This window comes from Panthera pardus, unplaced genomic scaffold (assembly GCF_024362965.1).
Source record: "Panthera pardus isolate Hobbes unplaced genomic scaffold, ASM2436296v1 HiC_scaffold_12, whole genome shotgun sequence".
Lineage (NCBI taxonomy): Eukaryota > Metazoa > Chordata > Mammalia > Carnivora > Felidae > Panthera > Panthera pardus.
Genome location: NW_026526677.1, coordinates 33592900 through 33737078, shown reverse-complemented (window position 1 = coordinate 33737078; position 144179 = coordinate 33592900). Strand labels below are relative to the sequence as shown.

Genomic DNA, 144179 nt, shown 5'->3' with positions numbered 1-144179 from the left:
CTAAAATAGACTCTAGGGGTGTCTGGGGGCTCAGTGAGTTGAGCGGCCAACTCCTGATTGTCTGACCCTTGATTTCCACTCAGGTCATGATCTCATGTTTCCTGGGCCTTGTGTTGGGCTCTGCACTCCCTCCCCCTCTTTCTCTGCTCCTCTCCTACTCATGCTCTCTCACTCTCTCTCAAAATAAATAAACATTAAATAGATAGATAAAAAAAAATTTAAAAATAAAATAAACTAGACTCTAGCATATAGTAAATGCTCAATAAATTTTCTTGAACAAATGAGTTAGCCTGATGGATGGCAATTTTCTAATTAACTCAGAGATCATAAAATGGCCTTGTGAAAAAAAATACTTTTTTTTTTTTTCTAAATTAAATGAAAAGACCCTGTGACTTAATGGGTGCTGGTTCTGCTACAATCTAACTTTGTAACTGTAAACAATTTGTTTCCCATTGTGCCCCTAGGTTTCTCCATCTGGAAAATGGAGATAAGAGTGCCAGCCCTACATTCTTCAAAAACTTGTAAGTATCTCAAAAGAGACAATAGTGGTGTTAGGCTAAAGATGCAATGCAGAAGCTTAGCATGGATGGTTTTTCATAAGATTAAACCATCCTCTCAGTGATTCACTTACTTATTAAACCGGCAAAATTCCATTTTCAGCTTTTGTTCCTGTACAGACTAGCAGCTGATTACTGCAATAATCAGTATTCTATATTGCTACTGTTTCCCAAGTATTGCTATTAAAAATTTTACTTAACTAACCATTTCCAAACAAAACTGCCATGTCTTACAAGGCAAATTTGCCTTCAAAGTCACAAACTTTGAAAATGATAATGATAAGCATACTTAACAAATCCAATCTAACTGGTACTTATTTAAAATGTGAAGCAGTATTCCTGCAGGGTAATCACCCTCCCCCCCCCATATGTTAATAGCAAACCGATCTTTCTGTGGTGGGAATTCTATTCACCCTGTTCCCGTTTTCTCCTTCAAGTTAAATTCTATTTTGCAAGGTTTCCCTTCCAGTCTTAAAAAAAAAAAAAAAAAAAAAAAAAAAAAAAAAAAAAGATCCTGTACCTTTAATACAAGAGACCTGGCGAGAGGTTTCTTTCCAAACTTGTTCCCTGGCTTCCAAGTGACGAAACCAGCTGTAATTTGAGAGCAGAGAGATCCTCAGGATATCATTAGCCAAAGGAAAAGCTCCGCATTCCCACCCAGTGCAGAGGTTGAAATAGTATCAGAAGGCCAGAGTCTTTCTCTCCAGCCACAGGCTCCATCTTTCAGGAGCAAGGGGGAACTCGGAGAGAGAGTGGGGCAGCAGAGCCCGCGGCCTGCCAGCGCCCTGGAGGAGGGCTTCCCTCTCCTGCCCTCGATCCCGCTGGATTGACCCGGCTGAGTTCCAGCCTAGAGCGCAGGAGCGCAGAGCCGGGGCGCCTCCTGCGCTACCCAGGCGCTGGTGACAGCCACATGAAGCCTGCTGGGGAGGCGGGGCCAGGGTGCAGCAAGCCGGCGGGGACCGAGGCTGTCGCCGTCTTAGGGAGGCACTGACTGCCAAGGGGACCCCCTCCCCTCCATCGTGCCTGGGCGAACAGTCTTCTCCAGGGGTCCCCTGTCATCCTGCCTATCCAGGATGGTGCTGCTGAAGTTCCTCTGGATGGGTTTCTTCTGCCACCTGTGTCAGGGCTACTTCGATGGCCCTCTCTATCCGGAGATGTCCAATGGGACCCTGCACCACTATTTCGTGCCCGACGGGGACTATGAAGAAAATGATGACCCCGAGAAGTGCCAGCTGCTCTTCAGGGTGAGTGACCACCGGCGCTGCTCCCAGGGGGAGGGGAGCCAGGCCAGCAGTCTGCTGAGCCTCAGCCTTCGGGAGGAGTTCACCGTGCTGGGCCGCCAGGTGGAGGATGCTGGGCGTGTCCTAGAGGGCATCAGCAAGAGCATCTCCTACGACCTGGACGGGGAAGAGAGCTATGGCAAGTACCTGCGGCGGGAGTCCCACCAGATCGGGGACGCCTACTCCAACTCGGACAAGTCCCTCACTGAGCTGGAAAGCAAGTTTAAGCAGGGCCAGGAACAGGACAGCCGGCAAGAGAGCAGGCTCAACGAGGACTTCTTGGGGATGCTGGTCCACACCAGGTCCCTGCTAAAGGAAACACTCGACATCTCTGTGGGGCTCAGGGACAAATACGAGCTGCTGGCCCTCACCATCCGGAGCCATGGGACCCGGCTGGGTCGGCTGAAAAATGATTATCTTAAAGTGTAGGTGTGAGGGCGCGCTGCCTGGGAGAGGGCATCAAATCAGCCCCGTTGTGGAGGGTGGGGACAGAAGCCGGGGCTAACGTCTCCCTTATACTTATTATTTTTTATATCTGGATTTGCACTTGGAGAATCATCTGAAGTGATCTTTAAAAAGAAATAAGCGAGGGCCGAGCTGTTTTGTTTTTGTACATTATTTATGGGATTGCTATTGACTTGTTACTTGGAAAGACCGATTTAAAGCCATGCCTCCCGCCTTTCTTAGAGGACTTTCTAACTCTGCACAGACACCTGTTTCCGCCACGTCTAGAAGGACACGGTTTATGCAGGAGGGAGTGATTAACCTTCCCCATCCTGGAGAAAATACCCAGAGAGCAGAGCACATGGTTCCTTTTCACCTTCAGCCTTCCCTCTTGGGCTTTGAAAGCTGTCAGTTGTCTGAGGTGGTGTGCGGCCTGCCTGCCAGCGAATGCCTGTTTCTCCTCTTTTTCTCTCTTAATTTATTAACCGTGGTCTTCAAGGTTTTGTTTTTAGTTTTTTGGGTTTTTGTGGGGGGTTTTGTAAGAGTATTGGCTGGAAGCTCTATGCAAATAGTCCTTTGCAGGGAGACGTTTGAGGTGCCTCTGTGAGTGTGTGTAAGCTGAAGTGGCCACATTGAGGAAGTGCAAGCTTTGTGGGGGGTACACACTCATGTTGCTAAGCTGACTTGCTGTGTCTCTCACTGCATGCCTGTGTCCTCAGAGCTACAGTCCATTAAAAAAAAAAGTCGATTGTTTGAACACACCCCCAAATGCCTATGTTGTAGCTTACCAATGTATTCGTTCTGGTTTGGGGGTTTTCTTCTGTTTGCTTACTGGAAACTTGTACTTCAAGTAGGGGGGGATTCTAATTCTAATAACTCCTGAACTAAGTTTTATTATTCAGCCAATAAATATGTTCTCGTATAATGCTGGCTTATTTTCTAATTGATATCCATAACTTTTGTATTGCAAAGAGGAGTCAGTGCAAGAGGAAAGAGAAGGGTGGGATTTAAGCCAGTTTACTCAAAGTATGTGATAAAGAAGGGAGAGGGATGGCTATGTAGTTGGCAATCCTCCCTACCCTGGCCACCCTTACCCATGTTCAAAAGAAAACAATCTGGGTCTTGCCAGAAGTTGATCTCTGCTGGTCTGCCTAAAAACTCCAATTTTTCCAGTTTTTTCTGCAGCACCAACTGGAAAAGTTGATGACAAGTCTCATAAGTTTTATGCTCTCAGAATTCAGAGGGAGGATTCCATTCTAAGTTCTAGGAATTGTAATGATGTTTAATAATTATGAAGCCAGGTCTATGTCATTGATCAATGACTTTAAAAGGTGGAAATGCACTTTATTTCATGTCTTTCCCCAGCCCCTCACTCTCATCTTAAATATGCTTTCCGTTCACACACACACACACACACACACACACACAGAAAAATAAATATGTGCATAATCTACTGTTCAACAGTGAACAATTTTTTTTTCTCTCTCATGCACAAAGAATCCAGTTTCCTATTGCAATGATGTTTCCAATACATCCTCCTATTACTCTAGAGGAAACTGAGGCCCAGAAAGCGACTGATCATCAGCTTGTTGTAACAGCTCCAGGTCTCTTAGATTTAAGTACAGAACTTTCCACATTGCTCTTTTCAAGGATGCTGAGCGATGAGAGGGAGTGGTCTGAGACCTGAACCTTTGCATCGCTACCTCATTATTTAAAATAAAAAAGGAAAACACATGGAATAATACTTGAAAGAATCATTTGTAATTTCTTTTCATCACTCAGGGGTCTGCTTTTAGCTGCCTCTGTAGTGGTGTGTGGGGAGAGGGTAAATGATTGTTTAAAAGGGTTTTCTTCTTTATTCTATGAAAGATGAGGGGAAAAAACAGGAAATGACTTTTGGCACTTAAATGATTGTAGTTTGTTGTCACCACACTTAATATCTCAAAACATCCCCATCACTCACTTCCAAGTATCCAAGACTAATCCATAGACACATTAAATGTCATCTCTTCGATTTTCCCGTCTGGGATAGGAGAACAGTAAGCAGGTGATATGGCTGGAAAACTGGTCTCCTGTGCATGCTGATTTCAATCAGTCCCTAAAGGCTGCGTACAGTACTGTGCTAAGGATTTAAAAGGCCCGGATGTAAAGAGTGCTGTCCCCAGTTAGAAATGCCTTCCATGGGCACAGAGAGCGGTGGCACATGTGCTACAAATTTGAAAACCCTGAAACAGATTATGTATGAGCTTCTTTCCAGTGTGAACATTCTATGATTCCTGCAAAACCAGAACGAAATTATCTGACATTGAATCATCCATTCAAGGCTAGATGTACAGCCAGTAATCCCACAGAGTCTTATGTAAATGACCCTAGAGGGCAAATGAGAATTTCCAGGTCGGGGGGAGTGATCTGTCCTTGTTACCAACCCAGAGGCTAGCATCACAAGGCTTTTCCAAATCCTCTTACAGTGGGGAGCCAGCCCCACTTAGACCTTTCCTCCCTACTTCCTTGTTATGCTTATTAGGACCTCCTTAATCTCGAGGTGACACAATCTTTTAAATAGTGCTCCTTTATTTCTTAGACCATGAAATAATACTTTGAGAATCTAAAGAAAACTACATGCTTTCTTCCATGAGAAACCTTACAAAACACCCGTACAACTTAAGATACTCATTATTTTTATAAATGTCAACCATTTCATACGTGTCAGGTACTGAGTGAGGTTGTAGGTAATTCTGGGATATTACAAAGCCTTGGGACTTAATCTAACTGAAACTTCTTAAAAGCCTTGTGGAGTTTTATTTGGAGTAGGAGGAATTTCTTGTTATTGTTATAATTTGTAGTTACTTATAACAAAAACAACAACAAAAAAACAGCTAACTTTTTCTGAGAACTCAATATTATCAGTCAGGGCCTGAGTTACTTCTCTTAATTCTAGCAACAAACTCTGTAAGGGAAGTGTTAGGAGAAAAAGAATTAACCTATGCCAGTGCTTCAAACAGTACTGGACACAGAGTGAATCCTCAATAAATGTTACTTACTATTATTACTGGTATTATTATCTTTGGTTTTCTAAAGGAGGCCCAGAAAGCCTAGGTTATGTTCTCCAGGTGAGAACTGGGTGATGTCTTATATTCTCCACTTATATTCTCACTTTTCAAACTGATGATTATCTAGCGGAACATAGATCAAATAAGAGTGTGGGTGGAGGGTAGGGGTTCACTGGGGCCACCAGGTATCCACTGCAAATGTTGTCCTTATAGGCCAGTCAACCTACATCCTCTAGCAGCTCAGATGTCTGACTGTCGTTGGTCAGAAGCTGAGTGGCTCCCATGTTTACAGAATTCCTTACTGATACTGTCTCTGTGCGATGCATTGCTAAATGCCACTCCTCACCGCTCTCCCAATCAGACCATGTGAAAATTTCCGCATACCTACTTTGAAACATTCCGTAGGTATCTATCCAGAGTCTGTTGATAAAGGACACCAGGCCATGAGAGCCTCTGCAGCAACCAAAGCCACACTCACAGAAGCTGGTGGAAGCCCGCTGGTGGAGGTGTGTTGTGGGAGGCTGTCCCATACTTAACATACTTTCCGTTGCCTTTTAAACTTGTTTATAACTCTGCTAGGGAAATAGGCTCAAAGCTTTCTGAGAGCAGCCTCGAAACTTAGACTGTAAACTATTTTAGCAGGTAATAAAAATGCTCATGAAAACCACTAACAATATGAAATCACCTGAAAGGGTAATATGCTCAAATTTCCTTCGTACATTTTTCAGATGATTATTAAAATCTTCTTGATAAGGAGCAAGAATCGCTTATGAGATAATAAATGCTACCTGTGGCTAATCAGTGTTTTCATATAAAAGGAAAAACAACTGGAGACCTAAGTCTTAGTTAGAATATGCAAATGCATAATGATAACTCACTAATATCAAGAATGAGATTATGCGAATCATCTTCAAGATTTTGGCATTGGGGTTGTCTTTAGGAATACTATCTCCAGAGTAAGGATCCTGATGGATATGTCATTCATCCAACATTTTGAAAGGGCCACTAGATGAGGTACTCAGGATAGAAAATGGAATTTGGCACATGAGGAAAAGGACACCTAAATAAAGAATCAGAACATGGCAGCATATAAGATTGGTATATGTACCAGCTTCTATGGGAGCTTAGCAAGAGTCCAAACTAGAATTAATTGTCTGGGAAATGGAAAGCAGTATAAATAAAATAAGGATTTGGTATGATTACACATTCAAGAGATACAGGGGTTTCATTGTTGCTGTCATTATTGTTATTCTGTTTTTAAGTAACATTTTTCCAACTATACAAGTCATAGCTATTATATTCTAATAACATGCAAACAGCAAAACACAAAGAAGGCCAAATCATTCATATTCTCAAACTCCCCCCAGCATACATGCACTATTTGCATTTTGGTGTACTTATTCTTTCAGTATTTTAAAAAACATATCTTCATTTTCTTTAACAACATTTTTCTTTAGGTGAAAGTGATATTCTAGTAATACATTATTTTGTAGTAAATGTCTTTGTTAGCTATTAAATATGCTCAGTAGCATAGACCTTTTAAAAATGCTTAAATCTCCCCAGTGTGCTTCAGGAAGGAGACATTCTGGATTCTAGATCTTGCCCCACCATGTATTAGCTGTGCAACTTTAAGCATATCCCTTAAATGTTCTGAAATTCCATCCTGTTGTTTGTAAAATGAAGATAATAGCCAATATTTATTAAACAGCTGATATCATTAAATGATAAATATTTAATATTTATTAAATATTAAACAAAATGTTTTCAGTACATTATCTTATACAATCCTCCCAGTGCTATGTTTCAGGCAGATGTTCTATTTTCTTTGGATAGGAGACTGAGACACAAAAATGTTAAGTGACTTACTCAAGGTCTCACAGCCAGACAAGAATGGGGTCAAGGTTCCAATACAGACGGTCTGTCTCCTCTACAGATATAATAACCACGAATGTTGCTTCTACTTTCTGAAGGCAGGACACTAGACACATAATTTCTTAACTCCCTTCCTATTCTAAATGGCCTGTAAAATGAACATTTTCCTTATATGATTTCCTTAGTTAAAAATATACAAACCCAATTTTTCTCAAAGAATTTATTTCTTTGCTTGATTTTAAGTTGGGTGAGGTATCTTCTTATGCGTGCATGTGTTGCTCTGTGATTTTTTGCCTAAGGACAACTGGCTTCTTGCTAAATATTCTATTTTCCAAGAACTTTCCCATGTACTATCATATTTGATAATGCATATTTATAGGTGCTGAACTGGCCAGGACAGTTCATGGTGTTCACCATTTGGTGATGGTCACCATTTGGTAATGGGAGCTCAATGTTCACAGCTAGAAAAGTTATTTAGTCAGGAATGAAGCCAGATATGAGGAATTCTTGTCCAGCCACCACTTACCTTACAGGTATGCCTTTCACTCATCTGTTCATTCATTCAAAATACATTCACTGAGTGCTTTCTTCAGCAGCATGTATGCCAAAATTGGAACAAAATACATTCATTGAATGCCTACTGAGTATCAGGCACTGTTCAGGATACAGCAATCAGACAAAATCCATGCTTTCCTTGATCTGATATTGAAATATGCAAATTGAATGAGTCATTAGGACTCCTTTGGGGGGGTAAGTTATAAGGAATAAACTAAATATATATATAATAGAATGTCAGGCAGTGATATGTACTATTTTAGTTAAGATACTTAAGGAAGATCTCTCTGAGGAAGTAAGAGATATTTGAACAGAGCCTTAAATCTTGAGTAGAAGGCCAAGAATGTACATGTTACAGGAAAGAACGTTCCTGGTAAAAGAACAGTAAGTACAAAGTCCTTCAAGCAGAGACAGTTTTATATGTTTAAGAAGGGGGGGGGTGGAATGGGGCTATAGCAGAGTAAATCAAAGAAAGGATTAAAGAATTTGAAATTAGGAGAAATTAGCAAGGTAATATAGAAATCAGATGGCCATCATAAGAAATTTGGATATTGTTATGATTTTAATGCACAGGAGATCTAAGGAGATGATATATTTGGATAGCATATATATGCATATGTAACTAATATAAATGAGTGTTAATGAATAATATTTGGATTTTACCCAAATTTCAATGATCCAATTTCCATTTGAATTGCAACTCACTGAAGGTCTAAAGAGAGGAGTGATATGATCTGATTTACCCAAAAAAGACACTCTGGGAAAGATTGTCTGTAGGGAAGCAAGAATGGAAGCAGGAGGGCCACTTGGTTAGGTGGCTATGAGGTCATGCTGACGAGAGATGATGGAGGTTTGATCAAATGTGGTAGTGGTGAAGGTGGCAGGAACTGGCCTCAATCTTCTGCATGTCCCATTGTTGCTTTTGTCCAAGAAGAATGTCATCCTTCTCAATCTTCTCAATTCTATAACTCTTTGGCTCCATTTCTTCTCTTCCTCAAACTTTGGATTTGACAGCACTGACTCTCTCAGATTCTTGATCTTCCCTGCCCCCACCAAGGTGGTTGGATATGTAGGAATGGAATTCAGCTGCTCCCCTGGCTACATCAGGAAATATATGGACCCCAGCTGACCCCTGTGACTCAAAGCCCCATCTCTGGCCCGCCAGTCCAAGCCCTGTCTAACCTACTTGATGGGCTGGAATTACACACCAGCAAAGGTGGAGATTTACGCTCAACCACAGGAATGCCTCACATAATAGACTAGTACACAAAAACAACTGTGATTGCACTAAAGCTTAGATATCTATCTTCCCTTTATTAATGATCTCAAGCATCATCATTGCATCTCTGAATTTTTCTTCACAGGAGCTTTAAGTAGATACACTATATCTAAATGTAAAACTTTTCTCTTGAGGCTTTCTGATAACTTCAGAATTTCACATTGCCATGTATTTGGTAAAGGCACAGAGCATCTTGTTTTGACTCTAGGAAGCATTTTCTCAGAAGGCTTATACATTGCACCATTTCCTTTTTTTGCTATTCGTCACACACACACACACACACACACACACACAGAAGATACTTTGTGTGTCAACAGTTTGCTGTTTACAGAGAGGAACCTGACAGTTATGATTAATGAGGTAAAGCCTCCATGCTCCAAGATTGGCAGTAATGGCGAACATTTTCCAGTTGTGAAAAGTTTCCTCCTGCAGGCAGTTAAAGAAACGTGTTTCCTGAACGTCTTGTCTTGCTTTGATCTTTGCCCAGTGCTCATTCCAAGACCAAGCAAATGTGGGCGCTCCACTCAACTTTCAAAATGTATGCTTTGCTGGCAGTCCCACTAAGTCAACCACTAACATTTTCCACATGATTCTACTACAAATTAAATTATAAAGAGCAGAAAACCTAGTGGGTTTGCTTTGCTCTGAGTGATATTTTTGCCTACCCCTAAAGTGTCAGTTTTCTTCTGCCTAGGTTTCCCCCTCCCCCTTGCCTTAGCCAAGCTCCTTCTTTCCTGTTTCTTCCTTTGCTCTCTCTCTCTCTCTCTCTCTCTCTCTCTCTCTTCTTCTTGCTGTTCTTGCTGTTAGGAATGTGGGAAATAGAGGCAGAAAACTGTTTCCCGTAATGCCTCTGCAATTCATTAACTGCAGAATCTAAGCAAATTGTGTAACTCAGTTCTCCCCACTGTACGGTGGGGATTATGACACATAGTTTGCATGGATTTTGTGAAGATTTGATAAGCCCATGTATGGAAAGGAGTTACTATAATCTTCAGCAAAAGTGCCACTAATCCCACACTGTCTGACCATGTGTAGCTCATTGAAGACTGTCTTTTCAGAAGGGGCAACCTTTTGAAAAGGTTGAAATTTTAAAAAAATGTATTTCAAATAAGACTTAGACTTTCTATGTATGTTCCACAAACCAGTATGGACCTTCCTTCCAATTCTAGGCAGGAACCTCCAAAGCCAAAAGGCATTTTCTCCCATTCATGTAAGAGATGCTACTGTACACGTGTTTACACCGCAAACATTCCTTGCTATTTGGGCCAAGAGAATGAATTCTGAAGCAGGAAATAACTTAGAAATCTTACTTATCCTTTCTTTCCAAATGTTAACAGTGCCTTTGCTCTTTGCCTCCAGCATGAGGGTGAGATGCATGAAATGGGAATTTCAGGATACAGGTAGCTAGAGTGAAAGAACTCTCACAACTTGGCAACAGGGCTACAGGTGAGAAACAGTAGGAATATTAATTCTTCTTTTTTAAAATTTTTTAAAACATTTATTTATTTTCATGAGACAGAGAGACACAGAGTGCAAGTGGGGGAAGGGCAGAGAGAGAGAGAGAGACAGAATCCGAAGCAGACTCCAGGCTTTGCGCTGTCAGTGCAGAGCCTGATGCGGAGCTTGAACCCCACTAACCGTGAGATCATGACCTGAGCTGAAGTCAGACACTTAACCGACTAGCCACCTAGGTGCCCTGGAATATTAATTCTTAATATTTATTGAGCACCAATTGCATATTTGGCTCTGGGTACCTTGGAAAAATTCAGTTGTTGGGCCTACAAGAGTGAAGGCGAGATCCCATTTGCGGTGACCTTGATATGGAAAGCGGTAGGGTGAAAACATGAGTCTCTTTACGTAACCCCAGACTCTGTCTGTGTGATTTGCTGTCCCCAACTGCCTGGTAGGCCTCTAGAGTCTCCAGGTCATGGGCTTGCCGGTGCTGGTAGACTGGAATGATCCAAGCCTTAGTTTCGCCCACACATTTAAGTGGGCTTCAGTGGGAGTAGCTGGGGAACATCTGTAGTTTTGAAGACTTTATAAAGTAAGAAGGCAGCTCAGTAATTCTCTAACTTGCCTGCTCCTTCCCTTGCAACCTCTACCCAGGCTGCAAGGGAAGGGGCCTTGGCTCAGCTGAACAAGGACTCAGGATAGGGCACGGTGACCCCTGCAACTCATGCCCAGCAAAGACTTGAATCTACATCCTCTTCAATATGAAAGCAGACGTGTTGGCCCAGTGATACATGCATATAATGAGCAATACATATAGGGAGTGAATAAGCAATATTGCTTTCCTAATTAGAGGCATTTTGGTCACTTGGAAAACTTCAGAAGTATAATGATTTTTAACTGTTTGGCTCAAAGAAAAACTCATTCAGGCTTAGAAATTGGCAAAGGCCAGACTAATGATAAATACGTATCCCACAATCACATTTTCCATAGACCCTATAATTTCCGAGAGTTTCACCATAAAAACAATCACAGTGAAAAATCTGGACTGACAGTTCACAATAACGACGTAATATTAACAGGATGTCAGAGTTTACAGGGCTTTCCCATTTCCTCTGTAAAAACCTTACCATTACCAAACATGTAGCCATCACTTTGATTTTCAACCATTATTAAAAAACTATTTTTCCAAGGGACTGTTCATTCATTTTGTATTCATTCAACAAATATTTATTGGGTACATAGTATGTGCAATCACTGAACTAGATTCAGAGGGTGATAATTGCAATAATAATGGTACTGGCAATGAAACAATAGACAATATTTTTACACTCCTTACCACGTGTCCAGCACACTATTCTGAAAGTGTCACATATATTTAACACAGGTAATCTTTGCAACAACCATTCACAAGTATTGCTTGTAAACTGCTCAGCTACCTCTCTAGAATGTCACCTGATGCCTAAGCCAACTCTTTTTGTTGTCTCTTCCCAGATCTCCAGCCTTGCCAAAGTCCCTTCTCTGACTACCAGTCTCTTCTGAGCTGTTCTATCTATTAGGTTTCTCTAAGGGAAACCTAATTCTGGAAGTACCAGGAGGTCTTTAAGTCAGGAGTTCAGGAACAGTTGGAGAAAGTTTTTCCTCAGTGACCAAGGAGCTAAATAAAACAAACTTTGGATTTAACTGAGAAAGAAATGAGAGAAAATTAGCAAGAGAGAACCTTGACCCCAGGCTCAAGTTTCCAGGATTGAGCCAGCCAACCTGAGAGTGAAACCCAAGATTTCAATATTATGTTAACCTCTGTCAGGTTAAAATAGTAATAAACTGTACTTGTAATTATATTCTTACATATAGTTTTGGCCCTGAGAGCTGAGAACATCAGAGCTAGAAATAACCTTCACCAATGGAGAATCTGAAGTCTAAACAGGTGAAGAAACCTATTCTGGGTCATATAAATTCATGGTATTAAGGCCAAGATGTCATAGAATCACAGCCCAGAGGGCCAAGCTCAATACTCACCAGGTCATCAGCTGCTTGAATCTTCCCTATAATATTACAGCCTTTCCAAGTGATTATAGAGCCCACGCTTGCACTTCTCAAATTATGGGGCACTCCCTTCTCTCTGTAGGACTGCATTCATCGGTTGGAGAGTTTCAGCTCTTAGGAAGTTCTGTATTTTGATCTGACATCTCTCCCCATGTGTCTTCCATCATTCAGGAACCCACAGCCCCATTTATTCCTTTCCATCTCAAGTTAATCAAAGATCTGGCTCCTTTGGACAAGATCAATATTCCAAGTTCCTCCAAACTTTCTTTTTGTAATTTAAACAATAACTAACATCTCCTAGCTTTACAAGAAATAATGATTTGCAGTGGCTAAAAGCATGTGCTTGCCAACAGATAAACCTCTGGGTTGAACCTCTTCTGTACTTGCAGAATTAATGTCCAAGGGCAGTTTACTTATTCTCCCCACACCCTGGGTTTCTTTTATGGAAATTGGTGATGATGATACCAACCTCAAAGTACAGTTGGGGTGAATAAATGAAATAATATACATAAAACTCCATGCACCGTGTCTAGCACTCCTTAGGAATTCAAAATACATTTAAATGGACAAATGAATGAACCCCCGGTTGTGTGTTAATAAGGGAGTTTTACAGAATGAATAACAAACTTGGAGAAGATCCTGTGGAGTAGAGAACCAAAGGAAAAATGAAGGAGAAAGACCCAAAGGAGAACCCAAAGAAGCCACTGTGGACCACTCTGTACAGGCTATTCCTCCACAAGTTCATCAATATCTGATGAGCAGTGTGTTCATGCTCATGACTCTGCTCAGTAAGTGGAGAGAAGGGGAATCTTAAATTCAAGCCTTTTTAAACTAATTCTGGACTTTCTCATAAAGGTCTGACCACATGCTAATTTGAAAGCCCAAACACTAAGTTATTTTGGGAATGGGAGAAAAGGTACTTTATATCTTTTTTTCCCTCTTCTACAAAAACAGATGAACAGACTTTCCTAACCCTTTCCCAAAAGTTTCATGTTTGGGTTGAGCTCAGCCCTGGAAGGTCTCACTCTCAAGAGGAAGGCCTGAGAAAGTCATTAAAAGCAAATGAAAGCCCTGGAATGGAAATACACAGGGAAGATGGGAATTCAATTGGCTTTTTCTCCCAGGTGCTCCATCTTTCAATAACAGGAAGATGCAACCAAATCAAACTATCTCATGGATAATATCTCCTAAACCATTATAAACTTTAACACAGCATTAAGGAGAGACTCACAGACACAGCCTGACATGCACTGATCATGGCTCTTCCTTTTGGTATCAGGGCTGTGTGTGGTAAATGATTGAAACTGCCTAGGATTTTGAAGAAGACCAAATGAGAGAATTCAGCTTGGTATATGGTCTGGCATGGGTGCTACACCATTTTATGAAGTGTAAAATGACATATAGCAATCAGTCTTTGAAGAAGCCAAGGCGGCTGATAAGCATCCAATGGTGCATAGGACAACTACTATGACAAAGTGTTATCTGGCCCACAATGTCAATAGATCATGGTTGAGAAACCCTTGTTTTATAACATGTAAAACATAACGATGTATTGGGACCAGGGATTGGTAGTAGTTAGACTAGGATCTTGAATATCATACTAAAATCCTCCCAAAGGTAATGAATTTATTATAGGATTCAAGGCATAAAGAAAATAGAATTTTAGCAAGATGTGTATCATAAAAGTTTGTCTAATATATTAGCACATAGAGACACTAGAGTGTTCTAGGCATCTTGATGCAAATTCATATATTTCATATAATATCATGGTTATAAAGCCCCAACATCTGACTGAAAAGTGAAAGCATCTAGCAACAGGCTAATTTTATTTCCTTGGCCTCCATAGACAAAAAGACTGGATTTCTGGTCTTTCCCTTCATTAGGGCTTCCCCTACATGTTGGCAAGACAATTAAAGGGGATGAGAGGTGTTGATTTAGTCTAACTAATAGTTTGGCATTGTGTAGACAAAACATCTGGTTGATTGGAGCTTTCATTCTTCACTGGGTGGTTTTGACATGGAGGAAAGATAATCATTGTTGGATACTTGCTAGTCATCATTATAAACCCAGCTGATAGCAGGGTAGAATCAACTGGTCCTAAAATAAAGAACTGTAGGTATGAATCTTCAACCTGAAAGACCATTGCTTATAAGAAAGAGGAGCTCTGGAGTTGAAAATGAAGAACTCAAGCATAACCTTCACTTATGTCTCCCTGAGACTGCTCCTACCCAAATACCCTCTCACAATTGCCTTATACCATGAGAAGTTGGTGAAACCCATAAATGCATTAAGTGAAGCCACAGTCCCTGGACCAGGAATATATCTGTCTGAAGAAAGGGGCTCGTTTTTCTTCACACATAACTTTCTGTCTGCTCACAAACCCAAGGGGATGCATCCAGCCAGAAGGAAGAGATTGTCTTTTTGTTATTTGGCTTTTGTTTCTTTTTTATTCATCTGCCAAGAAAGGACACCTTGTTCTAATCCATCTAAAGGAACATATAGGCCTTGGTCTCTTTTTTCTACTTTTTCAAACCTTATATATCTTTCCAAGCCCAGCTAATTCTACCTCCCTAAAGCCTTCTCTGAGGCTCCTGTCAATTCTGATATGATGCATAACAACTTGACTGGTAAAAATTACTGGGATCACTGTGTCAAGCGGATATCAGGGTCTTATTACAGTTCAAGGAAAAAAATTCTATGATTTGTAATGTAACACCTTTCATGATTACAAGATGGGTAGGAGGTAACATGAACCAAATGTTTGCTTTTCTCATCTTTCCCTAGTATTTATTGACTTTGTCATTCATTTTTGGTAGCAGTTCTAGACACCTGTGTAGCAACAGTGAGCAACAATAGGTTCTCAGAGCTGAAAGACTAATAAAACAAGTTAGTAATCAAATAATCATTTACCTCCTGATGAATTAGAAATAGTCCCATTTCTTGGGGTGCCTGGGTGGCTCAGTTGGTTGAGCATCCAAATTTGGCTCAGGTCATGATCTCATGGTCTGTAAGTTCAAGCCCCACATTGGGCTCTGTGCTGATAGCTCAGAGCCTGGAGCCTGTTTCAGATTCTGTGTCTCCTTCTCTCTCTGCCCCTCTCCCGCTCATGCTCTGTCTCTCTCTCTGTGTCAAAAACAAACATTAAAAAAAATTAAAAAAAAAAAAGAAATAGTCCCATTTCTTTATTGCTTCACTCATCTGAAAGTGGCATTTACTTCTATCCCCTGGTATCTGGATGCCCCTGGATTCCCCTGGAATCTTGCTTGCTTTAACCAATAGACTATGTTGAAAGTGACACTGTGGCAAGTCTGGGCTCAAACTTTAAAAGTCCTGTTGGCTTGGCTTCCACCCTTGTTTCTTAGAAGTTATCCACCATAGTGTGAGGAACACTGGGCTAGACTACTAAATGAAGGATCCCAGAGAGAGACCCAGGAAGGTGAGAGGCCACATTGATCATGGCAGGACCAAAGGGTCTCCCAGCTGAATGTGGCCACATGAGCAACCATATCTCAAATGTGAAACAGGAAATCTACCCAGCTGAACCCAGTCAACCCACAGAACTGTGAAAAATTTAAATTGCCATTTTTTTAAACCACAAAGTATGGAGATCATTTGTTACAAAGCGATAACTAAAATACATCCTATCTAAGGTAAACATCTACCACATTCTCTTTCTTTCACATTATCCTGCTTTTTTTATTTTCTTTAAAACTCTAATCACTACCTAAAATTATTTTCTTTACTTTTCTGTTGCCTCCCCCAACAGGAAAAAAAACCGTGAGAGAACAGGGACCTCGCTATACTGCTTCCTGCTGTGAACTTTGTGCTTAGAACAATGCCTGATGCAGAGCAGAATGCTCAATAAATACTTGTAGATTAAGTGAATAGATGAATAGTTGCAGCTATGACAAATGAGCTGAGAAGTAGACATTGCTGTAACAGTTTTTTTGTAACTTTTTTTAGTTTATTTATTTATTTTTGAGAGAAAGACAGAAAGAGCTCGTGGGGGGAGAGGTAGAGAGAGAGGCAGAGAGAATCCCAAGCAGGCTTCACTCTGTCAGTGCAGAACCTGATGTGGGGCTTGAACTCACAAACCATGAGATCATGACCCGAACAAAAACCAAGAGTCAGACACTTAACTGACTGAGCCACCCAGGTGCTCCATATGTTGCCCGTAACAGTTTTTAATGAGGGGATTAGAACTGGGAGGGAAGTCAGAGAAGATAAGGCTTGTTTTGAAAAAATCTTCACATTATGTCCAGCAGGAGAGTGGGGGATTATTTTCTTTCTAGTTACTGTTCAATTAATTATTTTCATATAAGTAACATTATCACTAAACTTTCTGTGGTGGCAGATTTTAGAATATTTTTCAAAGCTATTTTTAGAGCAACCTTCTAAGGATCCAACTACTAATTAATTAAGGAATCCCCTGAATTATCAGAAATTCATTTTACAAAAATTGCTCAGAAAAAGAAGATGTGGAATCTGCCCTATTCCTCTGCTAGGAATCGGAGTTAAAGGGAAAATTATTTCTCAATTTGAAGAAATGCTTCTTCCTAAATGTGAGGACAAATTTTAAGAAAGCATTTTACGTTTCCTAAGCACAGAGTCCATTTGAGAATTTTTTTACATAGAAAAAGAAAGAATTCTTAAAAGAGGAAGTCAGCAAGAGAGGAACATGGAAATACCCTTTTCCTCCTTCTTAGAAAATATTTCCCTGCTAGAAAGAGAAAAGCAGAAGAGGTCCAAAGTTGAGTCCAAAGAGGACCTCCAAAGAGGTCCAAAGCCAGAATGCTATAGACACATTGTCTCAGGGCTGGTAAGCAGCCAAGACCCTTCCTTTAAAGCCAAACAATGGGGTCACCTGGGTGGTTCAGTCGGTTAAGCGGCCGACTTCGGCTCAGGTCATGATCTCACGGTCCATGAGTTCAAGCGCCGCGTGGGGCTCTGTGCTGACAGCTTGGAGCCTGAAGCCTGTTTCGGATTCTGTGTCTCCCTCTCTCTGACCCTCCCCCGTTCATGCTCTGTCTCTCTCTGTCTCAAAAATAAATAAATGTTAAAAAATTAAAAGAAAAATAAAGTCAAACAATGAAGATAAGAAAATGAAGATCAAAAAGAGAAAAGAATAAAAATGAAAACAGAAAATAATGGAGCTGATGTCAATGTGTGTGTAAAATATATATGGGAGGAGTGGCAAAATTAAATAATTCAATTTTCTTCCTTATACTTTTATGTATTTTTAAATGTTGGTTTTAGACACATACACGCATACATACAAGACACATATAAATATATATATGTGTATACATAAGCATATACATACACATCTATGCATATATATTTACATATACATGTAAATAATATACATGTAAGCATATATACATACATGCATATATATGTACTATCTATGAAAATATACATGCATCTTGGGTTTCTATCTGTTTTTAAATTTTTCTTTAAATCATTCCTTTGATCTTTGTTCAAAGCTTAGTTTTGTCTGTTTTAGCAGAAGAATAGATAAATTGTTAGCATAAATGGAAGGGAAATTCATGGTTATAGAACTCTGAGTTGAGTTTGAACAGAAAGATACTATAACTCAATATATTGAGAGACAAGATTCAGTTCAACAAGTAAACACAGACTCTGGGCTCATTTGGATTTTTGTTTGAATCTTGATTCACCACTTGCAATCTCTAGAAATTGGGAACTTGAACTATTTATCTCTAAAAGACAAGTTCTTTCCATTCAATTCAAGAAATATTACGGAACACCAGCTAGCAGTTGCCCTCATGGAGTTTATAGTTTGTCCAGGGAAAGAGACATCTGCAAAGAAAATGATAAGTGAGCTGACAGCCTCCTCAAAAGATTTTGATTTAGCAAAGTTCTCTTATAAAGTGGTCAAGAGAATTTTGTGAAATAATTCATACAATGTCCCTGGGACTATATATAGTCAAACACATTCAATAATATGGTGTTCTAAGCCCCTCAACCTCAAAGCAAAGAGGAAGTAGACACCCAATACCTTCTATATTTGAAGGGTTGTTGAGAGCCAAGATCATCTGTGCCTATTCTCCATCATAACTCTGGTGCTTATATTGGGTTAGCAAATAACTGATTTGTTCCCTCTTAAAGCTTAAACACAAAATAAAATATGCAAGCACGTAGCTTTATCCCACTGTTTGCTCTTTGAGCAAACTGAATGGTGTCTCACCCACCTTTTACAATCCCACAGTGATCACCACAATGCTTAAGAAATTATAGGAAATATAGAGCAAAGGGAAAACACTACATGGTTGAAGATATAGGTCTTTCTCCACACTTCTCATGTGAAAATCATATAATCTCTAAATGCCAACATCCCTACTCTCAAGTGGGTTTTGAAATTCTTGCTTCCCTCACAAAATAGTGAAATGAGATAACATAAGTGAAAGTGTTCTGCAAACTTTAAGACACTACAAAAGTATACACAAGTGTTATTATTAAGACATTTTCACGCTTTAACCCCCTGAAGTCTGGCTTTAGCCAACCGTCTCTTCACTGAAACTCATTTCTCAAAAGTTACTCATAAACTTGGTTTTATCAGTTTCTCAGAGTTAATTATGTTTGGGATGATGACTCCTGCTGATGTGAATGTATAACCCAGGATATGTGTTTAGAAAGAGAAATGGAACAATTTTTTCTGTTGCGTGTTCTTTCCCAGTAGAAAAGCCACATGAAAGCCAATTTATCAGAAGGTACCTTGGTAGGCAAAGAACTGGATGTCTTATAGTCAACTCTGGTGATTGGAATGTTTAATGACTCCAGTGTGTCTGCTTCCAGGATAAGGAGGTATCTGCCTGTGAAAAGTGGATGTTTATATCATCTAATCTGGGCACTAGCTAGCTTCTCTGGCTTGTGTCTCTCTGCTTCTCCTTTGTTAGCCAACATCCCCTCTGAATGACACATTCTTTCCTTTGATAAGGTAATGCCTTCAGTCAGGTTTCAATCCTGTCTTACTGGCCTGGCCAGGAATCTGTCTCTCTTAACATAACTCTGCCCATCTTTTATCCATCAAACTTAGTGTCTGTTTTATAGTTTAACTCCCTGTGGCCATCCTATTTCACTTCCTGTGTGTTCTTAGAGAGTCCTTCATGGTTACCCTCATCTTTCACCAAGAATAATGGTCTTTTAATTCATCTCTGAATTCAGTGGTCCCTTATTGGTCCTCATCTTCCTTCTTCTCTATGCAACATTGACAATGTTCATCTTGTCTGCAGTAGGCAGTTCCCAACATAATCTCTCCTCTCAATGGTCAGCCAATTTCTTTGAGGGAAATTACCTTCTCCCCATTGTATTTAAAGTTGGTGGAAAGGTAATTCCTGGCTTGAAAATACCTACCTCCAACTGTGGACCAGACTCTGGTTCAGCCAATATAAGACTATGATCAAATCTCAGTCAATCAGAAGATTTTGGGTTTTCAGGGGCAGCCATTCCTATGATAGGGGAGAACAGAGTGACAGTCACTGCAATATCACCAGCATACAGAATAATATAGATATTTGTCAAATGGTCCAAGCTTACTGCATTTTGGGCCTCTGGATTGATGTATGTAGATTGATATATATATATATATGTTAATCTATATGTGTATATATATGTCAATATATATATACACACACATACACAATAAATGCAAAGTATATTATACATTATACTTCATATATTATAGTTCACAATTTATATACTATATTATCTATTATATCTATTACAATGTATATTACATTAGGTTATATCATATTATATTATTTGGTTATACATTGGTTTCTATCATTCTTAAGCCTTATCTTTTTACAACCTTTTTAAAAAATGCGCTAACACTTTTATTGCATTTGAGGACACTTTTGATAAATATCTTGAATTTGAAGCCTTGGCTAGGTAATCCTTTTGCACTAGAAATCAGTGATCTCTAATACAACTCCATTGCCAACTATGGGATTTATCAAAACTGTAGATTACAGCTTGCTGAATATTTCAACACTTTATTCAAGTACTCCTATCTAGCGATCTCACTAGCTCTGAGACAAACCAAATATAAATGCTTAATGTATGGTACAAATCAAGAGATTTTTCACAGAAGAAAACCACAAAAGACTAATTTTCTACAACATGTCCCATGCTCATTAGATCTTCAGTAATATTACTCAAGTTATTTCAAGGGTAATAACATTGATACACCATTACCCATGTTTTCTCAAATTTTTTATCTGGATTCCAAAAGGTATAAACAAGGATGCATACACTCAAAATTGTTTTTACAAAATTTTTAGGTTTATTTATTTATTTTGAGAGAGTAAGAGAGACAGAGAAAGGGTGTGTACATGGAAGAGGAGCAAAGAGATGAAAGGAAAGAGAGAATCCCAACCAGGATCTGTGCTGTCAGTATGGACTCCAATGTGGGGCTTGATCTCATGAACCATGAGAACCATGATTTGGGCTGAAGTGAACAGTTGGACACTTAACCTACTGAGCTACCCAGGTGCTCATTATAAACTATTGATGTTTATTTTGTCATACATATTACAAAAATGAATATATGGAGGAAAGGACAAGTGCACAATGACAAGTGTACATTTAAGTCATTTGTAGCTATATAAATTTTTTTATATGGTGATTTGTTCATATGGGCATTATAAATGACAGACAAAATAATTCTGATGCTATGATCTCCTGAAATTCTACTAAATCCATTTGCTTAAGGTAGTCAAAGGGATTTTTATTGCTTGCTGTCAATAAGTTCTTAGTCTCCTTATGAAAGCAGCAAAATGGCCTCTCATTACCTCCCTGGCACAGTGCCGTTTACTTATAAGTGCTCAATAAAGCCAGTACAATCGACCTATTGTGTATTAGGGATTCAGCCACTATAGTTGGATTGAATTGAATTGACATGAATTGAACAGGCTTTTCTCAAACCCATAGCAACTATGAAACTAGAATATTTCACCACCATTCAGAAAATTGTGCTCACAAGATCACATTCCGGAATCTTGACAAATGAGATTTCAGCAACTCTTTAGTTAAACACTTCGTGGACAAATTATGTGTTGCTCTATTACTAGGAGTTCTGGTACGGATCTACAAGTAATGTTGTTCCAAAGTAACTGCCTATGTTTGTCGGCAGTGTGTCATTGTGAAGTGACTGTAAGGGACCGCACTGTTAGCTTGAGCCTTCGGTTTAACCACAGACTCTGACTCAACAGCAACATTGGTTTGCAGAATCAGATGAAGGAATGTATGCCGAATAGGAATTGCGGATAATAACGTGGATTGGTTTTTCCCTTCTGAAGCACAGAAAATAAAATGTTTTCTCTCTATGTTACTGGGTTTCTATAGTAACTCCCTTATCGAGGATTATATCAATTCTACTTGCCAATTGTGCAAAAGTCTGTTAAATAAAAATGAGAGATTGCAGTTGTGATCCTGGGAAACTCTTCCTCTTAAGAAACTTACTCAGTAAGACACAGTTTAAAAATAATAAGAATCGACTTTGATGGAAAAAAAAAAGCCAGTATTTATGTGGCTCGAAAGTCTACCAAAACAAGACTATACGTTAACTTTGTCAAGTAGTATTTTTACTCCTTCCTGAGAATGAACCTCTCTCCCTGAAGAGAACTGTCATTGAAAACCACGAGTTCTTGCTAACCACAGAGATCTGGATTTCATCAATAAGGCCACAGAACCCAGTAAACACTGCCCCTTCTATTGGGTACATGTATGCCATGCACACAAAACCAGCTCAGCAGCCTTTCACTCAAAACCCAGTATGTTCTTTCTCAACTGTGTGGAACACTAAAGCCTATACTTTCTTCAAAGTGACCCTTGAATGTCAATGATGAAACCTGCACTGAAGGAGACGTGACACTTAAGACATATAACACTTAATGACAGGAAGGGAGGTTTGGGGGGACAATAATATATGGCCAGGTCCACGGAAATCACCCTGAAAGAACTTCCTTAAGAGACATGGCTTAGAACAAAGCAAATCAAATAATTTTGCCACCAAGAAAAATGTAAGAAAGAAAGTTAAATCAGGTTTTCTAAAGAAAAAAAAAAAAAAGAATTGGTGAGGAGAGAACCTTCCCCATCTCGGTAGGGTAATAATGGGGACTTTGTCTGTCTCAGGGAAGAAAGGATGTGGTGGTCCATTCTGTCCATGCATGAGTTTAACCCTAGAATGTCAAACTCAAATTCCAGAGATTACCAATGATGTAATAGAAAAGCCACTACAAATTGGTTATCCATATAGGAAAAAATAAAATTAGATTTCTGCCAGCCCCACAAAAATAATTCCAGATGGATTAAAGATCTAAATGTCAAAAAATGGAACATTTTAGTAGGGAATATAGGTGAATTTCCTTCTGACCTTAAAGTAGAGAAGGGTTTCTTAAGACACAAAATGTGCCAATATAGGGGAAAACAAATGGATGAATTTACATTAAAAGCAAGACCACTTACTAATGAGAAGACACATTAAAGAAAATGAAAATTTGTATAATAAACTGGAAGAAGATATTTTTAACATGTATAACCAATAAAAGATTAATAACAATACATAAAGAACATTTGGAAATCATAAGGAAAGCACAAATAACACAGTAACAAATGACCAAATTCATAAGCAAGTACTTGGAGTTAAAGGAAACATATTACCAATCAATATATGTGCAAAGAGAGATTTAATTTCACCAGATATTGGGAAAATACAAATTACAATATAAAATGCCACTTTAGACCCTGTTGACTGGCAAAATAATAAAAATAAAAATGTTAATGTTTGACAATTACCAAATATTGGGAAAATTTTAGATGAATAGGATTGAGAGGTAAAGATTAACTTTTAAAGACCAATCCACTGCAAGCTGATCTCCCAGAAATGGAGCTGGCCTCCTACAAAGCACCATGGAAACCAGCGTCGGTCAAGTACCTAAGGTGACACCACTACTGGTTAACCTCAAGGGTTTGACCCCAGCACACTGATTATGCCCCATGATGGACGGTGATTCTGCAAACATGAACACTCATGTCATGTGGCAAATTCTGCCATTCACTCACATCATTATGCGCTTGCAAGTGGTAGATAGGGAATTTGACCTGATCACTGTGAGAGAGAGGTTGATGGTACCATCTACTAAGCTAAAGGTTCTGTTATGTCACTTTGCTATTTTACTTTGGACTCTAATCACATTGGGAGAGGAGCTGGAGTAGACTTAACTGTACAGATTAAAAGCCCTACAACCAAAGAACAATCTTCTATCATCTGACATCTGGCCATGCTAGATAACTGTGACCTACCCCTAATGGAGTAGCCAAAGGGGACTTTCAAGCAAAATTCTAGTTCTTATATTGAGTGGTGAATGTTTAAGTAGTTGTATTTTTAAAAAACAAATAAGTATAAACAAAGAAGCAAACAGCCAAATAAGGACAACCATTCGTGAGCCAGTGATGAGAGTACTTTGTGGCTAAAGACTATGATTAATCCAAACCTGTGCTCCTGGAGGCAAAGCAAAAGGAAAAATGGCTTTATATAGCTTTAACTTAGGTGGTTAATATACCTTATCTAAAATCCTAATAATAATTTGTGGTGTAGCTACTTTTATATCCACATTTTACACAAAATAACAGGCTCAGAGAGGATAAGTGAATAGCCCAACCCTATGTATCTAATAAAAGTTAAATATCAGATTTGGATGTAACTCTATTGATTATGTGTTAGTTTGATTAAGCTGCGGTGACACTAACCCCCAAACTATCGGTGGCTTACCACAGTAGTTATTTACTTCTCATTCACATAAGGGTCCCAGGCACATCATTTGAGTCACATCACTGAGTCATCATTTGGCCTAAATTCCTTCCTCCTGTGGCTCCATAACTTTCTAGATCCTTACTATTGTATGTATGAGAGAAAATGAAAGAACACACTAGGGGGTTATATAGGCCAGGTTTAGAGTGATATTCCTTATTCCTACTCAAGTTGCATTTGAGAAAATGCCACATAAGCACACTTAACTGTAGGGAGTCTGGTAAATGTAGGAAGAGGGAAATTGAGTGGACAGCTTGTAACTTCCACTATAGGCTCCAAACCTCATGGTCTGCCCAACGTAATATAGGTTGTTGCTTGTGAAAATAATGCCATAGAGCAAAAATGACTTTGAATTATCACATGATAATGGCAGGTCATGAGCAACAAGTTCTGTGATGCTAGGGCACATGTGCTTCCTGGACTAAAGTAGTGAGTTTACTAGAGTGTGAAAAACATACCCCAAGCAAAGCTGTGTGAAGTGCTTCTTCATTATTCTTGAATCCATGGATGCCCATGAAGCAACTTGCACTATACAAAGAGCTAGCCATCCCTGACTTAGTAACTCAGGGAATAAACTACATTGACTGAGGCTGTGTGTGTGCATGCATTGGAATGAACACAGGAATATAATTAAAAACGGAAACAATCATAACACTGAAAGTCAGTATATGTTGATTGTCATCCAAGACCACCTTTCCTGGGAATTGCTTCACAAAGCATAGAATTTTCCTTTTATTTATTTACTTATTTACTTTTGGCCAGATAGTCAATTAGAGTCTAATACATTCAAGAATAATCAATATTTTTAAAGAAAGAATAATCAATATTAATTGCAGTTTCTTCAAAATTAAGAGTTGTAAAAAGAGAGGGTTTTTCGAACAAATTTAAACATTTCTACAGTTTAAGTTACTAGGAGATAGTAGCAGATATTCTCCAGCCAAGCATGTACATGTCCTACTAATTCAATCAGTCATCTGCTTTCATACTTTTCTAAATAATAATAGTAACCATTTGTTAAGCACACACTGAGTGCTAAGGGCTTTATATACATTGCACCATTTAACCACAATGATGTCATCTGGTAGTTATTAAGATCTGTAATTTTTAGATGCAGATACCGAACTTAGAAAGGTTAACTGCCTAAAGTCACAGAGCTAGGAAGTAGTAGATAAGGATTATGATGTGGATTTCTCTCATTCCAGCACCCCTATTCCTCTCCATCATGACAGGTAGTCAGAAGTCTAGCTTACATCAATAATGTTATCCACAATGTGTTGGAAAGAATAACGATTTCCTTATTTTGATGAGAATTTTTCTGCTGGAAAGACTATAGCTGGTACTATATATGGTGATTATAAGGGATAACTTTCCACTTGGCATCTCAAGCTGGTTCCAATTATCTACCCGATTCTGGCCCACCAAGACACAAGGTGCCTGACAGCTGAACTGATAATAGAAAAGGCTAAGATATTCTCTTATGGAAACAGCACTTATCCCTAGACTCCCATTGATTTAGAATTTTAAGGGTGTGTATTTTTAACCAATACAGGATCTTTCCATGGCAGTCAAGTTATATCTTGTAGGATTAACAATTTCCCTAGTGGCATAGCTGCTCTTGACTGCAAATCCATTTCACCTATACCATGTAATATGGAATTGTATGGAATTTTTCCCATTTCCTTAGAATTGACTCCTAAGACCCAATGCTGACCAAAAAAAAAAAAAAAAAAAAAAAAAAAAGACATTTGAATGAAAACCAAAGTTGAGCCAGACTCTAAGACTTACTTAGAAACGATAGACATGGTTCTTCCAAATCCAACTGTATCTCAGCTACATGAATTCATCTTCCTCTCCCCATTCCCCACAACCTCCAGACCAAATAAAGAGAAAGAGCCAGAGGTGTATGGGAGTAAGGAGTCATTGGGCTAGGGGATGGTGCCTCCTAATCTGACCCCAAACCAAGTGAAGAGGGCACTCAGGGAACCACGATAGAGCCTGGGGGTGCCTGCAGCAGCGTGGAATTGTCATCTTATTCCTCAGTTTGGACCTATGCTTAAGCAATACAGATGCTAATATGCCTATTTCAGCAGGAGAAAGGGACTAAGGAAAGATGGCAGCATGCAGATAAGGTCATCAATGGTGAGACTTCCAAAGGTGTGTGAAATTTTCAAGGTTAAGTGGATATTGTAAAAGGCAGTTGAACAGAAAACTAACACACCCAAGATGGCTGAGCACCCAGTAAGATATCAAGAGCATCAAAAAGCTATAGGATAAACTGCCAGGAGCACAAACTGAATGGTTTTAAGAAAGTAAAGCAGAAAGAATCTCTTATTAGAAAACTAGGCAATAAGGAAACCTCAAAGGGCCCTCTTGCATCCCACAATAGAATCAACATTGCATGTTTACCATACACGGGCATCAGCAGCCAGCGGGTCTTAGTCAGAGACTCAGAAACTACCAGAGACATGTAGAATTGAAGTGACCTGCTACGTTAGAGATACTTGTCCTATTCCATCTTCTTCCATTCTAGAGAGACCAAGAAAAGGAAGAGAGAGAAGAGATCTTTGCCTTGGGTCAGTCTGAAATTGGATGCAAAAGAGTAGGACAAAGCAATAAGTTGAGTATGTCATGGAGGCTTTAAATTCAGCTAGACTGGATTGCACTTCTTTGTATCTAAAATTCACTGGAAACATATTGGATCTGTCTAAAATAGTTTGGATTAGTAACATACTAGACATCAGATTATTTTCAAATGGTCACTCATTCTCCCTTGACCTCCTCCATAGGTTGGAAGAGAATAGCATGAATCCTTCCCATTCATGTAGGGCTTGGCCATGGTACTTGCTTTGGCATATGGAATGTTGGCAGAGTTGTCATAAGCAAGAACTTAAACAAGATTTATGTGGGTTGGCTGGCCCTTTTTCATTCCTGCCTTTCACCATGAGAAGAATATGCCTCAGTTGGTCACTGGTCCAAAAGAGAAGGGAGACACATGTAGAGGGCATGAATCCAACTCATGAACTACAGCCAAGCTCAGTCTAGAACAGCTAGAGCCCAGGCAACTGGCACTATGTGAGAAATAAATGGATAGATATGACTTAGTCCAGCCATTCTATTATACTGATAAGCATTACGTTTTATATTCTTTCAATTTTTTTTCAGTTCAGAGTTTGCTGCCATGAACATATCTTTCCATATATCGTAGTGCATATGAGAGATTATTTCTACAAACTAGAGAACTAGAAAAGGAATTTCTGGGCCAAAGGTATTGCACATTAAGACTTTGTTATACACTGCCAAAATTACCTGGAAAGCTGTTGTAACTATTCATACCATCACTATTTACATTCCCTCCCACTGGGTATAAGAGGGCCTTTTTTTCCATGTTCTCCGAAGGGCAGGCCTGAATAACCCTTTCCAGTTTTACCAAACGGGGGGGGGGGGGGGGGGGGGGGAGAGGGAATATCATTGTTTCAATATCAGTGGTTGAAAACAGTAGTAACATATTACTATGTGTGCACACATGGAAAGGTTTCCACAACATAAGAGAAAAAGTAAGTTACACAACTATATGTAATATGATCTTATTTCCTATGTATACACATGAACTTACCCATGCCTCATGTATAAATGCATGTATATGTGTGTGTGTGTGTGTGTGTGTGTGTATAGGCCACCTTTATATAAGCCTAAATAAACATTTAAAATCTGGAAAAATATTCTGCGAAGTGTTACCATGATTCTCTCTTATAAACTAGTTTGAGGAGAAGGGAATAAAGAGAGAATGTTAGTTGTATATTAAAATTTTATGATCATATAAGATTTTATAATAAAGTGGCACAGATAAAAATGTTTCTTTAAATATAAAGCAAAGATCTTTATTCTCCAGAACTATGTGGCCATAATCTCTATTTACGGCTTATCTTTTATTTCCATCCTCCATAAGAAATAAGTTAGTATAGTCACGAGATACACCACAGTTCTTGTGTGCTTGACATTTTCATTACTGTTACTTAACTGAGTAATATATCAAACATAGTAAGTTATGAATAAAAACATTTTAAAATTGTTTATTGATAAGGCAGTTGATAATAATAATCCTCTTATTAATTACAGTGGGATGAAATCTTTAAAAATCTCGCCCTAGATACATCTGTGACTAGGCACATGAGAGGAGCCAAGTAATGCTGATGTACTCTAAAACAAATGAGTTCCAGATCTCCACTTGTATTTCAAGAGGCTTTCAGTCTCAGAACTCTGGGTTTATCATTTCTTTTTAAAAAGCCATTAATGGACCAACCTAATCTTTTAAGTAATTTATGAGAAGAGTAAAACAACTTCTCCAATGACATGTTTTTATATCTCCAGTTTATCTATCTAAATGCATCTCAAAATTAAAATTTACTCCTATATTTGCAAATCAAGTACACATGTCTGGATGAAGCATTTTTTTGGTGACTTTTGATACTCAAGATGACATATTCTCTGAAGTAGTAAAATACTGAATATTTTGAGTAATTGATATATGATGAGACAAATAATTAACAGATAAATCATTTCTCAAATGCTTTATATAAACAGTGTGTCCTCTTCTCCCACTGCCCAAATCATGCAGTGAGTAAGGAGTTACACTCCTTTATGCCAAAAATGCAATCAGGGCCTCTTGAGCTAATTGGAAAAATGATCATGAAAGAAAAACAAAGAACCCTATAAAGCTAAGAAAAAATAAAAAGTATTGTAAATACATCTGGATAAGAATATAAGATTTAGGATCTAGTTTCAAGTGAGCAAAAGACATTAATATGCTTTCCCAAGTGCAAGTTTGCCCATGGATTACACACATTTGGACCATGTTCTTGAAGAGATTTCAATGTAGCATTTTTTTTTTCCAGTCACATTCTAAATTCATCTTCCACAGCATATTATCAAATCCTAAATCCATTTTCCCAGGCATATGTTTAAGCATTTTGTTGAGGTATTCAAACAGTCTGGAGAGTATTCCATTTGTTAAACAACAGTTCAGCAAATAGAGTTATCTGTTACTTTGTTGAAGTAATTTGATTGCTGATTTCCAGAAAGGTTCACGCAGGAAATACACTTACCAGAAAACAGCATGGAGAGTTCCTTGGGCCCTACTGGGCCTCCTAGAATCTAAAGAATAAAAGACACGGTCCACCATTGAGATCACTTGAACCTTTGTATTGAGAATTAAAAGAAATCCATTATTTTCAAGGTGTGCCTATAGGATTCAGACCAATGTTACCAATGTTACAATATTAGTTTGAGAACCATTTGATAATCTTGGGAAGGCAACAGTTTATCAGTTTACGTACTCAGAGGTAGCATTCATTTTGTCCTGTTTCCAGCTTTTTGAGTTAACCTCAGCAGCCATCAGTTTGTTACATATCCTTCTAAATGTAAAAATTCTAAGCACTAACTTTTGGAGGGGGTGGGGGTGGCCGAGGCCCAGCTGTTTGCCAGAATGTTTGCTGGACCTATCTGCAGTCAGTACTATAGACAGTCTCTCCCCATCTTGTGTTCCAACAGGTGTTTGAAGGAATACAAAGATTTGCATATCTGAAACCAAATGTAGTATATGTCTCTGGGCCTCAGAAGATAAATTACTGGGAGCAGTGCTTGCCCCTAGAAAGAAATCTGGTAAAACCTTGGATTGTGAGTAACTTGTTCTGTGAGTGCTCTGTAAGACAAGCACACATTTCTAATAACTTTTAACTTGATAAACAAGTGATGTCTTGCAATACGAGTAGCATGTGACATCAAACATCACATGATCACATCTGAGCCAATGGTTCTTTCTCATTCTCTCACTGTGGGACTGTGGGTGATCATCTCCCATGCTTGGATGCTTGGTCTCAAATCAGAAATCAGTGATTTTTAGCAGAAATCAGTGATTTTTCAGAACGTTGGAAGGTGCCCACAACTGGCACTGGTGTATTTTTTGTCACTTCAAAGCACCTATGGACGGTCCTTTGCTTTTCCATACAAGAGTAAGCTTAGAAATGATTTGCTTCATTCTAGGTCAGGCTGCCTGCAGATATAGACCCTTTCCTCTGAGGCTTTATTGCCAGTTACATCAAATACAGTATATGACAAGAGTTTATTAATACTGCACTGCAGTCAACATCCATGCAAATGTATACAATGGCCCCCATGCAGAAAAAAATTGAAAAGAAAAGCGGTAAGAAGGAGAGGATTACTGTGGAAGTTAACAGGTAAATCATTGATAAGTATGAACGAGGTATGGGAGTGACAAAAATTGCAAGATTTTATAAGAAAGTCTATGACTGCATCTCATCTGCAGAGGAAGAGGAGAAAAAAAAACAAAGGAATCCCTCACTTCAAATGATATTAGGGGGATGTGTAAAATGTGAGAAACAGTGCAAAATTTTGTAGAAAACAACCACCCAAACAAGACTGTAGCAGTGTAAGCAATTGAATCTGTTTAATGACAATGCAATGCCACATTTCTGTGAAATCCTCAAAAGAAGGCAAAAGCAAGTTTTACTGGATAGGTTCCTCGTTAAAGTTGTACAAAAAGAAAGAGATTCCATTGAGCCTATAGAAAGCAGTGATTCCATTAGTGATAGTGAAAGTCAGCCTACACAATAACCCTCCTCTGTCTTGTCTCCTTCACACCAGCCACGGAGGTTTTCAAAGATAAGGGCAGGTTAATCTGTTTATTTTTCTTTATTATTTTGTGTTATATTACAGTATTATAATCATTTTTATATATGAATGTTTTTGGGTTGTTTAATGAATCATTGGAACTTCCATTATTTCGTTATGGGAAAATTTGCTTTGATATACAAGTGCTTTGGATTACAAGCATGTTTCCAGAACAAATTATGCTCACAAACCAAACCAAGGTTTTACTGTAGATATATATTTGTATACATACTTCTGCCTGCAAGACTCCTTACCTTTTCCTTCTTGAGCCTTTTACTTGCATCCAAGAGTAGATGTTGTTCGTTGCTTTTCTGCCTTTTTTTTTTTTTTTTGAGAAAAAGAGCATGTGAGCCACGAGGCTCCATGCTCAATGCGTAGCCTAACAATGCAGGAAATCAAGAGTTAAGACATTCGAAAGACTGAGCCAACCAGGCTCCACTTCCCTCTTTTCTGTCTTAACTGAGTCCTGCCCATCTGTCTAACTTTGTCTCTTCCCACTCTACCCTTTATCTGTGCATCTGCAAGGGTATCCCGGTTCCTCAAGTGCCTGACCACCCTGACCTCTATCTCAAACATTTTTGCATTGCTCTTCCCCCTACCTGAAATGTTCTCACACTCTCTCCTGTCCTGTTCTCTCTGCCTGGAATGTTTTTCACTTTCTCCCAAAGGCTGGTTCTGTTTCATCATTCAGGTCTCAGCTTGAGTATTTTCTCCATAAAATTAAAAAAGAAGGAAAGAAAGAAAGAAAGAAAGAAAGAAAGAAAGAAAGAAAGAAAGGAAGAAAGGGAGAGAGATTGAGAGAGGAAGGAAGGAAGGAAGGGTGGGAGGAAGCTTTCGTTGACCAGCACACTAATATCCTTTCAGTAAAATTTCTCTCCATCCTATTACCCTGTTTAGTATTTTCATAGCACTTACCACTAACTGAAATTATCCCATTAATTTCTTTGCTTATTGCCTGTGTTCCTCAATGGAATAATAACTCCTTGAGGAGCATCTGGAAGAGTTCATAGTGTGCTCTTAAACAGGCTTGTTGAATAAGTGAGTAAGTGATTATTGTAGTCACTTTGTATTTTGTATTTTAGCCTCTACATTGCTACATAGTAATGAGAAGCTCCGATTTTGAACTCAGAACTGCATTTGAATCCTATTACCCTTCCTAATTACTAGTTTGGTAATTTTGACAAGTTACCAAGCTTTTGAGCTTCAGTTTACTCATCTGTAAAGTGGGAATAACAGCATTTACTTCACTGAGTTTTGTGAAGATTAAACAAAATAAAGCATAAAACAGTGACCAAAGTGTCTGCTCCATGAGAAAGGCTTAGTAAACATTAGTGACAAAGTAGAATTTTTCTCAAAGGACAGTTATGTTTTAAAAGATCTCAGGAAATTTCCAGACTCAATCTTAACGAGGAGATGCTGTGTCTGGCAGTCAATGGCACATCCACTAGAGTAGGCAGTTAGATGGACAGGAGCAGGAAGGGAGAAGGGAGTATGACAGATGGGGGAATACCAGCGACCACCCAATCTCTGTCCAGTGACTACCCATCTCCCTTAGACCAAACCCTTCTGAGGTTTAGCACAGCTGATAAGCAGGAGATAGGGGCTGCAGGGACTGGCCCAACTTTGGAGCATGCACACTTAAGGAAACCGGTGTCCTCTAGTAACCCCAAGACTATTATGCTATCATTATAATATTGCTTCCATGGAGGTTTTAGCCCCACCCCCCATGAGTTGCGCTTTAGGTGCTCATGGGAAGATGGCAGACGGGACCCTGCACCAAAGGCTGGAAGGAGGAAACTGGGATGGATCCAGAGGGTGGTATGACAATAAGATAGGAAGGAGGAGAACAAATAGATCCCCTTAAAAAACACACACACACACACAGGGGCACCTGGGTGGCTCAGTCGGTTGGGCGGCCAACTTTGGCTCAGGTCATGATCTCGCGTCCGTGGGTTCGAGCCCTGCGTTGGGCTCTGTGCTGACAGCTCAGAGCCTGGAGCCTGTTTTGGATTCTGTGTCTCCCTCTCTCTGACCCTCCCCCATTCATGCTTTGTCTCTCTCTGTCTCAAAAATAAAAACGTTAAAACACACACACACACACACACACACACACACACACACTCAATGCAGAACTCAGCCAGCTGCTACCCACCCTGGGTCAGCCCCCTCCTATGGCTCTAGGTTGTACTTTTGGTTTGCCAAACAAAACCTTAGCTGCTTCAACTTTCTATTGAGTCCACTGAATTCTTTCCTTGGAGAAGACAAGGACCGAGGAATTGTGCAGTTCACCACCCAGTAACACCACTATTGGACTGACTTTGGGCAGAATGGAAATCATATTAAGAAGGCACGTTAACTAGCACCTTTCACATCACACTTGGAGGGTAACGTCTTTGGGAGGGTGAGGAATGGTTGAGGCAGGAGGTCAGATGTTGCCAGGTTACCTGATTGGTGAGTCAAGGGTCTTATCCAGTAGGATTTCCGAAGTGAATTTCCCACAATCAATTATTAGCCATGTAGATCCAGAAGTATCAGTCTCCCAGAGTTGATAAGACTTAGTGAGGTTGCCTCAACTAAAGCTTATAAACTAGAGATCAACTTGTTGAATTAGAATAAGAACCCTTAACTTCCAATGTTAAATATTCATATTAGCCTGAGAAGTCCATTCTCTTCCTCTAAGAAAAAAGAAATCCACGAAAGTTAAAATTTGATGTAAAAATGGCTTATTGAGCAAGAACTATGTGTGGGTCTCAAATGTTATTGGGATGTGTTAGCAGACACTAATGCATCCATCTGTATTGCCAAATCCCTTGGTGGTGCTGGAAGGAGGGTATCAGCTTTCCCCTTTGAACTTCTGTTTTCTAATGTTCCCTCACCTTCCTACTGATCCTTTCCTTAGATATCTTAACATCATTTATCCTGCAACTGCTTGGGTCTTACTAATTTAGTCAGGTGAGAGATGGAAGAAACTTTTCAGCCAATTAGCCATTAAATGCCGTTATAATTTTCTAGAATTAATTGTTACAACTGCATTCTCTAAACATCTCTTTTAAAGTCTTATTATGCCTTAGTATATTCCATGTTTATTATCTATGTCTGAGTTCACACATTTGAAAATTATCTTAACTGTAGGAGTAGTAAGGATTTGCAGACATTGGGGCTGTTCACAAATATTCCAGTTTCCTCCTTCCAATAACAAAGTTGGATTGCAGCTCCCTACCTCCTTGAAGGGATACATGACTAATGACTTGCTTAACTGGTGAAATGGGTGAACTGACAGGTGACATTCCCAGGTGGGAGTCTCTTTAAATTCTAGGCATGATTAGCCATTCTTACTGTTCCTCTGCCACAGCATCTGGTGATGTTTCAGAATCTCATCAATCTTGATCCTTGAGCTCATGGAGCACATCTCACTACCCAACCATGATGGGCATGTCATGTCAAGGGGCAAATACCCCTTCCTCAGTTGTCTTAAGCTACCAAGTTTTTGCTGTAATTTATGCACAATAACCCAATCTATTCTCACTAATATACAACTGAAAATCTCAAAAGTGTCCCCTGATGATATCTGGGTTGGTAATGTTTTTAGCTTAGACATGTTTCAGTGTAACGATCTAGAAAATAAGATTGTTAGATCAGAATATGTCTAAGATTCTTCTAAATGGCTAATTATACTCTACATATACTGATGATTTTCCTGAGCTCTGCCTTTAAGTTGATATTTTTATCGATGAAATTGTGCTGTCATTAACAGCCTATCAGATGAGTTTTCCACTCTGTTGTGATATGATTATAGAACACTCTTTTTTGGAGATATTTTGGAGAAAGAACTGATTTTTAGTAGTATAAAGGAAGATTCCCAGGCAAGATCTTTTCTATGTTTACGAGAGATTTCTTTCCAAAGTTTTGAAGTTATAGAAACAGAATTCAGCTAAGCAAATTTTTTTGCGGGAATTTGTAGGTAAAATGAAAAACTATTTGTGGCACTGTGAAGAGAAAAAAAAATGTCTCACTGCTAAAAATGTTGAGAAGGGGGACAAATGGCTCATTGAACACATGGTAGCAATACTGAAATATATTAGGAGAAAGCAAACATCCTCATGAGAAATAAGATACCTGCTATTTAAGGATTACTGAAAAGAAACGATGCTTATACTAAGTGTATCAATTACCAACCAATGGAATATGTTCATGGATGACAACCTTCTCAAGTAGAAATTATCACTCATCATTAAGCTTCATGCAATTAACCAAGCAGGTGAGGAGGAGAATACCACTGCTGAATCCTTTATACTTCCTATTTCTCAAATGTTCACCTTGAAAACTCAACATATCCCTCGCTGAGGATAACATATGGAATGACTAAATCTTAAGTATTAATTCGAAGCCATTTTTTCTCTCCACTATAGCAGGATACAAAATACAGCTGAGAACAAAGTTAGAGCATAGGAAAACACAGCCTTTCTCCTGTAGGCTCAGATAACAGACTTGTAGCCAAATGGAATTTTACCAAACTTGCTAAAATGAGTAACATTGTGTGAGCACTGTTCCCTTGGGAACTGGATAAAACGAGATGTCTATCTCAAAGGGTTCTCCAAGAAAAACCCTGAAAGAAATGGGCATTTGTCTTGACCAAGAGACAACTGCAGAAAATTACAAACACCTAAGAATGGCTTAAAATAAAAAAAAAATTTGAATTTTTCCCAAATATGATAATAAAAAAGATGTTAACATTTATTGAATGCCAACTATTCATTATTTCAACAGCATTTATTGATTATATATAAGGTGCCAAGAACTATGCCAGATGCTTTTACATGAACTGTATAGTTTGGTCAAGAACTCTGTAAAGTACAGATTACTTTATAGATTAACGGCTTACCTAAAGTCACACAACTAATAGGACTTTTTATTCAAGACGTCGACGACATGCCAGCACTTTTCTGTGTACTAGGTTGCATCATTAACATTTGGAGGGCCAGGGATGAGAGTATACATTGAAACCCCTATACTCTATGTCTAAATATTGAAAATTATAAACAGTGATGTTCTGGATCCAGCTTTCTATCAGCCAGCTGCTAAGAGCCAACTGGATGCGTCTCTTCCCAAATTCATGTGCAGTAATGTTGCATCTGTGAAATGTTGCACCTTGAAATTGGTCATGACAGGAAGATATATGCACTACATCAAATGGCAAATGCTACATATTGGGTAGTGGTGGTGGTTGTTTTCAGAGGGTATCTTGTTCAACACTTACCATCGCTTTTAACAATCTAACTGTTGAATAAAATATGTTCCATCCTCCAACCTTGAAAAATATATCTTCATAATAACGTAGAAGTCCAAGCTTGAATTTAGAATTCCCTGTTGCCATATTATACTATATGTTAACTAACTAGAATTTAAATAAAAATTTGAAACAACAACAAAACTAATAGAATTCCCAGATGCCTTGTTCCGTACCAGAATTTGGGAAGGGAGGGAAGGCCAGTCCCTAGACTCTAGAGCCACAGACCCCTCCACTTCTCATCCTACCCCAAGATTCATCCTGCACAGGGAGGGAGACTGTGTGGATAGTCCAGAATACACATCTCAAATCCATCTCTCTATACACCATACACAGCTGCTCCTGGCTCATCCCACTGGTCTATGTGAGTACACACCAGGGCCACGGTGCAACCTCAGTGGCCTGGAGAAAGAGAAGGGAATACTCACAGACACTAGAAGTAGGCACAAGTCTTTGCTGGTGTGAAATTTCAGGGCCTGTGCTTGCAAAGCATTATCTAGAATGGAGGGGTTGGTGCAGGTTCTGGGTGTGTCCCTTGGTCTCACAGATGGATCACGCATGGGGAGTAGTACTGATGAAGGAGGGCCAGAGTAGAGCTCCCCAAAACACAGGCCACGATTGCCTGTTCTAAGAGCAGTACTGGGGGCGCCTGGGTGGCGCAGTCGGTTAAGCGACCGACTTCAGCCAGGTCACGATCTCACGATCTCGCGGTCCGTGAGTTCGAGCCCCGCGTCAGGCTCTGGGCTGATGGCTCGGAGCCTGGAGCCTGTTTCCGATTCTGTGTCTCCCTCTCTCTCTGCCCCTCCCCCGTTCATGCTCTGTCTCTCTCTGTCCCAAAAATAAATAAAAAACGTTAAAAAAAAAAAATTTAAAAAAAAAAAAAAAAAAAAAAAAGAGCAGTACTGAATACAGGAGTCCAAAGCCCTCATGGAGTTCATGTTCCACTAAGAGGAAATATAATCATTTAATTATTTAAAACAAATTATCCCCAAGATCAAATTGGCTATATTACCACCCTTTGCTTCAGCCCAAGTAAAAAAAAAATATTAATATTTGCCATTTATTGGCAGCTTATTATTTACTCAGAAATTACTAAGTTCTTAGAAACCGAATGACTAAAAATTCAGAGCCTAGCTATTTATTTTAGTTAGCTAAATGATTATTAATATTTATTTATCATCACAGTATTTGTTATCGGACAGACTGAGGACAGCTTCCCACTCAATGCAAATGTTCCTTATACCTACCTGGCTGAATCATTTTGCAATTTCTAGACTGGGCTCGCTCCTTGCTCATGGGACCTTTCACCATGGTTGATGAAAACATTTTTGTTATTGGGGCGCCTGGGTGGCTCAGTTGGTTAAGCGGCCGACTTTGGCTCAGGTCATGATCTCACAGTCCGTGAGTTCGAGCCCCACATCGGGCTCTGTGCTGACAGCTCACAGACTGGAGCCTGCTTCAGATTCTGTGTCTCCCTCTCTCTCTGACCCTCCCTCGTTCATGCTCTGCCTCTCTCTGTCTCAAAAATAAATAAACATTAAAAAAAAAATTAAAAAAAAAAAACATTTTTGTTATTTACCTGAGGATTAGGACCATGTGGGCACTGAGAACGGGTTGTTCAGTATTTAACGGCACACCACTGGGTTACACATCTCTATAGTAAATATTTGAATACAGGCCAAAAAAAAATTAAACAGAAATGACATTTGGGGAAAGGAATTTGAAAGAAGGAGAAGAAAGACTTACTTTTCATTTAATCTTTCTATATTTTCCTTAATCATGTGAGGGCAGTGGGATTATGGGCCATTTTGTTTGCCTTCTTCATATAAAATTAAATATAAATTACAGTCTATTTTAATATTAAAACCTGTCTTGTACTTTTTAAACCTCTAGAAAATTACTAAAATTGAAACCAAAAGAACACTGCTATCTACCACCTATTTATACGGTCAGTATTCTTTGTAAATCTTACTGGTTTTCCTTCTTCAAAATAGGAAATTTGTAAGCAGCAAAATTTTCCCAGAGGTACTAGATTTCACTGAAGCTAACTAGTCCTGCCATCTAGAAGATCTTCTCAAGCCCAAGACAACTCCCTGAGCATCACGGTGTGTTAAATATGGTACAATATAAGTAGGCTGCCCCTGGAGTCACCAGACTTCCTCCTCTGGAAACACCACCCACCTTCAAATCTCTGAGTCAGATCTTTCACAGTTTCCTCCCATCTTTCTGTTGGGGCAATACCGAAGAAGGCTTTCAAGAAATCCAGAGCATCTTTTGTTTGTGCACACTCATCTTCTATTTCAGTGTTTCTAATGTGTAACGCATTGGCTACACGTAAGTTCAATTAGCCGTACTTAGCATGGAGTTAATTTTAAAAATAAACTTTTCTTAAATCTGAAAAAAAAAAACCAGAAACACATGGGCAAAGTGTCCACATTTCTGGCTCTGGTACCAGTGGTGTCTCTTGCACATTTGGTCACCTTCTATAGCTCATGAACCATCATGGTCTCATTTTCTCCATCTGAAATCCAGAATTTGATATGGTTTGCCGCTTCCAGGATAGTACAGTAAGCAGCCACATGTGAAAGCAAGCTGAAGACTATGAAACATTAAAACAGATAGGAGAAAGTCCTCTGAGAAATGCTCGTTGTATTTTTTTCATCTTAAAGAGGTTTCACATCGTCAAGAGTAGGATTTGTTTGTTGTTTGTGTCCGATGTGGGAATTAATTCTTTATGTGCAGGATTTAAAATTTGAACTGTTGAGGCACCTGGGTGGCTAAGTCAGTTGAGCATCCTACTCTCTGACTCTTGGTTTCAGCTCAGGTCATGATGTCACAGTTTCATGAGTTTGAGCCCCATGTCTGGCTTTGCACTGGCAGCACAGAGCCTGCTTGGGATTCTCCCTGTGCCTCTCTCTCTGCCCCTCCCCTGCTCGTGCTGTCTCTGTCTCTCCCAAAATAAATAAACTTAAAAAACAAACCAAAACTTGAATCATTGATAGGTTTGTTTTGGTTTTGTTTTCCTCTTCTATAAGAAGCCATGTATATGCAACACATTTTTTTTCAACAACTTTCTTAAAGCTAGAATAGAATTTACCTAATTTACTCCAGTGATGGTTATGAAAGCACAAAATGTGAAATTAGTTGAATCTGTGTCTATGATGTCATCTGAATGTTTAAAATATAATGAACTGATTGCTTCTGGCATACATATAACCTCAGTTACCGTGGGTTTAAAATGCTGGCAACATTTATGAGGGCATGCCATGTGCACATACTCTCCTCCCATACTTGGGAATAAAACTTGCTGTTATTTTCACTGGACGCTGGGTGTCAGTAATTTGACCCAGAGACTTGGGGGAAAGGAAGAAGGAAGATGGAGGAGGGGATGACAAATGAAGAGACACTGTTTACATTTTACTGTGGAAGTCGCCGACAGGGCATCACTGAGGAAGGGAACACTGCAGTTCTGGAAAGGGCAGTTGTCCTGGGCAAGAAACCACAGCAGAGGCCATGGGAGAGTTGGGCTGCGTTTTCTCTCTCCATGGTTAGCTCTTTTGTTTGTGCCTGTCTCACCGCTGTGAGAGTCCTTCAGGCAAGAAGCAACAAGTTGCATGCTGAGGCTGCTTCGGTGTCTTTCGAGAAGGGTGGTTTTGTAGGACAAAGGCCCAGGGCTCAAGTGTCTCTCCCTTGGATTTCACTTGTCCTCTGTAGACTTTCTTCTAATGGCCTCTCTTCCCCGTCAGGAACTAGGACTTGAGACTCGTCCACCAGCCCTCCCCCTGCACTGGGCACTCTCCATCTGAATGCCTGGCAGCCAGGCTTTGGGTCCCTGGCACACTGCTCACCCCGGCCTTTCCTTTTGTTGCCCTCAGGCCTGTGTAATTGTGAGTCAAGTCACTGGGCAACCAGGTGCCTTCAGAAAAGCCCCAGGGTCTCTGGCAGCTACTGTTCATTTCAGCCAAAGCTGCGGAGGAAGGAGGGCATCAGGCTTAAGGGGACCCATCCCAACCTTCCTCCCCACCCCTGAAATAGTCAAGCTCCCTCCAAAGAGGCTCAAATGGAATATTCTATGGGCAAGTAGACATCACCTCACCTCTGCTGAGGTGGGCGCTAGTAGCTCCTCCCTGTTAAATGTTCATCTCAATGTCTTTTCTCCAAGTGACTTTTAGAGTAAAAGAGCTGTCAGTTTGAACAGATGAGACAGGAGTCTCCTTCACTTGCTTTGGTTGCTGCTGCTGGCTCAGGGTCAGGAGACCAGACAGGTGAGAACTGCTTTTCCTTCTATCAGGAAAACTCTGAACTAAGGCAATGCTTTGCACTGAGTCTGGGGGTTTTGTGGTTTCAGGCACTAATAGGTGTTCAAGTACTTTCTCTTTCTAACTGCTTCTCCTCTAGGTCATAAAAGCTCTTTCCTTTCCTTTCCTTCCCCTCCCTTCCCTTCCCTTCCCTTCCCTCCTTCCTTCCTTCCCTTCCGTGTCTCTCTCTCTCTCTCTCTCTTTTTCTCCTTCCCAGCTCCCTTCAGGAGTTGCTACACCTTCAGGTTGGGACATCCTTCCTCATTTGCAAACCTCAGCTGTGTCTGGGGGCAGGGCTTCTGTGGAGCCGCCAGGAGCAGAAAGAAAGGCTCCCAAGTAATAGCACTACATCAGATGTCAGACGTAGGGAAACTGCGGGCAGATCAATCTGGGATGTGCTGGTTACCAGGAGGCTCCCTCCCCCAAAAGACATTGAGGATCAAAGCTGACTTTTTCTTTCCTCGGTAAATTTTGCATGATTTGGCGCCTAAAGCACATCTGAGAACAGGTATGACTGAGCTCATCTTTGCCTTATTTGAAGAGCTTCAGGTCTGTGGATTGGGGTGGAGGTAGGGGGCATCCAATTGAAAATCCAGGCACATGTGTCTTACAGCCGTGTGGGCTGCGATGGGGATGGTCCATCAGGAATTTGGAATAGGCTTGATTTTGGAATGCAGGGGATCTGATTGCTTCTTGGCAGCTTTCCTTTCCCAATTATGTTTGGCTTAGTCTAGTAGTCAAGTTACTTTACAGTCCCTAAGCTGATCCAGAAAGCACACAGAGGGGACAGAGAGCATACTGTCTAAAAAACAGGCTGGGTGATGGGAAAGGGAACGTTCTGGCTGGATTTGGAAATATTCACTGAATAATCCACAATCCAACCCAAAGACAGGGACTGCATATTATATACCTTGGCCCTTCATGAAGTCCAAAAAGCTGAATGTAACATGCTTTTCTAGAATACTGATCAATTAAGACTGAACTTTGTGTGTGCTTTCAATTGTTTTGCTTTTGAATGTAGCTCAAGAAGAGATATGACAGGTATCTTGAATTGATTTTATTATAAAACATAGGACTTCTCATAATGAATATATGTTCTGGTCCAAAGGTTTAGCAGTCATAAAATCTAGATCCAGAAAAATATACATTATATCAGCAAACAAACACTTTGATGTACAAGTATCAGTCTGAATGTGGCAATGCTACCAGAGTGAAGCTTTTTATAAAAAAGTTTTCCTTTTTACAACTTAGGAAGGAAGTGTTTGCACAAAATTTGATACTTTAAACAAGATAGCAGGCAGAATGGTAAACCTACTTAAGAGAATGGGGACTGTTTTTCCTGATGACTTTATAGAATTCATTACTCACAGGAGTCTATTCATGAATTATTAAGCAGCTCAGCCACTCACTAAATCAAGTTAAAAACAAATAAAAAACAAGTTGAAGACTCTTAGGTAGCGAGTGTAATGAGTAGAGTGGGCATGTATTCAAATGATACTAAAGTTCAGACACTCAAACACTCACAGTCTGGTCAGCCTCTACCTTACCAAGTGGAAATGAGTTTAGTTTTATGATTTAAAGGTTGATATAGAAAATAATAGTAATACCTTCTAAGCCTTTATGGTGTAATGTCTGGAAAACTTTCTGTCCTCTTCTTGCAGTGATGAAATGTCGGATGGTGAGGTCAACTAACAACCAACAAACTTGAGATTTGGCTACTATTTTAATAACACATTTTTGGTAACTTAAAATTATTGCCTGGAAAATTATTCAGCCACAGATTCTCCATGATGTAGTACTGAGTAGTGGTCAAGTTACTATTTCCTCTGCTTTCAAGTCAGTTACCTCACTTGTCCAAGCTCAAGGTCACCTGTAAAATAGAAGTGATAGCACTAAATTCATAGTTTCATGAATTAAATAAGAATTAAATAAGGTTAATGTAATTGAAAGCATCAGCAGAGGGGCTATAACATAATAAGTGCAAAATAAATAGTTTTATGCATACAACGCACACACACACACACAAATTCTCTCTCTGTCATGCAATTTGCATATTTCTTGCATTTTGATTATTTTCTGATCTTACTTACCTAGAATCAGGAGGTCAAACACCAGAGAGAATCCTACTATCTGATAGCAGGTCTGATGACTTAACTAAAGAAGATGGAAATTAACAGATACTGACATTCGATAACATAAGTCCACTCTATTCTTTCCTTCTATTGTGAAAAATAGTAAAAAATTATAGTGTTTTATTTTAGGGGTGAGTAATCCAATATATGAATCTGGCTTTTCAGACATATTAATTTCTATCAATTTAAATTTTATGTAGAGTAACTATGAAGGTTCTGCATCAACTTCCTGAGAATCCTATCCAAAACCTATGATTCAAATTAGCTGTAATTAGTGTTCAAGGAATTTTTGCACTCTCTTTTATTAGAACTAGAAAATGTTTATATGTGCACAGTGAACTGGCAAACCCAGGTTTGGAGCAACCTCTCCCACTAGCCAGCCTTGTGGGCTTGGACAAATCACACTCAGTATCTCTGAGCTTCCATTGTCCTTGCATTTCAGATGAGGGCACTTAGCCCACCTATATCACAAGTTGTTTCTTTCAGGCTCTGAGAGTTCTAGTTCCAGGTTCTTTTAATTCCAAGATCAATGCATAAAATAACTTTCAGAGCTACTTTCTCAAGTTTCCAAACATTGCTGGAGAAAACGAGCTGACAAAACTCAAATTTATAAAAATTTTAAAAAGACAAAAACCACACCCATTGCCGAAGTAGGATAATCTCTAAAACAGACAGTTTAGTTGTGCCAAACAGGAGTCCCAAATAAAATTCTATAACTCTGAAGGGGAAAAATATGGTGAGTCAGCTAGAAAGGAACACACACACACACACACACACACACACACACACACACACACCAAGTGATTGGATTAAGTTAAAAGAAATCTATTCTTTCAGACTGAAATCCCCCTTATCCAAAATCTGTTTTTCAGGACAAGCAAATCTACTCCTTCCCGCCAAAACCAGTCTGATACTTCATAAACCAAAGTATAATTGTGAATGAGGAGAAGCTCAGTAATAATTTAGTCCTAAAACAAATAAACATTTTTGTTTTATAGGTGCTTCTTAATTTAGCAAAAATGACTTTAGCATATATTCATGACTTTAGCATATATTCATGAATTTAACAAAGAGTATACCTATATATCTATATCTATATCTATGGCTAGGAATATTTACTTTTCCTTTTTTTTTCTTCAGAGAAACACAGTTATTTATCAAATAACTACATGTCCATGATGCTTAACTTAAAAAGGGCTCAATTTTAACAGGTCAAGTGGGCTAAATGGAAAAACAGATTTCAACAAATTCCACTCATGTACAAACGTCTAAGTTTCAGAAAGAATTTGCCTTTAAACACTGATGATCCTTGATATTTCTTTCTTTTTGAATGTTCATTGCATTTGCTGCAATAGAGGTTGAAATAAACCAAGATAAGTTAAAGAGGGAAACCATTTTCCCATTTCTCCTTGCTTTTGTTTAGATTATCATTCACATGTGTCACAAACTGAGAAAAGGATAGTGAAGAGTAGAAATGACCCAACAGGTTCCTTCACAGATACCCAAACAACTTACCTTCAGCAACACCCAAGTTTTTCCAGTTCTTCCACACTCTCCCATGTGCCTCGGGCAACTCCCATCAGCCCCTGGTCCTGATGACACCTACTCTCTTGAAATAACCCTCCTCAGGATATCCATTTGGCCAAGCAGGCTGGGGGAAAAGAGTCAGATTTCCCTATATCTGGAAGTGTGCTTTTTCCTCTCCAGTTCAAACGTGTTAAGTAGAAGAAGGAAAGAAAAAAGAGAGAGGTGGAAAGCTTCAAATGGCAGGTTGGAATGTAATTAGTGTTTGTCGGTACAGATGTCTGTAGGTGTTACCACTTCAACAGTAAGTGGGATATGGGCATAGTGCCATCTTTAAGCACAGGGACAATGTTTATTATGGTGGAAAATGTGCCCTTCAAACAATGTATCCATTAAGAATCAATGTATCAAGTTCTAGTTTTATAAAAATCCTTTGAACCACAACATTTTCAAACTCATTAATGAACACATTTTGGAAAATGAGTTGGGTCTCGAGTATACACCAACATACATGGAATTTTGATGATAAACATAAATGAAGCGGATTTATTTTTTTCTTAATTGTCTTACTCCCTTGGAGAACATAAGACGGGTTCTACCATCATCGGTATGCTGATATCCCCTAACCTCTTTTTTCTGTGGCTTATTCAGGTAATTGCAGTACATTTTTCACTGAGTTGTAATGAATATTCAATGAGTCATTGTATGTAAAGCACTTCAAATATGAGTGGCATGAAGAAGGCATTTGGTAAATGTAAACTCTTAATAATATTGTAATCTTACCATCAATATAATTAAAACCAATATTCTTATTGTACAACCAAACTAGCTATTCTTTTGTAAGATCCTGTAAACAATTGCCACTATGCTTCCAAACTCTCAAGGCAAAAAAAAAAAAAAAAAAAAAAAAAAGGAAAGAAAGAAAGAAAGAAAGAAAGAAAGAAAGAAAAGCAACCTTCTTTCTTCATTAAGGTATTAATTTTTCTTTTTTATACTAGAAATATCCTATCTGTTCTATATTGTATAATTCGAAGCCACACATTTTGAAGGACATTTGTAAACTGGAAAGTGACCATGCACCCTGAAAAGTACATAATCTAGAGATCACATATTATAAAGCAAAGGCTGAAAAGTTGAGTAGATTTAGAGAAGAGAAGGGATGAAAAGGCACTTGATTATGGTCCATTGTAATTGAAGAACTATTTCAGGGGGATAAATACATCCTGTGCTGTTTTGAAAAATCAGGCCAGGACCAATATTAAAAATGTATTTTAAAAGATAGCTATGTTCTCAGTATAAAGAGGGTGAGATTGAAAGCTACATATGTTTATTTTGTGTGTGTTGATATTTTGAGGTACCTTTTGCCTTTGATTCTTGGCAAGTAATTTTAGCAAATGAATAATCCATCAGTTTATAAATAGATCAGGTTAAGTAGCAAAAAGAATAAATAACAAGGTAAACAAATTAGCATACATATATGCATTTTCTCCTGCTTTGTTTTGCCTGTGGACATTCCATCATCCAGGTTGGTGTTTATTTGCTTTGAAACCAGAATCTTCTCTATCTCTCATCTGCTTGCCACCCACTGATAAAACATAGCCTTGTAAAGAGAAGAAGACTTGGTATAACCACATGTCTGGTAAACGTGGCCACATCTCCATATGGGTGTCTAGAGGAACAAGGAATTAGTATGCATTCAGAAGCATTGATCACATCCTGTAAAACTTCCTCAAATAGACGTCTTCTCTAAGCAAGTGTCCTGGAACCTCTCAGACAGCTCTTAGTGCCATTTGGAACAAGCCGTATTTTCTTGTTTACTTTCATAATCATCTCACTTCTTCTTGAACTCTGGAACTTCATGGTAATCTTTGAACTTTCTGGTGCAGCATATCAGACACAAAGAAGATGCTTATGGAGTGTCTGGGTGGCTCAGTCCAGTTAAGCATCCGACTTTGGGTTTTGGCTCAGGTCATGATCTCACTGTCGTAAGGTTGAGCCCCAAGTCAGGCTTGTGTTGAGCATGGAGCCTGCTTAAGATTCTCTCTCCCTCTCTCTCTCTCTCTTTCTCCCTTTCTGCCCTTCTCCCCCGCTCATGGTCTCTCTCTCTCACACACACACTAAATAAACAAACAAACAAATAGATAAATAAATGTTTTTAAAAAGAAGATTAGTATTATTTGAATAAGTTTAACTGTATATATAAGAATGAATAAAGAGAGCTATTTTCTGTATTTCATATTTTATTCCGCTTGTCATTGAACCCTCCGGTGCCTATTGCAATGCCTGGTACTTAAAGGGAATTGTTACACAGCCACTCTGTGTATGAGTGTGTATGTGTGTGTGCCTCCCCTTCATCCCAAGGCAATGAAGTCTTCTTTCTATCATCACATGTCACCTTCTACTAATGATAGGCTAATCGTTATATGGAACAAGTTAAGAAGGTCTACTTTTTCCACATAAATTCTACATTGTCCATGTAAGTTCTATTTCTCCCATGTAAGTTTAGAGTCCTGGAAAATAATGTATGAAGAAAGTGAAATTCAGAGCACTGACACAATTTCTGAAAGCCAAATATGTGGTCATTGATGGAATCGTAATCAACGCTGATGTACTCAGTCCATAATACCTTGTGCCTCTTTTCGCTTCTTTCCCTTTCCTATACATACTTCATGTCCTCAAATTTGGTGTGTTTCTTACTAAAAAGAAGTCATGTATTCCAAAGTAAAGTGAAGGTTCATAAAAATACCCAGTAAAGGTTTAGATTAAATGAGCCAAAATATCGAGGCACATTATATCAAAACAGAAAATCCCAGAGAACAAATCAAGCAAGATGAGAATGGGAAGCCTGCAGAGCCTGGGAACTTTTATACTGCACTTAGAAAATGAATTGTATTAGTAAAAAAGTAAATGGCAGGATAGAAATGGCACAATGTACCAGATTATAGTATCTGTTAAAATCAATAATTGCATTAAAATTTCCCTCAGTAGACCAAGTTTACTAATTTAGTATCATAAAAACACTTTTTTTTTGCAAAAGGCTTGTGTAATTGGATGTCAGTTAAAATAGCACAGATATGATTAGTTATACTTCCAATTTGTGGAGCGTTTTTCTCCTGTAAAAAAATTTTCAGAGCTTTCATGCAAACATAATTATCAAAGTCCCTATGTCACTGGTTCTGAACTTATTATCTAAAATTTCTGGAAGAAACAAGGAATTCTTTTCATCTGGATCCTGATTCAGCATGTTTATCTTATGTACTTTTAGTCACTGTGTTTCTGTTTACAGCATACGAGATACTCTCATCAGAACAAAGGTCCCAGCATTGATCAGTCAAGCCGCAGACTCTGGCAGCTGACTGAACAGCAGGAGCCAGAGTCCACTTGAATTGTTCACACTCTTAGAAGTCAAGTTCAGACTTGAGCCGCCTGAGGTTCCTTTTAACGCAGATTTGTCACAGCAGGCAGCTGACAGGATTTACCTGCAAGAACCAGAAACATGCACTGTGCCATCCAAAAGGCAGAAGTGGTGGATGGGGCTCACTTGTTGCAGATCTTCTGGCATGACGGTGCGGAGTCTCTCTACCCTGCTGTATGGCTGAGAGACAATTGCCAGTGCCCCGATTGCTACCTGGATTCTGCAAAAGCACGAAAACTTCTCATCGAAGCTCTTGATGTGAACATTGGTATTAAAGGCTTGACGTTTGACAGAAAAAAGGTAATTATCTCTAAATTATCTCTCCTTTATCTCCCCAGTTCATTGAAGGGGCTACTGTCCAATAACTTAAAGAAGGGATTATGTTTTATTTGATCATGTCTATAACTACACAGAGAACCATGTTTGTGTAGTGCTTGGGGCAAAGCAAGCATGCTCAGTAGATGGAAGCTTCTGTTATTGTTGTTCGTAGTTTTATCACTACTACTGTTTTTAATGAAACTTACAGTATTGCTCATTATTCCTTCCGTGAAGGAATTTCGTGAACAGCCCTGAAGACACAATCAAACTATCTCTATAATAACAAGAGTGCTTCTGGGCCTCTGTTTATTCATCTGTAAAATAGGGATACTGACAGAACTTGTTTGTAGAGATTACATGAGAATTCAGTGAGGTAATATGGGTAAAAATGTTTAACACAGTGTCCGGCATGCAGTGAACACTGAAAAACTTGTATCGACGACTGTAGTTTTAGTCAAATGAGTGAGTCAATATGCAAGGCTTGCTCTAGAACTCTGGAAAACAAAGCTTTCAAAACCACCAAGTAGATGTGACCACCAGCCTGTGTTTCTCTCTTCCAAAGTGACGAGGATAGTTCTCGGAAAAGCGAATGTGACAGCTAGCTCATGGCTCTTCCCCCTCTTGTCTTTATCTGAACTGAAGGACTTTACTCCCAGGGTTCACCGCTTGCCAGCTGTGTGACCTTAGAAATATTTACTTAGACATTCCTCGCTTGGAAAATGTGAATAAGAGTAGTACCTTCTTTCTAGAGTTGTATGAGGACTAGAGGAGTTATGCCTGTAGTGTTCGTTACACAGGATGCACTCAGAGTGCTGTTGTCATTTATTATTATGATCTGCCTCCTCCTCATCATTTCCTCGTTCTGATACTCTTGGATGGAATATTAAATTCAGTGATAGCTCACTTTAAGTCATCACAGAAATTTTGGAAACAACAGATTTAGGAGATACAAAACGAGAACTTCAGATCGAATCACATTTTACTTTTTCTGTGATATTTAAGGGGCCTCAGAGCTCAGATGTATCACTTTGGCTTTCAGTTCTCCTGTCTTCCAAAAGAGTTTGTATGCGTGTGAGTACATAAGTGAAAATAAAAATAAAGTAAAAAGTAAAAGAAGTAAGGGCTAGGTGGATCCCCTGCTTATCTTAAATTAACATTAAAAAACAGAGCAATAATGAACCAAAGTACATAGAAGCATAATATACATATAGGTGATATCTGCTTTCTGTGTTATAAGGTTTATATCACGTGGCCAAATGAGCATTACAGTGAATTTGAAGCTGACTGGCTGAAGAAAAGATGCTTTTCACAGCAGGCCAGAGAAAAACTCCAAAGAGAATTATTTTTGCCAGGTAACCTTGCCATGGTCTTCAATGTCTTTTAAAACTCTTATGGTAAGATATTTTCTCAGAAGCAAATATAAACCCTTGTGCCTTGGTTAAAACATTATTATAATTTAGGCAGGATGTTTAATGATTTACCAAACACCGATCGTTTGGGTAGAGATGAAAGAAAATATAGAGGAGTTCTGGACATTCAAAAGAGGCAGAAAAAGGCAAAGTACAGCATACTTGTACCCTTGTCCTCTAATGTGAAACCTGGCACACGAGACATGAGACACTGAGTGTCCACAGCAAAGGAGAGGGATGAACCAAAGGCAGTCTCGCCCTTCTTAATTTTATCTAAAGCCAGAACAACACAAAACCAACACAACAGGAACTCCTAACCTGGTATCCACAGATAAAATTATGTGATCCCGGAGCCCAGTGAAATTATGTGCACAGTGTTGAGTGTGCATGGGAGCATGTGTGTGTGTGCATGCATGTACACAGCAAATCTGTGTGGGGAGAGTTCAATGGGTCTCAAGAGAATCTGTGACCACAAAAATGTTCTGAAAATCTGCAATTGTTGGATTCGGTGGAAAAAGGCTTCATTCTTGAGCTGAGAGACAGAATAAAAGAAGTACTTAATACAGGTAGAAAGTTAATTATTTGCTCTCTGTATGGTTTGAAGATTTGTAACATAAACTAAGTGAGTCAAAGGCAGATTCTAAAAATATCATGATTCTTATATATTTAGTAGAACTTGACTTCTACAAATACACTAACAAGGCAATTATCCTTGAACTTTCTTTTCTACTGTTAACTAGATATATTGGACTGGCCCTGTTGAAATCTGTGACACCAAAACAGAGATTTCACCTGACTCCTTTCAGATCTGAAATTCTCAAACATGTATAATAGGTGGTTTTAAATGAGAGATTTGCAACAGTTTACTGGGTGTGGAGATGTTACTAATTAATTAGCTTGAACCACACAGTTTCACCTTGTTCTATGGTTATCAATAGTACATGAGGGCACCTGAATGGCTCAGTTGGTTAAGCGTCCAACTCTTGGTTTCCTTTCAGGTCATGGTCTTGTGGTTTCTTGAGTTCCAGCCCTGTGTCAGGCTCTGTGCTGGCAGCATGAAGCTGCTTAGGATTCTCTCTCTCTTTCTCTCTCTCTCTCTTTCTCTCTCTGCCCCTCCCCCACTTGCACTGTCTCTGCCTCTCTCAAATAAATAAATTAACTTAAAAAAAAAAATAGGGCATGATACTGTTCCCTTCCTGTTCAGGCATAGACCGGTGTTGTGAAGAACTAGGTTCCTCTGGAGCGCCTGGGTGGCTCAGTCGGTTAAGCATCCAACTTCGGCTCAGGTCATGATCTCACAGTCTGTGAGTTCGAGCCCTGCGTCAGGCTCTGTGTTGACAGCTCAGAGCCCGGAGCCTGCTTCAGATTCTGTCTCCCTCTCTCTCTGCCGCTCCCCTGCTCATGCTCTGTCTCTCTCTGTCTCAAAAATAAATAAAACCATTTAAAAAAAAAAGAACTAGTTTCCTCCATGGCCTTATCTCATCATTCAGACAACTGACAAGGTTTTGCTCTGGTGCTTTCTGTCTAAACCACCAGGAATCCACTGTCTTCTTTATGTAGCCCAGCTAGCTGGTGGAATCCAGATAGGTATTCAGAAAAAGATGTTTATCCTGCCTTTCCCCAGTGAGAGTATTGTACAGAGACTTCAAGGAGTCTCCAGTTACATAACTGAGTAGCAATTGTCTGGGTCAAATAGCAGTTTCACAAATGTATTATTATTTTTTATTTATTTTAGATTTCTTCTGGTACTCAAAATATTTTTCCTTCACTCTGCCCTAATTTTGTAATCCTGTTGGATTTTGCTTTCATTTCCTTTAAGTTCTTCTTTTGATTATTTCAGGGAATAAAAGCCAACTTTTTATTATTACAACTTAGGCTTTTAAGCATTGTAAAAAGACACAGCCACCCTCCTCCATTAATATTTCTTGACGAATGCAGTTTTATAGCTTATATTTCTCAGTACTATCAGGCAGTAGCAAAGTGGAAATGATACTACACTCAGTTAAGTTGTGGAAAAACCCAGTCACACTGACAGCAGCAGTCATGAATAATATAAGGAGAACTGGCTGCTATTTAGACACTGGAAAATACTTTAATGGTTTAAAACAAGATCAGATTTTTAAAATATCTCCCTGAGCTGTGCAGTTGGTGGGGTAAAGGAGAAAGCAATGGGCCATTTTTGGAGTATTGCTTCTCTGGCTCTTTGCCTGTAGAATTTGACACCTTATTGAACTGCCATCACTTATTTTCAAACATTTATACTCCAGAACATGTAAACAAACTCTGTTACACTTGTGGAAGGATTTTGTTTTTCATCCTCAGTGGCCATGTTACCTCTTCTGCTCTTTCCTTAGAGTTAGAAAAGACTTTTAAAATCTGGCATCAAGATGCAAACCACTTTTCCTTGATCTTCCCTTGGCATTAGCTGTCAAACTCGAAAATGAAAAGACATGATGATCAGCCAGAAAAGACTCTTGTCAATGGACAGCCACAGCTGTAAGGAAGATGTGGATAATAGTCATTCCATCATAAATTTTGATCTGGTTGCACATATATTGGGCATCTATTTTGTTCAGGAAGCTCCTTAAGGAAATACCAAGTTAAAAAAAAAAAAGACACCGATTCTGTCCTTGAGGATTTATCATGTCTAGGAGGGGGACCCTAGCCATGAAAAGAAATAAGTACAATCCATTATTTCAGTGCAAGAAAGCATGCAAAGAAGGTTAATCATAACACAGAGGAAGGAATCTGAAGAGACAAAAACATAATCCTTGAAGCCAGGAATATGTGAGCTGGATTTTAAAGAATCAGTTTGTCAGGCAAAGACAGCAAGGAAATTCTTGACAGAGAAAAGGGCATGTAGAAAATCATGGAAGTGTGAAATAGCAGGTAGCCTTAGGAAACACCAGTTAGTTTAATATTGGTGAAGTTAAAATCATTAAAGCCACAGGGAATAGGGAAGGGGCCTAACCATGAAGCGGCCTCAGTGCCCTACTAAGGAGCTCAGTCCAAAACCTTCCGCAAGGACATTTTCACAACATAGAAATCAGGTGTAATCCTTTCCATTCATTTCCCAGGCTGATTTTCTTCCTATACGGCCAGAGAAATGAGTTTAATATCTTTATAAGTTTAAGAAGTTTGCTTTATTTTCTTTAAGATGCATTTTACATATTCAGAGTTATATCCATTCCGATTTTGACCAAATGTATATAATTTCTCAAATGCTTACAAAGCTCGTGACTGTCTTCTTATCTTCCTCTTTCTGTGATTTTGCTTTCCCCTCCCCCAGTAGCCCCTTTGGTCCTTGGTTTCTATCTATCTTACAAAAGAGAGTGGAATGATTATATCTTTATCAGAAATGTTTGGTCATGGTCATCTGTATTGGGTAGACTGGAGTGGGGAGTGACAGGGAGGAGGGTAACCATAGCACGATCTAGAAATAGTCCTACAAAAAGCACTGAGAACTTAGCCTAGGGAAGTAGCAGAGATGATGGGGAAGAATTTGTATTTAAGAGAAACATATATTGACCTGTAGGACAAGAGGTTCCTGAACTTGTTCTCAATTCTCCACCAATTTAAAAGCTGAAGCCTAGCGTGTAAATGTTTCCAGACAAATGCATGAAAATTGAAAACTGTAATAAAACATTGGAAATATGAAGATTTTTATTAAGGTAATTGTATTTTAAGGGCTCCTGGATGGCTCCATTGGTTAAGCATCTTACTCTTGATTTTGGTTCAGGTCATGATTTCACAGTTCATGAGATGGAGCCCTGCATCAGGTTCTGCGCTGACAGTATTAAGCCTGCTTGAGATTTTCTCTCTCTGTCCCTCCCCAGCTGACACACAAGAGCAGGCTCTCTGTCTCTCTCTCTGTCTCAAAATAAATAAATAAACTAAAAAAATGTAATTGTATTTTAGCTTCCATGTAAAATTGAAATGATTATACATTAGGGGGCCTGGGTGGCTCAGTTGGTAAGCATCCAACTTCGGCTCAGGTCATGATCTCACAACTCGTGAGTTTGAGCCCTGCATTGGGCTCTGTGCTGACAGCTCAGAGCCTGGAGCCTGCTTCAGATTCTGTGTCTCTCTCTCTCTCTACCCTACTTGGCTTGAGCTCTGTCTTTCTCTCAAAAATAAATCAACATAAGAAAAAGAAATAATTATACACTAATTTTTGTGTTTAACTTCAAGATGCAAAATTCCCAGAATATAATTGATAAGACTGAAATGGGAAAAATCTATATATAGCATGACCTTTCATATATGAACCTAAATATTTGTTCTTTCCATTAACATTCAGTTTTGGAATGAGTACTCATTTTCCTACCTCTTTGAATTTGTACTGAAATATTTGTACACTATTCTCTGACTTTAATAATACTTGTTATTTCAAATTGAGGTTTAAAAGATTGTAATTTGAAGAAAGTCTTTTTTTCAATGGAAGCAGGCCACTCACTTTTCTCAGCAGCCCAGGGACTGAGTACATTGCACAATCAGAAAAGAACATTTCCCCTCAATTTGATACAGCAGAGCAAGTCTTTACCTGTCCATTTAACCAGTCCATAGCTATCTGCCATCAGTCTATAGCCATCAGCCCCTCTTTTGTTTCAAAAGGAACATTCCACAAAAGGGAGTCAAAACTCTCTGTAACTGTCAGGACCCTGTAGAACCTCTATGCCTTTCACAAGGCGGGGGGGGGGGGGGGGGGGGGGGAAGCAGAGCTCCCCTTTTCTTGCAGAAGGTCATGTGTTTCCTTGAAGATGAAGATTTTTATTATGGCAAAAAGAACAGAGTAGGTCAGGTGCAGAGGCTATTTTTACAGAGATTTGTCAAAAAAGCAAAGATCACTATTTTTTTACTTGGCAAGTAGTGAACACAATAAGTGTGCCTAACTCCCAACTGACAATTCACCCCGTCCCTAAATCTTGCCCCGTAGTTTGGCCATTCCTGAACCCCCAGGGGTAGGAGTCTGCAGTGTAAGTCAGGGATGGAGTGAGGGTCTTTGCTTCATATATTACTTGGTAATTATAAAAAGGGCTGGGAGCTTGTTTCTTCAGGCTGCCTTAGAATGTCCCCACTGTATCTGGGCTGCCAGGTCAGTGGCTTCAGAACAGCTCTGTTAAAAAACAGCTGCATCAGAATGATCAGCCCACCACATCAGGTACCCAAATGCCTTTCCTTCCCAAAGAAAGACCTAGTCAACATTCCCTTCCTGCCCTTACCCAGGCTCACACTCTGACACACAGGTGGGAGACACACTCAAAGTCTTCATACGTTTAAGAAGAGTCTCTATTCTGTTTTGCCCATGGACCTACTGACTTTCAGAGAAATGTCTTTGGGATTTTTATAAAATGAATACAGGTGTCTTGAACGTCTGTGTACTTCACTTCATTTGTCCTCTGTGCCATATTGATGTCTTCCAAAGTGTTCTCTGGATTACATACCATTTATTATCCCCCTCGATTTCTGCACTGTACCTGATAAATTTGGGCATCATGTCTAAAGAGTCTAAAGTCCCTACATGGGATGGAGTTGCCCTTGTCCTGTCAGCGAGTCCAAGACAGGAGCCTCCCTGCTTGAGAAGAGCCTGGTGCCCTAGATGCAGCCGATGCCACTGGTCCGGACATTGTTCCCACAGCCTTCTGCCTAGTGTCAGTTTTCACTTCTGAACTTTAAGGTCTCCTTCCTTTCGCCTTTTCTTATCTCCATCCATACTTCCAGCAAGAAAACACAAATATTCAAGATAAGTCTATTTTACAACTGGATATGTTACAGAACGTTTTTTAAAAGGCTGTATGTTCTTTTATGACTTTTAAAAATTCTTAGATAAGGGGTGCCTGTGTGGCTCAGTCGGTTAAGCATCCGAATTTGTCTCAGGTCATGATCTCACGGTTTGTTGGTTTGAGCCCCCAGTCGGGCTCTGTGCTGACAGCTCAGAGCCTGGAGCCTGCTTCGGATTCTGTGTCTCCTTCTATCTCTGCACACCCCGCACTCACCCTCTGTCTCTCTCTCAAAAATAGATAAATATAAAAAAAATTCTTAGATAAAAAATACTAATTATATTCTTTTTTAAAAAAATCATTTTTTAGTTAGTTAACCACTTCGTAAAATGAAGCCTCCTTGCATCAGCTAATGTTAATGCTGAGCAGGACCTTAAAAAGCTGGTGTCTCAAAGCCTTGAAAAGGTCTGAGCATATATTTAAGAGCCTAAAGCAAATGCATCTTAAGGAAGAGTGATTACAGTCTATTTCCTTTTCATATTTTCTCCAACATTAAGGAAAATATACTAACGTTTTTTACTCTTGGAAAAGGGATTTTCTGTTATTACACTAAAGTACATTTATTTCTTTTCTTCTTTTTTTTTTTTTTTCAAAGACAGTAAAAGTAGAGTGGACTTTCTTCAATGAGTGACAGCTTCAGTTTCTCACAAACTAGGCTTGTTTTTTTCTTATAGCCCAGGAGTGAATTTTATAACATATGGCAGTTGGACTGCAAATTTTGAATTTATAAATTTAGAAAATTCCAAATGGTGATAATTTCAAGAAGTGAAATTAGATTGCTTCATATGCCAGGCTCACTTTTGCCAAACCTACACATAAGTTATATACTTAACCTGTCCTCTTTGCTAGTGCCTACACATTGGAAGATTTGCCCATCAAAAAAAAAGATAGGGCAAATGATTAAAGAACTATTACTTCTCACTTCTGGTTCCACTTCGCTTCTTCAAGATGACAGAACATTGAAACACAAAACATTAGTTTTGGGATAATAGATATCTTCATTATACTTAAATTTCTTCCTTGAAATATCATCACATTAAAAATCTATTAAATTATATTTAATTTCTCTATTAAATAAACATGAAAGCAATCACCTAGCATTCAGAATTTTAAAAATATTTTGAGAAATTAAATACCACACACAAAAAAATTCTTTTTTGAAATTCCAATCCCAAACTTTCAAATATGTCAGTGGAAAAAAATTTGATTGATGTTTTTTCAATTGTCTTATCCCTATAGGAAAAAAAAAGATGTCAAAAAATGATGTTGCTATTTATACATTCTGTTAATTTGTCTAACTTCTAACTTAGTAAATTAAAAAATAATAATTTTTAAGCTCTACTCCATTCAGTGGATTCTTTAACTTTATTATTTTTGTCAAAATTTTGTATTTTTCTCAATCTGTAACTTTGGTCTTAATCAAAAGAGCAACATAGCACTAAAATATGAGTGCTCTTGACCCTATTAGGCCTTGTTAGGTCTGTGATTTTGAGCCACTTACTTTTCCATAGCTCTAAATCTTCATCTGTAGATAGAAATGGTACCTACTCACCTTCTTAAGTGGTGCCAGGTTGGGTGAAAAGCAATGTTGCACTTTATATATATACTCACTTCATCTTCACATTGTTCTCTCAAAAGCAGCTATAAATAACTAAAGAACATCCCTGAGAGGGGCTTGACCCTCTTGAACAGTACATCAGTTTACAAAAAGAAAGAAAAAGGAAAAGAAAAACAATGCAGAATTCTGTTATTGAAATTCTTTCTCCTTTTCTTCCACTGGCCATCAGGTTTCTATGCACATTGCCCACTTGCCCAGAGAAGACTGATACTCAACAGGTTATGGGGGAAGGAATTACATAGGTTGTCCCTCTTGCCAACAGCTTAGTTGGAGCTTTTTATTATCTCATGGCCTGCTTACTGAAACAACATGGCCTCTATTCACACCCACCTTGCACAGCCCTGCAAGGTGTTCTTCCTGATGCCTACCTTCATCTCCCTTCCCCCTTGCTCCGATGTCTCACTGCAGCACGATAAACTCTTAAGCCCACATCCCACAATCTGGTGCCCCTCCACATCCATGTAGATCCCTACTTTTGTCCAAGCCCTGACTGTTTCCTCCATCACTTATTCCATTCTTCCTGTCTGGACAGACTTCACCCATTCATTCTGCAAGACCCACCTCACATCCCAGTGAAGCCCTTTGCCAACAATTCCAACCTCTGTTTATATTATCCCTAAGCCAAATTACAAACTACAGATGAGAAGGAAAGCCCAGAAAATAGACATTATTTCCCCGGCAATACTAAAATGCAAGCCTGTAACATAACAATGGAAGCCTACACATTTTTCAAAAACAGTTCTGTTAGAATTTGTCAAGACAGAAAATGAAGTGTGGTATGTCGAGACCACTCTTCACCTGTGAAACAACACTATGTTACGTAATGAGAACTGGCTTTGGAGTCAGCAAAGCTGGCTTTGACTCTCTGCTGTATGACTTGACTTAGTTTCATAAATGACCTGAACTTCACTTTTTCCATATGTAAAAAAAAGAAAACAAAACAAACAAAAAACCAGGGGCACCTGGTTGGCTCAGTTGGTTGTTCGTCTGACGTTGGCTCAGGTCATGATCTCACGGTTGGTGGGTTCAGGCCCTGAATCGGGCTCTGTGCTGGCAGCTCAGAACCTGGAGCCTGCTTCCTAGTCTGTCTCTCCCTCGCTCTTTCTGCCCCTCCTCCACTTGCAGTCTGCCTCTCTCTCTCTCTCAAAATATAAATAAACATTTAAAAAATGTAAAACAAAACAAAGCAAAAAGAAAGCAATAACTCTCAGTTTTGGAATGTGAAGAATAAATGATAAAATGTAAGTACTTGTTCCCTTTTTTTCTCCAGTTTAGTCAGCCATGAACATAGGAGCAGAGGTGTAGCAAAGAGTATTTGGGTAAGGACAGAAGGGGAAATAAACAATAGTGGCATGACAAAGTCTTATGCTTGAGTTCCCCTTACATAGAGAATAATCATGTCTTATTCCTGACTAAACACATAAGAGTGGCTTGGAGGTGAACTGTTGCCACGAAAAGGATTTTAATCGCTCAGACATTGGTTTGAAGTCTGAAGCCAAAATTTCATCTACCTGGCAGATAGTTTCATTTAAATAAATTTAAGGAAGACAGTGAAAAGACTGAGCAACTATCAACTTAATTCCAATCAGGGATGTAGAAATGTTTACTGAAGCTGAGGTGATCAGCGAAATTGGAAGAAAGTGGCTGTTATCTATTAGCTAAGGGTTGCTACAGAGGAAAATGCCAGCCATCAGCAGATATATTATATTCCATGTACGAACTAGATCCTTTGATGAAAAAAAAAAAAATCCCTAATCCAAACTAGCTACAATTTCATGACCATTGAGAAGTAGATAATCTCAGGGTGCCTGGGTGGCTCAGTCAGTTGAGCATCTGACTTTGGCTCAGGTCATGATCTCGTGGTTTGTGAGTTTGAGGCCCACGTCAGGCTCTGTGCTGACAGCTCAGAGCCTGAAGCCTGCTTCAGATTCTGTGTCTCCTTCTCTCTCTACCCCTTCCCCACTTGTGCTCTGTCTCTCTATCTCTCAAAAATAAATAAACATTAAAAAAATTTTTTTAAATAAAAAATAAAAGTAGATAATCTCAGTAATGAAGATAAAGGGAAGGAATCTAAAGAGAACAATGTGTTCATACAGGAAAGAAGCACAGAATCTCTAAGCTCTATCTTCGATAGGACATAATAGGAGCTTCTAGCCCAGAATAAATTGATCAGGTCAAATAAATGATGGACAACCAAAAGGGAATTTATAAAGTGATTTCCTTGGAGCAATAAGGAAAAAGTGAGGAAGCCAGAGGAAAGACAGCCCCCCTGATGGGAGCAGATGGTCTTACAGAATCCTGCTCCACTCTTTCCCATCTTAGTTGAGGCAACGCCAGTTCTCTGGCAGCAGGATCACCCTTGACTGCTCTCTTTTACTACACACCCAGTCTATCGAGAAAACCCATTAGCCCTATTATCAAAATAATCTAGAATCCATCCACATCTCACTGCCTCCACCGCCAACCCTCTGTCTAAACTACCAACATCATACACCCTCTTCTTCCTCTATCTCTGCTCCTAGTCTTTCACCAATCTTCCTTCTTTACATTTTTAAAAGCACTGCTCTGTGTCAGGTACTGAGCTCAGCACCTAATATTTATTGCTCTATTTGGTCCTAGCAACAACCTCACAAAGGCAGCATCATTATAACTATTTTACACAAGGGGAAAACGATAGAAATTAAATAGCTAGTCCAAAGTCAAAGAGACAATACATAGCGGAGTCAAGATTTGACTAAAGAGTATCTGTTCTATGAAATACCATTCTATCACTCTCACCTGTATGTATGGTGGCTGCGATTCATGTGGGCTCCTATCTCTGTGTCACTGCAATTATTGCACTGAATGGTCATTATCTGTGTGTTTGACTCTCTTCCCCACTAGCCAGCTGGGAAATAACTAATCTTGGGAAATAACTAATATTAATAAAGATGTCATTTATTGAACACCCACCATGTACTATGAATTCATTCAGCAAATATGTGTCTTCTACATTTTAGAACAGGTACTGTTCTAGGTGCTGGAGATGAAGTGGTGAACAAAACAAAGACTCTGTCTATAGGGAGTTGACAGTCCGGTAGAGAAAGACAAGTTTACAAATATAGATGTAATATATATATGTAATACACATTGGTAAATTTACAAATATATCTACAACACATCACGTGCCATAAGGACATGGACACTGGCTGGTTGGTGCCTATGGTGGTGGAAATATTTGGAAGTCCTCTTCGGAGTTCTATTTTTCCACTGAAATAAAAGGCAAAGCTGACAGCTGAGCCTAAGTGGGAGGAGGGAGTGGAAGGTTTGAGGTTAGAGAATGTGAGAAATGATCAGCTAGTAAGAGAGTTAAGCAGACATTAGGGACAGGCAATAAGATCAGTCATCGTGGTGTGTGTTCCTTCAGCCACGTTCACATGTGGCTGCTCTAGTTCATATGCAGATTTAATCAGGTACGCCATGTTAAATTGTTCATAGATAGCATATCATTCAAATTTCATAACAACCCTGCAGGTCATTTTCATCCTGTATTTTCCAGACGAAGTAATTGAGCTGAGAGAGTATATTACTTCCTTTTTTTTTTTTAAGTTTATTTACTTATTTTGACAGAGAGGGAGAGAGAGGGCACAAGTGGGGGGGGGGGCAGAGAGGGAGAGAGGGGATCAAAAGCAGGCTCTCATCAGCACAGAGCCTGACATGGGGCTTGAACCCATGAAATGTGAGACCATGACCCAAGCTGAAGTCGGATGCTTAACTGACTGAGCCACCCAAATGCCCTGAGAATGTATCACTTTCTGAAGTGCTTGCAGATGGGAAGTATCAGAATTCAGAATTGAATCCAGGTCTGTCACCTTCAGACCTCGAGCTATTAACTCTGATACAACGTCCCTATCAAATTAGACCTGTATCTTCATCTCTACCTGTGCTTCACACATTCTCAGTGAGCTAGCTTCAGAAAATGAAGACATCACTGACAGATAATTTTTACACATTTGCGCTGACTGAAAAGTTGATTGGAGTTAACAGGGTTGAGACAGCCAAAAAGGATTCATTGGATTTGGGTCACGTGAATGCAAATGTGGTAGTGAGCCCACCATGCAGATATGGGCCAGACCACATCTATGGTATTGCGTCTGATTCAAGACACCAGTGCTGGTGGAGAGCATCAGCAAACTCAGAACACATCGTACATTGGAGAGCAGAGAGCCTAGGGGCAGGGCTCAGAAGCCATAAAACTTGAAAAACCTGGGGAATAAAAAAGCTATTTGGGCTTAGAAAAACTTAGCACAGTAGCTGTCTTTGTATGCATCTCCAAGACTGTCATATACTGTGTGATTATGGAGCACAGATTTAGCACCTAAAAGCAAGGCGACAAAGGTAGACTGTGCCTCAGCATAAAGAAGCAGCTTGTGACAGCTGGAGCTGTCTGGAACCAGTATGGGTTTCTCCACAGGAAGATGCGTGCAGTGTACATAATTGAAAGGGATCAAGATGGTTTTCCAGAACCTTTTCAGGCATGTCGGAGGGGACAGTCACAGCAAGAGCAGAGGGTAAAACTGAATTCTGGAATATCTGTAATCAAATTATTTGTGTGGCCTCCCAGCTCTGACATGTATGAGCTGTGAGATATTGCACAAATTATCGAAAATCCTTAGACCTGTCCCCTCATCTATAAAATGGGAATAATACTAGCACCTCTGCGATGGGGTTGTTGTAAGGATTATATGAATTAATCCATACAGAGTGCTTACGAGAGTGACTGGAATCATAAGGGCTCAATACACGTTAGCTCTATTTTCAAGTACTCCCCACACCCGGCCTTTTAGTGTCCCTGCCTGGTTTTATGTGTTCTTGGTTTCTCCAACTAGAAGGTCGCTGTTGTCATAGGGCTGAGCATATAGAATATACCAGGTACCAGGTACCTAACGATCCAAAACAAAAACGTATTTCTCTCCTTTCAAGCAACATAAACTTGTGTAGAAGCATGTTTCATACATCCTTGGGGAGACTTTTCAAGTTTGGTGGGATTATCACCTAGGGAAAAGGTTTTATGGATTTCTCCATCTTTTAAAATTCTAAAGAGTACTCAGACACAGTCAACTTTCAGGGGTTGCTCCCAGTCTCTAGTCCTCATTAGAAAATAAGCAAAAGGGAAAAAAGGCAAAGGTTTGTTTAGGACACAGAACATATTAATTTTCTGAAAATCTACTGAGTGCCAGCCTTGGGCTATATGCTGGGGTTGGGGGAGGGGAGAGAAGGGGGCAGTAGTGGTGAGGAAATAAACATATAGGACATGCTCTCTGTCCCTTGCAAGGAATTTGCAATCTAGTGAAAGAGAGAGAAGTCCTGCGTGACGGACCCTTGCTTATTTTTCCATTTAATCTGTTTACCCTCCCCTTTGCTTGGGTTCTAGGCCCAGTAACTCTGAGCTCCCCCAACAAGATTAGAGATTCCCCCTCTTCCTACTGTCCCTCCCACTGGGATTCTTTTCTCCCTACCCTTTGCATAACTGCCTTCTTTCACCCCCTGGGCTCTGACTTAAGTAACATCTCTTCTGTGAGACCTTCCTTAACTGCCAGGTCTAAAACTGCTCCCCATCCTGCTCCCGGTAACTGTTTACCAGAAGACATTCACCCCATTTGTTACCTCCATCGCACTTGCGACAATGTTTACTTTTAGGTGTTTGTTTGCTTCCTTGCTTAGTCACTTTTTCCCTCCCAAGGGCAGCAATCACATCTATTTTTATTCACTAAATGTGATCTCTTTTGCATAGCTAGGCTTTCAACAAATATGTGTTGAATAAGTGCAAGCTTTCAGCATAATGTGGTAAGCACTGTGACTGAGGTGTGTTTTAATGGCAAGGGACCACAGAAGACAGCCTTCGAGCCCATTCTTACAGACCCCAAAGGAGGGCATCACAGAGTGCCCCGCCACAGACCCTCAGTGCTCTTCTCATGCACACCTGCCACCTTCTAGTGCACAACCGCCACCCTGACACTCTGCTAGAGGCCTTTCTCTGCCTGAGGAACGTGCTTGGCTAACACACAGAGAAGGCCAGAAAGACCCAGAAGTGAATGCCTAGAGAAGCAGCCAATGAGGCGTGGCCATGGGTGGCCTGCACACCCCAGCTTCCTTGCCCCTGGGTGGGACGACTGTGCAGTATCATCTACAGTATTGCCATGAGGGCCAGCAGTTCCCTTAACCATTAATTGAAATGGTTTTCTGGGGCGCCTGGGTGGCTCCTCAGTTGAGCGTTTGACTTGGGCTCAGGTCATGATCTCGTGGTTTGTGAGCCCAAGCCCCACGTCGGGTTCTGCACTGGTGATGTGGAGCCTGCTTGGGATATTCTCTCTTCCTCTTTGCTTCTCGCCTGCATGTTCTGTCTCTCTCTGTGTCTCCGTCTCTCTCAAAATAAATAAATACACTTAAAAAAAGTTTTAGTGGTTTCCAGAGGCTTCCTTCTCTATCTTGCTTCCCCCTCTATTAGTTCTTCCACAGGATACCTCCTTAATACATTGCTTGCATTCAAATCCTCATCTCAGGTCAGCTTCTGGAAGATCTCAGTCTGAGAGGACAAGTGATCAGATTCTTGAGACCTGTCAAGTTCACCTGACAAGAAATAAAATAATGTCTAAAGGCGCAGGATCCCCTTAGCACAGAAAAGAGACTCGAAGTCCTAGTTCCACCGAGGTACTTCTCCTCTACTGGGGTCAGATTTTGGTTTTGGCTGGGCCCCTGCCAAGTATTTACAGGAAAAGATAGTAAGAGTTTGACTGATCTTCAGCCTATTAGACGAGCTATTTCAGAGCCAAAAGCACAGGTCAGTGCAGGTGGACAGAAGGTTCTAAACTCCAAATAACACACTGCAACCCAGCATGCTGTACTCATGAATCTTTAACTAAAGAGCTTCTTTGTGTCTTTTGCTTTTTTTGAAATACAACTCAGGATCCAGGAATGCGATGCCTCCCTGTGAAAAGGAAACCTTGTACAAATGGTTCCTTGAAAGCCAGCATGGAGCTTGGTTCATAAATTTTATGATGTGTGAAGCACATGTTCAAGGAAGTATTTATTAGTAAGGCCATAAGTTAAATTAGAAAGGGTGGTTCATGCCTTAAATATTCCGTCATTTTCCATACCGTTTATGTATCCAGATCCAAGTGTGAAATTTAAATTTGCTTTTAATGTATTCACCTGACAAATGATTTACTCTAGTCAAATGTATTTTCTCCGGAGTCCCCTGTAGTTATGTTTTGTAGTTGGGAGAGACTGGGGAAACACTTTTAAACTGGGTTTTCAATGTTAAAGTTTCTGTGCAGATATCATGAAATGATTTTAGGTGGATTTATTGAAATGTGGTTCTCCCTGCAAAGTAGAGTATTTTATATCGTGGATGCTATGATGAATTTAGAAACTGGTTGGTCACCGTGTTATCTCTGAAAAATCACACTTAGCAGACTGAGTGTATGAGTGGCTCACAGTAGAACACAGGTTCTATAATGAGCTGTAGCCCCTGGTTGCTGATTTTTGTAAAGCACTTTCTAGGGCGTGCCAGGATGAGAGCTATAGTTGGAAAATTGTGAACTTTGCAGAACTTAAAAGGCATTGTAACCACCTTCTGATAGTCAACTCTTATAAATCTGAAATTGTGGAGGATACGCTATGTGTAGTCAGCCTTGCTTCCTACTGGAGTCCCAGTGTGAATATGGTTAATTTTATACATGTAAAGAGTAACAACATACTTACTGAAAGAACCTAACTCATCCTGTGCTTTTAAAACAAAGAATAGTGTGTGTTTGGATGCGCAGCTGTGCATGTGTGTGGGTGATTCTGTAGTGGGAAAATGACTCCTGTAGAAACAAAAACTCATTAAAACATACTATAAATGTATAGAGATGTACATAGTGTGTGCCCTAAGGAGATCCTCCTTGAAACCACAAAGTAGTCAAAATGCGAACTCAAAGTTTTTAAAACATTTACATCTTGTGAAAATGTCTTTTTCAATCTCTATGTATTATATTTCCCTGATACACCATTGCTGACATTCTCTGGAAAGTGATAATGGCCTTAAGTAAAAGCAAACCAGCGTGGACCCCTGAAATGCACTGGCATACGTTAAAGAAGAGAAGCTACCTGGTTTTTAATTCTTGGTTCATTTCACAAAAGATGGACAGCAATGTTGTAGTGTTGTGCCATGAAACCTACTCATCATGTTTTTTGCTGCATTTAAAATCGGGACTAGGAGCCAAAGTTTATCTTTAACTTTTTTTTTTTTTTTTAATTCCAGCATAATTAACACTCAGTGTTACATTCAGGGTTTACCTTTAAACACCAGTGCTTAAACAAGTTCAGACAACGTGGTCCTAATTGTAACATGCTTTCCTTTCTTTTTTATCTAGTCAATTTCCTTTATAAGGGACAGAATAAGCAATAGACATTCACACATCTGTTCTCTCATATGCGACAACAGCATTTTAAGGCATCACTTGTTTATTTTATGTGTAGTTGTTAAAATTACAGACTTTGGAATTTGTTGCCTGGATCTGACTAACCAGCTCTGCAAATCATTAGCTCTGCATGACTTGGATCTTTGCTCCCTCTTCTATAGTTTGGGAATGCTGAAAGCATCTATTGCATATTTATATTGTGGACATTAAAAGAAATAATATATGGGAAGCACCCAGCACTGTGCCCGCCATCTTGAAAGTACTCAGCAAATGTTGGCTATTATCATTGGTGGTAGTAGCAGCACTGGTCTGCTATGTGCCAGGCACTGAACGAGGCTACTTGCATTATCTCACTGCGTGGTCAACAAATGACCTGCAAGGTAGATGTAACCATGGGCATTTTGTAACTCGAGAGGCGGCAGCTCAGAAAAGACACGAAGAAACTAGCTGGCAAGATGCAACCCAATGATGGAAACCCAGGCCCCTCTGCCTCTGTGTTCTTACCCCTGTTCATGTCCTCTCTCACACGGTACCAGCTGCATGTGGCTGTTTAGCTGGTGGCTAACTAGCTGGTGGAAGTTCAGGAAGTGACCTCCTGAACCTGCTGGGACCTTTTCACTTGTAAAGTACCATGTGACTCCTAAGAAATCCCTGTGTCTGCAGAAACAGCCATGTTGACATCAAAGGGGGAATGATTTCCAGTCTACACCTACTGCACGGGAACATTGACCCATTCCTCATTCTTCAAGTGGGGGCTTTGGGGTTTTCTGTAACGTGACATATGTTCCCCCAGTTAGAAGATTGAGGCATTGCTCAGGATGATAATTGAGATAGTAAGATCTCATTCTGTCACTTGTTAGGAAGGTTTGCCTTCCTAAGGCAAACACTTTCTTCCAAAAATGAAGAAATCAAATGGATTAACTAGAGTTGGGTATTTCCTGAATGCAGTTGCTAATATCTGCGTTATTTCCCTTGGCAAAATGACATCTTTGCGTTCCGCCTCCTTTAGGAGAGCCTGGTTGGCTAGCAAATTATTTTCTTCCCTTTGTTTTCCTTTCTGTTTCTTAAGTAAACATTTTTTATGAGCATTTGATCATGAGGGATTTGACTTTATCTGGTGTGGCATTATCATCAAAGGGTCTACATAAAATGCATCTTTTATACATCCTATGACCACACCTTTCACTTTTTCGTCCCTATGGACTGTTTTTGTTGACTCCAAAGAATGATTTGGCCTCAGAGAAAGCTTCTTATCAAGTGAAGTAAGAGGAAGAAGGAGTTGTACCTAGCAAGGCAAACACTCCTCCCACCTCCAGAAATACGCATATGCTGTTCTAAGTCCATCATTCAGATTTTATCATTTATTTGGAGCTGAGCAATGCTACTTGGTGATTAAAACACACAATATTTCGGCATTATTTCCAAGCAGAGTCCAGGCAAAGAAGCCCTAAGGACATACAGATCAAGAGCTATCCACAAGTTAAACATTCCCTCAACACATGAGGTATAGTGAATACCTGTCATGGGTCAGGCAATGGTAGGCAGGAGGTATATAGTAGATTGGCATGTCTCCAGGGAAGAAAATCTGGTAGCCTGGGTATTCCTAATATGACTGAAATTCTGTAAATTCCATGATAAATCAAAGGTCAGCTTCAATGAACTAGCCCCTTCTCGGAGATTCTCATTTTATATAAACACAATGTAACCCCACCTGGTTTCTTTCTTTTCTTGTTCACAGAATGTCAGTACTGGGGCTCAGAGCTCCAGCTACCTACACTGGATTTTGAAGATGTTTTAAAAAATGATGAACATGCATACAAGTGGCTCTCCAGCCTCAAGAAAGTAGGCATAGTACGACTCACAGGAGCATCTGACAAACGAGGAGAAGTTTTAAAACTTGGGAAAAGGATTGGTTTCCTTTACCTTACATTTTATGGGTGAGTCACCAAATAGTCTGTATTCTGCCGTTATATGTAAAGTTTGATATATTTCCCAGAAGAGGGACACTTTTGACTGGAGATACAAAATTTCCACAATGCCATGAACAGGAAGCCAGATGAGAAGACGAATCTAAAAGTGGGATTTCCCTGAGGATAACTGAAATCTTAAGGGATCCTAAAAGCCCAAAGACATCAGACATCAAAGACAGGCTAGTGATGGATGGTGTGTTAGTTTGCTAGGGCTGCCCTAACAGAATACCACAGACTGGGTCGCTTAAACAACAGAAATTTATTTCCTCCCAGTTCTGAAAGCCAGAAGTCTAAGATCAAGGTGCTGGCAGGTTTGGTTTCCGGTGAGAGCTCTCTTTGTGACTTGGAGATGGCCTTTCCTCTCTGTACCTGCATTGTTGGTGTCTATTCCTCTTCTTATAAGGACACCAGTCCTGGTGAAGAAAAGCCCCAGCCTTACAACTTCATTTAACTTCATTCACCTCCTTAAAGGCTCTTTCTCCAAATACACTCATATTGGTGGTTAGGGCTTCACCATGGGATTTGGGGGAGGGCACAATTCAGTTCACAGCAGGTGGGATGGAAGACTGTGTTTCTCCAAGATTTTTATAAATACTGAAAGTTCATTAAAGTTTTACCACCCAAGACTCAGTGCAAAATAAAGTAGGGCCCTGGGGAATTTAAAGCCGCCCACCACATGTGTTAAAAAAAAAAAAGATAAAAGTAACCTGCAAAAAATTAGGTCTATGCACTTCAGCAAGTAACAGGAAATGTAACTGACTTTAACTTTGAAACCGAGAAGCTGTTTGCATAAGAATTACCTGGGAGGTAACATTAATTATGGATAAGAAACACTCACAACAGGAAACACTTTGGTGCAAGTGGGGATATTACTGTATTTCTAATCTGTAGGGTGAACCCTTCCTGTGATGTATACAATTGCTCTTGGGCTCTGCTTGAGCAGAGCACATTGGGAGCGAAAAGAACCTTCAAAATCCAAAGGTTGCAAAACTGGTAGCACACAGGCTGTATTCAGATATGTTTTATTTGGCCCACAGGATGTTGAAAGAAAATAGAATTCGTTGTCAACACTTAAAAACTGGGAGATTTTACATTAAATATGGATCTGACTTTTCTTGAAAAATCAAATCTGGCAACAACTGAGACTAAATCCCTACATGGCAACCATCTGCTTGAAGGGAGCATGTTCTCACTCTTCAGTTGCACAAATTCCGCCCCCCACCCCCACCCCCACCTCAGACCTACAAGGGCCCTGCCTGCCCTTGAGTTTGCCATCCTTAATCTAGAGTAAGATCCTCTTGCAAGACTCTACAGACATAAACAGAGATAAACAGAGGATTCAAAAATATCCCACCACTTGCCCCCACTGATTTGATCAAGTTGATTCACAGCAGGGGAACCTGGGTTGCTCAGCTGGTCAAACGTCTGACTCTTGATTTCGGCTTAGGTCATGAACTCACAGGTTCATGAGTTTGAGCCCCATGTTGGGCTCTGTGCTGACAGCATGGAGCCTGCTTGGGATTCTCTCCCTCCCTCTCTCTCTCTGTCCCTTCCCTGCTGTCTCTCTCTCTCTCTCTCTCAAAATAAATAAATAAACTTAAAAAGAAAAGTTGAATCATGGCAGAAGACTCTATCATGTTTAGGCTTAGAAGACCCAGCCTCCACCCCCACCCCAAGAATTTACTTCCACCATTAGCAAAATTACGTCAAGATTGTTCTCTCCCCTACATCTACAAGAATTTAAGCTGTTCTAGAGATTATATCAGTAACAAAAGACAAAGGAAAGAGGTGGAAAAGCCTTGAAATTATTAAGAGCCTCAACCCAATATTTGTTCTTTTTTTAATGTTGATAAATTTCTGACACAGATATTATCCACCTGTACACCAATAAGGAAACTGAAGCTCAGAGAATTCAACTATAACCCAAGTTTTCACAGGTAGTAAAAAAAACAAAACAAAACCAAAAAAACCAGAGTTATAACTGGGGTTTGTTTTATCCATGGGCTTCCTAATCCACCTCACTATTGATGATATAAAGCTAGAACATGCAAAGGATGCTTTTAGGCACCAGACATAAAGAGAACACTACAAACTAGATCTCTTCTATGTTCTTTTACTCAATTTTTATTTAGTGACAAGACACTTTTTGTATCTATGCAACCCATTTCATAATTGCACAACTGCAGCCAAATCCGGCTGGGGGGGGGGGGGGAGTGGTCTTTGTTATAGTTTTCTAATACTCACCCCCATCCCTCACATTTAGGGTCAGATTCTTTGTCCTGATTCATAACTTACATTTCGTTTTGTTTTGTTGTTACAAATCCTAAAAAGGCTTGATAATTTGGCCCCTGATCTAACATTGTGAAATTTATTGAAATAAATATTCAAAGTTGGTTGTCAAACAGATCAGACCTTCTGCTACTGTTACACTTTGTCCAAGACCTTTGCATCTAACCAGGCAGGGTTAGCCCTATTCCACCTCATCCTCTGTGCAGAGGTCACATCTGTCTCCTGAAGCTCTCAAGCTATACCACATGCTAAGAAATGCCTTTCTGCCCACCTCACTGCTACATCTACAACTGATTACCAAGATCTCTATTGTTGTTGTTGTTGTTTTTGTTGGTGATTTTTTATTCTTTACCTTAAGAACTTACAGAAGAGGACAGTTTTGCTATTGTTGCTTTGTTTGTATTTGTTTGCTTGTTTGATTTTTATTAAGAGGATAAGAAAAGTAAGTGTTTTCCTCAAGTTATTTTCCTTTTTTGCTCCTTCCCACAATCATGTGGAAAGCGATATTAAAGTTTCTGTAACATGGGATTTAAAAGAAGGGATATTTAGAGCAATAATTCTCCACTGAGGTTGCACATTGGTATAACCAATTTAAAAAATGCTGACATTTGGGTCCAGTCTCCAGAGATTTTTCAAAACAGGATTTGGATGTGATCTGAGTACAAGGACTTTTTAAAACTTTACAGGCGATTCTCATGTGTAGCAAAGGTGAAAACCTTTGGTTGAGAGCAGGGGTACTTTAAGAGAAGGCGGGTCTCTGTTGGTATAGAGCTTGGGTGCTTTCTATCCTCCCAACTCTCACAATTATGTACATGAAGTGGCATTTTTCATGTTCTTCTTTGTACTGTGGTAGTGCCTGGACACGACTTCTCTTTATAACAATCAGTAGTTGCCTTAAACATGGTCCCTCTTTTTCATAGCTTTGTTTCTCCACTGGCAAAGTGCCTTACTCTTGTTTGAAAAAGTAACTGGCAGGTGAGTGAGTGAATGGAATGAATAAATGAAGGCAATAAATAATGGAGAGAGGGGACTGCCAGAAATAGGAGAAGGATAGAGAAAGGAAAGCAGGGAGAGGAAGGTTAAAGGGCAACTTTGCATTCCGTGTAGATTTCTCAAAGATCCTGGTTTCTACTCTTGCTTAGATGCCAAAAATAATAATAGGGTGGTGCTACTTTAGACATGCCCCACTTGGGAAACAAATATCCACCTAGCACTTTGCCATTCAAATAGGATTCCATCCAAATAGTTTAGAGAACTTGAATTGCATGGGTCTAAAGTAAGAATTATAAAATCTATTTTTTGTTCTTAGCTCTTCTCCCAATTGTTAAAGCGTTAGTGGGGTATATAAAAAAAAAACAAACAAACAGTAGATTCCAGTATTTTGCACAGTTTCAGCATATGGGAGGTAAGGAATAAATGCTTAATGATTGATGAACACCTGGATGTTTTAAAAAATACATAAAGCAGCAGATAAATGCAATAATTATTCAGCACTTCATACTCCTAAAATTATGTTCAAATACTAAATCAAAATGGTAATAGCTTTGAGGACAAAAGTATATGTCATTTCCACATCTATATTTTCTCAGATGCTTGTCATTATTTTGTTAAGTCAAATCCAAATCCTGTATTTAAACCTTTAATTTGGATCGATATAGTTTTATAGAGTGGGGCCAAAAGCCTCATCTCATGTACCTGAACTTTCTCCCCAAATCAATAAAAATACCTTCCTGAATATTTTTTTCTAAATTTTTATTTAGTCATTTAAAAGATTATGTATAATTAATATACAGTGTTATATTCATTTCAGGTGTACAATATAAGCAATTCTATACATTACTCAATGCTCATCACAATAAGTGTACTCTTAGTCCCCCTTATCTATTTCGCGCTTCCCCACTCACCTCCCCTCTGGCAACCACCAGTTTTCCCTGAAAGGGCAAAATCATACTCCAAAAATATTCCTTTTCCAATTGGTGGAACAACAAAATAAATTGGCTAGGTCAGGGTTTTATTATTCACATCATATTTACATGTAATGGTGTGTGTGTGTGTGTGTGTGTGTGTGTGTGTGTGTGTGTGTGACACACACAAAGAAGGAAGGGATTCAGTGTGCATTTTTTAAAAATATTTACGACTGGGGGCGCCTGGGTGGCGCAGTCGGTTAAGCGTCCGACTTCAGCCAGGTCACGATCTCGCGGTCCATGAGTTCGAGCCCCGCGTCAGGCTCTGGGCTGATGGCTCGGAGCCTGGAGCCTGTTTCCGATTCTGTGTCTCCCTCTCTCTCTCTGCCCCTCCCCCGTTCATGCTCTGTCTCTCTCTGTCCCAAAAATAAATAAAAAACGTTGAAAAAAAATTAAAAAAAAAAAATATTTACGACCAGTATTGGGCATTAAGTAGGTATTCTGCTAGTAACTAGCACCCAGGATAATCTTTGAAAATAAGGCTTGCATAGCTCATGGCCATTGTCGCTGTCATTTTGAGCTCCTTGAAGGCTGAAATGGTGGCCTAATCACGGTTATATCTTCAGTACTAGCTCAGTGCCTGACATACAGTGACCACCCAGGAAATTTTAATAAAAGGGAATGTATGCTAAGATATTGAGCAATTCATTTGGCCAAGATGACAAAAGTTGTTTCTTAGCATTGTCGGTATTTAGTTAGAAAATTAACCTTGTGAGCAATTCTGAGTGACCCTTCTTCATCAGGAAGTTAAGCAGAAGAGAATACAAATTTCACCCTTAGCTAACAAGACTGCCTTCTTTCCAGAATACAGTCCAGAAGTTTCAGCTTTTCTTCTTTCTAAGAATGCTTTATTTGCTGGCATAAGCAAGTTGCATTAACACAGGTAGCAGGGATTAGACAAATAAGAATAATGAGGTGAAAATGAAAAATATGTTTTTCTGAAACACCAACATAAGGAATAACATAGGCAGAGACAATGAAGAAAAGGGATAAAAGAAACTTAAGGATCTTGGTGGTAGTCAAATTTTATCTTGTGGAGACCAGCATGGAAGCTGCATAATTATTGAATAAAACTTATACAGTCACATGTTGTAGTGGAAATATTTAAATAAATACTTTGGAACACTTCATTCCAAAAATTAAGGGGAGAACTGAGGACTCAACACCCCGCAGCATCTGTATTACATTACTGCCCAGAGAGCTGCCCATAGGACCAGTAGAGGATCAGAATTGAATCATGGCTCCACCACTGGCTATTTGTAGGGGAGAAGGTGATCTAAGCTTTTCATGTAATTTCCTGGAGCTCTATGATTCTCCTCTCCTGAGGACTTGCTTCTCTCTTTCTACAGGACTATTTTAATACCTGGCATGCCCTTTGAAACCTTTAGATGAAAGTTTGCTGGAAAAATGTAAGAGGCTACAACTGCTGCCCAGTTCTTGCATACAGGCTTCATCAGATGAATAACATAATGTCAAGCCTAAAATGTTTCTAGTGGGCTGTTTGTCAAATACACCAGCCAGGCCAGTTAAGAATTAACAATATTGAAATGGCCTCTGGGGAGTACAAGAATATATCCTTTCCAGCATTCACTGGATTTCTGCTAGCATTTCTGTAAGCCAGCCCAGCAGCATTTCACACATTCGGTTGTATTAAAGATTGAGGGTGTATGAGTGAAAAATATGATTATTCCTTGGCAGCTGGCCCCTTAGAAATCGCTCCTACCATTAGCACTCCCTCCAAACCTGACTTTGAAACAGCTACTTACTTGATACACATGTTACCAGAAAACATTTGTGAAGTGTGGGGACTAAACAGGGAAAGAAAACAAAACAAAATGAAACAAGTTTACCCATTTTGGTGAAGTTTCTAGCCAAGAAATTGCTGGAGAAAACCACATAGCCCTTCTTGAATAAAAATGGCTTCTGAGTTATGAAAAATCAACCTAAAAAGTAATTTAGACTTGGGAAGAAAACAAAGGAAACCTGTCTTAGTTCTGAAACTAGTTGTAGTACCTCCATCCTTCTTGGTAAAAAATTCACACTGGGATTTCTTCGTGAGTTGTTTAGATTTAGTACTGACCATCATCGTGTTTAAGTAGAGGGTAGAGAACCTTTAAAATATGTATTCTTGTGAGCATTAGGGTTTCCCAAGCAAAGTAACAGTCTCTGTTCTCTGGGCCATTGTGAACCCCAGCTTACGTTATCAGCCAAGAGACAGTCCCTGGGGTTCCCTTTGTAATATTCAATTTCGCAGTAATTAAAGTTGCTGCCAACAAAACCACTTGAGTATGAGGTCATCTCATGAATGAAAGGAAAAATAATTTCTGTGTCTCATGCTCCCCTCGAAATCACTTGAGGAAATTTTGAGACCCTAACAAGCCACTTGCTTCTCCACAAGCCCTGACCCCCCCCCCCCCCCAACCTGGCCACATCCCTTACCTCCTTGGTTATCCCGAGTATCCAGGACAGGCAGCTAGTAATGGAACGGGGAAAATAATTGTCTATGAAGCACCTTTTACATGCTAAGTATTGAACTCAATGCTTTAGAGTCATTATCTTGAATCTTTGCAATTCCAGTAAGCACCATTACCCCCATTTTAGAGATAAGGAAACTGAGGCAGAAGAATCAGGCTTCAAACCCAGGTTTACCTGATTCAACACTCTGGAGTCTTTCCTTTGCACTGTACTCCTATGGCAGTTTACCCAGCATCCCCCCATAATTCTTAAGGCCGTAATAATGATTAACTAATTACTAACTATCAAATGTGGCTTCTACTCATTTACGGCTCAGATGCAAAGGAATAATTTAACGGGGGTATATAGAAATTTGTCAAACTAAGTCATGACAACAGCACCGGAATATTTATTCCCATACCCTCTATTAAATTCAAATTATAGCCAACTGTTTATGCAAAGGGAAAGTGACAGTTAACAAGGAATCAGAGAACTTGTGGCAAGAAAAGATAAAGTTTATATTTTAATCTTTCACATCAAAAATCTAAACTAGCATCTAGATCTTGTTCTGATGAAATAAATTAAGCACAATTTGACCTAACACCCCCCCAGAAAACCACTAAATGTGCTTAAGGTGGAATTCTCATAAACTTTTTTTTTTTTTAGCAATGCATTGCATTCTTAGTTTTTCATGATGAAAGCCTTCAGAACCTTGGAGGAAATTGCTATAACATTTTTCTCTATGTTTATAGAGGCACTTGTTACCTTTCTATCACTATCTGTCTTTATTTTTATTATTGGGAGTATTAACCTTTCAAAATAAATTAAAAATAAATTTCATTTCTCATGGTGAAATATAATACAGACATAGAAAAATCACACAAAACAAATGTATAGCTTAATAAAATTTTATAAGCCAAACACTCTTGAAACACCATGCAGGTCAAGAAATAGAACATTACCAGTCACTCCAGAACCCATCCACATACCCCAAAGGATCACAAACCCCTCTTTCTCCCCAAATTCTTTCCTGAAAAATCTTTCCTGAAAGAAAAATTCTTTCCCCAAAAGCTCTCCTGAATTCTATGGTATTCACTATCTTGTTTTCCTGATAGAGTATTATCACCAAAATGTGTAGCAGTTAACAGTAGTTTCCCAATTTTTTAGATTTTTTATATATTTTTTTAAATTCTCTATTAATTCTATTAGTAAATAAAATTTACTACTTAGCACCAGGGCCATGTGAACATCTCTCTGTTCATTTGGGTTGTCTGAATCCCATTCTCTTGTAAATTCCTCAGGAAGGACCCATGAGAACAATATTCTCTAAATTCTTGCATGTTGACAGCAATTTAAGGTCTTTATACTTGAAAATCAGTTTGGCTAAATATAAAGTTCTTGGCTCACAGAATCTTTAATATGTCACTACGGTTTTATTGGTAATCTCATTTTCTTTTTCTTATGAATAATTTGATATTTTTACTTGGATGCCCAAAAGATTTTTCCCTTTAAAGACCATTTTACAGACTCTTTTAGTGTTGGTTGTTCTGGGACAACTCTTCCAGGCAATGTCTGGTTTGGTCTCTCAATGTGCAGTTTCACATATTTTTTTTTTATTTCAAGATGTTTTAAAATCATAGCTCTTAATATTTGTTCTCTACTTTGGGTTTCTTCTTTTGAGGACTCTTATTATGTATATATTAAACCTTCTGTGCCTGTTCCTTTTAATGTATTACTTTCTCTCAAATCTTTATCTCTTGTCTTTTTTGATATTTATGTTTTTCTCTTTTATATGTTCTAATTATCCAAAGGTGTTATCTGTTGTGCTTATTCAATAGGGCATTTCTTCTAGCTTAGTTTTCATTTTTAATGATTTTTAAGACTTTTCCTTTCTGAATATATCATCTCATATTTGAGTTTCTATATCTGATTAAGTTACTTTTTCATACATTGTATCATTTCATCAATGTGTTCTGGACTCAACAGAAGTAGCTGTAAATAGAAAATAGAAATTAGAAATGGAAAAACTAGGATATTTTTTATCTTTGGAGGGCATGTCCTTCTGGTATGTATTATCTGTAGGTATGTTATTTTGCTACTCATTCTTTTTCTTTATTTAAAAAATTTCTTAATGTTTATTTTTGAGAGAGAGAGACAGAGAGAGACAGAGCGCAAGCAGAGGAGGGGCAGAGAGAGAGGGAGACACAGAATCCAAAGCAGGCTCCAGGCTATGAGCTATCAGCACAGAGCCCGATGTGGGGCTTGAACTCACGAGCAGGGAGATCATGACCTGAACCTAAGTTGGACACTTAACCAACTGAACCATCCAGGCACCCTTATGCATTCTTTTTCTTAAAATAACTTTATGACATTAAACCTTAATCATTTGATGTTGCTAATTTTTATGTGAATTTTCCTTAATTATTAAAAGGAGATATGATTCAGAAACTTTTTGTTATGGTTTTAAGCTGTGTTTCCAAACTGTGGCTAATAACATTCTAAGATTCCCTGGTTTCTCTCCTTTACTTTTATCCGGAACTTCATTTTCCTTTGTCCTTACTGTCCCTGTACTGTTTAATTTGGAGTCTTTTTCTCAGAAGAAAGCTTTATGATTGGTGGCCAAATTATTCATAATTTAAATACACCTAAAACATATGACTTAGGTCAAGATTAAAGTTAATAGCCAGACAACCAGGAAAGTAACACAATTTACTGTTTTACAGTCCATGTCTTCATTCAACAAATATTTTTGGCAGTGGGTTAAATGCTATGAGATAAAGGGTATGTTTCAACTCAGTTCCCTAATGTAATGAGACTTTTTGTAAGACTTTACAGGACAACAAGGGAAGCAGAAATTTGAAGCAAAGCCAACAACAGCCACAGAGCAAACTCCATTCCAGCCCATATTGGACTTCTTTCACTTCCTCTGATAGGCCATTTTCTCTCCCTCCACTGGGCCTTTTCACATACTATTTCTCCCCCCCAAAAATGATCTTTGCCCTTCTGGGTAAATTAAATCCTACTCAATCTTCAGGTCTCCACTTAATCTTCCCTTCTTTATTCTCATAAGACCTTGTACTTTAGCTATGAAAGATAAATCACAATAATTTTCCTTCCCCACAGACTGCACATTCCATGAGGTGCAAGTACCATGTCTGTCCTTTTCACTCCCTCAATTCCTGGCCATTGTGTGTATCTAACAAGTGATCGTGGAAAAATAAATATCTGAAGCTCTGCAGAGTGACTGCATCTGGGAAGTCATCTGTGCATGTGTCACAACGACAAATAGAAATATTACACAGTATATAATCTTTATTTGGATGACTATAAATTAGAAATTTAATTTTCTATGTTAAAACTTCAAAAAAAAAATTAACATGGGGCCCCTGGGTGGCTCACTTGGTTAAGACATTGACTTTGGCTCAAGTCATGATCTCATGGTTTGTGGGTTCAAGCCCCACATCAGGCTCTGTGCTGACAGCCCAGAGAGTGGAGCCTGCTTTGGATTCTGTGTCTCCCTCTCTCTCTGCCCCTCCCCTGCTCATGCTCTGTCTCTGTCTCTGTCTCTCTCTCTCTCAAAAATAAACATGTAAAAAATGTAAAAAAATTAACATATATGAGCATTATGTTTTATATCCAACAGGACAAGTAATAATAATCAAAAGAAGGCATTCTTCTATTGCCTGAGGAGACCAGCTTGCAGTGGGTTGAGACCAGAGATTGTAGCTGTTGGTGATAAGTCCAGGTCGCACTGGTAGAGCATCTTTTCATATAAGTAGAACTTTAAAAAAGAAAAAGATTACTAATAAATCCAGCATGATATTCCAAGAGTGTGCCACGAACCAAAAGATTATAAAATCTGTCACCAATGCTATAAAGAACAAATCTAGCAAAAACAATATGTAAGCATTCTATACACACAAAAAGATTCAAATTTGTCATAAAACATGATGAAATATCATGAATATCTATGACTGGCCATCTAACTTGGATGGATCTAGTGAATTAGTATTCAAACCAAGCCCACAAAATAAGTCTCGAAAAGTCACAATTTTAATGTTCAGAAGCTTTTGACAAAATCCTTAAATGGAAAATATAAAAGAAATTTCTTTTATCTGGAACTAAATTCCAGTATAGTTAACATGCAGTGCTATATGAGTTTCAGGTGTACAATATAGTGATTCAACAGTTCTATACATCACTCAGTGCTCATCCTGATAACTGTGTTCTTAATCCCCTTCACCTCTTTCACCCTTCCCCACTGGTAACCACCAGTTTGTTCTCTGTAGTTAAGAGTCTGTGTTTGGTTTGTCCAATTCTGAGAATGACACAAGTAGCTCAGTGGAAATAGATAGATCTGCTTAAAATAGCATCTCTGGCAAAAGCAGGATTGTGTGCACAGTTTCAATGACCTGTCCTTGCACAACACCAGGCAAGTCTATATCAATGGATTAAGATGCTATGCTGAGCCTACCTGTAGTTTTAGAGAAACCTGGTGCTTCATCTCTGCCTCAGTCATGATGGTTCCTGATAATCTGCTCGAGTTGTTTTACTTGGAAGAACACCGGAATCTATTTCTAATGAAAGATGCATGTAAATACACACTCATCTCACTAAGGTCCCACAAGTGAGCTTTTAAAACAGTTTCTCCACAGGCCAATGGGTCACATTTGCATTTATTTCTGCTGTGTTTTCCTTTGGATTTGAGAAGGATACGTGAAAATTTAGGATCATAAACAATCAGCAGCAGCCTTCTTGGCCTGATTCATTTCTATACGGAGGTAGAAAGGTAGACCAAATGACATTTCTAGGATTTTTCCAGACTTATGCTATAACTATTATGAGAATGTTTTATGATTGGAATTGGCAAGCTCCTTTCCTGGGATTTATCATTACGTGCGCATATAGACTTTTAGGCTACACATCCCATACCGTGCCTAAGACACTTTAAGACTGAAAAATGTTTATCATCCTCTGCCAGTTAGCACAGAAGGCTGGAGAACTGCTTTGATGATGCCAAGTCACAGGCCCCATCCCTGTTCTACAGCCAGTTAATGTCAAACAAAGAAAAGATCTGTTCCCTGGCTAATGCGTTCACCTTGAATCTCAGCCAGCTCTTGGCTGCATGAATTTCAGTTAGTTTACCCCTGATCATAGGAGAAAACAGAAAAGGGAATGTAGGTGAATCAATGCAAAACCATCAACACTCTTGAAAAGAAAATCTAAATATAGTCATTTCCTACTCACAATGTCAAAAGCATCATCTTCTTAGAAGATATTATATATTCTACAATTTGATAAAACTCCTTTTTTAGCATCCTTAAGTCCTTTACTACATGTTGATTATTCTTGGAATGCTGATGGTGACAAGAGCCAGAATCTATATTAGGTATGGGTCATGGAGTGACATGAATTCATAGAGAACATGTATTTCCTGGCTGTAGTCACTACAGTATAATGGATTGTCTGACTCATATTTGAAATGAATTGCAGCAGGCTATATATACTCCTCTTCTTTCACTGGGTCTCTTTCCAGCTTATGGCCACATATAGATGGTACTTTAAACTTTGCTGAAAGATTTACCAGCCTTTCCATTTTAAATTTTAATGGAAAAAATTAAAAAAAAAAAAAAAAACACGGAGCCAAATAGCTAGTTTCATCCTCAATCCCAGAACTTGGGGAAGAAATCCTACCTTTCACTTCAGATTCCTCTTTCTAAAACACATCTCCCAGAAATTCACATTTCTTCTTTTCTTCTAGGTCTTCTGGAGCACCCCCCAAAGCATTATCCCTGCCATGATATTCTCCTGGCCCCCAATATCCTTACCTCTTTACCTTGCTTTATTTTCTTCATAGCACTCATCTCTGTTATTGCATTTGGTAATTACTTGTTTATTTGTCTCTCTTACTCCGTTTCCTGCTATATCTCTAATGCTAAAACTATGCCTGGAATAGAGTAGTTGTTCAACATATATTTATTGAAAAATGATTTGATAAATGTGAACATAAATTAATAAATAGACATTATAACAGCAATAAAATGATGTGCATATATAGTGACACAATTTTCACACCAGCTTTGGCTTATTTTAAAATACAGCTTGCTTCTAATTACACATGGCCTCAATCTTCCAAAGGAAAAGCCTTACAAAATCTGAATATTGGTTTATTTTCTGGCCACAGAGTTGCAAGTAATCCTTAGTTCTTTTACTAACTTTCTTTTTAACTTTTAAGCCAAGCTATTTTTTTTTGTATCGGAGGTAAAACTGACATAACATAAAATTAACAATTTTAAAGTTAATTGACACAGTCCTGTGTCATTTAGTACGTTGACAATGTTGTGAAGCCATTACCTCTATCTAGTTTTAATATATTTTCATCAATAGTATTATTTTCAAAAAAAACTAATTATTCATCTTGGAGTGAGAGAAAACTAATCCATCACATTATAAAATGGTAAATAAAGGGAAGGAATCAAGTATTTATCTCATTATCGCTAAGTAAGCTATTACATAGAGTAACCAAATACTAGATGAAGGAAAGTAGATAGATCTTTTTAAGAGTATTCCACTGATAAATAAAAAAGAAATTATTAATTTGGTATTTCACTATTTGAGACCCCCAATAACTTTAGTGGATCTAGCTACTGGGCATAAGTGTGTACAAACATCACAAAAAGAAAGACATCTCAAAATTCTGTATCTTGGAATAAAAGAGCACAGTGTCATCTGTAGTTTTGCAAAAGAGAGAAAATAGAGTTTGCCCAAGCCTCTGCACTTAATTGCCAATTTTCTAGAAACACAGAGGACAGGGAAGCATGTTGAACTACACCATGATATGCAATCAGCAAAGACAAGACTGTGAGGAACTCTATAGGTCAAGTTCCCAAGTTCTTCAAACAATAAATTTTAAGAACAGGCTGGAGGGGAAACCTGATTAAGAGACTTGAAAGACTTAACAATTGTTGTTAATGGGAAATATTAAACATAGTGTCTGAGGGTGCATATGCAAGGGTAAAAATATACAGAAATGCAAAGAAATGATAAATACAGAAGTTATGGATGTAGTTACTTTGAAGAAGAGAGAGGTGAGATTCTGGTTGGGATAGGACATATAAGCTTAAAGTTATATTTCCTGATCTGAGTAATAGTTATCCGAGTGTAATTAAAAATTTATTAAATAAAATAAAATAAAATAAAAATTAATTATGTTCCCTGTAGATCAGGAACAAGAGAAGAGTGCTGTTTTTCACCACTGCTATTCAATATTGTACTGGAAGTTTGGGGCAGGACAGTTAGGCAAAAAATAGAAATAAAGGTATCCAAATGAGAAAGGAATAAGTATATTTATCTCTCTTCACAGATAGCATGATCCGATATATAGAAAACCCCATAGAATATGCGTGCATATGTGCACACACACACACACACACACACACACACACACACAGCTATTAGAGGTATTTAATGAATTCAGCAAGGTTTCAGAATATAAGACAAATACACAGAAATCAGTTGTGTTTATATATACTAGCAGTGAACAATCTGAGAAAGAAATTTAAAAAAAAAAATTCATTTACAATAACATCCAGAATAAAATACCTAGGAATCATTTTAACCAAGGAGGTGGAAGACTTGTAAAATGAAAGCTACAAAACACTGAAGGAAATTTAAAAAGACCTAATAAATTGAAAGACATCCCACATTCATGAATTGGAAGACAAAATATTAAGATGTGATTATTACCAAGGTAATCTACAGATTCAATGTAATGCTTACCAAAATTCCAATAGCCTTCTTGTAGAAATGGAAAAGCAATGTTCAAATTCATATGAAATTGCAAGGGGCTCTGAATAGCCAAAACAATCCTAAAAAAACAAGAACAAAGTTGGAGGATTCATATTTCCTGATTTCAAAACTTACTACCACTAAAAAAACCAATAAAAAACAAACAAACAAACAAACTACAAACAAACAAACAAACTTACTACAAACCTACAGTAATCAATATATTGTGGTGCTGAAATAAGAATAGACATATAGACTAATGGAACAGAACTGAGTCCAGAAGTAAGCCCATACATCCATGGCTAATTTTAACAAAGATGCTGAACCCTTTTAATGAGGAAAGAACAGTCCCTTCAAAAAATGGTGCTGAGACAACAGTATATGCACATGCAGAAGAATGAAGTTGGCCCCTTTCCTCACACATCATACAAAAATTAACTCAAAGAGATCAAGGACCTGGATATAAAACCATAAAATTCATTGAAGAAAACTTAGGATAAATTTTCATGACCTTGGATTGGGAAATGGATTCTTAGAAACAACACCAAAAACACAACAACAAAAATAGATGAATTGGTCTTCATCAAAATTTAAAACTTTTGAGCATCAAATATCATTTCTAAGAAAATAAAAAGACAATCTATAGAAGGGGTAAAAATAGTTGTAAATCATATGTCTGTTAAGGGTCTCTAGTATCCAGGCTATATAAAGTACTCGTACAAATTAAAAAACAAAACAAAACAAAACACAACACTCAATTTAAAAATGGGCAAAGGACTTGAACAAGCATTTCTCCAAAGTAAATATACAAACAGCCAACAAGCACATGAAAAGATGCTCAACATCATTAACCATTAGGAAAATACACATCAAAACTATGAAATACCACTTTACACCCACTGAGATGGTTAAAAATAACAACAGAAGCAGCGAGAACAACAACAAAAACTAGAAAATGACAAGTGTTGATGAGGATGTGAAGAAATTGGAACCCTCACATACTGCTAGTGGGAAAGTAAAGTGGTCCAACCACTATGGAAAATAGTTTGGCAGCTCCCCAAAAACTTAAAGATAGATTTATGATATGGTGTTTGCCAGTGACTGAGAGAAGGGCAGAATGGAAAGAAAATTTGTAACGGGTAAGAGGTTTCAATGTGGAGTTATGGAAATGTTTTGAAACTAGATAAACAAAAGTAATGGTTACCAATATTGTGAATGTCCTAAGGGCCACTGAATTGTCCACTTTAATAGTTTATTTTGGGGCAGCTGCATGACTCAGTTGAGGATCTGACTCTTGATTTCAGCTCAGGTCATGATCTCACAGTTCATGGTATTAAGCCCCACTCCAGGCTCTGTGATGACAGCACGGAGCTGCTTGACATTCTCTCTCTCCATCTCTCTCTGCCCCCTCCGCTGCTCACTCAATCTCTCAAAATAAATAAACTTAAAAAAAAAAACACACATAAAATGGTTCATTTTATGTTCTGTGAATTTCACTTTAATAAATGCTTTTTAAATGCATTTAGCTATTAAAAAACATAACCTACAATAAACTCTGTGGGACAGACTAAGGTGTAAATGTATTTTTCTTCGGAGAAGGGAAAAGAAGGGAGGAGATGCATATTCTGAAATGGTTACTTTGGACAAGGAAAGGTCGAGCTCTCTTCCTGGCTCACATCATTATGGTAATTATTTCATAAAATGAAAAGTTTCCATTTCCCCTATGTATCCAGTTCATTCTAACACATTTCCTCTGGCTTGGTGACAGCCTGTTTAAACATATGTTTCTTGTATTTTACAGACATACTTGGCAAGTGCAAGACAAAATTGACGCAAACAATGTGGCTTACACAACCGGGAAGCTAAGCTTTCACACTGATTATCCAGCCCTCCATCATCCACCTGGGGTAAGGTGAGCCTCAACATATTTTCCACAAGGCAGGCCAAGGACCAATATCCTTCTATATTTTGAGTCTACAAGTCCATATATTTCACTAACTAATCTGTCTTATGTAGATCTTTCTTCAAGCACAATCCAAACAAAATGTCTATACCTAAATCTTGAATAGCCTAACATTCCCAAGGGAGAGAAGATTTTCATGTATTTAAAAAAAAATTTCTTTGTTTCTTTCTGGAAATAATTATTGGCACATTTTGCTTTGCCTAGACAAATTTTATGATAGCAGTGCATCTTGAGGTCTTTTTGCATATTTCCTGTTCCCAAGAGACTTAAAAGAGAAAATAAAACCAGGGAATAAAATTGAGGGTTTTCCCATAAAGTCACATGGCCATCATTTGTATCAGTTAATGATTGCTGCATAAAAACCACTTCATAATTTAATGGCTTAAAAGAATAGCCATTTACTTAGCACATGTTTTTATAATTCAGGCTATGTCCAGCTGGACAGTTCTGCTGTTGGGCTGGCTAAGAACTGGTTGACCTGTGTGGAAAACCTAAGGTGTCTTGCCTCTGCTCTACTTAATCTGCTATCCACCAGCCGGCTAGCCCAGGCTTATGTAAATTTTCAGAGAGCAAGCCAAAACGTGAAGGCCTCTTGAGATCTACATTAGTCATCAGTGCAATGTCACCTCTGCCATGTTTTATTAATCTAAAGAAATCATAAGTTTAGCCTACCTTCAAAAGGTGAGGAAGTAAACCCCACCTTTTATGAGCTGCAAATACTCACTACAAAGGGGTGGGAATGCAAGGAGCAGAATAACCATGGCTGTACAGTAAAACCTTGGATCGCAAATAACTTGTTCTGCAACTGTTCTGCAAGATGAGCAAACATTTCTAATAAATTTTAACTTGATAAACAAGCATGTCTTGCAATATGAGTAGTACGTGATGCCAAATGTCACATGACCACAAGTGAGCCAATGGTTCTTAAAATTCGCTTTGATATACAAATGCTTTGGATTACAAGCATGTTTCTGGAATGAATTATGCTCGCAAACCAAGGTTTTACTGTATTTGGAAACCATCTACTCTCCCGTGTATCGGATTGCTCCTCAAGAAGGGAGATGCTTAGCATGGAGCCACAAACCCTCCAGGACAATTTCTGGAAGGATGCTCTGCCACTTCATTTTTACAAAATTGCCATTCTACTAAACCAGCAACATATTTACAAAAGCATCGTTTTGTTAAACCAAGAAATAAATGGTCAGAACGATACCTTTGAAAGATATTTTGTTCCTATTTTTATAGCTAAATGAGATTAAATGAAATATCCACACAGAAATCTGTATCTTCAAAGGTAAGCAGAAGTGGACATTTTGAGCAATTCTCTAGCCAGTGAAGGCAAAATGGGCCAAAATCAAAATTAATCTGTTTTTCTTCATCATGTTAACAAGTTTTCTCCGTGCCCTAGTTAACCCATTTCCCTCGCCAGTGTTAACTAAGCTAGTTTTAGTATTTTTTTTTCAATTTCTCTTTAATGTTTATTTATTTTTGAGAGAGACAGAGACAGAGCTTGAGCGGGGGAGGGTCAGAGAGAGACAGAGACACAGAATCTGAAACAGGCTCTAGGCTCTGAGCTGTCAGCACAGAGCCCGACGCGGGGTTCGAACCCACGGACGATGAGATCATGACCTGAGCCGAAGTCAGACGCCCAACCGACTGAGCCACCCAGGCGCCCCGCTAGTTTTAGTATTTAATTTCACATGTTTTAAATTATTTTGTTGACTGTAAAACACCACATGATTTTTTTGGACAAAATGATGACAGTGACAGGAGTCCTATAGTCACCTTTTGGGTGGAGATGAGGGGCCAGTGAAGACACACAATGTGATTTGTTCTAAATGTTTCCCAGAGATTCCCTAAAACTTGGGATTAAAAGCCAAACTAATCAGCTCAGTTCATCAACCAAAGACAGGTTGGAGAAGTTGGATGCAATAAAGATTAAAAGATTACACTAGAAAACTAAAGATTTTATTTTAATTTTTAAATTATCTGCTAGTTTTTATGAGTTCAGGTTTTATTGCTGGGTTACAATTGAAAGCCTAAGGAAAAGTCATTACATAATCACATTTTTAAGTGATTTACAAATATTCTTGAAGTATAATATAATGCTTGACATTTTCATAGCATTTTATACTTTTTCAAAGTATTTTTACTTATATTATTTTGATCCCTCCTAACATTCTGTAAGGGAGACAATTATGCCTTTTTATGTTGGAATAATGAAATGAGGGCGAAATGACACACAGCAAGGTTAAATGCTTTCACAGGGTGACATCTGACTAATAGAACACTTGAAACTTAATCCAGGCCTCTGTATAGTTTTTCACCACACCATGCTGGTCTTGAGTTGGACTTTCTAATTACCATAATTGGTATAATGTGATGAGCATAGGCTTTGTCATACATTAAAAACTCATCAAATACAGGAACTGAATCTTACACTTTTCTGTATCTTGAGATTAACCCAGCACCTTTCATGTAACAGAGACTTCATAGGCATGCTATAAAGAGGCAGAGAAACACCGCAGAGTTGTACCTGTCTCTGTCAGCAAGTGAAACATCCAAGGATAAAAGACCTGACAGAAGATTTTCAAATGAAAGATGATTCCTAAAATGTCTAGATTGTAGTACGGGAACAATTAGATTGTAGGCACCTGTTTGTGCTATTGTTCAAGTTTCCATTTTGAATCATTCAGGGGTCTTTGTACGAAAGTTTGAGGTTTTTTATGACATATAGAATAAGTCGCTTTTCTTTTCAGTGCAGATGAAATGATCTGAATAGTAAGTTACCTGTTGAAAGTGGAGTTTCATCAATTTGGATCATGTGGGGCAGAGATAAGGAGACACATCTTTAATGAAACGGATGTTCCTTTGCTCACTGTCTTTGGCCAAAAGTCACATGCTGCCATAAAGTAACATTTAGAAAGAAAATGTTTTTGGTCCTGAGTGACTTACATGAAATAAAATTGGATTTTATACACATCAGGCACCTATTTACCTTTTGAATTAGCCATGGAAGTGTTGTCTGGCAGCATCAGTCATCTTTTTTCTTTCTTAAGATTGCATCTATGTAAAAGACATCGGTTGATCTGTTTTAAAGATTTATATTTGAAATATTCTGTGACTTCATATTGCAAAATCTAAGAGGATTGAAAGAACACTGATTCTCTCAAAGAGAGAGGTCTGCCATTATTTTGCCTTTTTAGAGTTTGGTAGACTTGAGGTTGGTATCTTCATTTCTCCCTCGTTAATCATGCTGCTTGACCCTTCATAGCCCTGGTGATGAAATGGTTTTCTAAGACGACTTGGTCAGCTTATGTACATACTTTTTCAAGCCTACAAATTGGCATCAATTTAAAGGCAGAACCATTATTAATTTAGACTAGTGCTCCCCTAACATCAGAAAAAAGGGCATTGTCAACCTGAAATAGGAATTTAAGTTTACAAAGCACATACATACACACACCACACAATACTGAATTATTAAGAGTCCTGTAAAGGGATTTCCCCTTTTATAGGAAAGGACTTGCTTTATGAAGATTTTGAAGCAAATAGATCAAGGTTTGAATGTCAGTGTTACCAGGTAGTAGCTACGTTCTTACTAGCTGCCCAGCTTTTTCACTTCTGGGTGTCAGTTTCTTCAACCATAAAATGGAGATGAAAGTATCAAATTCTAAGGACTGTTGTAAGGAATTCCTTACAATTATAAATGTACAACTATAATTTGAGAACAAGTATGTATAAGATTTAAAATAGTGAGAAGATCTGTGCCTTTTGGGGAAAGAAAGCAGGATTTGTGTTCTGGATCTGCACTATCCCATACAGTAGTCACCAGCCATATGTGATCATTTAAATTTTAATTTATATTAAGATGAAATAAAATTTAAAATGCAGTTTCCTCAGTCACACTGACCACATTTCAAGTGCACAACAGCCATATGGGACAGGAGTCTACTGTATTGGGCAGTGCAGAAAGAACATTTCCATCACTGCAGAAAGTTTGAATGGATGGCCCCGTTCTAGACCATCTATGGAAATAACCAAGCCAAATGGATATTTTTCCCACTCATGCTTCTCCTGGTCTTGATGTTTGATCATATTTGCCTCTTTCTTTCTACAAGAACTGTCAGACTTGATTTTTACTTTTATTTAAATTAGAATGAAGTTTTCACAGCTAAATAGTGTTCGTTTCTTTTAGCAGAAAAGCTGAGTCTAAATTAGGTATTCAAAATCACTCACACATGCTAACTTACCAAAAGGAGTCATATAAACTCCATTCAAAAAATGATATTTTAAAATTTTACTGTTTTTTGCTTTTCAAAATAAATAATGTCAAACATTTCTCCCTAAATCTTAGTAAAAATAACTATCGTTTTGGTTTCTTATTCCCAGTGTTTCTTGGGGTTATTCATTCTCATAGCCCCACCTAACCTCCATTCCCTTTGTATCCTTACACCTGAACTGTCTCATTAAATTCTTAAGGAGTAACTTTCTCACTAACTCCCCCCTTTAAAAAAATTTATCCTACGTGCACCCCCAGACTAATATTCTTCAACTCAGTCTTGGCTACCTTACATCCATATTCACAAGCCTTTAACAATTCCCCTCTGTACCCAAGAGAAAGCCCAATATTCCTCATCTGACATTCAAGACGCCATGATGAGGGCTTCAGTTACCTTTTCAACTGGGTCTATTCTTTTCAGTCGTGACATTCTTTTCAGTCATGACCCCCTATTGCAGCCAAACATTTTGATATCCTGTGCAGCGTGCATTTTTGCATATCCATGATCACTGCATGTGATTTGCTTTCTCCATTCTGCTCTAGCTATCCAAAATCTTTTCAAAATTTTCTTTAATGTTTATTTTATTTTTGAGAGAGAGAGACAGAGCGCAAGCAGGGGAGGAGCAGAGAGAGAGGGAGAAACAGTCTGAAGCAAGCTCCAGGCTCTGAGCTGTCAGCATAGACCCCAACATGGGGCTTGAACCCACAAACTGTGAGATCATGACCTGAGCGGAAGTCAGGAGCCCAACTGACTGAGCCACCCAGGCGCCCCTCTAACTGTCCAAAACCGTATCCAGCCTCCTTTTCCCAGTTTAAATCCCACCACCTCCGTAAAGCCAATATGAAGTACATAAATATTCCAATATGAAGTGTTCACTCCCTGTAGCCATTATGATCTGTGCTTTTTGTTTACAAATGAAAATTATTATGCCTGTGTTCATGTCTCAAGCTGAAACAATGTTTGAACTATAGGGTGTTGATTAAAAGCAACTTTTTCTCTCCAATCCCTTTGCTGACACAAAAGAGATTTAAAAGTTTTGTTGACTTTAGTGCATTCATATCTGTCTGAATCTTTAACAGTGTCAAAAAGTGTGTTTATCATTTTAAAAGACATTTCTCTATTTCTTTTCACAGGTTCAGCTTCTGCACTGCATAAAACAAACAGTCACGGGGGGTGATTCAGAAATTGCAGATGGGTTTAATGTATGCCAAAAGCTCAAGGAAAAAAATCCTCGAGCATTCCAGATTTTGTCTTCCACTTTCGTGGACTTTACAGACATTGGAGTGGATTACTGTGATTTCTCTGTACAATCCAAACACAAGATTATAGAGTAAGTACTATTTATACATTTCTCATAGCAGTTAAACAGCTGACTGCAAAATCTTCATTAACCTAAATGTAAAGCTTAAACAGAAGAGCTTTGATTAACTCCAGAGCTTTACTTTTTGTTAACAGTTTAATCCAATTTTAGAGGGAAAAAGAAGAAAAAAGAATATTCTCATCATAAAAAAATCTTGATCAAATTCCATGAAATCTCTTGCTGATTAATATAAGAGAAATAACTAAGACTATATACACTTGATTTTTAAAAACTTTTTTTACATTTATTCATTTTGAGAGAGAGCAAGTGGGGGAGGGGCAGAGAGAGAGAGGGATTGAGAAAGAGAATCCCAAGCAGGCTCTGCACTGTCAGCACAGAGTCCGATGCGGGGCTCAAATGCATGAAATGCGAGACCATGACCTGAGCTGAAACCAAGTCAGATGCTTAACTGACTGAGCCACACAGGCGCCCCTACACTTGATTTTTTTATTTTAAATACAAGTTCTACAGAATTATATTGAGTTAGGATTGTACTAGTCAAAATCCTTTCAGCCAGAAGGGAAAGAATATAACTCAAATTAGGTAGATCAAACATCATCTGATGTTAAACAACATCATCTGATATTGATCTCTTTTTTCTTCATCTTATAGCTTTGCCGTCCTCTGTGTTGGCCTAATTTTCAAAGATGTCAATAGAATCCCTACATTTTCATTGTTTTTAGAGCTGGTAATCACACACACAGAAAGTCCTCATTTCCCAATAGCTGTAACAAAACTAGACAACCCACTGCCCAATTTGTAATTAAGTCCATCCTTGAAGCAATCGCCATGGCCAGGAAATCAGAAAATTCCAACTGGCCATTCTGGATTACGTGTTCATCTCTGGAGCAGAGTCAGTCTCACCTGAACCTCATGAGCTGATTAAAAAAAAACAGAAATGTCTGCCTAAATCAATGCCAACCAAAATCATATTTCCCTATATAGAAGATTTTGTTATTTTTTCATTTAACATTATTTCCTCATAATTTTTCCAAGGATTTACTTACAAAGGCCACAAATTTATCCTTTTATTCAAGAATTATCTTAACCTTGTGTTTCTAAGATAGGATTTATTTAATCAAATCTCAGTTCATGAATTTGGGGGTGTTTCCAATTTTAGGGTTGAGTCTGCATTCTTCTTTTAGGAGAAACAGACAAATAACATGACAATTAAGTCACTGAATAATCAAATCCCCAATATCCTAGCTCATCTCTCTTGTATAAACATGTGACCTTCATTTATTCATCCAACAAGTTTTTATTAAAGGCAGCCACTCTTCTTGGTAGTTGGGATACATCTGTGGACAAAACAGAGATTCCTGCCCTCATGTAGTTTCAAGTCTAATGGGGGAAGAGAAAATTAGAGATTTGAAAACAAACGAGTGAATTGCAATGATCATTAAAACATTTTTTAAGTACTTAAGAAAACAGGTGTAGTAGGGTAGAATAAGGGGAATCTGCAGAACCAAAGACTTAGGGATGATGGAACTTGCGTATTTAGTATGTGGTGAGGAAAAGCTTTACTGAGTAGGTGATAGTTGAGCAAAAACTTAGAGGAGTGAAGGAGTTTGCTCAAAAGAGGAGCAGTTTCCAGAAATAGCTAGACCAAATGTCCTAAAGACCTTAAGAACACATCTGATGTGTTCAAGGGACAGCAAGGAGGCCCGTGTGGAGCAATGTTAAGAGAGGAGGTCAGATGGGAGCTAAGCTCATATAGAGCCTTGTTATCCATTGTTTAAAAACATATTGCCTTTCCCTCTTAGTGAAATAGGGAGCTGCTGCAAGATTTTGACCATAAGAGAGACACTTATACTTAGATAAATTTATGTGTATTTTGAATGGATCACCCTGGCTGCTGTGCTGAATACAGTGGAGAAGGGCAAAGGCAGGAACAGGAAGACCAGTCAGGAAGCTGCTGCAGGACAGCAGGCTGGAGGTGAGGGTAACTTGAACATGAGTGACCATATGGTGGTAGTGGCAGTGTGGAGAAGTGTCTGCTTATGGATGTATTTTGCAGGTTGAAACAGCATATTTTCCTGACAGATTGGATGAAGGGTTTCAGAGAAAGACAGCCATCAAAAATAAATTGTAGTTCAGAATAACGTTCTCTGAGTGGTCAGGTCATCACAGTGGGAAAGAGAAGAAATGACTGTTGGAGTCTTAGTTTTAACAGGTCAGTTTTAACTATTCAAAAATTGCCTTAAAAACCCATAACAGATTTCAGTTTTGTTGTGAATATAATTGCAGGCTAGAGGATGGAGGCAAAACAAACAAAAGAACAAATAACCCTTAGTAAGTAAGTGACATTAGTTGAGTATATGTCATCTGAATCGCAATTTGGCTTTGTTGTTTTTTATAGTAAAATTCCAGAATTTGGCCGTTTTCAAGGTCTTGGGGATATCCCTTGGGAATATCAAGTGATTAACGTTAATCCACTTAAAAATGTATTTTTTTTTAACGTTTCATTTATTTTTGAGACAGAGAGAGACAGAGCATGAATGGGGGAGGGTCAGAAAGAGGGAGACACAGAATCTGAAACAGGCTCCAGGCTCTGAGCTGTCAGCACAGAGCCCGACGCGAGCCTTGAACTCACGGACCGCGAGATCATGACCTGAGCCGAAGTCGGCGGCTTAACCGACTGAGCCACCCAGGCGCCCCAAAAATGTATTTTTAACAACGGGAGGTGAAACAAATAGGGTTTTCAATTAATTGAGGAACTTTGCCTATGGAGTGTTTGGATTAATTTAATTTTCCTCACGGTTAAATTTTTAACTCTTTCAAGATGTATATGTTCTATCTAGTACAAAAAGATCTCGCAGGCTGCTGGCAGAGTTAGGTGCAAGGCAGTATAATAACAAATAAACAAATAAACTAGGAAAAAAATTATAAGGATCAGATTAAGCTACACCAGTGCATCCTAGTGATTACAAGTTCAGTCGCATGAACACCATTCCCACTCCTTGGCTTGTTAGTGCAGTGATCATGCTCTAGTGACTTAGGCTTGCTAAGCTGTCTCTTTTCTGGTAAAAAGGGAGTAATCTTAATGCCTACCACACATAATCGAAGTGGGAATTATAGAGACAATGGATAGACTGCTTTATCACTGTGCCTGGCTCTGAAAAGGGCAGAATAAATTTTAGCTAGCCAAAATTCTAGAAAGTCCAACACATCTACTCATGATAGATTTCAGTTTCAGCTGTGAGTTTCTATAGACCAAAGTAAGGAGGGAACATAAACAATTCCCAAGATTCAACATAGTTCTAAGTGAGAAATAAATTGTTCTTGCAGATCCTAATAAAATGTGATGTGGTGGGCAATACCACAATGACTTACCCACAACAAATTCAAAAAATCCCATCAAATATCACATCTCTCAATGACACCGACTATTGTAACTAATGAGGAGTATTCATGGCACCACCTCTGAGTGTGGGAGATGATTCTCTGTGTACTTTCACTGGGCTCTTTTATTGGCATCACTGATGACATTTTGCTTTTGCTGATCTGTAGTCGCCATGATGCTGGTTTACGTTTAAATGTTTACCTTTTACATATCGCTAGTCTATAGCCAGTTACTTCTCATCAATGGGGGCCTTTTACACTTCCTCAGCATGTAACCCTGAATTGGGACCTCCCTTTCATTCTGTGGTGGCATGCAGAATTTCCTGCTTACTGTGACATTTTAGGTTGATCTTCAAGATGTCAACCAATCATCTCCTCTAACATTGTTCAATCGTTAGAATAATGTCTTCTCTAGACTCATAACTAAGTTTGCTTTCTGTTTCCCCTCATGTCATTGCTAAAAATGCTAAATAATGAATTTGTGTCTTTTTTTAGACAGAGTAAACACCAGGCGAATGAAAAGAGACAGAGAGAAAGAGACAATATTGATTATTATTATCTATATATGTGAAATAAAGAAATGAAAGTGTAATACAATGGTCCATGGGGCATACAGTTCTGATTTTTCTTAAATTAATGAGTCACAAAATTCCTTTCACTGATAGGTGAGGATACACACATGGAGTCTAAAAGGGAGAGCTCACTGCTAGCACAACCATTTCCATCAAGGAATTACAGTGTTAGTGAAAAAGAAACAGATCACCAGACTGGCTTGGGTGGAAGACGTCCAAGAAGGTTCAAAGTTGTGACATCCTTGTCAGTGACACAGAGGATGGCACAAAGGGTGTTATCATTGTATGTACCAAGAATAAAACTGGGAGAGAGGAGGGAAAGAGGATCAGGGGCAATTCTCAAAGATAAGAATAAAAGACAAAATGTTCTCAGAAACTTTGAAAGGGTCTGAAACCTGCAATGTAAACTCGAACAGGGTAATTGAAAGGTCAAGAACTGCCCTTTGTGCCACTCAAACCTGGAGGTCTACAGTCTTCTGCTGATGGACCTTTTCCTTGATTCTCTGTTCATAAAGCTGCAACCTGCAAGGCACGAATATTCTTTACCTGTGTGGAGAGGATGGGGGAAGGAAGAAGGTCTCTCCTTGCCTATTCAGTCATATTTGGGTTTTTTTAAATTTATTTATTTAAAAAAAGTTTTTTAATGTTTATTCATTTTTGAGAGACAGAGAGAGCATGTTAGCGGGGGAGGGGCAGAGAGGGAGGGAGACACAGAATCCGAAGCAGGCTCCAGGCTCTGGGCTGTCAGCACACAGCCCAACGCGGGGCTCGATCTCATGAACTGAACTGTGAGATCATGACCTGAGCTGTAGTAGGATGCCCAACTGACTGACCCACCCAGCACTCCTGTTTTTTAATCAGTATATGTGAATTCTCATTTTAAGAGTCCAAGAGCCTTACTGAAAACCAATTCCTTTCTTTCACTTTTTTCCCCAGTGTGGGTCCAATAGGTAGTTTTCTATCACTATCAAAAAGCAAAGAGTTGCAGCTAATGACCCATTCTTAGAGTTTACCATTACAATTGCCTTTGGCTAAAAGGATTAAATATTAATCTGAGTCACAAAGCACAGGGACCCAGAGAGCTACAATTTGGATATTATAGGCAGTCACATTTTCCTCCTGTACCCTGATTTGTTGTTAACAGTTCACTCTGTGTGACTGGTCAGCTAAGTGTGATCTAGACCCCAAAGCAGTGTCACCAAGCTCTGGTACACATGCTAGTCTGTTTGGTTTGACCCATCAGGTCTGGGTCCCAGTCACATATAGGCTCATAGTACCACCTCCCAGGCTGGCCCAGGAACACCCCTCCATACTTGGCCACCTTCCTTGCCCACCTTCAGTTTTCATCCATCCTTCCTATTTCTATATAAATAAATGAGAGAGTTGGTCAATGTTTTAGGACTAGCTGAAAGTTCACCTTCCCAAAAAACTTAAAAAAAAAAATCTCTTCCTTTTGCTTCTGTGTCTAGACAATGCTCATGTTGTGCCAATTCTAACCAGAATAGTTTAAATGCAGAAATAATGGTATCTATTCTTATATCAAAAGTAGTATTACCTTACATTGTCATGATCATGATCCATATTCTAAGGAAGGATAGGGTGATCACAATATACTACCTCCAAAATACTAAAAAGACCTTGGTACTGTCCCAAGACACTGAAAAAATATAGACAGTAGCATATGCAGTGAATATTTATTAACTGCCTATTATGTCCAGGCTCGCTGAGAATACAACACTAAATGAGTTAGAGTATTGGCCTTCTAGAAGCCTATATACTAAGATAAATAGTGTATAGAGAGATACAAACAACATATCTTAGGCTAGATTCTTCTTTTCACTGTGTCTTAGTTTCCCGATCTATAAACTAGGGATGGAATTAGAACAGTGCATTTCAAACTTTTAGAAAATAGATTTTTCTTCCCAGTCATGCTTCAATAAAATCATACTTAAAAACCTTAAAGTGGTTGACCCATGAACTTGTAACATAAAAATATTCTAATACATAAAAGCTACTATTTTAAAGAATGAAGAATGAATTCATTTTCCTAAACATAAAAAAAACAACTTTTTAACTGGAATCTTTCAGTAACATTTATTTTAAATTAATTTGAAACATTCAGGCACTTATGTAGTAAGATTTCAAAAAACACCTGCTAAATGGATCTCCAAAATGAACAGATGCTCAACATCACTAATATTCAGGGAAATGCAAACCAGAACCACAGGGAGATGTTACATCACACCTGTCAGAATGGCTAAAATCAAAAGCATAAGATACAATAAGTGTTGGCGAGGATGTGGAGAAAAGGGAACCCTCATGCACTGTTGGTGGGAACGCAAACTGGTGCAGCCACTGTGGAAAACACTGTGGAGCTTCCTCAAAAAATTAAAAATAGAACTAACATATGATCCAGTAATTCCACTACTGAATATTTACCCAAAGAAATACAAAAACATTAATACACTGCATCCTAGTGTTTATTGCAGCATTACTTAAAATAGCCAAAATGTGGAAGCAGCCCAGGTGTGATAAAGAGGTGATGTATGTGTGTATATATAATGGAGTATTTCTCAGCCATAAAAAAGAATGCTATCTTGCCATTTGCAACATAGATAGAGTTAGAGAGAGCAAAACGCTAAGCAAAATAAGTCAGAGAAAGACAAATACTATCTGATTTCACTCCTATGTAGAATTTAAGAAACAAAACAAAGGGGAAAAAAAAGAAAGACAAACCCAGAAACAGACTCTTGGCTATAAAGAACAAATTGCTATTACCAGAGGAGGGGTGAAATAAGTGAGGGGGTTTAAGAGCGCACATATTTTGAGGCACCTGCATGGCTCAGTTGGTTAAGCGTCTGACTTTGTATCGGGTCATGATCTCGCAGTTCATGAGTTCAAGTCCCACATTGGGCTTTGTACTAATGTGCATAGCCTGCATGGGATTCTCTCTCCCTCTCTCTCTGACCCTCCCCTGCTTGTGCACACTCACCCTCTCTCTTTCTCTCCCTCTCTCTCTCTCAGAGTGAATAAGTAAACTTAAAAAAAAAAAAAGAGTACATGTATCTTGATGAGCACTATGTACAGAAGTGTTGAATCACTATATCATACACCTGAAATTAATAGAACACTGTATAACTATACTGGATTTAAAATTAAAAGAAAAAAACTTAAATGAATGAATAAACAGCAAATGACTATACTGTACCACAGATAACCTCAATACCTTCTGTACATGTTTCTGGATTCATTAATACTGTATTTCAGACACATCTCCCAAGACAAATTGACCCTCAGAAATGTAAATAAATACTTCATGGCTTATATATTTTAACTTTTTTCTCTTTAAAAAATAGATTAGATGATAAAGACCAAGTGATCCGCATCAACTTCAATAATGCAACCAGAGACACTGTATTTGATGTACCTGTTGAAAGAGTTCAGCCTTTTTATGCTGCTCTGAAGGAGTTTGTTGACCTCATGAACTGTAAAGAATACAAGGTTACTTTCAAGATGAATCCAGGTCAGTGAACACATTTTCTCAAACTCAACACAGGGATTTTCTTCAACCTTAACCATTTAGAGCAAGATCTAGAGCAGTTTCTCTCATATATGGCATGTGGAACACTTATAACAATCTTTGCAAGCAGCCAGCTGGATTAAATAGCAGACTCCTGGCCCCAACCACTGCTCTATTGCCTCTTCAGACTAAAAAATATTCTTTTCTTTTTCAAAATATTTATGTATTTTTGGGAGAGTGCAAGCGGGGGAGGGGGAGAGAGAGGGGGACAGAGGATCCCAAGCCGGCTTTGCGCTGACAGGCTGACAGCAGCAAGCTGGATGTGGGGCTCAAACTCACGAAGCACGAGACCATGAACTAAGCCGAAGTCAGACATTCAACTGCCTGAGCCACCCAGGCGCCCCTAAAAATATTCATTTCTAGCAGACTCATAGGTAATCTTTAATCACACCAAAATTTAATAACCTCCAACCTAAAGAATAAATACATGAGAGAGAAGCTATAAACCAAATGAAATCTCACTTCTGATGTCAAGACTGATGACTTAGGTTTTCTATCCTGATAGCCCGTCAATACAAACTGAATCTTAATTCTTCTACCCTGGAAAACAAATAAAATTATCCCTATGATTCTCTCTAAAGTAGAGGATTAATGTTCACTCATTTAGCTTATTTGCTCTGGCAGAGATAGTGCTACCTGAAATGAAGTGCACTTGAAGTAGTCCAGCCACGGACACCTGGGTGGCTTGGTCAGTTAAGCATCTGACTTCGGCTCGGGTCAGGATCTCACGGCTCCTGGGTTAGAGCTCTGTGCTGACAGCTCAGAGCCTGGAGCCTGCTTCGGATTCTGTGTCTCCCTCTCTCTCTGCCCCTCCCCTGCTCATGATCTGTCTCTCTCTGTCTCTCAAAAATAAATAAACTTTAAAACAATTTTTTTGAAGTAGTCCAGCTACTTAAAATAAAGGAATAGAGAGCATGGTGTTTGTTCTGGACCACCTTGACTCAGTGAAGTGGTCTCAAACTTGAGGTTTTAATATCTATCATAAAAAACAGAATTTCTCTCTGCTGTTGATTTGGCTGAGGGGAAGATTCTAATCATAATTAGCTTTTTAATTGATCTTTGGCATAATAAAGTAATATTGGAAACCTCTATAAATCCACTGATAGGCAGTCACAACAGGTTGATTTTCAGAGCAGTAACATATAAAATGGAAATATCATGAGAGAAAAATACCAAAAAATAGAAGTTGGAATTGAAGCTCTACCATTTAATGGCTGTGTAGTTTTAGGCAAATCTCTCAACTTCCTGGAGCCTCGGTTTTCTCAAATGAAAAGATGGAACACCCTTTTCAGTATTTTTATGAGGCTTAGAAATAATGTACACAAAATACTAGGAACATAGAAGACAGACCAAGTCACTATCCTTGTAATTATTTGAAGCTGTTAAACTGGAAAGAAATATTTCTTTTTTTTTTTCCAATATATGAAATTTATTGTCAAATTGGTTTGGAAAGAAATATTTCTAAGTAAGAGCTAAATAACAACCACAAAGAGCAATTCAAAGTTTTACACGAAGATAATATTTCAGGGGCACCTGTGTGGCTCAGTTGGTTGAGTGTCTGACTCTTGATTTGGGCTCAGGTTCATGATCTCAGGGTCGTGGGATTGATGGAGCCCCTCATCTGGCTCTGTGCTGACGGTGCAGACCCTGCTTGGGATTCTTTGTCTCTGCCCCTCCCCCGCTCATGTGTGCATGTGCGTGTGCACTCTCTTTCTCAAAATAAATAAATAAACATTTTTTAAAGATAATATTTTAGGTAAAAATTATAAAAGTGTCTACAGAAGCCTGGACTATAAATGTCAAAAGGTCTAAAGCAGTTTGCATTCAATGATCTGATTGTGTGAAAAAATGAATGTACAATTTTCAGTCAGAGAAAGACAAATACCATATGATTTCACTTGTATGTGGAATTGAAGAAACAAAACAGAAGAACATAGGGGGAAAGAGAGAAGCAGACTCTCAACTAGAGAGAACAAAATGAGTGTTGCTGGAGGGGAGGTGGGTGGGGCGCCAGGTTAAGTAGGTGATGCGGATTAAGGAGGGCACTTGTGATGAGCACCAGGTATTATATGGAAGTGATGAATCACTAAATTCTATTCCTGAAACCAATATTATGATATATGTTAACTTTTTCATTTTTATTTAAATAAAAACTTGAAACAAATAAAACAAACATCAAAAACAACAGGAAAAAAAGAAACATACTATTTCTTGATGTGAACAAAGTATCCATGTTATTTTGCATTTTATATTTTCTAGCTCTGCAAATCATTGAAACACATGATTATTCATATTGAAAAAATGTTTTGTCTAGGTGATGTGATTACTTTTGATAACTGGCGCTTACTTCATGGCCGACGTAGCTATGAAGCAGGAACTGAGATATCCCGCCATCTGGAAGGAGCTTATGCCGACTGGGATGTAGTAATGTCAAGGCTTCGTATCTTAAGGCAGTGTATCCAGAACACAAACTGAATCTCCTGTCTACAATTTCAGTAAGATTCCAATGAGTGTATTTTGTAAGATATGGCAAGGTTGTCTTCACAGACTATGATCTATGTCATTTACATATTAATTTCTTTCATGAACATGCCCTCTTTATCAGAAGGGTTTTCCTTTTCTCATAATCATATACAATGCCAACATTTTAGATATTTTAGCAGTGTTTTTTCCTTTCCAAATAAAGCATTTCTTCTGCTCTATTGCATATATGATCTAATTTCTTTTGCCTGTATATGAGAGGCTCCAGAATGCCTACAAATAGTTTTGTATCAAATAAAGCTTTTTCAAATAAATCCCTTTTTAAATAAAGCTTTTGTTTCAAATAAAGCTTGTGTTTCAAATAAAACTTGTCTCAAATAAGACATGTTCCTGCTCTGTTTTCTGTACAGTCTCAATTTTCATGACTGCATGTGACTGTCCTTGGCATGATTGGGGTAAGGCTTCATATTTTTGAAGATCTGTTTTATTCACTTTTATTATAGATTTCTGTTATCCAGGTTTTCAGACCTCAACAACCTCTGATCCAAACATTTTCTTTAACAACTAAATTATGACACCAAACCCAAACATGTCAAATGAAGGGGAAATCTAGTCTGCCTATGTTTCTCTTGCCCTGAGTCAGCACTCCTAAGGATTGCCAGTATAGCTTACACCTGTCTGTGAATCAGTTCTCATTCCTTGCCTTCAACTAATAACTAGGAAAGGTCTAACTAAAGTGCATGCAACACTCATACACAGATACAGTGTCTGCTAATCTCGGGACAGCTTCCCCTGCTGGTCTTGCCTTCCTGTATGGTCACTCCTTGTCCCCAGTGGTGGAACACAGACGTCATGGCTAGCCATGGAAATGCCACTTATGTTGAGACCAGTCCTTTCCCTACTGCTGCTGAAAGGGGAGCCTCAGCATTACCATTTGCTGAAATCAATACATAGATTTTTAGTCTATATTGTTGGGGACCTAACCAGGCTTCCTATTTGGAAAGTGTTAATGACTGTCAACACCATGGAACTCCACCTGTTGCATTACGACCAAGTGAAAGAGGATACCTGGGTAGCTCAGTTGGTTGAGGATTGGACTTCAGATCAGGTCATGATCTCACGGTTCGGGAGTTTGAGCCCCACATCGGGCTCATTGCTGTCAGTGAGAGCCTGCTTCAGATCCTCTGTCTCCCTCTCTCTCTCTCTCTGCCCCTCCTCCACTCACATGCACATACTCTCTCTCCCCCCTTCTCTGTCTCTCCAAAATGAATAAACATTAGGAAAAAAAAAAAAAGAACAAGTGAAAGTACTACTTCCATCCATGTGTTCCTTCTACTTCACACTCACAGGGTGTCCACGGCACTGGGAGGCTAGATCACAGGTGCTGTGAGCACTTGTCACAACTCCCCACTGGTTCTCCAAACTCTGGTTTTGAGTCCATATCAACAGCCTAGACTCCGCTTTCCCTGACAACACTGCCTTTTTCTGGGGCCTTCATTGTCCTTTCCTATCATGTGGTCTTGATCAGGGCTACAGTAATATATCACATAGGATTAATGTCTTTGAACTTCAAAAGAAATGGGTTGGGTTTTCAATCCCATCTCTCTTAAGACACTCCTAGAATGAAAACAGTCAAGCTCAATAGAGCCATGGCCTTATTCTATGAATAATTCTAAATTATTCTAAAAATAATTTTCTGGAGTGACCCTGGCTTCATTCATTTACAGCATCTAAACCCCAGGTACTGCCAGGCTAATGTGATTTTTTTTAATGTTTGCTTGTTTGCTTGCTTGTTTATTTATTTTGAGAGAGAAAGAGAGAAGGGAGAGAGAGAATCCCAAACAGACTCCATGCTGTCTGTGCAGAACCAGACGCAGGGCTTTATCTCATGAACTGTGAGATCATGACCTGAGCGGAAATCAAGAGTCAGACGTTTAACCTACTGAGCCACCCAGGAGCCCCTAACATGACTTATTATACTATAATTCATTCAGCTGATATTTATCACATACCTGCTATATATCATGCACTCTGCTAGACTTAGGACACAGAAGGACTCGAGATGTGACTGTTTATAGTCTGGTAGGGAAACAGATAAGGATATAGATGATGAAGTGCTATATTAACAGAATGGTTCATACGAAGGCAATAGAGCCAGACTGGGTTGATTAATCAAAGCTTCAGTCTGAGTTAAATGGGTATTAATCATAGCTTTTCAGGCAAAAAAGGGAGCATAACTCTCCAAGTCAAAGGGCAGAAGAAGCACAAAGAACTGAGAGTGAACAGAGAGCATGTATTGACTAAAAGTGAAAAATCATGGAATAGCAGTGGTGTAAATTCTGGGATTGGATGCCTAAGTTCAAACTATAATGATGACAATCAGTTAACTATGTGTACATGAACAAATAATATCTTCCCTTAAACCCTAGTTTTTCTATCTACAAATGACACTAGTAACGGTTCTTGTCCCGTTAACTTTTTATGAGGATTAAATGAAAATTCATGTAAAGTATTTTCCCAAACTTCTCAAATGATAAGTCAGCAATGGTCTGTGTGTGTGTGTGTGTGTGTGTGTGTGTGTGTGTGTGTGTGTGTATACCACATCTTTTCTGGCTTTTTAAGTTTTTATTGTAATTTCAGTTAACATATTAGTTATATCAGTTTCAGGTGTACAATACAGTGTTTCAGCACTTCCATACATCACTCGCTGCTCATCACAACAAGTCCCCATCACCTATTCAACCCATCCGCCTGCCCACTTCCCCTGTGGTATAGTTTGTTCTCTATGGTTAAGGGTCTGTTTCTTGATTTGTGTGTCTCTCTTTTTTCCTTTGATCATTTGTTTTGTTTCTTAAATTCCACATATGAATGAAATGATATGGTGTTTGTCTTTCTCTGACTGATGTATTTTGCTTAGCATTATACTCTCTAGCTCTATCCATGTCATTGCAACTGGCAAGATTTCACTCTTTTTTATGGCTGAATGTATATATATGTACATATATATACACACACACATATATACATATATATACCTATAGATACACATATGTATATATATATATCACATCTTCTTTGTATACTTATACTACTTTGTATACTTAGGCTGCTTCCATACCTTGGCTATTGTAAATAATGCCATTATAAACATAGAGGTGCACATATCCCTCTGAATTAGTATTCTTGTATTATTTAGGTAAATACCCAATAGTACGATTGGTGGATCATAGAGTGGTTCTATTTTTAACTTTTTGAGGACCCTCCATACTGTTTTCCGCAGTGGCTGTATTAGTTTACATTCCCACCAACAGTGCACGAGGGTTCCTTTTCCTCCACAACCTTGCTGACACCTGCTATTTCTTGTGTTTTTGATTTTAGCCATTCTGGCAGATGTGAGGTGATATCTCATTGAGGTTTTGATTTGCATTTCCCTGATGGTAAGTGATGCTGAGCATCTTTTCATGTGTCTGTTAGCCATCTGTATGTCTTCTTTGGAGAAATGTCTGTTCGTGTCTTTTGCCTTTTTTTTTAATCGCATTATTTGGCTTTTGGGTGTTGAGTTTTGAGTTCTTCATATATTTTGAATACTAGCCCTTTATCAGATATGTCATTTGTAAATACCTTTTCCCATCCAGTAGATTGCCTTTTAGTTTTGTTGATTGTTTCCTTCTCTATGAAAAAGCTTTTTATTTTGGTGTAGTCCCAATAGTTTATTTTTGCTTTTGTTTCTTTTGCCTCAGGGAACATATCTAGAAAGAAGTTGCTATGGCTGATGTCAAAGGAGTTACTATCTATGTCTTCTGTTAGGATTTTTATGGTTTCAGGTCTCACATTTAGCCCTTTAATTTATTTTTAATTTATTTTTGTGTATGGTGTAAAAAATTATCCAGTTTATTTCTTTTGTATGTTGCTATCCAGTTTTTCCAACACCACTGTTGAAGAGACTGTCTTTTTCCCATTGCATAGTCTTTCCTGCTTTGTCAAAGATTAATTGACCATATAGTTGTGGGATTATTTCTGGGTCTTCTATTCTGTTCCATTGATCTATGTGTCTATTTTTGTGCCATACTATCTTGATCACTACAGCCTTGTAATATAACTTGCAGTCTGGAATTGCGATGCCTCCAGCTTTGCTTTTCTTTTTCAAGGTTGATTTGGCCCTTTGGCCTTTAGTGATTCCATACAAATTTTAGAGTTGTTTGTTCTAGTTCTGTGAATGTGTGTGTGTGTTTTAATATAACTTCCTAGACTCATTCCTTAAATATCATAATTCAGTGGGTCTTGGATAAGGCCCAGGAACTGTTAGTTTTATCAAGGATCCTGGGTGATATGCCTCATCAGAGAAGTTTGAGAAATACTGATGTAAAGCATTTAGCATAGTTTCTAACTGAAAATAAGTATTCAACAGATGGTAACTATTATTAGTTAAAATAACAGAGGCTGTAGAAGAAGAGCATAGGTTAGGGTAAGAAGAGATATATGAAGCTGGATGCAGGGACAGGACCAAGTCATGAAATGTTGAAATATATGTTGCAATAAAGATCTGATATTTTATCTTGAAACCAGTGAGGAGCCATTTAAAGGTTTTTAAGCAATAAAGTGCCTTTATCAAATATTGATTAGTTAAAGATCCATTTGGCTACATTGTGGAGGGAATTGTAAATGAGCAAGACTAGAGGCCATAAATCCACTTATGAGGTTGTAAATCTACTTACTGCAAGAAGCCGGATAAGAAATTAGAAAGGATTGAATGAGAATTCTTGGAAGAGGGACAAGGAGAGGAGAGATATTAAGAAGCCAAATCTAGAAGACTGAGGAACTTTAAGTGCCGTGGGATGCATCAAGGAGGGAGATGTCTAGGATGTCTCCTGGGTTGCTACTTGGGAGAGATACATTAACAGTGATTCCAAGTACAAGGAGAGAAAAACCACAACAGCAGAAGCAAGCTTGTGGGCAAGAAAACAAATCCAGTTTTGAACAGACTGAATTTGAATTGCCCCTGAGTTAGTCCACTTGGCAGCTGAATGTATATATACACACACAGCTCAGGATAGACCCTGGGATTGGAGCGCTCCACTTGGAAAGTATATAGATGGTGGATGAAATCATCACTTGTTTTCCCGGAGACATTTAGCGATTGTGACCAAGATCACAAGCCTCATGGTAGAATGATAAGCTAATGATACTGGCCTAGTTTGTGGAATCAGTTACACTCCAAACATAAAGAATCTGCAGTGGCTTATATTCAAACTCAGCTAGACCTCTTACATATCATATTTTGTTGCTAGAAGACAGCATTCCAAGGCAGCACCCCATGGCCTAGATGTTTCCTTCTCTGTCAAAAATTATTTCTGCCCTGGAAAGGAAGGACAGAAGGATTGGATGCGGTTGCAACAATTTCTGAAGTGTTATATAGGACATGACATATTATGGGCTACGGCAGCTGGTGCCGACTAAGGATGATTGGGTTTCCTGGATATAATAGTCTAAAGATTTGACTTTCCCCCAAACTCATAATAGATCTGAGGTAACTTGGATTGGAATTTACCCGTATTTGGCAGTGGGGATTCTTGCTTTCTGTTCCATTGCTCTGATTTGACTTGGAGAATATTAGCTGCTTGGCTGGTTAATCGGAATAAGTTCACAGATCACTAGAATGACAGGTCACAAAGTATCTTCACTGGTCTCTTATTGCTCCCTCTAGCCAACCACTAAAAGGTGAGCAAGAGAATATTGGTACAGGGAATTTATGCAAAAGAAGGAATTCTATGGAGAAACTGATGGACGCTGAGGGTAATTTCACTGTTCAAGAATTTAAACTAAGAAATAATAGATATTTTATAGGCAAAAAAAATCCCTTTATGATAAATATTATTTTGAGGACACATTTGAGCTGAAATCTCTTGCAATGAAAATGTGATGTGGTTGGACTGAATGGCTTGGAGCATACCTCTCTATCTCTACAGCTGCCTGGAATACTCTTCCCCACTGCCTTTTAAGTCTAGAAAATTCCTCCTCCTCCTTCAAAATTCAGGTTAAATTTCACCTTCCTTGTGAAATCTTTCCTGATTTCCTGCTTAAGCACCCTTTTCCTCCTGGCTCCCACTGAGGCTTACATACAGGTTTGTATATTACCCACTCATTCTAGTGATATTCATGAGCATGATTATGCACCAGACACTAGTCAGTGCACTGGTAAGACAGGGGTGAGCAAGATGGACATAAGGGCTCTCTTAGAGCTAATGGTCTAGTGGGAATATCAGGCATTGATCAAATAATCACAGAAATAAATAATTTTGAATTATAGCAAATGCTAGAGGGGGGAAGTCCAAGAAGCTACAGGAGCATAAAATAAGAGGACAGGACTAATATGAAGAAAGTGAGACTCAGGGAAGGCTTCACTGAGGAAGCAGCTTTTGAGCTGTTTGATGAAAAATGATATGCAATGATGGTACTTTGGCCTCAATTAACAGAAACTCTAAATCCAGCAATAAGGAAATTTTTTATCTCACAAAACATGAAGTCCAGAAGCCCTCTCACATATTATACCTCTAGTCCCACCTCTGTGTAGTTATCTTGGCTCTGTCTTCCTTCATATGTGTGCTTCATCCACTGGGAAAGCTGGTGGAATGACTACGGAAGTTCCAGGCCTTGTGTTCAGACATGACTTTTCTTATGTCTTTCTTGGAAGAATAGAAACCTTTCCTAGAACCCCTCTGACAGGCTTCTCCTCGTGCCTTCTCAACCAGAATTAGGTCAAATACACTCTCCTAAACTAACTATTAGCAAAAGGAAATGGTATATCCATGACAATGGACCTTCCCTTGGGCTGGAGGAGTGGTTTCTATCACTAGTGCACATGGCTGTGTAGAGAAGGAGTGAATAACTAAAACCTCGGAATGGAGATGAAGGTTAAATGGTGTGCGGGCAACCACCAGTGTCTACAGTAGAGAGGAGAGACTTGTCTAGGTGAAGGGGTAAGGGAGAGTATGCCTCTCAGAGCAAATAGAGTGAGAACTCTCACATGAAAGGCAGCATGGTGCCCTTGAAGAAATAAAGAGCCATGAGTCTAGAAGCTAGGTAGCCAACCAACAGTGTCCAATATATTGTAAACTCTTTAAGCAGAGACATTTTCATTTGTGTCTCCCCAGTGCCTAAATGTTTGTGGAATAAATGAGGGGAACTATGGTAGTTGCTTCTTTGAGTACTCTTCTTCACATCCTCGATGAAATCAGGTCACATCCTCAAGATCTCAGTCACCCAAAAAAGTCTCAATTTTTTGTGTGAGGCAGGACCTCATTGCTTTCCCCTCCTCTACTGTGTAACACATTTTATCTAGGTACATACCAAATTTTAGCCTCAAAAGCTTTCCCAGCCTCTACCAGAATCAGTCTGTTCACCATTTAAAATACTCTGACAGGGAACTTCCAGTTTCTAGTCCAACATGGACTGGAAACTTCGAAGTCCTTGCTTCATCCTCACAGCAAGTAAAAAAGGTAAATAAACTGAAAACTCAACACCTCTTTTTAGATCCATCAGACAAGTGATGTCATAGAGGAAACCACTTCCCTGAAAAATGTACAGACAGAAGACAAATACAGAGAATCACAACTTGCCAGAGTAGAAACTTCCACAGGAACCAGTACCAAGATAGGAAGACCTGAACTATAACTGGCAAACTGCTGAAGGCTCAAGATGGACAAGCCTAAGAGATAAAACCACCAGGGACACCCAGTCATAGGAATGACCTCTTACTTTTGTGAGTTTTACCTCCAGGAGCCCTGCCTGGTCCACATAGTGAACACCAGAAAAAATAAATAAATTCCTGTTGTGCCCACAGGTTGAAGGAAAGTGAACTGTACTGAAATGTGCCAATGTATTCTGTTCTTCTGAAAAAGAACCATCTTCTAGATAAATTATTTTACCAGTGCTTAATCTGCTGGGACTATGTGAAAGCCTAAACCTACTTGGAAGATATAAATATACTACTCTAGACCTTCTCAGTCATCCTGGACCACCTAAAGAGGAGAACAAATTGGGAAGCAGTGAAGTTCACAGTCCATGGGCACAAGTTCACCAAACAACTGAGACCTAATCATGGGATTATAGAACACTTACCCTCCCGCTTATACTTTATCACTACCTTATTGAAGGCCAATTTACCACAGTTCTTTTTATCTCATAAATCATGTTCACCTTTCCACAAAAAATTACAAGACTTACTAAAATAAAGAAAGAAAGAAACAAACAAACAAACAAAAACAGAGTTTGAAGAGACTGAACAAGTCTCAGAACTAGAGTCAGAGATGGCAGGTGTGTTGGAATTATCAGACCAGGAATTCTAAAGAACTATGATTAACATGCTAAGATCTTTAATAGAAAAGTAGACAGCATGCAACAACAAATGGATAATATAAGAAGGAAGGGGGAAATTCTAAGCAAGAATCAAAAAGAAATGCTAGAGATCAAAAACAGCCGTAACAGAAATGAAGATTGTCATTGATGGGCTTATAAGTAGAGTGGATACACCTGAGGAAAGACTATCTGAGCTTGAGAATATGAAAATAGAAATTTCCAAAAATTAAAAGCAAAGAGAAAAAAGACTGAAAAAAAAATAGAACAGAATACCTAAGGACCATGAGACAGCTAGAACTTGAATGTAATACAAGTAGGTAGCACTGAGTGTTTTTCATGGTTTTTCCCCCATGTTTTTCAGTATTAACCTGCTAATATCATATGCCAGTCATTAGAAATGCAAGGGGTCTTCTGCTCTCTTTCATGGGCTCCCAGGTCCAGGGTTTTGACTTTAGGGATTTCATAAACACTCTGAAATTATATGTAAAAGTATATGCGTATTTGTGTGTGTGTGTGATATGTGTGTGCACATTTTCCTGAGTCAAAGGGTCAGAATCCCAACAGATTTTCATAAGTAATATGTATCCCCTAAAAAGAAAACAACTATTCTTTTATTTTTAAGTGGGAATGTAAATTGGCACCATCACTATAGAAAACAGTGTCAAGGTTCCTCAAAATTTAAAAATAGAACTACCATAGGATTCAATAATTCCACTTCTGGGTATCTATGCAAAGAAAATAAAAACAGTATATCAAAGACATCTGCACTCCCATGGTCACTGCAGCATTATTTACAATAGCCAAAGTATGGAAACAACATAAGAGTCCATGAATGGATGAACGGATAAGGATGATCCACATATATCATATATATCCACATATATCATAATATATAATAATGTATAAAAACTATCATACAGGGGTGCCTGAGTGGCTCAGTCAGCTGAGTGTCTGACTCTTGATTTTGGCTCATGTCATGATCTCACAGTTTCATGGGTTTGAGCCCCATGTAGGGCTCTGAGCTGACAACTCAGAGATTCTTCCCCTCTCTCTGCCCCTTCCCTACTGGCACTCTGCCTTTCTCTCTCAAAATAAATAAATAAACTTAAAAAAAAATTTTTTTTAAACCTATACTGTATATGAGGCACCTGGGTGACTCAGTCAGTTGAGCATCCAACTTCAGCTCAGGTCATGATCTCACCATTCCTGAGTCTGAGCCCAGTGTTGGGCTCTGTGCTGACAGCTCAGAGCCTGGAGCCTGCTTCAGATTCTGTGTCTTCCTCTTTCTCTGCCCTTTCTCCATTCACACTCTGGGTCTCTTTCTTTCAAAAATAAACATTAAAAAATTGTTTTAAAAGCTATAATGTATAATATTCTGTTGCATTTATATAGTATGTATAAACATGTATGTGTGTATGTATACACACACACACACACACACACATATATATATATATATATATTATATGCACAACACAATATTATGTAGCCATGAGAAAGAAGGAAATCCTGCCACTTGTGATAGCATGAATGGATCTTGAGGGCCATGACTTGAAATAAGTCAGAAAAGAAAGACAAATACTGTGTGATCTCATTTATATGTGGAATCTAAAAAGACCAAATTCATAGAAATAGGAAGTGGTTACCAGGGGCCAGAGGATGGGGGAAATGGGGAGACATTGGTCAAAGGGTACAAACTTCCAGGTAGAAGATGAATAAGTTCTGGGGATCTCATGACTATACTATGACTATACATAACAATATTGTATGATGTACTTGCAATTTACTGGGAGATCCTATCTTAAATATTCTTACCACAAAAAGAAATGGTAATTATGTGACATAATAAAAGTGTTAGTTAACACTATGGTAGTAATCATCTTGCAATACATAAATCCATCAAATCAAAATACTGTATATCTTAAATTTATACAATAGTATATGTCAATTATATCTCAATAAAGCTGAGAAAAAACAATGTACAATAAGTATACTGTGAACAGATTTGGAATTTCATTTCTGTTAAAACTGTCATATTTTTTTCTAATTCCATTCTAGTTTTAATTATTTGAAAAAAAAACAGATGGAGTTAGAAGATGTTATTAAGGAAGATATTTCTTGCTTAAATTCTATGTGCTTGTTGCAAGCATTTAATTAAATATTTGAGTAACATTAAATGTCATTTCTTTTGAGGAAAAAGGATCATTTTTCCCTAGCTTTTATTATAGAATTTTTGCCTGATAATCACTGATGGTTGATTTTTCAGAAATTGCTTTCTAAGTTTGAACTTTTTTTCTCCCAGAAATAATGAAATAACCATTTGCATGATATTACAATAAACACTTCAATTTATAAGACAGAGAAGTCTTTTATTTATTGAGTTTGAGAAAGAGAGAGAGAGAAGGAAAGAGAGAGAGAGAGAGAGAGCTTGCGAGCAAGGGAGAGGGGCAGAAGGAGAGAGAGAGAGAATCTTAAGCAGATTCCATGTTCAGTGCAGAGCCTTGATGCAGGGCTCGAACCCACGAAAGTGTGAGATCATGACCTGAGCCGAAATCAAGAGTCGGATGCTGGGATTATGACCAGAGCCAAAATCAAGAGTTGGACACTTAACCCACTGAGCCACCCAGGCACCCAGAGAAAATGGTCTTAAATTTCCCAAAGGATCATAACAATACCATTAATAGTGGGCGCAATTATTTTGGAGCTTCAGGAATAGACTTTTAAATTTTTTAATTGTTATATATTTTATAGTTAGGACTTTCTAATTATAATAAGTGATGATTGGTTTTCCATTTATAGTAATGGTATAAAACTTTTTAAAAAATAAACCTTAACCTAAGAGAAAAATATTCCTAATAGTGTAGGTGATACTGTTTTTAAGGTGATACTCCATTGATCAAAGTTTGGAAAATGCTGATCATTTTATGAACAAGCAAACAGAATGGAGAAGAGAAATTACTTTCCATGACCATATATAGTGAGTGACAGAGCCAGAAGTCAAACACAAGTTTGGGTTTCTAGTTCAGTTCTCTTTCCACTTTTCTATGCTATGAATATTTCAATTTCAAGCAGAATTAGGTTGGCTACTTGCTATTTCCAAATGTTTGACCAATGGCTTTACTTTACATTTCAAGGGAAGTTATCCTAGAATTGATTCAGAAACAAAAGTGAAAAGACACAAAGGTCATTTGAGGATTTAATACACATGAGAATCTAAATCAGTATAAGAGCTCTCAAATTACGGACTGCGGGTGGGAAACAATCTGGAACCTTGTTTAATTAAAATGCTGACTCCTGATATACTTCCATTTGGTTCCAGTGGGCTAGATCTACAAATCTTTTTTTTTTTCTTAATTTACATCCAAGTTAGTTAGCATATAGTGCAACAATGATTTCAGGAGTAGAGTCCTTAATGTCCCTTACCCATTTAGCCCATCCCCCCTCCCAGAACCCCTCCGGTAACCCTCTGTTTGTTCTCCATATTTAAGATTCTCTTATGTTTTGTCCCCCTCCCTGTTTTTATATTACTTTTGCTTTCTGTCCCTTGTGTTCATCTGTTCTGTGTCTTTAAAGTTCTCATACAAGTGAAGTTGTATTAGATATTTGTCTTTCTCTGTAGGTCTACAAATCTTGACATTTAACAAGCATCCCAGGGATGTGGTTGCAGGTGCCCCATGGACCACACTTTGAGGAACAATGTTCTGATCACCAAATGAAGTGTTCCAGTCCTGACAAAAAAGGCCTCAGGGACCTTTTACAGCCATGAACTGCTGCATTCTCCTTACTCAAGACTTCCTTTCTTTTCCTTTGGTACATCAGTAGCAAAAAGAGGCACCCTAGAGACGGTCTTCTTACTCTATTGTATATTACTAGGAGTCAGCAACTAGAGAGTGCCATCAGCCCTGGGAAGTCATATTTCTTCCTCAGCTTGTTGCCCACCACACACTGTCCTTACAAACTTCCCTGGAAGCATTTACCATCGCTATAATCAAAGGGTTTTCTGCATAATTAATTATCTGGGATCTTTTTTCCACCCTGGACATTGTTATATTCACAATACACAGCATACTTGGGAGTCAGGAAATTCCCAATGAACAGTTATTGATTAAACAAGCAAAGTATCACCTTTGGGTATAGATTGTTTTCTTTTGAAAATTATTCAAATTCCACATTTGGTAGGTAGAAGAGAAGATGTTTTTTCCTTCTTTTTATATTTGGAGAAAGTGGCATTTCCAATGGTCATCCTATGATGTGTCCAGGAAGATGCTGGTTATAAATGTTCTCAAATTGCTTAAATGAATATAATGAGAAAACATTTACAACGAGTGCAAAAAGGGTGCTTTTGGCTTATTTATGTATGAGGTAAGCAGTGGCCCTGCTTAAGCTTTACATTCTCAGGAAGCCATGTGGAAACAATCACTGTCAATGATGCTTGATGAACCCAAATACTGCTATGATTTCCCTCCAAGAAATATCAGAATGCTGACCCAGCTGCATAGTGTCCATTATATATTTAAAGACATAAATCACAAGGTTTCCCCTTTAATACATTTATGCAGAATTACAGATCTTACCACCAGAGTTGTTCTGGGTTAAATCATACACAGAGAGACCTAATTCCTCAGCTGGTGGTGGGGAAAAGTGTACAGAAGATGCAATGCATATAGATACGTGGTTTCATAGTAAGACATAAACCACAGCATTTTCATTTTAATACACTGGGGCAAAATTGCAGTCCTACTTTGTTTTGAGTTAAGTCATGCATAGAGAGACCTATTTCTTGGACCAGGTGGGGCAGGGCCAGATGGGAAAAAAAAGATGCAATGGATATAAATATGCACATAAAAAGAAAACTTATTTAGTGGTTTCTATTTTTCCCCTATACAATTTGCTTTCAAATTTTAGGCAGGGTCTTTGAAATACTGGATTCAACAAGGATTCAAATGAAACTCTGATGAAAGCTAACATTTAACAACCCATGGAAAGTCCTGTATTTTTTCTTGGATACAACCGAAAGTATTGGTGGTGATGAATAATGTACCTTCTTTCCCATGAACCAAAGGAAGACCTGATCTCAAGTCTGAAATCCACATCTGAAACCATCACCAAGCTGTTCCCTATTGGGATGATCTGCTGAAGAAATTGAACAAAGATCCAACTGGAAAATTCTTTTTCTTTCAATATTTATTTATTTTTGAGAAAGAGAGAAAGAATGGGTGGAGGGGGCAGGAACAGAGAGAGAGAGAGAGAGAGAGAGAGAGAGAGAACAGGGTCCAAAGTGGACCCTGCCCTGACAGCAGAGAGCCCAAAGGGGGCTCAAACTCACAAACCATGAGATCATGACCTGAGCTGAAGTTGGACGCTTAACTGACTGAGCCACCCAGGCACCCCAACTGGAAACCTCTTAAGACTACCTAAGATGCCATTTGCTTTCCTTTAGCAGCAACCATCAATTATGTCGCCTTTTAAGATGATCTTTAAAAACAGTATGGTATTTAAAAAGAAAAATAGAAAAGAGTATGATTTACCTGTCTAATAAGCCAACCAAACCAGACTACTCTTACACTGGTTGCTGATTTCTAGAAAATTTTACCTTTTATATTTTGGCATACACAAAAAGTGATTCGACAAGTATTTCCAATTAAGATAGGGAGCCATAGCCAGCACTGGTGACTCTGGATAGGTGTCTCATCCTCGGTGACAGAATGAATCCTGAGAGTAACAACAGCAGAACAGCTAGTGAACAAGAGCTTAACAACAAAGCCATTTGTTTAATGGCTTTAATCCATTGATTATGGTATTGGTGCTGAAATAGCCAAACAGATCAGTGAAATGAAATACAGAATCCAGAAATAAAACCTACCGTGTAAAAGAATTTATTGTATGACAAATATGGTAGGTCAATTCTTAAGTAAAAGGATGAATTATTTATTATGTGATAATGACATAGTGGGCTATCCTTCTGAAAAAATAAAAATAGAAATCTCCCCATCCTAATCTTACACCATCCATAAAAATAAATTACAGACGCATGAATGACTTCCATTTTTTTTAAAAGAATAAAATCCTGAAGATAAACTAGGAGACTGCATATACAATCTGCACTAAAACCCCAAAAGTTATAAAATAGAAATTATAGCCATTTGACTATACAGAACAATTTTTGCAACGTTTTTGTCTGAGTACAAACCAGCAGGGGCTGCTGCTGGCTCCCTGCCAAATGTCAAACCTGATAAAACCACAGGCATAAGTGTGAAATATGGATTCCCAGAATCATCAAGAAAACATGAGAAACCCTGGAGACAACAATGGCTGTCTTGACCAGGTTATGTAGGAAATGGGTAAATGTGGCATGGGCCAGAAATGATCTGGAAAGCAGTGAAGAGATAAACTGAAGAAAATCTTTTTAATTCTCTTCTTGTCTTAGGCTTGTTAACCTTGGGGAAAGCATGGCCCATTCTTTTCAGCACCCAAATCAACAATGATAGCCAGAGCCACGGGAGTCAGCTAGGTAAAATCAAGGCAGTTCAAAAGGCTTAACAAGGTGAAGAATTGTAGAAAATGGATACCACTGCCCAGATCCTACCCTTCCACTTCCAAAATCCCCAGGATTGGCAATATTACAAGCTATAGCAATCACCTCCTCACCATGCTATTTTTTCCTAAGAGTTAAAAGAGAAGTTATCTGGCGGAGTGACAGTAAATGAGAATGATCAGCAGTAGTGCTGTGGTTTCTCCCCTCCTTAACATTTGCCGAGGTGGACAGAAACCAGGGCCTGGACTTGGCCCTTAATTAATACTCAGTTCCAGAGTAATGGTTACCTTTAGGGCAATGTGATCTCACACCACAAAATAACAAGTCACCTAAGGATATAACCACTATGAAAGAGAGGCAGCAGGTAAAGAACCAGCAAGAATGGAGGGGCCAATGATTTAAAATAAACATGAAAATGTATCATTAAGGAGATAAGGAAAGATAATAGTAATATGAGGCAATAATAAAAATTTATTAAAATTTTTATTAAATATTTATTTAAATATTAATTTTATTAAATTTATTTAAAAAGGAAGACAACAGATGTGAAAAACACAGTTGTTGAAATAGAATATAATATACAAGACAAACAGCCAGATGAATTCAGCTAAGAATGGATTAGGAAATTCATCATTAGGGAGATTAGATTAAACAAAAAGACAATATAGTAAATTAAAAAAATAATAAAATAGGATGGCAAAAATCAGCCTCAATATAACCAAAATTCTAAAAATAAATGAGAGCCAGCTTGAAGGGATTCCACTGAGCAAATATGGAACAATTTGAGCATCAAATAAAAGACTTTAGCTACAGAATGTATGAAGAATAATTCCAGAGTCAATACTAACATAAAGAAGTAGATGGAGTTGAATGGAAATCTCCACCTTTCAGTAGCATAACTGTGAACAATGTAGAAGAGATAACAGAGTTAAACTGCTATGATAGTAATGACTAATTTGGATAAAAATCATCAATGAATATTGAAACTAGTGGGTGAAATTTGTTGAGGAACAGGATATTTACATAGTCTCAAGGTAGCTGCCTACCAAATACTTATTAATTACTTATTAATATAATTATGTATTAATGAATAAGTACAAAGTACTTATCAGTGAACTTTAATGTAGAGAAATCTTGCAGACACCATCTTAACCAACTAATAAAAGTCAACATCAAAAGTGGTGGTTCAAATAGACACCATCCGCTTCCGTATAGGAAGAAGAACAACACAGCGTCATTGTGCTATTCTTGCCAAAGGAAAAAAGTGTATAATATTTATCCAAACATGGAAAAGCATCAGATAACCCAAACTGAAGAACATGCTACAAAGTAACTTGCCAGTACCGCTCAAAAACATCAAGGTCATGAATGACAAAGAAAAAAAATGAGAAACTCTTCCTGGTTAAAGAAGACTAAAAAGATATGACAAATAAATGCAGCAGGTGTTCCTAGATCTCAGAGAAGAAAAAAATGGATGTGCTTACAAAGAGATTGTTGAGACAATGAACCAAAATTTAAGTGGGGTCTGGATTTGAATAGTAGTGTTATATTGATATTATTTGATTCTAACAATTGTCCAATGGTTTTGTAGGAGAGAGTTCTTCAAGTATTCAAGAGCAATAAGGTATTAAACCTGCAATTTATTCTTTCTCTAAAGTTTGAGAAATAGCAATACAATAATAAAAATTACAGGTTAAATATGTGGAGGTGGAAGAAAGAAAAGGCAAATATAATAAATATATTTATATAAATATACAATGTTAACTTTCAGACAATCTGAGTTAAAATTATACAAAAATCCTTTTTACTATTGCAAATTTTCAGTAAGTTTGAAAGGAGAAAGGAAAGAATTTTTAAGATGGTGGTAATAATATCTACCTTGTGGATTTAGGTAACATGTGTAAAGTGCTTAGTGCTGTAACTCATGCATAAAAGGTGCCCAATAAATGAGAAATATTCTACAACCTGGAACTCTCAAAATATACTTATGCAGTGTCTCTAATGGGCTTTAGAAAAAGTTTTCTGACATTTTATTTTTCTTTAAGTTTCTTTTTTTAATTTTTATTTTTTCTTTTTCTTTTTTTTAAAATATAATCTATTGTCAAGGTGGCTAACATTCAGTGTATACTGTGTGCTCTTGGTTTAGGGGGTAGATTCCCATGATTCATCATTTATTTTTCTTTAACTTTCAAGGATATTGTAGCATGCAGGGATATTTCAATGACAGGAATCTTTCAGAGCTTCTTAAATCCATAAAAGGTGTTGACTTTCACCTTTTATCCAAAGGTTTAGTAAAAGTAAGAATTCTACTTATCACCTACATCAATATAGAGGATATTCCCAAATTCCATCTCACTGGACACTTATAATGACTATGTATGAAGTTAAAAGTAATATTCCCATTTTACACATAAGAACTGAGAACAACAAAAGTGTTAAGTGATTTATATATAATAAATAGTGGGACACAATCCCAATTGCGATTCTAAATCTAGCACTTTTTTCTACTTAGAATGAATGCTACCATATTATTCAGCATAACAGAATCCTATATGATTCAAACAAATCAGTTTCTCTGAGATCAATAAAATCTTGCCAAAACAAGATTGGCAATACCAATTAGAGGAAGCAATTTAAAAGAAAACTTAGGATGTATAAGAATAAATAAATCTAGCAACAAAGGTGAACAGTTCAGATAAAAAACAATGTTAACTCTACTAATGCACTTCAAAACACCTAAACAATGTAGAGATACCATGGTCCTGAGTAGAAAAGTTCAGTGTTATAAATATGTCAATTCTGTTCCAGTTAATTAATTCATAAGAAAATGAAATTAGGACCATAATTCCAACCGGATCATTTATGAACTATGACAAGATATTCTAAAATTTATGTAAAAGATAAAATATGTAATAATGGCAAAGAACGTTAAAAACAGAGTAAAGAAAGAACAAGGACTGTCTACCCTACCAGATGTCAAAGCAAACTATGTTGTAGTAACAGAAACCATGGTTTTGGCACAAGAATAGATGACTCTATCATGATATAAGGTAGAGTCCAGAAACATATCTATGATTTTATTTATTATAAAAGTGACATTTCATGTCAATAGGGAAAGATATTCTTTCCAACATTAGAAAACTATTGGACATCCATTTTGAAAGCATTAATTTCAGACCGTCCCCATCACAAGACCTCACTGTCTACATGAAAATAAACTTCAGATAGACTTGCAGTTAATAGAAATGCACAAAATATGAACATATAATAAGAACTATCAGAGAGCATTTTATAATTAGGGAGTAGGGAAGACTTCATTCACAAAATATGAAACCTAGAAGATAAAGGGAAGATTGGGTCTCACAAAAGTGTAAAACTTCTATACAACAAACATCAACATAAATGAAGACAAAAATCAGATGATGGACTGAAAGAAAATAGTCACACAATATTTAACAAGTGATAATATACAGTAAACATAAAAAACTACAAATTATTTTTTAAATAACAACTCAGCTTCAGAAAGCTGTTCCATTTCTTTTCCTACTGCAAGAGATGCTCCTTCATTGCTCCTCTGTATAGCCCTCTGTCAAAAGTTATTTCACTTTGCATTGTATTTATCTTATATTTGTAATCTCCTTTAGATGATGGAGCTGCCAAAAGTGAGAGAAACTAGCATAAACTGAGTACCTCCAATGTGAAAGTCACTGCTTAGCATTCCACATTCTGTTTTTCAATTATTTCTTAGCACGTAAAGAAACAGACGGTAAATATCTTGCCCACAGTCATTGAGTGACTAAGGTGGAGAGTCACTGTACTAACCCAGTCTTTCTACTCCAAAGTCTGTATTTCAGCTTCAATGTCTTGTGACTCAATGCTCCCAGAACCTGCTACAGGAGCCAGTAAACGCTTGAAAAAAAGAAATGAAAAACATAACGTAGTCAAATTGGAGGGAAGAGACATTTCTCTACGGTGGAGTAAGCCCCATAAAAAGATCGTTCTTTAACAGATGACCATAAACATGGGTACACAGGAGGAAAAAAGAAAAGCTACTTGAGGTCTCTGGAGAGTGAAAAAGACAAGCAAATTTTGAAGGGATATCCAAGCCTGGGAGAAGAAATTGGAATAGGATGAGTTTTTCCATTTCTGCTTCTTTGGCCTGTGTACAAGTTGCAGTCACAATGTGATGCAGGGCAACTAACCTTCTGTTAGAAACCCCTCCATCCTGCTCACCTGATGATCTGAGTGGTGGAGCCCAGAGAGACCACAGGCACCAGAAAGTGAAGAAGCAATCTCAGATGGGAGAAGTCTAAAGAAGGAGGGGGGCCCAAATTATGCATAAGAACTCTGAATTACATGTGCTGGACACATTCAAATAAGTCACCTAGAACCGAAAGAATTAAGCTGAGATTTAAACTTGCACCACAGTTAACACAGACTCTCCAGTTTGAGTTTCACCCAAGTCAGTTGCCTGCTAGAACAAAAATATCAACACTCTTTGGAGGATTAGAACAGTATGCAGGGTCCTGACACACAAATTAACAATCCAAAATTATTCAAATGTGAAGAACTAGGAAATGTATAGCATATGGGTCATTTCAATCCAAAAGGAGAAAAGGGAGAATGGAAAAAAATATATATTTGAAGAAAGAATACTGAAAAATTCCTAAATATAGTGAAGGATACATATACTGATCCAGAGATCACAGCAAACACTAAACAGAAAAAAGTATGAATAAAAATCACATCTAGGCATATCATAGTCAAACTGCTGAAACCAAAGATGAAGAGAAAACATTGAAAGCAACCCGAGATAAACATATTACATAAAGGGACATGAGTTACTCAAATAATAAACTTCTTATCAAAAATTATGAGGACCAAAAAAGAACAGTAGAACCACATCTTTATGTTGCTAAAAGAACACTGTCAACATAGAACTCTATATCCAATGAACATATCCTTCAAGAATGAAAGTGAAAAAGTACACTTTGATATAAAATAAACTAAGAGAATAGCTTGCCAGCGAATCCACATAAGAAATACTAAAAGACGTTCTTCAGTCTAAACGGATTTGATAGCATAGATAAACATAGGTGTTTAAGAATGAGCAAAAAATATCCAAAATTGTAAAAAGAGTAAATTAAAAAAATAAGTTTTTCTTAATGTCTTTAAAATAGACATACATGTTGAAGCAAATATTGTCATAATCATTAATTTTATGTGTCAGCTTGACTGAGTTCAGGGTGTCCAGACAACTAGTAAAATATTATTTCTGGTTGAGTCTGTGAAGGTATTTCTGGAAGAGGATTTTCAGGGCAGCAAAAGTTTTCTGTGCGATACTCCAGTGGCAGATTATACACTTGTCAAAACCCATAGAATATACAACACCAGGAGTGAGTCCTGATGTAAACTATGGACTTTGAATGATGATGAGTCCATGTCAGTTCATGGATTATAAGAAATGTACCACTTGTGGTATAGGAGGTTGTTCATGTGTAAGTATGGGGAATGGACAGTAATTCTTTGTACTCTCAGCTCCATTTTCCTGTTGAACCTGAAACTTCTTTAAAAACATTTAGTTTGTTAATTAGAAAAAAACAAAAATCAACTGTCTACAAGAGCACATTGACATGTTCAGCACATCTATTCTCTGGCTATGGATCTAATGGAAAGACAAAGACAGAGGGCTCTAGTACTGCTCAATTACCAAAAGGATTTACTTTTGAATATTTTTTTTCTCTCTGAAGAGATGCTAAGTTGGATCCAACTACTTAAATAAAAAAGAATTTGGACTGAATCAAAAACCAAATTGTACTTGGATATGTTTTGAACAGTTTCCATCATAAATGCAACCCTTAACCTCTCCTTATTTTCTATTTTGGGAATTCTAGGCAGAGAAGGGTATTTAGGCTACTGTATAGTCATCAGTGCTTACTCACATGAGAATAAGGAAGAGGAGGAAGAGAAGGAAGTAGGGGAGGAGGAGGAGAAAGATAGGATGGGGAAAAGGGAGAACTGAGGGAGGAGAAAACACTTTTACATATTCTCTTTTTATAACTGTGCCTTCTGCTTCTACGGCAGATTATACTTTGATAGTCTAAAAATGACCATTTTACTGCTATCAGATCCTGTCCTTATGGGAGAGGGATTATTCATGGTATTTGGAGTTAGAATGAAATAGAGGCCAAATGTCAATTTTGCCATATGCCTTATCGACATTGTCCTGTCAGGAAATCTCTTTGTGTAGAATCACAGTAAATGAAACCAGTATGTGTTGCATTTTACAGGGTTTGCAAAACTCATTTTGAAGAAAGAAAGAAAGAAAGAAAGAAAGAAAGAAAGAAAGAAAGAAAGAAAGAAAGAAAGAAAGAAAGAAAGAAAGAAAAGAAGGAAGGAAGGAAGGAAGGAAGGAAGGAAGGAAGGAAGGAAGGAAGGTAGGAAACATAACTCTTAATAGAATCAGAATGTAAAAGGGTTTTGTGTGTGTGTGTGATTTTATATGATCTTAAATGCCACAGAGAACTATCTGGACCTAAAATAGAGGAGAAAGATATCAGACTAGAGGACTCCACATTTAATACATATTTAATACATATTTAATATTTATACATATTTAATACATACAGAAATGCTGGCAGTATGACCAAAAAAATGACTTAGTACATATTTACATCCCCCTTTCAAGCCCCCTGGGCTGGACTTGCATAAAACAAAATGGTTCCCTTGATACAGAGATGCCTGCCAGTCCTGCTAAAGGGGTCTTCTCTTTCCTGGGATGCCTAAGTCATTTACTAGGCAATTAAAAGAAGGTTCCAGACATAAGCCAGAAGGTATGATCCCCAGCCAAGTTAATTTCACATATTCTGCCCTCTCCACACTTGCTTCTCTACCTTGTCTCCTGAGTGAAGAGCTCCATCAGCCACCCCCTCACCCAAGCCCCATGAGAAATCCATGCCTTTCCCTCTCCTTCAGTGTCAGCATCTATCATTCACCTAATCCCTTTGCTTCCACATCTAAAATCAAGTTGGATTATGTGCACTGACCCTCCATTCCCATTGCAACTCTCCAAGTAGAGGCCTCCTCATCTCTTTCTTACACTAATGTAGTACTCTCCTCCCTAGCCTCCCTCTAATCTTAGAGGGACGTGTCCCGTCTACTCTGCCCTTGACAGCTAGATCAACTTCCAATACACAAATCCAGCTGATTCTCAGCCGCTATGTACCCATATTGCCATGACAGTTATTGGAGTGGTTATTGCATACACCACTTGTTAAATATTGAGTATCATCCCCATTCTAATCCTGTCACTTCCCTCCTTAAAACAATTCTCTTTTGATTATCTTTAAAATTTATTGCCTTCAGAATATAGTCCAACTGCTTAGCAATGCAAGTAAGGTAAGATAATTTCCTAAAATATCAATATTTGTTATCACCATCTCCACCTAATACCTTTTCTAAACTAGTAACCAAACTTTGTGATTCCTTGCCTTAGGGATTCTGATGAGAAAAAAATTAGAAGTGTTAAGTGTTTTGTAAATGTCTAAACCTTTTGAAGACAATAGATTATGTTAGACTCTCTGGAAGATAAGGGAAAGAGAGAAGTTATGAGGTCATAGGAAACAATTGTAAGACATTGCAGGGAAGGAAGACATTTGCTAACAGTAGAGACCCAAGCCCTGCCTCAACAGTACAGCAGGAAGATGGAGAGATGTTGGATGGGAAGGCAGATTGGCCTCTCCAGGGAATCTAGGTCCTAAACACTAGAGTTGCCACCTCAACAAAAATTCTCATGAGTGATCAAAATGGCAAACCTGCAGAGACCATGAAGACAATGGGTTCTTCATGACAACCACTATGGACAGATGACTGATACTGTAAAGGGCCTCTCTAAAAACATGACCTTGGGAACATGAGACCTTCCAAGAATAACCAAAGGCATCTTATATTTCCTATGACAGATCTTATTATAGTCAAAGTAGTTACCATTTTTTTTATCTGTCAGCCCAGAGGATGGCAAACTTTCTCTGTAGAGGGCCAGATAGTAAATATTTTAGCCCCAAATTGCAACCTATTCAGTCTGTTGTAGCCACTCAACTCCACCATTGTAGCACAAAATGGCCAAGGACAATATGTGAGTAAATGGATATGGCAGTATTTCACTAAAATTTTATTTACAGGGATGCCTAGGTGCCTCAGTCAGTTGAGCGTCCGACTTCAGCTCAGGTCATGATCTCACGGTTCATAAGTTCAAGCCCTGCATCGGACTCGCTGATTGTCAGTGCAGAACCCACTTTGGATCCTCTGTCCATCCTCCCCTTCTGCCCCTCCCCTACTGATGCTCTCTCTCTCTCTCAAAAATGAATTAAACATTTTTAAAAAATTAAAACCAAAATAAAAAAAAACTTTATTTACCAACACAAGTAGTGGATGAGACTTGGCCTAAGGGGCAGAATTTGCCAGCCTCTTGTCCATCATATTGAACTAGTCACTAAGGTCAAAACCGCATCTTTCCAAATTCAGCAAAAATTTGTTGAGAAGTTACCATCCTCACCTCAGAAAATTGACATCAGCTTTGAGTAGTAAATAATACAAAATCTGAGCTCTCAGGTAGCTTAGATTCTAGCATGTGGGGAGACGATAAATAAACATACTCAATAAAATCTGGGAGTAATCAGTCTTATTCACCAATGAGGTTCTATTCCCCAGCCTAGTGTTCAGTACTCAATAAGTACTGAGTATACAATCGCTCAACGAGCATGTCTGGTACTAAAAGTTTTATAGTCAACCTTCAGCTCTGTTCTTCTCAAGTAACCAGAGGCCTAAGTTGCAGAGAACTGCAAGAGAAAGTGGAAGTCCCATGGTTGGCCCTAAAGCAACTGGCTCAATCATTCATTCTTTAATGAAGTCTCGAGGCAGTGCCTGCCTTCAGCTCCCAGCAGGAGAGGTGAGGACCAGGAGCTGAAGAGCAGACATTTTAAATGTGGGTGCTTCTGCGAGACACTGTGCCTTGCCATCTCCTGACATGACAGGGGATAGAAGCTTGTGGTAATGACCCCCCCAAAGATGTTATTCATTTTTGAGAGAGAGACACAGAGCATGAGCAGGGGGAGGGGCAGAGAGAGAGGGAGACACAGAATCCAAAGCAAGGTCCGGGCTCCGAGCTGCCAGCACAGAGCCTAACAAGGGGCTTGACCCCACGAACCACGAGATCATGACCTGAGCCAGTCGGACTCTTAACCAACTGAGCCACCCTGGTGCCTCAAGATGTCCACGTCTTATTCCCCTGAATCTGTGAATGTGTTAGCTTGCGTGACAAAGGAGATTTTGCAGCTCTGATTAATTTAAGGATTTTGAGATGAGATTATCCTGGATTGTCCAAGTGGACCCCATGTAATCACAAAGGCTCCTATAAGAGCAAAGCAGGAGGGTTAGAAGAGAAAGTTCTCATGGGAAATAGAAATGGAAAAGGGGGAGATTTGGAGACACTACCTTGCTGGAAGATGGAGAAACCAGAAACCAAAAAATGCAGGGACATCCCAGAAGCTAGAAAAGACAAGAAATGTACTCTCCCCTAGAAGCTCCAAAAGGAATTCACCTTGCCAATACCTTGATTTTAGCCCCATATGATTCATTTCAGGCTTCTGACCTCCAGAACTGTAAGATCATAAATCTGTGTTGTTTTAAGCCACTCAGTTTGTGGAGATTTGTTGCAGCAGCAATAGGAAATGACTACAATCCCTCACTCCAGAACTGGCAGGAGTGAAGAGGTCTGAAGGCCCCTGGGTCTTACCACAGATGCCCTGACCCACAGCCAGCTCTGTGCTTGGGCCCCTTTTCTGGGAACAGCTTTTCCCGGTACCACCTGAGAGGCTGAGAGCATGGTCTACTCTGCAACGTTCTTCCCCCTTTTGGAGTTTTCTCCATCTGCTCCATGAAACGGGTTCTGCTCCAGCCACGGGTTCTGCAGTCTCTTCTCCCTTCCCCTCCTCTGCATCAGCCTTGAGTCATCCCAGGCCAACAGGGCTTCCTGTGTCCTTGATGAGAAACCACTGTTCTTGGACACATCTCAGCTGTGCAGTTCAGCTCGCTACAACTGATCTAGTCAGCCCAGGGAATGGATCCCAAGCGAGCCAACTGATCATCAGGCACATCAGGCAAATTTGTGTCAATTCCCAAATTTCAGGTGCAAGCAAAAGGATTGTTTAAGAAGGTGCCGAAGGTAGGATCTTTAATTGGGCAGTCTTCCTAATCAGACAGTATTGCCAAAAAAGGTCCCTATGCCTCCATCTAATCCACCCCCATCACTGAAATTATAGTGTTTTCTTCAGCATAGGCTCTAGTTCGCAAAACTATACAAAGGAGAATGGACTAGATTGTCCTTCTCAGGAACCAACTACTGTACCATGATCTGTGATCTAAATAGGCGTCAGAAAAGGGTTCTCTTCATAGATTTAAGTTGCATTCTGGCATTAATCCCATAGAACCGAAGGCCCTCTGCCCTAGAGTTCTTTCTGGAGTCCAGCGAGTCTCTAGAATTTACAGGTCTGGCTTAGCCAGTAAGACCAAGATTATTTTTGCATGACAGGGTGAGACAAAGAACTCTTAATGCTGCCAAGCCTTCATCTAATCTTCAGCTGATTTAATTTTTATAAATCAAACCTGTACTTACTTTCATCTACTTTTAGCTTGATTTATTCTTTGAATCTTTTATTCCTTTCATTTTTACTCTTTTCCTGTATTTACTCTGTATTTTTATTATTCATACTGCTTTCTTGTCTTCTTTCTCTTTAGGGATTTATCACTATTTAATTTTATTTGATTATTTTATCCTGTTTTTATAATTTTGTTGTTTTAATATTCTTTTTTGTTTTCTACTCAGGTTATTTTTTGTTGTTGTTGTTTTATCTGTTCTGCTTATCTAACTTACATCATTGGAAAGAGTAATGACATTATCTGCAGGAGTAACACACAGTCCAAGCAAGAAAGTGTACAATGTTTTCTCCTCCAGGGACCTACCAGTTTGTTCTACGGGTAATTTCTGAAATGTTAGTAAGAGTTACTAGCAGTCTGCTTCTCAGGGAGAATTAACATGAAGTACTATATAGAGTCTCACTGAGAACTAGGGGCTTAAGTCCTCCTACTGGGGAGACAAAGTGTCTACAAGGACGTACTAAGGGGAGTAAGAGGTGAGAGGCTCCGTCTTCCCCTCAGAGGCACTGCTGGGGAGCTGATTCCGCAAAGAACACTCTGAGTCTGACTGCTCCAAGGACTTTCTTTGGAAAAGCACATCTGATTATTTGTTTTTAGCACTTATCATGGGGCATCAGGGTGGCTCAGTCAGTTAAGCATCCAACTCTTGATTTCAGCTCAGGTCATGATCTCATGGTTCATGGGATCGAGCCCCACATCAGGCTCTGCTCTGACAATATGGAGACTGTTTGCGATTCTCTCTCTCTCCCTCTCTCTCTCTCTGCCCCTCCCCAACTTGCACTCTCTCTCTTAAAATAAATAACAACAAACTTAATAATAATAAACTAAACTATTAGTTTAGTTTATATAAAAATAATACTTATTTAAAATATAAAAGATATTAAAATATATTTATATTTATATATTTAAATATTTATATATATTTATATTTATATTTAAAATATAAAAAATACTTATTTACTGATCAACAAACTAGTTCTATTGTATTACTGGATCTACAAAATAGATTCATTTTAAAACAATTTTTAATTTGCTTTAAAAAGTTAAAATGACATATGTCTGTGTACAGTGAACAGCTCTTAACTCTTCTTTAAGTGAACATTAAAAAAAATGAACAGTGGGCACCTGCGTGGCTCAGTCAGTTAAGCATCTGACTCTTGATTTCAGCTTAGGTCATGATCTCACGGTTCTTGAGTTTGAGTGCCCCCTTAGGCTCTGCCCCTCCCCTGCTCGCTCTCTTTCTCTGAAAATAAATAAGTAAAACATTAAAAAAAAAAAAAAAAAGAAAATGAGCAGAGTATTTTTGGAACATATACCTGTGTCTAGTCCTGTGTCACTGGTATGCTACTGAATGCTTTGTTTTATGTAATATTATCTTTAAGTTTTTCATAAAATTGTCTGCAAACTTCAAAATTACATTTTATGGTTAATAACTTGATACCTTTAACTGACTCTTCTTAGTAGACTATTATATATTTAATTAAAAAATACCTTCTCAGGGTGTCTGGGTGGTTCAGTTGGTTAAGTGTCCAACTTCGGCTCAGGTCATGATCTCACAGTTTGTGGGTTCAAGCCCCATGTCAGGCTCTGTGCTGACAGCTCAGAGCCTGGAACCTGCTTTGGATTCCAGGTTTCCCTCTCTTGCTGCTCCTCCCCCACTCATTCTCTGTCGCTCTCTCAAAAAATAATAAACATAAAAACAATTTAAGGGGCACCTGGGTGGCTCAGTGGGTTAAGCGTCAGACTTTGGCTCAGGTCATGATCTCAAATCTCATGGGTTTGAGCCCCGTGTGGGGCTCTGTGCTAACATCTCAGAACCTGGAGCCTGCTTCAGATTCTGTGTGTGTGTCTCTCTCTCTGCCCCTCCCCTGCACACTCTGTCTCTCTCTCAAAAATAAATAAACATTAGGGGCACCTGGGTGGCTCAGTCAGTTAAGCGGCCGACTTCGGCTCAGGTCATGATCTCGTGGTCCGTGAGTTCGGGCCCCGCGTCGGGCTCTGTGCTGACAGCTCAGAGCCTGGAGTCTGTTTCAGATTCTGTGTCTCCCTCTCTCTGACCCTCCCCCGTTCATGCTCTGTCTCAAAAATAAATAAACGTTAAAAAAATTTTTTTTAAATAAATAAATAAATAAATAAATAAATAAATAAACATTAAAAAAAAAAACAAAAAAAAATAACTTCTCCACAGGTGCTGAGTTTCTTAGAAAACTACAAGCAAGATCTGCTAAATAGAAGATATTAGCTTTTTTCTATATTTTCTTGGATTTAAGTGTATAAAAATTCAGCCCAAATGTGCCCAAAGATATTCTCTTTTGGCTGTTATTTATTTATAAATAAAGATATTTATTTAATAAGTATTTTATTATAAGGCACCAGTTATCCAAAAAATTATATAATTATTTTAAATATGTCACAAAATTTGGATGCTAAAAATTGTAGGCCTTCTTGTTTTCATCCCATTTTGGAATAGAATATAAACATACCTAAGTAAAATCAGAAGCGCCATCAAAAGACTCTCCCCTATGAAAGAGATATTCCAAGCATTATTCACTTCCTCCCATACTTTGTCTTTTATTTGAAGTGTTCAGTCCTCAGCAGGCCCTGACTTCCTACTTTTACCTCCCAGCACCTTAAGACCATCAGCAACTCTGCTTCTCCTTCATCCTCTTAGATACACCTTCCTATTGCCTTCTCCCTCACTTGGCCCCTCTCCTCCTCTCTACTGTCTCCATGCTGGTTTCCTCCCCTTTAGCAAAAACAGAAACGTAGCAGGAAACCACAGCTCTAGCTCCATATGACCTCCTGGCTACAATACTCAAAAGCAACTGACAGTAGTTTCCATAGCCCGTCCTAATTCCTGGAAGAAAACACTGGATTGGTCTTACTTGGTGAGATGTTCACCTGTTGTACTTTTCCTGGACACATTTGCCCTTCCTCTGCTTTGCTCCATACCCAGGGGCCTGGCCCCTATAGGATGTATTTCCCAGGGTCCCTGTCAGCTGGCTTCTGGTGAATTTGGCCAATGGAAGGCATTATTGAAAGACTGGAGAGAGTCAATGAAGGGGAAAGCAGGGATACCTCCCCCTGTTGCTCTGCTAGGGTGGTGTCTCAGGGAGGGAACGCGTCTTTCCCATGGCTCCAGTTACTGCTGTCAGGGCTTCTCTGGTTCCAGGCTCTGCTTGGTGATCCTGGCCACTGGGTTCAGGTCAAACCACCTTCTCCCTTGTCCCTTCAAGCCCAGAGGTAGTAAGGACTTCTTGCTATTGTTAGTCCTGGGTTTCCTTCTTGCCCTCTTGAGCTTTGCAGCTCTTCCATCACTTGTATAACCAATTACCTGTATTAAATTTCCTGTGTTTTGAATACTAAAAAATACTTTAGGCTATCCTGGGATATCCCGCTGGAATCACCTGGTCTAGTCATCTGGGATGGTAGGCCAATGTTGTGCTCTTCCTCGTCTTGACCAAGGGGTAGAAGCAAGCAGGCAAAGTGATAAACATGGACCCTGCTACTGACTGTAAGAAATGTAGAGCTAAAGGGGGAGCTAACAGAGCATCAAAGACCCTGGAAAGAAACAAAGGTCTTCAGCCCCCAATTTTCTTTCAGCCACTTGACCTTGGTCAACCTAGCCAAGAGGGATTCAGAGGCTACTTGGTATCCAGATTTCCCAAGGCTAACATTGGTGTAACCTAATTCTCCATCTGGCTTAGCTAGGAACAAATCATTCTTTGTCAAGTGCTGCTTGAAAAAGCAAAGTTGCTGCTTCTTTACACACAAAGGGAAACAGGCAAACCCTGTGAATTGTCAGTTCACTCATAAATCTCAAGCGTGAAGCTTTTTGTTGGCAAAAATGTCAAATATTTGTGAGTTCATAGCTCATTAAATCGATCTATCATATGTTTAAATTAATGGAGTTTTATTTGCAGAATAAATGCACACTTGCTTCTAGTAATCCTTGTAATAAAAATAAAATCTGTCCCAAGTTCCTTAGCTATGGGGTAATTGGTATCAGTCAGAAAAACTCAACCCCCAGAAAGAGAAGTTAGCTAGCTCCAGATTTGTCAAGGTTTATTTATTGCCCTCTTTGCACTCAAAACCCATACTGGGAGAATTACCTGTATTTGCAAGGTTTTCTTTCAAGGAACAAAAAGCTCTTCACAGGACAGGCAGGACTTAAAGTTCATGAAATGGAAAAAAAAAAAGACAACAACACAGGCTGCTCAGGCATTCAAAGGGAAAGAATCATTGGAAAAGTAAACACTCCTATAGTGGTCAAGGCGTAATAAACCATGTGGCACCAAATGACCCGCATTTGGGGCAATTCCTGAGTAAGAAAATGGAGAAAGCAGTTTGAAAGTGTGTTCCACAAGAAGACAAGATTGTAAAGCCTTTTAGATAAACTGGGGGTTCACCGGGCGCCCCCCAGCACACATTTTCATCTAGAGGAGAAAACTGGAGTGCAAACTGGAGTGCCCGATCCCAGTGTGTTCTTTAGGCAGGAACTCCATCTAGTGGTTTTCACTAGAAATTACCCCACAGTCTACACACACCATTTCCTTTCACAGACTTGATGAAGATAGAGAAACAATTTCCTCTTGTTGCTGGCAAGGTTTGCTCTGAGCCCACTGAACCTGGTCCCTCTGTCACCAAGAACTGTAGATTTCTTAGCCTCCAGATTTTGCTGTGTCTTCTCCATTCACGGAGGTCTCATATACAATTTATCTTGTTGCACATAGAAGAAAAGGAAAAATGATTCCTAATGACCAAGAGAAACGAAGGGGTGTGTGTGTGTGTGTGTGTGTGTGTGTGTGTGTGTGCGTGTCGGGTTTCAGGTATGCTGAGAAAGCCCAGTTGTAGAATAGAGTGGGCGATGGCATTTGCCAAAGGAGGGGATATAGGATACATCTCAGTAAGAACAACAGGAGAATGAATGGATGGACAATGAGAAAAGCTGATGCACACACAGGTTTGCATGCATGGTGCGTCACAGGACTGGGAGGAAGAGTATGACTAAAATGAGACAAATATCAATCAGGATATTTAGTTCCTGGCCCTCAATGAGTGACCTCAGGTGGCCAGAGCTCCCTGCTCCTATCAGCATGTGACTTTGATTAAGTACTTCCCCATATGAGCTTCTGACGTTCGTTATCAGTGTATTTTAAAGTTCCTTTGACCACATATACCTTTGTGGTTCTGATAAGTGCTATGGACCTTCTTCTCCCATTTTATATGTAATTTTTCACACAATTTTGATGGTTTAAGGATGTCTCCAAAACCCATCACCAACCTCTAGGTTCACTATCCCATCAATACCAGGCTTGTGACAATTCTTAGCACTGGTAGTCTTCCCCATTCTTTAAAATTTCCTTACACTCACTCATCAATGTTTTCTAGTCCATTCTTTGCATGCTTTTGCACATCATACAATACCACTGACTCTGCTTCCCCATGACTGTGGTTCCCTTTTGTGTTTCCCATTATTCATTTGTGTCATTTCTCTCTACGTGCTTCTTTTATCTGACATGTTTCCTTTCAGCTACACTGAGAGCAAACAGCGTTTTTAAAGGAAATCTAGGGGCGCCTGGGTGGCTCAGTCGGTTAAGCGTCCGACTTCAGCTCAGGTCACGATCTCACATTCCGTGAGTTCGAGCCCCGCGTCGGGCTCTGGGCCGATGGCTCAGAGCCTGGAGCCTGCTTCCGATTCTGTGTCTCCCTCTCTCTCTGCCCCTCCCCCGTTCATGCTCTGTCTCTCTCTGTCTCAAAAATAAATAAACATTAAAAAAAAAAAAATTAAAAAAAAAATAAATAAAGGAAATCTATATGCCCCTCAAGGGAGAATCAGAAAACATGACCCAGGAAAGCAGACGAATGATAGTGAGTAGCAAAAGAGTTCTAAAAACCCATGAGCATGTGAAAATTAATGGAGAGAGATTCAGAAAATTACCAGTTAAAGGCCTGTCAGTTTTAAGGCAACAGATTCCTACTTTTATGAGCTTACTATTTTCAAATGCTAGAAATCTTAGCAGCATAGCTGTGGTGATTGTGTGTGGCAGGATTTTTTTTTCCCCAAAGAAGACCAAAACAATAGCTCTCATGCCAGAGACTCTTGCTAAATGTAACATTGGCTCTCTTCCCATTGAAAGGCGAGTCTATGTCCCTTTTCCTTGAATCTGAGTGGTCTAGGACTCACTTAGCACCAATAGAATGGAGTGGAAGTAAATTCCAAAGCTAGGTCAGAAAGGGTGAGGTTCCCTCTACTTTGTTCACTGAAGTGTCTGCCCTGGGACCCTCAGTTACCCTGTAAGCAGTCCACCGGTTCTGACGCTGCCATGCTATGAAGAAACCAAACTAGGTCACATGGAGAAGCCCTGAGGCTATACAAAGAGAGATATCCGGCTGGTCCCCAGATGCTATAGACACCTACTGCTCTAGTACAGCCACTAATTGACTAAAATTGAATGAAAGACTCTGGAGCCATCCATCCGAACTTTTCCCCAAATCATTAATTCACAGAAACCAAGAGAGATAATAAAATAATTGTCCTTTTGGACCACTAAATTTTGGAGGAATTTCTCACACAGCGGTAGACAGTGTAACAGAATGAAAGACTTAAAGCAATACCGAACAAGGCAGGAATCATTCACATGGGAGCACTACTGTGGGATCACCCCGCATCATGCTGTGCATGATGTGCATGCTGTGCATGAGCAAACACGTGCTCAGATCTTCTGCTGGTTCCCCTAAGCAGGGTTCCCTCTGGAGTATTCTCAAGCTCTAGTAAACACTCTGTTTTCATTGACCCTGGCTTGATATTATGATACTATGCCCTGACCTATAGGGCCTCCCTAACCAACTCAATTCTGTTTCATTTAACAGATATGAACATAGCAGAAGTATTTGAATCAAAATCTAATGGCTCACCCATCACCCCCATCTTGGTTTCCTCTTTTTTTATATACTTCTCTTCTCAAATTTTCTATTAAAGTTAATGTAGTCATATGGCTTACACAAGTTGTAACAAAACAGAAGCTAATTATCTTAATTTACTATTTTTACATTTTTGACATTTTATCATTTATTATTTTATTTTGATATTTATTATTTATTATGACCATTTTTGACATATTTTATGAGTATAGTTGACAATATTACATTAGTTTCAGATGTACAACTTAGTGATTTGACGAGTTATACATGCTGCTATGTTCACCACGAAGATAGCTACCCTTTGTCTCATCACATTGTTATTACAACATTGTTGATTGTATTCCTTATGCTCTGCTTTTTATTCCCGTGAATTAATTATCCCATAACTGGAAGCCTGTATCTCTCTCTTCCCTTCATCCGTTTTGCCCAACACCTCACTCCCTCTCCTCTGGCAACCATCAGTTTGTTCTCTGTATTTATAGTTTGGATTCTGCTTTTTGTTTACTCATTTTTAAGATTCCATTTATGAGTGGAATCTAGTATTTGTCTTCCTCAGTCTGATTTATTTCAATTCCACTTAGCATAATACCCTTTATGTCCATCCATGTTGTCCCAAAGACACTATCTCAACCTTTCTTATGACTGTGTAATTTTATACACACACATACACATTTTTTTTATCTACTCCTCTATTGATGGAAATTTAGGTTGCTTCCATGTCTTTGGATATTGTAAGCAATGCTACAATAAACACAGAGGTGCATGTATCGTTTCAAGTTAGTGCTTTCATTTTCCCCGGGTAAAAACAGAATAGGAAATTGTTGGATCATATGATATTTCTATTTTTAATTTTTTTTTGAAACCTCCATACTGTTGTCCACAAGGGCTACACCAAGTTACATTCCCATCAAGAGTGCACAGTCATCCTTTTCTCCACATCCTCACCAACATTTATTGTTTCTTGTCTTCTTGATTTTAGCCATTCTGATGGGTGTGAGGTGATATCTCATTGCTGTTTTGATGTGCATTTCCCTGTTGATGAGTGATGCTGAGCATCTCTTCATGTATCTGTTGGCCATTTGAAGGTCTTCTTTGGAGAAATGTTTATTGGTTTCTAGTACCATTCTTCAATAAAAGAAACTACGGCTCCTTGGTGAAATGGACAATTCCAGAGCTAGTGCAGGGGAAATACAAAGTGAATCTGGAGAATCTTGCAATGCCAAAAAGTAAAGAAGTGCTCACAAAACAAAATAATGGAGGCACACCAAAGGTAAACAGGAGTCAACTTGAAAAAGTTCCCAGTGGAGAAGGAACAGTTTGAGGAACAAAGTAACATAATGCAGTAACCTCATTTTACCGCCCTGCACTTCTGTGTTTCACAGCCCATTGCTTTTTTTACAAATTGAAGGTGTGTGTCACCCCTGAGTTAAGCAAGTCTATCAGCACCATGTTTCCAACAGCATGTTCACTCTGTGTCTCTGTGTCACATTTTGGTAATTCTTGCAATATTTCAAACTTTTTCATTATTACATTTGTTATGGTCCTCTGTGATCAGTGATTATAACTCACTGAAAGCTCGGATGATGGCTATCATTTTTTAGCAATAATTTTTTAACTTAAGGTATATACATAGTTTTTAAAAGACAATGCTGTGCATATTTAATAAACTACACTATAGAATAAACATAACTTTTATATACACTGAGAAACCAAAAAGTTGATTTGACTTGATTTATTGCAATATTTGCTTTATTGTGGTAGTCTGGAATCAAACCCTCAATATCTTTGAGATATGCCTGTATCCGATTATTATCCAAAGTACAAAATAAATATTTATGAATCCCCCTTTATATATGATAGTTATATCATCTGTAATATACATAATAATTGCTTGCATATAGTACTTGCTATGTCATAGGTCCTGTTCTAAACATTTTATAAATATTAACTATTTTCATCCTTATAGCATTCTATGGGGTAGATACTAATGTTATAATCATTTTACAGACAAAAAACTCAAATTTCGTCATATTAAGGCACAAATAGAAAAGGATACTATTTATGCAGCACATTTTAGGCATTGGCAACCATAAGAAATCATCTTTGGGGGACCAACCACCATAGGCTCTGTCTAGCCACCAAAGAGGTAGGGACATTAGTGTACCCTTCCAAGGCACAGCAAGAGGCTCAGCTGTCATTTTCTCTGTGTCCCACAGCCTGGGCCTTAAACCTATTTCTAATACTCCACAGTCTCTGTTCTCTGCCTTACAGTCCAAATAGTAAATGCCAGCACTACCATAACAATTGTGCTGAGGCTATATTAAGATTGTACAATTATACCAAGATTCAACGTAAAGTCTCAAAAGTTGTACAAAGTCTCTACGGGCCCTAAGGAAAATGTAGTTGCTAACTTATTAAGTAAAAAATAAGTAAGGTATTTGCCTGAACAAGAGATCTGGAACAACCTGCTCAATGGAGAGGCACAGAAAAACCTCTCAAGCAGAACCCATTAACCTGAACTCTCTGTTCCCAGAATTTTAGCTGAGTTCCACTTCTAGGGAAAGAAACACACAGGGGACAAGCTGAATATTTTTTCTTTTGAACTGAAAGAAAAATCTCAACATCTAGGGGTTTCCTGGGGTCATAACAAATTCAAGGTCCATCCTCCCCCTGCCCCCCACACGTTATTAAAACAAAGAATAATGGCACTATGGGACAGAGTGCAGACAACACAGTGCAGAGGGGGTAGCATATTAGCTACAAAGCACCTGCTGTGTGCTAAGAACTGTGCTGCGCACCATCCCTTTATTGTTTTTCATAGCAACCTTTGGAGAAAAGTATTATTAACGCCATTTCACATATGTAAGTGATGAGTCACTAAATTCTACTCCTGAAAGCAAGATTACACTATATGTCAACTAAAATTTAAATAAAAATTTTTAAAAATATATCATTTTGCATGGGAACACAAGGTTCACAGAGGTGAAATAGTTTGCCTACTGACACACAGCTAATAAGGGATGAATATTGTATTTGGATCCAACTGTGACTGGTCCCAAAGCCCTTGTCTCTCTTTGTAAAACCACAATCAAGGAAGGGTAGTTAAAGGTATTGGCAGACCCCTGAGCTCTGGAGAAGTTTAGTCCTTAAAACCAGAGAGCCAGAAAGGACCTCATGGCTCTATGACAGAATGTAGTTCCCAAACTCCATGCATGTAAGTGGGACCAATCCCAAACTCAAAGTGGGTGGCCATCCCACTAAGTAGTGATAGGTAGCTCATCAGAAAATAGCTAAGTAGAGAGATGTCACAGAATCTATCATAGATTACTAGATTATAGACACAGGCTTCCTATCTCAAGGAAAGTAGAGAATGAGTTTCATTGACATTCCCCCACTCTCCCCTAACTATAACCTAATGTTTATATGTTGCTTACTGTGAGCAGGGCACTCTCCTGATTTTTCCCATTTAATTCTCACACCATCCCTATGAGGGAGATAACCACTATTATCTCCAATTCATAATGAGAATGAGAACTAAATTGCTTAAGTAACTAACATAATTGCTTAAGTAACTCAGAAACATAAGTTGCTGAGTCAGAAACTCAGGGTAGAACCAGACACTCAGATTCTAGAATGCAAGTTCTTAACTGCTAAGAGAAAAAGAACAAATTTCAAATATTGAGGTTCAACCCATATTATTCAGGCTATTTAGAATATTAAGTTTTATTGCCATTATAATACTGAATTTTTGTTTTACTCTGATGATGAATTTCATCAGCATTGAGTTCCACTGCCATAGTTTTGAAGTTTAGTGTAACTACAATACTTGACTGGTCATTAATACTATATTGTATGTGGAGGACCTGGGTGGCTCAGTTGGCTAAGTGTCCAACTTCGGTGCAGGTCATGAGCTCACAGTTCATGAGTTCAAGCCCCACACTGGGCTCTGTGCTGACAGCTCAGAACCTGGAGCCTGCTTCAGATTCTGTGTCTCCCTCTCTCTCTGCCCCTCCCCTGCTCATGCTCTGTCTTTCTCTGTCTCTCAAAAAATGAATAAATGTTTAAAAAATTAATACTATATTGTACATATTTTTAATAATGGATTTTATTATTATTATTTTATGATGATATTATTATGTATAATTATCATTATTACAGTTCTAGGTTTTATCATTGCTGCCATGTTTCATGTTTTCATAATAGTTTAATGGCCTGGGTAGAGATGGAAAAAAAGTGACAATCATGATTTTAAGACAATCTCATGTTTGCAAATGCCAAATGAAGAATGAGTAAATGTAGCATGCTGTGGCTAATGCTGCAAATTGGTTTACTCAACACCTGTTCAAAAACTCTTTTTGTGTGCCTTCCTGTACTAGAACTTCTAGAAAATGGGAAAAACTACATTTCCCAGAATCATTTGCAGCGGGGATATTCATGACTTACACTCTGTGAAGAAACACATCCTCTCAATCCCAGGAAAGCACACGTGACACAAGATGACAAGATGACACAAGATACCACATGATGTACACTCCACAAGACAGGGTCTTCTGGGGCACTCAGCTCTTCTGGGCAGCTATGAGTAAGTTTCTGGCATCATAGGTGATAAGAGCTGGACATCTCTGGCAATAGGATTTCTTCTAGTTGACTTTATATATCAGTTGGGGGCTTCCACTTGCCATAGTCTTCTAGCTGCATAGCATCAAAACATGTTCCCTGGCCCTCACTTAAGTTTAATAAACTTATTCATGTCCCATAATAAATCCCTTTCCTAGAGTGGATTTTGTTATTTATAATTAAGAATGTTGACTAACACACATCCTTCTACTACCTGACAGATCTGTGAAGTAGGAGAGAATATTTATAGGTTATTGAGTTTGAACTATCTCCTAATGTGAGAGAACTTTTTACAGTAATTTTGACATTCAGCCTCCTTTTTATTCCTTCTAGGGAAAGGGGGTTCATTTTTGCCACTTAAAATCCTTTGCAGTTTATGATGCCTTCATCTGGCATTCCCTAAAGGCTCTTTTGCAGGAAAATTTTTGCATGCACACATTTAGGATTCTGTGACTGAATAAATTTGAGGAATAAATGCTAGGCTAAATAAAGTTACATAGATTTCTTTACTGGAGAATTTCTCAAAACTTTTCATTTATTAAGGTTCATAGATAATCTTCAAGAAGTAGATAAACTGTGCAATTGTTTCCCATACATTTTACCAAATGTTCTTCTTTCGTGGTTGATCTCCAAGAATTGCTGTTACACAAGATATCTTTTATGGTAGTTGCCTTAAATTAATGAATTACCAGAAGAATTTCAGCTTCAAGATAGACAAATGGAGAGGTTGTTTGGAAGTCAAAGGTCATTCATCCCCCTCAGATAACATCACAGAAAAAGACACCAGCTCCTCAGTCTTGAGATCAGTCCTTTTTTTCTAACAGTCTCAACTTAAGAGGAACTCTGTGGGGATTATCTGAGCTGCTGTCTCCGTTCTGATGTTCCAGGTATCTACTGATGCCTTATGCATCACCCTGAAAATTTGTGTAACAAAAACAGTATGGAGAGTTCCTATATACCCATTATCTGGTTCCACTAACGTTAACTTCCTACACATCCTTAATACATCATCAAGGCTAACATGGTATGATACTATTAACTAAATGGCAGACATTATCGAACTTCACCAGGTGATCTACTAATGATCTTTTTCTATCCCAATATCCTAGCCAGGATTCCACATTGTGTAGTTGTTTCCTCTTATACTCTTCTAACCTATAACAGTTCATCAGCCCTGTCTTTCATGGTCTTGACACTTTGGAGAAGTACTAGCCAGTTATTTAGTAGAACACTTCTCAGTTTGGTTCTAAATGGTGTTTTCTCCAGTTCTATAATTGGAATGAGGTTATAGTCAAACTACTTACATGGTATCTGGCTTCTAAGAAGGAAGAGAAGAAGCTGCTTGTCCTCTGAAAGACTGCAGAACAACACTTCAGATTCTATTGGTCAAAGCGAGGCAGAGAGCCAGCAAGATTCAAGGGGAAGGGCAAGAGATTCCACCTCTGGATATGAGAGGCAGATTGACCTACAAGAATAGAAGTAATAGATGGTGGTCATCTTTGAAGACCATCTACCACGCCAGGGTTTTCAAAAATACTTTACAAATATCCTCAACAAGACAACCAGGAATCCTCAGAATCTGTCACTATCACACTGAACATGTTTAACTATCTGAAACTTCTTTAAAATAGGGTTAATGGTACGTAATTTGCCTGCTTCATAGGTTGTGGTAGCCATGGACAATTGCTGCGAAGATCTCTCTTACTAAAGAGGAAAACTGCCAGGAGGAGTACAGTTAGCTAGCAGCTTCCAGATGCCACATTTTGACCATCTATGATAGCATTTATGCCAGGACCACACCCTCTCCAGGCTGCTCCTAGCCAGTGACTGAGTATGGTAGTGGAACTAGAACTACACATTTTCTGCTTTGTCACAGGATTTTTCTAGCAAGCACTCTGTTCAGGAGCTCCCCATCAGCCCAGTAGAGACATACCCAGAGCTATATTGCAGTCTGAGCCTCTTCCCACCTGTCTCCTTCCTCCTCTGGTTCTTCCAGGGATGTCAGACCTGTATTGTACATGAAGGCTCTCCCTGCCCACCCCTGCTCTCTTTCCCCTTCGTCGTTCACATGCATGTCCCTCAGTAAATCTCTCACACTTCTAATTTCATCTTGCCATCTGCTCCCAGGAGGACCTGACTTGACACACAGAATGCTGTGAGGATCAGTGAGATCATGGATGCAAACAGCCTTCGAAAACCATAGCAAGAAGAAGAAGTTTTAGGTGTTATCATTGGGAAAACATACAGGGGAAAATTGCTTTATACAACTCAATAGCCTTTTAGAACTCATGACATTGCTACTCCATTCATTAATTAATATTGATATTCTTTTTGTTGTTGTTCAAAGAATATTGGTATCCTTAGTGATAGCACTCAGTTGAAAAAGATTAGATTATATTTTTAGGCCCCGGAATAAAGATGTCTAAATTTATATTGAATTGAAAGAGTTTCTCATCTAAAAGAGAATTCAGTTCCTAAAGGGATCAGTTTCAGTTAGCTGGGATATTCATTCAAAGTCAAAAGCTAAGGGTCTTTCTGTGTTTGAACTTCTCCCTGGGACACAACTTTTTCCTGGGGAATTGGGGAAGAGCTGGCCATCCTGGATTAGCAGTCTCTGTGGCTGAAGCCCCCACCAAAAGTTGCCAAGTTCTCCCACGTAGCAGGAGCCAGAGTCCTCTACAGCCTCTTCTTTGGATCTGCTCCTGTCCAATCTATTTTACGCTTGGCAGCAAAGGTTATCATTCTTCTGCTTGATATCCTTATTAGCTTAACTAAGACTAAGATAAAGTCAAAATGCCTTAAGATGTTTGGACTGGCCACAGGCTATCACTTGCTCACCTCACCCTGCTCCCTGCAGCACACAACTCTCTCTCTCTCTCTCTCTTTCTCTCTGCTTCAGCCATATTTCATAATCCTTGGAGATGCACATTTCACATCACAGCAGCCCCTGAGATTGGGATATATCTGAAAATCATTGTAGAGCAGGCAACAGTTGTTAACTAATGGTTCTGGCCTTGCATGCACAAACATGAAAAGCACCAGCTTCAAAACCATCTGAACTTGTGTTCGCTTGGAAGAAAATCCCAGAAGCAACAGTGGACCACCCTTTTAACTCCTAGGTGCCAAGTGTTATGAGGAGATTGTGGGGGAGGTGGTGAATCTGAAGCATTTAGCAACATTACCCAAGGAACTCAAAAGTAGGCTACTTCCAGATATGCAATCCCAACCTAAGACCCCACCCCCAGTGCCTCTCAGTTCTTCCATGAATTCTTTTAAGAAATGCTGCATCACCAATTGTCTTGACCTTATTGTGTGGAAATGCTTCACATCAATACATCTGATTTAAAAATACCTTTCAAGGGACGCCTGGGTGGCTCAGTGGATTAAGCGTCCAACTTCAGCTCAGGTCATGAACTTGTGGTTGGTGCCCACCCGCGTTGGGCACTATGCTGACAGCTCAGAGCCTGGAGCCTGTTTCCGATTCTGTGTCTCCCTCTCTCTTTGCCCCTCCCCATTCACACTCTGTATCTCTCTCTCTCAAAAATAAATAAACATTTAAAAAAATACCTTTCAAAAGAATCTGACTCTAAAAGTTTTAGGAAGACTGAAAGTAAATTATTTTACATATATATTATTTTGCTCTATTTGATAGAGTGCTATTTGATAAAATATATGTCCAGTTAAGAATTTTAAAAATGCAGAGCCTGGGAAGATGGCAGAGTAGAAGGGTCCTAAGAATTTTTTTAAAAGTCTCTTTCAAATAGTATTTAAACCCTAAGTTATAAGAAAACCTTATGCTATATTTAACTGGTAGGTTTTTCTTGTTCTTGGGAGTATATAAAACAAGGGCTTATCTTAAAATCAACGGGTCTCCAAGAAGATGAGATACAGTAGAGCCACTTATTCTCTTGCTGTCTCTGATCTCTGGGCATTCACGTGTTCTGCTCTCACTCTCTAGAACACTCTTTCTCTCTTTGCCTGGTTAACTCCTATTCCTCCCCTGGGTTTTAGCTTATTATCATTTCTAAGAAGTCTTCCTTAACCCCTTCCACCCTCAAACTATTGAGTTACCCCTCTGTACACACCCCCAGCAGCCCATATGCAACTCTCCTAGTAATTATCATCCTTATTGTGACTGCTTGTATAATTTTCTGTGTCCTCCACAGGCTAAAAACTCCTTGAAAACAGGGAATTCCTTTGTCTTACTCACTTTACCTGCCATAGTTGGCCCTACATGAATATTCATCAGTGAATAAATTAGCAAATGAGTAAGTGTCTATATTGCTCAGCATGTAAGTAAATTCGTTCAATTTGGAACGGCAAAGCAACAAGAATTTTATCTCACAGATGGGTAAACTGAGGCACAGAGAGTAAGAGGCTGGTTAGTGACCTAACCAAAACTTAAATTTCCTAAGCCCTCATGAAATAGTGACACCTGATATTTATTGGGCATTTACTATGTGCCTGGCAACTGTTCTGACCTCAGTATATGTATAGTCTCACCTGACTCTGTCAATAACTCTGTTAGGTGGGTGTTACTAGTAGCCTCATTTTATGGAGAGGGAAATTGAGATGCAGAGTGGTCAATACAATTTCCTAAGATAATAGAGCGAGTATGTGGCACAGCCCAGATACAAACCCAAGCAGACTCCAGAGGACTATCCAAAGCATTAGAAGTGGTGGTGAAATGAAGCAGAATATTTAGCAACAGTAAAAACTATTAGTTCCTAGCAGATCAATGTTTAAGAATGTGTTTGCAAGCTGACCCAAGACACATAGCTTTATTTCAGTGGCTACTGATACCAACAAAAATGGTTAGGTCTAACATAGTTGCAAAGGCACTCTAACACAAAATAGGAGCCCCTCAGTTTGACACAGCCGACTCTCCGTGTAGCTATAAAGTCCTGGGTGAAGAAATTAATCCGTTTCTTCACTAGTTAAAAAAGGGTGATGCAAAGCAAATGAATGCTTAAAATCCTCTGATAGGGTCTGTCACTTTATCTCAAAGCAATTAACCGCTACACCAAGTGGGAGAAATCACCAACGATTACTATCCTATGCCAAATATTGAATTCGAGGATGTAACTTAAACTCCAGTGTTTGTTCTACAAAATTCAAATAATGTTTGGCAAGGTGAAGGGCTCTTGATCCTCCTCCTAAAAGCACAGAGTTTTAATTCCAGCCATGGACTTTTTTTCCCTTCCTGCTCTTGTCAATGTTTGCCTTCGTGGGGAGAGGGAAGCCCAGACTTGTGTTGACCGAGTTTGACGGGTGGGGAAAAGTACATACCCGGAGGGGGGAATAGTGCTTAACAAGAAACAGGGCATCAGACTGACTCATTCTAAACTAGGCCTCCCTCACTGGTGCTTTGTTTCAACACTAGATCAGAGGCGCGTGCAGAGACTTGCTGAAGTTAAACACTATCAGAAACGCTCCAGCCCGCCTGTGTTGGGGAGGAAAACAAGATCCTCGCCAGGAGGGTGTGAGCGCCATGGGCTACTGAGACAAGCTGGAGACGATACCCGGGCTCCAGGGAGTAACCAGCCCTCACTCTTCAGGGTCACAGGGCTGCTAAAACTATTAATATTCATCCACACTTTTGGGAAATGCTTTTCTAATAGGCAGTGGTACCCATTTTCTTTTTCCTTTTCTTTTTTTTCTTTTTTTTTTTGTAGGGAGTGAAAGTCATTTTCAAGCTGTGGCTCCAAAGCTGTATTTCTATTCCAAGGTATCCAATATTTTCAGGCTTCATGATTGCCCTTTGAGCTGGATAAATTTGGGTGAATCTCTCAACCTCATGAAGGCTGAGTTCCCTCACCTATAAAATGAAAATAATAATGTCCACATGTGAGGATTTGAGATAACAATAATGCTTAGCATACAGTATGCTCAATGAGACACAGCTCTTTTGTGACTCCTTTCATGAAGAGCAGCCTCAGGTCAATCATTTTTTGATCCTCTAAAACCAATCAAACTTGGGGAGGAAGCTCTTCTACTAAAAGATTTTCTAAAAGATAGTTTTCCTGTGGCTTAGGAAATACCTCTTGTTCACACAATTAGGACCAAAAAAGAAATTTTTTAATAGGTGGATAGAGATACAGAGAAATTTCATTCCCAATTAAGATGTATTCATTCAATAAATATTTAAAGGCACCAGACTTTGAATAGGGTACTACTTCCTTTTAAAGCACTTTTGGGACACCTGCATGGCTCAGTTGGTCAAGTGTCCAACTTCAGCTGAGGTCATGAACTCAAGGTCTGTGAGTTCAAGCCCCGCGTTAGGCTCTGTGCTGACAGCTTGGAGCCTGGAGCCTGCTTCAGTTTTGTGTTTCCCTCTCTCTCTGTCCCTCCCCCACTCGCACTCTGTCTCTTTCTCTCAAAAATAAACATTAAAAAATATTTTTAATAAATAAAATAAAGCACCTATAGTTCACTTTGTTTTCTTCACCCAGATTCATCCATTTGATCCTTGGCCATACTCTGTGGGGATAGACAGGGAACCTCATTTACCTGTTATAGGTGGGAGTGAAAGACATACAGAGTGGTAGCATGAGTCCTGTAAGATTAGAGTCCTTGATATCAGACAGACCTGGGTTTGAGGCCTGGGTTTGGCACCAGCTATGTATCTCTTTGAGCAGGTTACCTTTCTGCATCTCACTTTCCTCAACTGTGAAATTGGAATAATATTCCTATGGCACAGAATTATTGTGAGGATTCAGTGAAGGAGAACATGTAAGGTACTTATGACATACAGTCCCTAACCCACAGCTTAGCCCAGTCTCAGTTAGTGATCATCCAGTCATTATTATAGTTTTTATTACTGTTCAAAGCCATCAAGCTGAAATAGCAGAATTGGGACGAAAACCCTTGTTTGCTGAATTAATTCCAATCCAATATTTGTTGCCATGCCAATAGTTTCCAAACACTGCAAAGCATGGAAATCCCTCTTTGGGAAAAACAGCATTTAATGCATCACACGAGTATGTGATATGGCAGATGAGCTCTTGTGAGAGCTGGAGGACGGGGCTGAAGTCTCTACCTCTCACTGCCATAGACAAGGTCTCTCCAAACCCCCCCACTCCATTACTACCAAGTTGACTATTTGTAGTCATCATTGCTTGAGTTCACCAGGGACTTGATCTCAAAATGCTAACAGAGCATTTGGGCAACACTGTTTCCATGTGCTTTGTTGTTAATATCATTTGTGCCTTCTCCTACTTGTCTTGCCCTGCTCCTCATTTCCTATCAATCCCTTGGTCCTCTAACCATCACCTTTTTTCTGGCTCATGCACTCCATCAATTTTACCAGTTCCTGACTGTTTGCTAGGACCAGAGCCCTCCCATTTTGCTCTGCCAACCAGAACCTGTGTCCTCCTGGTTCATGGAGCTTCATCCACTTCCCCGCCTGTAGAAGAAGGATTGTTCCCGCCCCTCTCCTCATACCATGAAAACCTCTGTCACCCCTTTCTAGCTACTTCCCTCACCTTTCAAGAGAGGAAGAGTTACTAATCTGACTGATCAAAATTCTAGGTCATTTTTCATGTCACATTTTCTGTGGGATCAGATTACTGTATGTTAAAGGTACAAACCCATTACCTTCTCCGTGTGGTTGGGAGACTGTATCTCCATATGCATGCCTAAGCATGCTGGCCCTTGTCATTCTATATAATAGAGCTGGTCAGAAGGATTCAGACTCAACTCTTTGAGAC

At 38.8% G+C, this 144179-nt stretch overlaps 2 protein-coding genes and 2 long non-coding RNA genes across 6 annotated transcripts; 3 read left to right on the top strand and 1 right to left on the bottom strand.

Annotated features, from left to right (window-relative positions):
- The first annotated feature begins 1178 nt into the window (after nt 1–1178).
- Nucleotides 1179–3206, top strand: FIBIN (fin bud initiation factor homolog). Its single transcript, XM_019456565.2, has one exon. The coding sequence runs from the start codon at nt 1631–1633 to the stop codon at nt 2264–2266; it is 636 nt and encodes a 211-aa protein (XP_019312110.1). The 5' UTR covers nt 1179–1630; the 3' UTR covers nt 2267–3206.
- Nucleotides 3207–40380: 37174 nt separating this feature from the next.
- BBOX1 (gamma-butyrobetaine hydroxylase 1) lies at nt 40381–99707 on the top strand. 3 transcript variants are annotated; one of them, XM_019456567.2, is made up of 8 exons: nt 40381–40607; nt 47583–48011; nt 49267–49381; nt 67019–67217; nt 83547–83652; nt 89125–89321; nt 96622–96788; nt 99160–99707. In XM_019456567.2, the coding sequence occupies exons 2-8, from the start codon at nt 47793–47795 to the stop codon at nt 99318–99320; spliced, it is 1164 nt and encodes a 387-aa protein (XP_019312112.2). In that variant the 5' UTR covers nt 40381–40607; nt 47583–47792; the 3' UTR covers nt 99321–99707. The 3 variants fall into 3 exon arrangements, with proteins under 3 accessions (XP_019312112.2, XP_019312114.2, XP_019312113.2); XM_019456569.2 differs by lacking the exon at nt 40381–40607 and adding an exon at nt 40976–41148 and having other exon boundaries at nt 47758–48011; XM_019456568.2 differs by lacking the exon at nt 40381–40607 and adding an exon at nt 40976–41148.
- LOC109271275 (uncharacterized) lies at nt 42345–45973 on the bottom strand. The gene is made up of 3 exons (XR_008421176.1): nt 45770–45973; nt 44288–44423; nt 42345–42510 (listed from the first exon to the last, which is right to left on the bottom strand). It is a non-coding gene; the product is annotated as an uncharacterized LOC109271275 (long non-coding RNA).
- Nucleotides 99708–102699: 2992 nt separating the features above from the next.
- Nucleotides 102700–111805, top strand: LOC128776096 (uncharacterized). Its single transcript, XR_008421025.1, has 2 exons — nt 102700–102763; nt 111301–111805. It is a non-coding gene; the product is annotated as an uncharacterized LOC128776096 (long non-coding RNA).
- The last annotated feature ends 32374 nt before the right edge of the window (nt 111806–144179 follow it).

What these genes read in the sequence shown, in the direction of transcription:
- BBOX1 (XM_019456567.2), top strand. Translation starts at nt 47,793, where the DNA reads ATGCACTGTGCCATCCAAAAGGCAGAAGTGGTGGATGGGGCTCACTTG. An exon ending in AAGAGAATTATTTTTGCCAG is followed by an intron (nt 49,382 to 67,018) that starts GTAACCTTGCCA and finishes TCTTGTTCACAG; the next exon opens with AATGTCAGTACTGGGGCTCA. An exon ending in TCCAAACACAAGATTATAGA is followed by an intron (nt 89,322 to 96,621) that starts GTAAGTACTATT and finishes TTTAAAAAATAG; the next exon opens with ATTAGATGATAAAGACCAAG.
- FIBIN (XM_019456565.2), top strand. Translation starts at nt 1,631, where the DNA reads ATGGTGCTGCTGAAGTTCCTCTGGATGGGTTTCTTCTGCCACCTGTGT.